Source organism: Salvelinus namaycush, chromosome 35, assembly GCF_016432855.1.
Source record: "Salvelinus namaycush isolate Seneca chromosome 35, SaNama_1.0, whole genome shotgun sequence".
In the NCBI taxonomy this organism is placed as follows: Eukaryota; Metazoa; Chordata; class Actinopteri; order Salmoniformes; family Salmonidae; genus Salvelinus; species Salvelinus namaycush.
The window spans coordinates 23487731-23631282 of record NC_052341.1 but is presented as its reverse complement, the minus strand read 5'-3'; the positions used below and the strand labels follow the sequence as shown (position 1 = coordinate 23631282).

The window sequence follows — 143552 nt, the reverse complement described above, 5'->3', positions numbered from 1 at the left end:
CAAATGTGCCTAATTTATTTATTAATATATTTTCATGTTCAAAATTGTGCACTCTCATCAAACAATAGCATGGTATTCTTTCACTGTAATAGCTACTGTAAATTGGACAGTGCAGTTTGATTAACAGTAATTTAAGCTTTCTGACAATATCAGATATGTCTACTGTATGTCCTGGGAAATTTTCTTGTTACTTACAACCTCATACTAATCGCATTAGCCTACATTAGCGTAACCGTCCCGTTGACGGGACACCGATCCCAAGAATGCAATTTTAAGAAAAAAACGAACAAAATAGCACGGTTGGTTAAGAGCCCATAAAACGGCAGCCATCTCCTCCGGCGCCATTACTATCAAGTCCGGGCTCTGGCTGGGCCACTGAAGGAAGTTCATATTGTCCCGAAGTCACTCCTGCGTGACTGTGTACTTAGGGTCATTGTCCTGGTGGAAGGTGAACCTACGCCCCAGTCTGAGGTCTTGAGCGTTCATGAGCAGATTTTCATCAAGGATCTCTCTGTACTTTGCTCTGTTCATCTTTCCCTCGATCCTGACTAGTCTCCCAGTTCCTACCACTGAAAGACGTCCCAACAGCATGATACTACCAACAGTAGGGATTGTGGCAGATTTCCTCCAGATGTGATGCTTGGAATTTAGGCCAAATAGTTCAATCTTGGTTTCATCAGCCATGATAATCTTGTTTATCATGGTCTGAGTCCATTAAGTGCCTTTTGGCAAACTCCAAGCATGGGTGGACCATTTCAGTGTGTCGTTGATGTGTACGCAGAGGAATTTAAAACTTTCCACTTTCTCCACTGCTGTCCCTTTGATGTGGATAGGGGGGTGCTCCCTCTGATGTTTCCTGAAGTCCACAATCATCTCCTTTGTTTTGTTGACGTTGAGTGTGAGGTTATTTTTCTGACACCACACTCCGAGGGCCCTCACCTCCTCCCTGTAGGCCGTCTCGTCGCTGTTGGTAATCAAGCCTACCACTGTAGTGTCGTCCGCAAACTTGATGATTGAGTTGGAGGCGTGCATGGCCACGCAGTCGTGGGTGAACAGGGAGTACAGGAGAGGGCTCAGAACGCACCCTTGTGGGGCCCCAGTGTTGAGGATCAGCGGGGTGGAGATGTTGTTACCTACCCTCACCACCTGGGGACGGCCCGTCAGGAAGTCCAGTACCCAGTTGCACAGACCCTGGGTCGAGACCCAGGGTCTCGAGCTTGATGACGAGTTTGGAGGGTACTATGGTGTGAAATGCTGAGCTGTAGTCGATGAACAGCATTCTCATATAGGTATTCCTCTTGTCCAGATGTTAGGGCAGTGTGCAGTGTGGTTGCGATTGCGTCGTCTGTGGACCTATTGGGGCGGTAAGCAAATTGGAGTGTGTCTAGGGTGTCAGGTAGGGTGGAGGTGATATGGTCCTTGACTAGTCTCTCAAAGCACTTCATGATGACGGAAGTGAGTGCTACGGGGCGGTAGTCGTTTAGCTCAGTTACCTTAGCTTTCTTGGGAACAGGAACAATGGTGGCCCTCTTGAAGCATGTGGGAACAGCAGACAGGGATAAGGATTGATTGAATATGTCCGTAAACACACCAGCCAGCTGGTCTGCGCATGCTCTGAGGACGCGGCTGGGAATCCCGTCTGGGCCTGCAGCCTTGCGAGGGTTAACACGTTTAAATGTTTTACTCACCTCGGCTGCAGTGAAGGAGAGTCCGCAGGTTTTGGTAGCGGGCCGTGTCAGTGGCACTGTATTGTCCTCAAAGCGAGCAAAAAAGTTATTTAGTCTGTCTGGGAGCAAGACATCCTGGTCCGCGACGGGGCTGGTTTTCTTTTTGTAATCCGTGATTGACTGTAGACCCTCCCACATACCTCTTGTGTCTGAGCCGTTGAATTGCGACTCTACTTTGTCTCTATACTGACACTTAGCTTGTTTGATTGCCTTGCGGAGGGAATAGCTACACTGTTTGTATTCGGTCATGTTTCCGGTCACCTTGCCCTGGTTAAAAGCAGTGGTTCGCGCTTTCAGTTTCGCGCGAATGCTGCCATCAATCCACGGTTTCTGGTTTGGGAATGTTTTAATCGTTGCTGTGGGTATAACGTTGCCGATGCACTTTCTAATGAACTCGCTCACCGCTCAATGACTGGAAGTCTATGGTAACTGCTAGCATGCTAGTAGATACCATAGACTTCCAGTCATTGCACTAATGCTAGTTAGCATTGGCTTACTGTCAGGGTTTACCAAAATTGGACCCAGAAGCAGACCAGGACAAGGTGAGTATGAAGATGGTGAGTATTTATTAATAAATGAGAACGTGGAGGTAGATAGTTCCAGATGGTGGAGCGGGCAGCGGAGGTGTGTTGATGGGATTGGATAGGCAGATCCAAGGGATAAACAAAAACTGGCGACGAGCAGACAGGGATGGGATATGGGTTCCGGGTGAATGGCTGTAGACAGAACAAACGGAGGTAAGTTAAAGGCAAGCAAGACGTACAAAACAACAAAACAAAACAAACTCTATCAACTGGAGGCTGGTTCGTGGGCACAACATACTGTTCATGGCTAACGATCCGGCAGGGAATGGATGTCAGGTCCGGGCTTAAGAAGAGGAGAGATGATGATCAGGACCAGGTGTGCAGATAGCTGATGGGATACAGGTGCGGGTAATCAGAACTCTCCCAACTGGCTACATTGCCCGGCAACCAGACAGGGTGCGTTCCAGGACGCCGGAAAAAACACTCCAGGACAGAACACAGGCAAAAAACAGACTCAGGAAACGGGATTCGTGACACTTACTCAAAACTCCCTCTAAATTCTTTCATAATGGATGCAGAGACATAAAATTGGTATTCATGAGTTCAACAGACTCTGGTGAAGTAGATAAATGGCTATCCCTTAATTTCCTTAGTTAGGTGGACACAGCGGAACATGAAGCTCTCGACCCGCTCCACTACAGTCCCATCGATGTGGATGGGGGCATGCTCACCCCTCTGTTTCCTGTAGTCCACAATCAGCTCCTTTGTCTTGCTGTCATGCGCGGCCACACAGTCGTGGGTAAACAGGGAGTACAGGAGGGTACTAAGCACACACCCCTGTGGGGCTCCCATGTTGATGGTCAGCGTTGTGGATGTTTTGTTGCCTACCCTAACCGCCTGGGTGAGGCCCATCTGGATGTCCAGAATCCAGTTGCAGAAGGGGGTGTTCAGTCCCAGGGTCCTGAGCTTGGTGATGAGCTTGGAGGGGACTATAGTGTTGAATGCTGAGCTGTAGTCAATGAACATTTATCCAGGTGGGTGAGGGCAGTGTGGAGTGAAATAAAGATTGCGTCATCTGTGGATCTGCTGGGGCTGTTTGCAAATTGGAGTTGGTCCAGGGTGTCAGGGATGATGGTGTTGATGTGAGCCATGACCAGCCTTTCAAAGCATTTCATGGCTATTGATGTGAGTGCTATGGGGTGATAGTCATTTAGGCAGGTTACCGTGGCGTTCTTGGGCACAGGCACTATGGTGATCTGCTTTAAACAAGTTGCTATTACAGACCGGGTCAGGGATAGGTTGAAAATGTCAGTGAAGACACTTGACAGCTGGTCAGCGCATGCTCTGAGTACACGTCCTGATAATCCGTCTGGCCCTGCAGCCTTGTGAATGTTGACCTGTTTAAAGGTCTTACTCACATCAGCTATGGAGCGTGTGATCACACAGTTGTCTAGAACAGCAGGTGCTCTCATGCATGCTTCAGTGTTGCTTGCTTCGAGGCGAGTATAGAAGTCATTTAGCTCGTCTGAAAGGCTCGTGTCACTTGGCATCTCACGGCTGGGCTTCCCTTTGTAGTCTAATAGTTTGGAATCACATTCGCCGAGTGTCAGAGCCGGTATAGTACGATTCAATCTTAGTCCTATATTGATGCTTTGCCTGTTTGATGGTTCGTCGGAGGTCATAGCGGGATTTCTTATAAGCGTCCGGGTTAGAGTCCTGCTCCTTGAAAGCGGCAGCTCTACCCTTTAGCTCAGTGCGGATGTTTCCTGTAATCCATTGCTTCTGGTTGGGGTACGTTATTGATGCACTTATTGATGAAGCCAGTGACTGATGTGTTGTAATCCTCCATGCCATCGGAAGAATCCCAGAACATATTCCAGTCTGTGCTAGCAAAACAGTCCTGTAACTTAGCATCTGCGTCATCTGACCACATCTTTATTGATTGAGTCACTGGTACTTCCTGCTTTACTTTTTGCTTGGAAGCAGGAATCAGGAGGATAGAGTTATGGTCAGATTTGCCAAATGGAGGGCAAGGAAGAGATTTGTACGCATCTCTGTGTGTGGAGTAAAGGTGGTCTAGAGTTTTTTTTTCCTCTGCTTGCAGAAATTAGGTTTCCCTGCATTAAAGTCCCTGGCCACTAAGAGCGCCGCCTCTGTATATTTTCCACCTCTAAGTATTTTCTTGTTTGCTTATGGCCTTATACAGCTCGTTGAGTGTGGTCTTAGTGCCAGCATCGATTTGTGGTGGTAATTAGACAGCTACAAAAAATATAGATGAAAACTCTCTTGGTAAATAGTATGGTCTAAAGCTTATCATGAGATACTCTACCTCATGCGAGCAAAACCTTGAGACTTCCTTAATTAACATTATATTTAGTGCACCAGCTGTTATTTACAAATAGACACAGACCGCCACCACTTGTCTTACCGGAGGCAGCTATTCTATCTTGCTGATGCAACGAAAACCCAGCCAGCTGTATGTTATCCATGTCATCGACTCATAAGATATTACATTTTTACATAAGATATTACATAAGAAACATAAGATATTACATTTTTTAATGTCCCGTTGGTAGCATAGTTTTGAATGGAGCTCATCCAGTTTATTATCCAATGATTGCACGTTGGCTAATAGGACGGATGTAGAGGCATATTACCCACTCACCGTCGAATCCTTACAAGGCACCCCAACCTACGTCCCCGATATCTCTGTCTCTTCTTCATGCGAATGGCGAGGATTTGGGCCTTGTCCGGTGTCTGAAGTAAATCCTTTGCGTCCGACTTGTTAAAGAAAAAATCTTCATCCAGTAAGAGGTGAGTAATCGTTGTCTTGATATCCAGAAGCTCTTTTCGGTCATAAGAGACGCTGGGAGAAACATTATGTGCAAAATAAGTTACAAATAACGTGAAAAAACAAACAATAGCACAGTTGGTTAGGAGGCCGTAAAACGGCAGCCATCTCCTCCGGCGCCATACTGTTTACTGCCGGCCACGGACAGTGAGATCACACAGTCGTCCGGAACAGCTGGTGCTCTCATGCATGGTTCGAAGCCAGCGTAGAAGGCATTTAGCTCGTCTGCTAGGCTCGTGTCGTTGGTCAAAAAGGGACTTTTTCAAATCCTCAAAAAGAGTCACATGCAGTTAAGACATTTTGATGTCTATATTGTATCAGAAAAAGCAGATTCTGAGGTTTCAAAAACATCTACCGTTGCCAAATATCTCTCAAAATGTAAGAGATTAGCTCTATTTCAATATATCACTTTTTTTTAAATAACCACTGTTCCATGCCCTCCACACATGAGTAGTGCCATAACCAGGATTTGAGTTTTAGTGAGGTCTGGAAGGGGGAGGCTCATTTAATGCAGTTCTTTACAATCAAACAACTTTAAAATGCCATTTGGAGAACAGCAAAAATAAGCAAATATTACCCCGGCCATTATCAATGTAAAAGTCCTGTTCTGCTTGTAATTCCGACATTATTTCATGTCACATTTCAGTTTAGCAAACAATTTAAAAAAGAATCCTTGAGCAGCATACAAACTCTTTATTTGAGTAAGGCAGCTTCAAAATGCAACTGTTTCAGTCTAGCTCAGTGTTTTCTGTGGTGGAGGGGAAGCCAGCAAATGCACAGAGCGTAGGCATTGTTCATCTTCTCTGGTTGAGCCACGATTGGCTCAGGATTCTGTCACTCATGGGGACACTACATAACCGCATAATCTCTGGGAGAGCTAGGCAGTTCAAAGCCCCTTGAGTGCTGCCATAAATTAACAGTAGAAGTGGCCGTCCAATAAGGCTCAAGGTCATTGGCCCAAGATAAAATTACGTTATATCCCCCCTAGCTTTGTCTGGACTGGACATGTCTACATCATATTTCAAAATCTTAGCTAGCAAGGTAGCTAGCAAGAAAGCAGTCATTATCATGAACCACGTGGACAATCTACTGGAAAATCCTTTTCAATCGTTGTCATATGAAGAGAAATTAGAGATAAAATGTCTCGGTGCTCATCGGACATTGGACATAAGCATTACAAAAGTCAGAAATCACAAATTCAACAGTGAGTCGTTGGAAGGACGCAGTGGCTAACTGCGAGCGTCGCAAAGTAATCACTATTTTGCTTCCCCTGCCTGCAATTCGGTAGAGAGGGTGTTTGGTCCAAGTCTGGGTTTAAGGATTTAAAACATCTGTCTGAAAGAGGTCTCAAAACATGTAAACAATGCTGTTAAACTTGGATTACTGGGGAAAGCAAACATTGTGGCTCAGTTAGACATGGCATATAGATGAGCTATGACCTTAAAATCCAACAAATGGAGGAGAATAGGTACGTACCTGCCAGATGTATCACATGTATTAATGGAAATTGTGAGACAGCACTGGAGGGCCATGACGAGTCAACCGACTCCTGCCCAGGCTTTTTACGGTGTATTTTTGAGACCGTGCGTGAAGGAGATTACAAGCTAAGGACTGTCGCGCCACCTTCCTGTTCAAGTGAGCACAAGCACAACGACGACTCTAAAAATATGTCTTGTATGCTGCTGCATAAATTATGTACTGTGCCATGGAGATATGCCTACTGTAGCTAAGAAAGTAACACTGTGTGTATGTTGTGTAGTAAGCTGTTAGTAGAGTATGTATCTCACCCTATAATTTGGTCCTTCTACCCCTTAGAACTTGTTTAACCTACTGTCCTGACTTTGTGGTGCACATGTAGCCTATAGCCTGTTTAAGAGAAATGTCATCAAATATTTTAAGAGCGTTCATTGTCTGCTTATGTGCCCCCGTTATTTATCCTAGTTCTGACTTGGTGTACAGTGAGAATACTGTAAGAACAGCCCATGTTCTGAATTCTATCGCTGTCCATTTCAAAAGTGCTGAACAAATAGGCACATCGACTACGTCTGTCTTAGTTGGCTCATTATTTTCTGCTTATGTGCCCCTGTTATTTAGCCTACTGTTCTGACTTGGTGTACAGCAGGATTCCCAAACTCAGTCATTGGGACCCCAAGGGGTGCACATTTTGGTTTTTGCACTACCACTTCACAGCTGATTCAAATAATCAACTATTCATCAAGCTTTGATCACTTGAATCAGCTGTGCAGTGTTATGGCAAAAACCAAAACATGCACCCCTTGGGGTCCCGAGGACTGAGTTTGGGAAAAGTTGGTGTACAGGGAGAATACTGTAAGAACAGCCCTTGTTCTGAATTACATCGCTGTCAATTTTTGAACAAGGCATATAGGCTGTGTCCGAAATTAAGGCTTGCCTCTTATCCGCTCATCGTTCCCTTAAACCATAGTTAATTTGTACATCCACATTGTTATATTGCTTATATGCCTATCTCATTCGTATCTTATTCATAATTTTAGACAATGTTAGAATAATGCATTTAATTGTTTTGCTTACTTTGTATATTATAAATAACTAAATGTAAATGTACTTTTCTCCACGAGGAGGGGATACTACAGTATATAATGTTGTTGGGTCTGTAACCATGTTTGCCAGTGACAGTCTCTTCCCATTCAAATATTTCTGTTCAACAAAAAGTTCAGCAATAGACCCATGTAATTCGAGTCATATTGCGAGCGTTGTTTTATTTGCGCAAAGAGCTGTCTGAGCATCAGTATATTGTGTATAAAAGTGGATCCTCATGATTGTATTGTCCTTCCACTGTAACACTCGTCTAATGCCTCCTCCTCGGACGAGGAGGAGGAGTAAGGGTCGGACCAAAATGCAGCGTAGGTTGAATCCATAATGATTTATTATAACAAGACGAAACACGATGAACACTTGAATAAACTCAAAACAACAAAACGACGTAGACAGACCTGAACATGTGAACTTACATAAACACGAAGAACGCACAAACAGGAACAGACTACATACACGAACGAAAACGAAAAAGTCCCGTGTGGTGCGACATACACAAACACGGAAGACAATCACCCACAAACAAACAGTGTGAACAGCCTACCTTTATATGGTTCTCAATCAGAGGAAACGTCAAACACCTGTCCCTGATTGAGAACCATATAAGGCTAATTACCAATGAACCTAAACATAGAAACACATAACATAGAATGCCCACCCCAACTCACGCCCTGACCAACTAAACACATACAAAAACAACAGAAAACAGGTCAGGAACGCGACATCCACATAATAAAATAATAAAATACTTCTATTGGTAGGCTAACTGCTGAGTCTGCATCTCTCTATCTTTCTCTCTCTGTGGTGACTTAAATTTATCTGAATTTATCTGAACTAACTAACTATCTGAATTTCTGTCGCTGTCCATTTAGTAAGCGCTGAACCAATAGGCCTACCTCGTCGCTGTAACGCTCGTTGTGGGTGGAAGAAGAGGAGGACCAATGCGCAGCGTGGTAAGTGTCCATATTGTTTTAATAAGAATACTGAACACTGAACAAAAACAATAAAACGACAAACGAACAGTCCTGTACGGTGAAGCAAAACACAGAACAGAAAATAATAACCCACAACACACAATGAAAAACAGGCTACCTAAATATGGCTCCCAATCAGAGACAACGACTGACACCTGCCTCTGATTGAGAACCATACTAGGCCCAACACATAGAAATCTACCAACAGAACAAAACATAGAAAAACAACATAGAATGCCCACCCCAACTCACGCCCTGACGAAACTAAAATAAAGACATAAAAAAGGAACTAAGGTCAGAACGTGACAGTCGCAGCTCGTTTACTTGCACTTGCTTATACTCAGAGCTAAGTGTTAATGATATAAAATTAAACATTATTCATTTACTGAACATAAGTGTAATAATGTTTGTGTATGGTTCAAAAGTCAAAACTCATGTCGGCATTCGTTATTATTGAAGGAGAATGCGGTTCTTATCGAGTTACACAAATCCACAAGGAGTCCGTAGAAGCCACATTTATTTAAGCAAGTCATCCATATCAGCTATGGTTTTTAAAAAGGCAGTAAATGTAACGTATACACTGGGAGTCGGAAAGCAAGTGCTGGTGGTGAGTTTAACAATAAATGGAACATCGAACAATATAACAAACACGAGTAGCATTTGACATGAAACACATCAACAATACTGACTGGGAAAAGAACCTAAGGGAGTGCCAGATATAGGGGAAGTAATAAGTGAGGTAATGGAGTCCAGTCTGATGATGACGTGCAGGTGCGCGTAATGATGGATCTCAGGACCGGTGGTTAGTATAGCGGCAACGTTGAACGCCGGAGGGGAGGAGCGGGAGTAGACGTGACAGTAAATGAGGCTGCATGAACTGTTTCGCTGCCAGACGAGGCTAATATCCAGATATAGCGGTGGTAAGGATTCACTCCATGGTGCTGAAGGAAAGCTTGGTCAAGTTTGGTTGAGTTTGCCCCACCAAGATTTCCATGCTAAACTCACCACTGGAAATGATTCACACTGACACGTAGCATCAGCGACTGTTCAGCCAGTTTGAATTTGCATAAAATCATCAACTCTTTACGTAGATATTTATTTTTTCAAATGACATAGCATCAACATTTGGATTTGTAGGAATTACTAATCAAGCTCCGAACAAACAGACATCAATGGAGCAAACAGATGATCGTATTATAGCATTCACATTAGCACGTCTTGGATATGATATTTGTGTCTGTTTGTTGACAAAAACAACAAATAATCCGTCACTGTCCCAATACTTTTATAGCTTTTTAAAAATTTCCTAGCTAGTTTGATAAGATTAGTACAGATTTTCTCAGGGGACCCCACATTGGCCCCGACCTCAAGTTGGGAACCACAGTACTAACCTCTCTTTCTCTCTGCTTGCTTCCTCTCTGTGTCCCCTCTGCTTCCTCCTGCATGCATTGCAGCCTACCTCAGCCTCACCACTGAGCGCCATATAACTGTCTGTCTCAGTAGTGTGTACTGCTCTGTAAAGCAAAGGTAGTATGAGAACTTCGTAGCCTATTTTTTGCACCAGCTGAGTTAGGCTCCGTTTAAGGTTAGCTTCTTACTTCGTCCTTCTAGCTGGCTAATTAATACTATCCAGAGCCTTTCATCGTTACTGCCATAGAAGTCTCTGACGGCAGCTAGCCCCTGACTGACTGCATCTATAAGCGACTATTTACCAGTTGTACAATCATTCTCAGAGAGTAAGTTTTGTTTGTTCGGGGGATGTGTATAGACATGGTATGAGTAGAGGGACGGTTTAAAAATTGCCTTTTGTTTGGCATTTCGCTCACATACTGTCAGCAGCATCTATAGCTGGCTACTTGAGCTGACTACAAGCTGGGGTAATTTGTTTCATGTCTCAGGTCCTCAGCCTGTGTCCTCGGCCTGACTTGCCTAGTTAAATAAAGGTTAAATAAAAATAAATGATGCTGCAACCACCATGTTTGAAAATATGAAGAATGTTACTCAATTATGTGTTGTGTTGGATTTGCCCCCAACATAACGCTTTGTATTCAGGACATGAAGTTCATTTCTTTGCCACAATTTTTGCAGTTTTACTTTAGTGCCTTATTGCAAAAAGGATGCATGTTTTGGAATATTTTATTCTATACAGGCTTCCTTCTTTTAACTCTGTCATTTAGGTTAGTATTGTGGAGTAACTACAATGTTATTAATCCATCCTTGGGTTTCTCCTATCACAGACTCTTAAGGATACGGCCCTTATTTCAATTTTTGCCTAAAATGACATACCCAAATCTAACTGCCTGTATCTCAAGACCTGAAGCAAGGATATGCATATTCTTGATATAATTTTAAAGGAAACACTTTGAAGTTTGTGGAAATGTGAAAGAAATGTAGGAGAATATAGCACATTAGATCTGGCAAAAAGATAATACAAAGAAAAAAACATGCATTTTTTTGTATTTTTGTGTACCATCATCTTTGAAATGCAAGAGAAAGGCCATAATGTGTAATGCCAGCCCACGTGCAATTTAGATTTTGGCCACTAGATGGCAGCAGTGTATGTGCAACGTTTTAGACTGATCCAATGAACCATTGCACGTCTATTCAAAATGTTCTATCAAGACTGCCCAAATGTGCCTAATTAGTTTATTAATACATTTTCAAGTTCATAACTGTGCACTCTCCTCAAACAATAGCATGGTATTATTTCACTGTAATAGCTACTGTAAATTGGACAGTGCCGTTAGATTAACAAGAATTTAAGCTTTCTGCCAATATCAGATATGTCTATGTCCTGGGAAATGTTAGCTCCTGTAGAGGTTTTAAACTCTGTGACTGTTTTAAAGTCACCATTGTCCTCATGTGAAATCCCTGAGCGGTTTCCTTCCTCTTTGGCAACTGAGTTAGGAAGGTTGCCTGTATCTTTGTAGTGAATGGGTGTATTGATGCACCATCCAAAGTGTAATTAATAATGTCACCATACTCAAAGAGAAATTCAATGTCTACTTTTACATTTTTACCCATCTACCAATAGGTGCCCTTCCTTGCGAGGCATTGAAAAACCTTTCTGATCTTTGTGGTTGAATCTATGTTTGCAATTCACTGCTTGAATGATGGACCTTACAGATAATTGTATGTGTGGGCTACAGAGATGAGGTAGCCATTCAAACATCATGTTAAACACTATTATTACACACAGTGTCCATGCATTTTTACTCCTGAACTTATTTAGGCTTGCAATAACAAAGGGGTTGAATACTTATTAACTCAAAACATTCAAGCTTTTCATTTGTAATTAATTTGTAAAGAATTTGAAAACATAATTCCACTTTGACATTATGGGGTATTGTGTGTAGTGACACAAAATCTCAATTTAATCCACTTTCAATTCAGGCTGTAACAAAACAAAATGTGGAAAAAGTCAAGGGCTGTGAATACTTTCTGAAGACACTGTCGTTGCTGCCCGGCAACATGAACACTAGTAGCGTAAAGTAATGAAAATGCTATGGTGTTATTTGAAATAATACATTTTTGGGATTCTAATTATACCCTATGTAACGGAGAAGAGGAGGAGTAGTGATTCGACCAAAGTGCAGCGGGGTGTGAATTCATAATGATTTATTAAAGCAAACGACGAAACACGAAAACAAACACTTGGAAGGATTACAAAATAACAAAAACGAATGTAGACTGACCTAAACCATGAGAACTTACATATAACACGAAGCACGTAGGAACAGGTACAGACTATAACAAACGAACGAACAAACGCTACAGTCCCGTGTGGTGCGCAGACACAGACACGGACGACAATCACCCACAAACAAACAGTGAGAACAACCTACCTTAATATGACTCTCAATCAGAGGAAACGTCAAACACCTGCCTCTAATTGAGAGCCATACCAGGCAACCCAAAACCAACATAGAAACAGAAAACATAGACTGCCCACCCAAAACTCACGCCCTGACCAATAAACACATACCAAACAACAGAAAACAGGTCAGGAACGTGACACCCTAGACCTTCATAAACATAAAGGATACTTTTTTTAATAGCTTAACTTCTACTTCATCACAATCCCGGATCCGGGAGCACCCCCATCAGTAAAAAAGCTGACTAGCATAGCCTAGCATAGCGTCACAAGTAAATACTAGCATCTAAATATCATTAAATCACAAGTCCAAGACACCAGATGAAAGATACACATCTTGTGAATCCAGCCATCATTTCTGATTTTTAAAATGTTTTACAGGGAAGACACAATATGTATTTCTATTAGCTAACCACGATAGCAAAAGACACAACTTTTTTTTCCCACCATTTTTTTCCTGCATAGGTAGCTATCACAATTTCGACCAAATAAAGATATAAATAGTCACTAACCAAGAAACAACTTCATCAGATGACAGTCTGATAGCATATGTTTTGTTCGAAAAATTTGCATATTTCAGGTATAAATCATAGTTTTACATTGCAGCCACCATCACAACTCTCACCAAAGCAACTAGAATAACTACAGAGACCAACGTGAATTACCTAAATACTCATCATAAAACATTTATGAAAAATACACAGCGTACAGCAAATGAAAGACAAAGATCTTGTGAATCCAGCCAATATTTCAGATTTTTTAAGTGTTTTACAGCGAAAACACAATATAGCATTATATTAGCTTACTACAATAGCCAACCACACAACAGCATTGATTCAAGCCAACAATAGCGATAACGAATAAACCAGCAAAAGATATTAATTTTTTCACTAACCTTCTCAAACTTCTTCAGATGACAGTCCTATAACATCATATTACACAATACATATAGAGTTTGTTCGAAAATGTGCATATTTAGCGGCACAAATCGTGGTTATACAATGAGAATAGTAGCCAAGCTGCCAACAAAATGTCGGGAGAAATCTTGGGAGAGGCACCTAATCTAATCAGTAACTAATCATAAACTTGACTAAAAAATACAGGTTGGACAGCAAATGAAAGATACATTAGTTCTTAATGCAACCGCTGTGTTAGATTTTTAAAATTAACGTTACTACGACATACAGCGTGCGTTAAAGCGAGACCGCACCGAAATTAATGGCGGAATAGTAGTTTGACATTTTTCAACAGAACAACGAATTAACATCATAAATACTTCTTACTTTTTGATGAGCTCCCATCAGAATCTTGGGCAAGTTGTCCTTTGTCCAGAGGAATCGTTGCTCGGTTGTAGATTGTCTCCTTCAACTTTGGAATTAGCAGTAAACATTAGCCATGTGGCGAAGACGTGCCCAACTCACTATAACGCAGCACAAAGAAATATCCGAAAATCGCAATATACTGATATAAACTGATATAACTCGGTTTAAAATAACAACATTATGATGTCTTTAACACCTATATCGAATAAAATCAGAGCCGGATATATCTAAGACCTATAACGTGAGCTTTCCAGAACGCCATCCTGAGGTCTGTCTTGCGTCATGGCGAATGTTGAAAAGACTGCACCCCACGTTCCAAGACCCTTTATATGGCCTCAGATCTGCCTATTAACTCCATTCCAATTCTCACTATTTGCTGACATCTAGGGGAAGGCGTATGCAGTGCATCTCGACCAATAGAAGACATGCAAATTAATAAACTGACCCTAGAACAGCCTGCCTTATTTCAGATTTCTCACTTCCTCACAGGAAGTTTGCTCCAACTTGAGTTCTGTTTTACTCACAGATATAATTCAAACGGTTTTAGAAACTAGAGAGTGTTTTCTATCCAATAGTAATAATAATATGCATATTGTACGAGCAAGAATTGAGTACGAGGCAGTTTAATTTGGGAACGAAATTTTTACAAAGTGAAAACAGCACCCCCTATTGAGAAAAGGATATATTATATATTATATATTTTTTAGACTGTTAAAATGTTGGAGTCAAATGTTTGGGTCCAACGAGGCTAGGCCATCCTAGTGTTAAGGGGGTAAATGCAAAACTAACCTTAGATCAGTCCATAGGGGCAGCTCCAGCCTAAAGTATGATGCAAATAGCTGTGCAAACTGCCTCCGGCCTCCCTGTGAGGGGAATGGAATTAGTAGTGGTGTTAACGTGATTGATGTATCCCTGCGAACAGACTGTTCCCCCGGTGGACTGTTAAAGTGATTACCTAATACACCTGCTGACCAGGAAGAACATCACCAAGGAGACAGGATCCCGCATGACTCGAGATATAGGGATGGAGAGAGGGAGGGAGGGCTGAGAAGAGAGAGGAGAGAGAGTTGACAAGGAGGAATATGAAGTAGATGGTAAGAGAAAGAAAAGTAAAGTAGATGATGAAGAGGAGGAAGTGATAGTGGAAATCAGAATGACAAGATGAATAAACAGATTAAGAAAGAGGAACACATTATTTGTATGATGAACTTCACAAAGTACCGAAGGAACATTTCCAACCCACTGCAGAGCAAATTCATACACACACAGTACAGTAGAGAAGGATGAAGGCATTTAAACCAATAGCTCACCCACTGTTCAGCAACCACCGCTTGCCGCTTTTAAAAGCAATCGCCTTCATTCCATCTCCAATGGCCTTCATTCCATCTCCACATGTAAGCATATGAAAAATATAAAATATACATGCTGTACTTGTACTGCTTCACAATGTGGAGCACTTTGAAGCCTGACCTTGTTTCATCTCGGGTTTAACAAGAGTATTACTCAGTCCTTATCCTCCTCTCCTCCTTCCCAAGCTAAAAGTTCACTCATTAAATGTTAGTTCGTTATTTCAACGCACGGTAGAAACTACTCATTACCCATTGAGACAAGTCTCATGTGGAGTGATTATGCAAAATAATCTCACAACTTCAGTTTGTAGAGCTCCCATTATAGGCCCCGACTTGTTTCCGGACTCACAATAGTTTTGTAGTGTTTAAAGCCAGCAGCAGCAAATAATAGATACTGAGTTTCTAAAAAAAGAGGCAAAAAAGTCACTATCTCCCATTGATTTGCTGCCCGAAGCAATGTGTTCACACGATGTGAGAGGTTGAGTCTGAACACATTGAAGAACTTGTTCAGAAATCCATAGTCTAATCGTCCACTGGAAAGAGATGAATGGTCACCTTAATCCTCCAGGCGAATATAACACTTTATGTGACAGTGATAGTGCCATTGAAAGTTGACAGACATAATGATTAGATCTAGTCAATTTCACATTAGTTCCACATACTGTGCATCAAGGCTCAGACCAACAGACTCCTAAACAGCTTCTATCCGCTGGCCATACGACTGTTAAATGGCGAACAACTACAGCTCTCCCTCTCCCACAGGCTATTCACACTGACATACCCATCCACAGGTCTCTACCCACTCTGACACACACACACACACACAAACCTTCCCTGTCACTCTTACTCACACACACACACACATACTTACATACACACTCATTACTGATGCCACACACTTACACCCTCAAACACACACCCTAATGATTATTGATTAGATCTATTACTACCATTATGCTGCTGTTCACTGACTATTGATTGCCATCACCATTAATGTCTATTTATCCTGCTACTGGTCACCATTACTTCTGTTTGTAACGGTCGTCATAGTCGTTCTCCTCCTCAGACGAGGAGGAGCATGGATCGGACCAACACGCAGAGTAGGTAGTGCTCATGATCATTTATTAAAACGAAACTGAACACTAACATGAAACAAAATAACAAAAATGAGTACAACCGACAACAGTCCCGTGTGGCACGAATACAAACACGGAAACAAACACCCACAAAACACACGTGAAACCCCGGCTGCCTTAGTATGATTCTCAATCAGGGACAACGATTGACAGCTGCCTCTGATTGAGAATCATACCAGGCCGAACACAAAATCCCAACATAGAAAATCACACATAGACAAACCCACCCAACTCACGCCCTGACCAACTAAATAAATACAAGACAAAAGAAAACAGGTCAGGAACGTGACACTGTTTACATGTATTACATTAGTATATTACCATAAGTATTTATATATTCCTGCTACCAGTCATTTTCAGCCCTGTTTACATGTATATCCTACTACCTGCACATTGAATAAGGTAATGGCACTGACCTGTATTGTAGCGTATACGCTTGGAGTCAGAAAGCAGGTGCAGAAGATACGTTTAATGACAAGAAAAGGCAGATAAACAAAACAGGAGAAGCGTACTGAACGTGAACAAAATGAATAGAGCGAAAATGTAAATATATAGCTGATTGATGTCCAATTTCAAATAATCTGCTCCTTTCCCAACTTGGCTCGGAAAAATTGACCATAGCAAATCAATACACTCAATATCGGATTGGAGAGAAACCCATTTCTTTGAGATATACTGTATGGAATATTAATGAAACATGCATAACCTTCACAATCCAGTATGCTGTGCTATTTTCCTGGTTGGATAAGAGGTCTCCCAAGGCTGGGTTCCCAGTGTAGCTGTTCTCCATGGTATAAGAACGGAGAAGGAAACCCAGAAATAAATATTAGTGGAGGAATGAGAAAGAGGAGGATGGAGAAAGAAAGAGTAATGGAGGGGGGTGTTAATGAAGAAATGGCTGAAAGAAGGTAGAGAGCATGGCCTAATACTTAATAAACACACCTCTCATAGGACAGGCCTCACAAAGACTATCCTTCTTTCTTTTTTTAACTCTTTCACTCCTCTCTCAATTCAATTCAAGGGGCTTTATTGGCATGGGAAACATATGTTAACATTGCCAAAGCAAGTGAAGTACATAATATACAAAAGTGAAATAAACAATAAAAATCAACAGTAAACATTACACTCACAGAAGTTCCAAAATAATAAAGACATTACAAATGTCGTATTATGTGTATATACAGTGTTGTAATGATGTGCAAATGGTTCAAGTACAAAAGAGAAAATAAATAAACATAAATATGGATTGTATTTAGAATGGTGTTTGTTCTTCACTGGTTGCCCTTTTCTTGTGGCAACAGGTCACAATTCTTGCTGCTGTGATGGCACACAGCGGTATCTCTCTCTTTCTCTCTCTCTCTCTCTCTCTCTCTCTCTCTCTCTCTCTCTCTCTCTCTCTCTCTCTCTCACTCTCACTCTCACTCTCACTCTCTAAAACCAAAATGTAATTCCTTCATGCGGACAGGATAGAAGAGAGAAGGTCTTCAGGTCCTCTTTAGCTAAGCCCACTGGGCAGATCTTTCAGATGTCCACACAAGAAAAGGAAGTCGTGATGGTTTTCAGGAACATACAGTATATTGTATGAATCAGAAGGGAGAAGAACGCATTTCCTGCACTTGCATTTTTTTTATTAGGGTGACATACCCACACCGGATTTCGAAATGTCGCCTTGAAGAATAATGAAATAAATCTATAAACTGTCAGGAACAGGAGATCTTGCATATGTATGTGTGTACAAAAACAGTGTGTGAGAAAACTATGTTGTGTATGATTAAACGTACAGCAAGCACTTTTACTCTCCTCCTTAATTTCCTTCTCGCCTGAATTCCCAAAACAGAGCCATAAGCTGTCATTGTACTGTACTTACATCACCCCTACTAAGAGCCCTACATGTATATCAGGGCCACTCAATTGCAGTACTGCGGTTGTCAGTCTCTGGGTTTGTACAACTCCGATGTTTCTACACCCCTGAGCAGTGGTTCCCAAACTTTTTATAGTCCCGTACCACTTCAAACATTCAACCTCCAGCTGCGTACCCCCTCTAGCACCAGGGTCAGTGCACTCTCAAATGTTGTTTTTTGCCATTGTAAGCCTGCCGCACGCACACACACTAAACAATACATTTATTAAACATAAGAATGTGTGTGAGTTTTTGTTTGCAACCCAGCTTGTGGGAAGTGACAAAGAGCTCTTATAGGACCAGGGCACAAATAATAATATAATAATAATCAATAATTTTGCTCTTTATTTAACCATCTTACATATAAAACCTTATTTGTTCATCGAAAATTGTGAATAACTCACCATAGTTTAATGAGAAGGGTGTGCTTGAAAGGATGCACATAACTCTGCAATGTTGGGTTGTATTGGAGAGAGTCTCAGTCTTAAATCATTTTCCACACACAGTCTGTGCCTGTATTAAGTTTTCATGCTAGTGAGGGCGGAGAATCCACTCTCACATAGCTACGTGGTTGCAAAGAGCATCAGTGTCTTAACTGCCCATATCATTGCATAACGCAGAAAATACTCGAGAGTTCAGAGGCCTTGCTTTAACAAAGTTGACCATTTTCACTGTGGTGTCCAAAACGTCTTTCAAGCTGTCAGGCATTCCCTTGGCAGCAAGAGCCTCTCGGTGGATGCTGCGGTGTACCCAAGTGGCGTCGGGAGCAACTGCTTGCACGCGCGTTACCACTCCACTATGTCTCCCTGTCATGGCTTTTGCGCCATCAGTACAGATACCAACACATCTTGACCACCAAAGACCATTTAATGTCACAAAGCTGTCCAGCACTTTAAAAATATCCTCTCCTGTTGTCCTGGTTTCCAGTGGTTTGCAGAAGAGGATGTCTTCCTTAATTGACCCCTATAAACTTAACGGACATATACCAGGAGCTGTGCCAGGCCCTCCACCTCTGTTGACTCATCCAGCAGTAATGCATAGAATTCACTGGCTTGTAGGCGAAGCAGTAATTGTTTCAAAACATTTCCTGCCATGTCACTGATGTGTCGTGAAACAGTGTTGTTGATGAAGGAATTGTCTGTATAGTTTTTTGGCCTTTTCCCCCAGCATTGTCCCAGCCATATCCACGGCAGCAGGAAGAATGAAGTCCTCCACAATAGTATGGGGCTTGCCTGTCTTAGCCACTCGGTAGCTCACCATATAAGACGCTTCTAGCCCCTTCTTATTAATGGTCTCTGTTGCTTTTATACATGTCTTACTACTCGAAAGTCGTCTGAATTCTCGCTCAAAAAACTACCGTGGCTTATGTTTCAACTTGGCATGTTTTGTTTCTAAATGTCTGAGCAAGGTTTCATTGAGTTATGAGACAGTACTTTTGCACATATAACACACTGTGGCTGAGGAAAGGCACTATTCCCAATATACAGTGGGGAGAACAAGTATTTGATACACTGCCGATTTTGCAGGTTTTCCTACTTACAAAGCATGTAGAGGTCTGTAATTTTTATCATAGGTACACTTCAACTGTGAGAGACGGAATCTAAAACCAAAATCCATAAAATCACATTGTATGATTTTTAAGTAATTAATTGGCATTTTATTGCATGACATAAGTATTTGATCACCTACCAACCAGTAAGAATTCCGATTCATGATGGTCAATCACCCTCGGTCTGGGGCTCCATGCAAGATCTCACCTCGTGGGGCATCAATGATCATGAGGAAGGTGAGGGATCAGCCCAGAACTACACGGCAGGACCTGGTCAATGACCTGAAGAGAGCTGGGACCACAGTCTCAAAGAAAACCATTAGTAACACACTACGCCGTCATGGATTAAAATCCTGCAGCACACGCAAGGTCCCCCTGCTCAAGCCAGCGCATGTCCAGGCCCGTCTGAAGTTTGCCAATGACCATCTGGATGATCCAGAGGAGGAATGGGAGAAGGTCATGTGGTCTGATGAGACAAAAATAGAGCTTTTTGGTCTAAACTCCACTCGCCGTGTTTGGAGGAAGAAGAAGGATGAGTACAACCCCAAGAACACCATCCCAACCGTGAAGCATGGAGGTGGAAACATCATTCTTTGGGGATGCTTTTCTGCAAAGGGGACAGGACGACTGCACTGTATTGAGGGGAGGATGGATGGGGCCATGTATCGCAAGATCTTGGCCAACAACCTCCTTCCCTCAGTAAGAGCATTGAAGATGGGTCGTGGCTGGGTCTTCCAGCATGACAACGACCCGAAACACACAGCCAGGGCAACTAAGGAGTGGCTCCGTAAGAAGCATCTCAAGGTCCTGCAGTGGCCTAGCCAGTCTCCAGACCTGAACCCAATAGAAAATCTTTGGAGGGAGCTGAAAGTCCCTATTGCCCAGCGACAGCCCCGAAACCTGAAGGATCTGGAGAAGGTCTGTATGGAGGAGTGGGCCAAAATCACTGCTGCAGTGTGTGCAAACCTGGTCAAGAACTACAGGAAACGTATGATCTCTGTAATTGCAAACAAAGGTTTCTGTACCAAATATTACGTTCTGCTTTTCTGATGTATCAAATACTTATGTCATGCAATAAAATGCAAATTAATTACTTAAAAATCATACAATGTGATTTTCTGGATTTTTAGATTCCGTCTCTCACAGTTGAAGTGTACCTATGATAAAAATTACAGACCTCTACATGCTTTGTAAGTAGGAAAACCTGCAAAATCGGCAGTGTATCAAATACTTGTTCTCCCCACTGTAGGTGAACCCCAAATCAATGTAGTTCTCATCATATTGGCGCCTCTTCGATGGTCCAACGTCCCTGTATGTTGTTCGGTGCTTTCCCAGGTAAGGGGGCAGTAGCTCTTCGGCTGCATCAGATTCACAACTGTCAGTGTCCATGCTAGCTGGGCTAACAACAAATGTAGAATTACTGATGCTAGCATTGGATGTGATCGTGGAAGCAGAACAACTTGTGTCATCGACAGGTGCAGGTGTAGTACTGCTGGTAGTAGGTGTACTACCAGTAGAGCTGGTATGTGTCTCTATGGACGCGGGCCTTACTTTTTTTTGACCATTTATCAATTTTCGAGCAAATGGAATGAGCAGCAGCTACGTTTGGCTACATACGGACCGTTAGTGGAATTCCCGCGAGAGAGTAACGGTTAATATGATTGGATGTTAATTATTTGACTAGGCTACCTGTATTTGACTTGTGTTGTTATTTCGCTGAACCCAAATGTATAGCCCCATTGGAAAATATAAATGGACTGTTTGAAAATGTGACAAATGTTTTATTATTTTTAAAAATGAATCCAATTTTTGTTTGGCGTACCCCCGACGGCTTATGTGTACCCCAGTTTGGGAATACCTGCTGTAGAATAAAAACATTCTGACTGTTCTTTTCCATCTCTGCAAAAAGCTCCCTAGGTTGAAGAGCTGTTATTTCAAAGGTCATGATTTTCAAAAAGAAGTTTAGCTTTTAAAAGGCAAGTGAGAAACTTCCTGGAAAGCCTCAGGTGAGAGAACATTACATGTCCTCCAGCACAGTACAACTGTAACGGAGTTAAGAATGTACCATAAGCTCACTCCACCACTGGTTTGAAATATCGCAGATGGAGCTTTCCAATTGGTACCTTTTGTATAGCTCAATCGGTTTGCAAGTTGTCAAATAGGGCGGTCCCGTGTGTTGTGAAGCAGAGGATCACTGGTTTGAGCCAGGTATGGGGACAGGGACAGTGGAGGAAGCTAAACTGTTAGCAGTACACTAACATCAGTTGTACAAGCACTTGACATTCAGATTGTAAAAGGCAGGAAGGCAGCCATGCCAGGCCTCTGCCTGTCTGCATGTTGTGTTCCTGAAACTGGCTAAGCCTGCCTGCTCTCTGGTTACTGCTAATGATCTACACAAGGGGTTTCCAACAGGTCGATCGAGATGCTCTCAGCCCACCTAAGAGTAGCTTGCCAAACAATCCTGAAAGTGCATGTATTTTTCACGTGTTCCACCACAAACTGACATAAACCAATCTCGCAAGTATCAGACAACTCAAGCTCCCGTCTACTATCCATTCAAATCCACATTGACATTATGCCACCACTAGTTGGGCACAATTGGCTTCAAACACCAAACGTACCACAATATCTGCCATTTAATTTCCAGCAAAATTGGCACTGTATCACTGTGTGGTACCTGCGTTGGTCTATCATTCACTTTGTGTAGCCAGTTAGCTACACACATTATTATTTACATTTCTAAATGTTAACTTCAAAGTAGGCTTTGCTGGCAGAATTATATCATGATTATTTATCAATTAAGGTAGGCTTTGTTTAGCAAACTCTATCATGACAGCAGCAAAAACATTGCTAGACCAGCACAAAAGAGATAATACACAGAAAAATATAAATGTTCTAGTTTTTTTTCTTCTAGCCCTCAAAAATAGTCTTCTGATGTAATTTAAGCATTGACACGGATTCAGAACATCCAAATTCATTGTCTCTCTATGAATAATTGTAATTTAGTAAACACATTTAATTAATAAATCTGGAAAAATAAAACTGAGAAAACAGAATTCGGGAAAATACAAAGAGTGCCTATTTGAAAGGTAGGGGGAAAAAGTATGAGAATTTAAAAGTAGCTCTCATGCTAGAAAAAGTTGGAGACCTCTGAGCTACACCATGGCTACCTGGTGATTCTGAAAAGGCATTTGCACTTAATAAAAGCTAGAAGGTTAGACCTTCTTAAAACTCATGCACAGGTACACGTTCGCACATGCACACGCACACACTCACACATTCTAGGGCTCCCGAGTGGCGCAGCGGTCTAAGGCACTGCATCTCAGTGCTAGAGGCATCCCTACTACTACCCTCGTTTGATCCTGGGCTGTATCACAACCGGCCGTGATTGGGAGTCACATAGGGCGGCGCACAATTGGCCCAGCGTTGTCCGGGCTGGGGTTTGGTCGGGGTATGCCGTCATGGTAAATAAGAATTTGTTCTTAACTGACTTGCCTAGTTAAATAAAGGTAAAATAAAAAACACAGAACATTTATTCTGAGACTGTTATCATTAAGCTGATTTCATCTTCATCTCTTCTCCCCTCTCTCCCTCCCTGTCCTTTTTTCTTACCACTTTAGTAGCGAGAAACCGTGAGGACGGTGCAAATTTACATGTAATTATCTCTATTATGAAGATCAGTAAGGTCGCTTAGTCATTTTCCATATTGCATATTAATGGAGGCAGATGTAACAGTGCATTTTGGAAAAAATGGCATACAACCATAGGAAAAGCAGAGCGTGAAAATGTCAAAACAAATCAATTAGGTAAATGTTAATTCCAGTCTGACCGCTGCATGTGGTTGATATCAGATCTCCATAACATCCACATTCACAGTCTTCATATACTGTAGCTATCACGCACCTGATATACTAAAGTATGTGGACACCCCTTCAAATTAGTGGATTTGGCTTTTTCAGCCACACCCGTTGCTCACAGGTGTATAAAATCGAGCACAGTAGAATGGCCCCTACTGAAGAGCTCAGTGACTTCCAACGAGTCAGTTTGTCACATTTCTGCCCTGCTAGAGCTGCCCCGGTCAACTGTAAGTGCTGAAGTGGAAAAATCTAGGAGCAACAACGGCTCAGCCACGAAGTGGTAGGCCACACAAGCTCACAGACAGGACCACCAAGGGCTGAAGCGCGTAGAGAGTAAAAATCGTCTGTCCTCAGTTGCAAAACTCACTAACGAGTTCCAAACTGCCTCTGGAAGCAACGGCAGCTGCACACATGCCTAAGATCACCAAGCGCAATGCCAAGCGTCATCTGGAGTGGTGTAAAGCTCCCCTCTATTGGACTCTGGAGCAGTGGAAATGCGTTTTTCTGGAGTGATGAATCGCGCTTCACTATCTGGCAGTCCGACTGACGAATCTGGATTTGGCAGATGCCAGGAGAACACTAACTGCTCGAATGCATAGTACCAACTGTAACAGTTTTTGGAGGAGGAATAATGGTCTGGGGCTGTTTTCATGGTTCGGGCTAGGCCCCTTAGTTCAAGTGAAGGGAAATATTAACACTACAGCATACAATGACATTCTATACGATTCTGTGCTTCCAACTTTGTGGCAACAGTTTGGGGAAGGCCCTTTCCTGTTTCAGCATGAGTGCCCCTGTGCACAAAGCGAGGTCCATACAGAAATGGTTTGTCGAGATCAGTGTGGAAGAACTTAATTGGCCTGCACAGAGCCCTGACCTCAACCCCATCGAACACCTTGGGATGAATTGGAACGTTGAGTGCAAGCCAGGCCTACTCGCCCAACATCAGTGCCCGACCTCACTAATTCTCTTGTGGCTGAATGGAAGCAAGTGCCCACAGCAATGTTCCAACATCTAGTGGAAAGCCTTCCCAGAACAGTGGAGGCTGTTATAGCAGCAAAGGGAGACCAACTCCATAATAATGCCCATCATTTTGGAATGAGATGTTTGATGAGCAGGTATTCACGTCATATAGTAAGCCTTTTAGCTACGTCAACAACTTCAAAGAACACAACAACAAAAAACACTCAGGTAACCTTGACTCTCTGTCTGACTCATCTCATTTCAACATCTAGATGAATAAATACAAAACAATGCCCACAAAACATGCGTAAGAGAAATACATCTGACAACTCTAGGGGCACAGGAAGATGAAAAGAAAATGCTTGATATGCACCAATAACAACACGTGCGGACACGTGAGTAACCTAGATGTGAACACAGTGCAAAGCATGCTCTGCCACAGAACAGTGTACAAGTGCTCCTCAATATTCCTGAACAGCCAGTTACATGCAGAACTGATAGAGAATCAGAAAATGACAGATCATATACAGTGAGTGTAAAAAACATTAGGGGCACCTTCCTAATATTGAGTTGTGCCCCCTTTTGCCCTCAGTACCGCCTCAATTCGTCGGGGCACGGGAAACTGTTGAGCGTGAAAAACCCAGCAACGTTGGAGTTCTTGACACACTCAAACCTACTACCTTACCCAGTTGAAAGGCACTAAAATATTTTGTCTTGCCCATTCACCCTCTGAAAGGCACACATACACAATCCATGTCTCTCTCAGTTGTCTCAAGGCTTACACATTGTTCTTTAACTGGTCTCTTCCCCTTCATCTACACTGATTGAAGTGGATTTAACAAGTGACATCAAGAAAGGATCATAGCTTTCACCTGGTCAGTCTATGTCATGGAAAGTTTTGTACACTCAGTGTATAATAGGTATATCACGACTGAGGATATGACCCAGTCAGACACAGGAGGTGGATAGTATGATTCTCATAATATGTATTATAACAAAGGGGCAGGCAAAGGGCAGGTCAAGGGCAGGCAGAGGTTCGTAATCCAAGGGAGAGTCAATCAGGGACAGAACGGCAGGCGAGATCAGGGTGAGGACAGGCAGAAAGAGCAAAACCGGGAAGACTAGAAAATAAAACTTGAGAACAGGGAAACACACTGGTAAGACCTGACATAAGTAGACGAACTGGCAACAGACAAACAGAAAACACAGGTATAAATACACAGGGGATAATGTGGAAAAATAGGAGACAAGCACAAGACAGGTGAAACAGATCATGGTGTGACATGTCACTTCCTTTAATGTTATTTAACTGTTTTACAGAACATTTCATTTATTTTTGCTTTTAACATGATGTGTTAGTATTATGTTCTGTTTCTATTCATTTAAACTCAAGAATTGATCTTGGGGTGATTTGTTTTCATGAATATGGTTTTCATATTTTCACGGCAAACTTCCTCCCAGAGGGGAGAGGCTTTTTTTAACATTCTGTCTTTCTCAAAGAAAAGTACAATTTAACACTTATGATAGTGTAACTTTAATTATGCATTTCATGGCCTGTTATTCTAATTTATATCCATCTGATTCATACTTGGTAAACGTTGAGGATACCATTGATCAGACCAGCCAATCTGACTAACATACAAAGTCAAACAGTGACTAGTAACTCTTGACTATAATAATGTTTCATCAAGTGTTGAGAACTGATCTTCCTGCCGTTTATCAAATAATGTTTTGTTGAGTTTGGTTGAAGGAATGTGTACCTAGCGACATTTGCATGTCAAAAGCACATTGTCAAAGCTCCCCGGAAGACACTCCTGATGTCATGGGACCAAAAACTAGAAGTTGGGTTCCATTAGTTGGACTGAAGACTCAAGGAACTCTCTTATGGTACGGGCTGTTTCTTCCTATATTGGACACAGGTTGTCCATGTACAGCAGGGGTGTCAAACTCATTCCACGGAGGGCCTAGTGTCTGCAGGTTTTTGGTTTTTCCTTTCAATAAAGCCCTAGACAACCAGGTGTGGGGAGTTCCTAACTAATTAGTGATGTTAATTCATCAATCAAGTACAAGGGAGGAGCGAAAACCCGCAGACACTCGGCCCCCCGTGGAATGAGTTTGACACCTGTGATGTACAGCTTCTGTCCAGGGGGGATTTGTAGGCTCAGCCCTAATGTATGTGCTCTCTGACACCTGGAGCTGCATGGCAAATGGTCCAGGAACAAAGGACAATGCCCATGGACTAGTCAGCCCTTCCTCCTCTGAGGGGCCAAAATGTATCTCTGTTCCAGTATGCAGAGGACTGACTATTGTGGAATAATGCCTTGTGAACTGGCATTGTGGTGTCATGACAACAATCGCTCCCTCAACGTCAGCAAAAGAAAGGGGTTGATTGTTGACTTCAGGAGTCCACATCAACGGGACTGCAGTAGAGAATGTCACGATTTTTAAGTACCTCAGAGTCCACATCCCTGAGGACCTGTCATGGACCAACAACACCGCCACTCTTGTCAAGAGGGCGCAACAGTGTCTCTACTTCCGAAGGCGGCTGATGAAATGTGTCATGCCGCCCTGAGTCCTCTCCAAATACTACCGCTGCATCATCAAGAACATCCTGACCGTTTGATTCACAGCCTGGTACGGGAATTGCTCCGTAAACAAACGCAAGACCCTCCAGCGGGTGGTGAAAATGTACTGGGACCGTGCACCCACCCATCTGGGACATCTACTCAAAACGGTGCCTGAGGAAGGCACACAGCATCATCAAGAACATCGCACACCCCAGCCTCTAGCTGTTCTCTCCCTTGCCGTCGGGCAGACGGTATCGGAGCATGAGATCTGATACCAACAGGCTCAGAGACCGTCTCTATCTACAAGCCATCAGACTGCTGAACACCTGAACTGGACTGATTACCTGCTCTGATTCTCAGCACACATGCACTAACTCATGCACACACCCACAGAGACACACACACATACATATACACTCATGTTACACGCACATCACTGCTGCTACCAAACTCTTATTATACTGCTCAGTTTATACACTGCCCCCCCCCCCCCTTCCCCAATACATGTGTAAATATTGGACTACAAATTGTGCGTTCCTGTATTATACTTACAGTGCATTCGGAAAGTATTCAGACACCTTGGCTTTTTCCACATTTTGTTACGTTACAGCCTTATTCTAAAATGGATTGAATAGTTTTTTTTCCCTCATCAATCTACACACAATACCCCATAATGACAAAGCAAAAACAGGTTTTTAGTCATTTTTGCAAATGTATCAAAAAAATACAGAAATATTATTGTCACGACTTTCTAAAGTAGAACCCAGAAGCAGACCAGGACAAGGAGAGTAGGACGAAGGTGAGTATTTATTTACAAGTTTAACCGTAAAGGTAGAAAGATCCAGGTGGTGGAGCGGGCAGCGGAGGTAAGTTGATGGGAGTGAATAGGCAGATCCAAGGGAGTAACAGAAGCCACCGACGACCAGGCAGGGATGGGATGAGTGATCCGGGTGAATGACTGTAGACAGAACAAACAGAGGTAAGTTCAAGGCAAGCAAGACGTACAAAACAACAAAACAAACTCTATCAAACTGGAGGCTGATACGCTGGCATAACATACTGTTCATGGTTAACGATCCGGCAGGGAATGGATGTCAGGTCAGAGCTTATGAAGTGGAGGGGTGATGATCAGGACCAGGTGTGCAGATAGCTGATGGGATACAGGTGCGGGTAATCAGAGATCTCCCAACTAGCTACGTCGCCCGGCAACCAGACAGGGTGTGTTCCAGGACACCGGAAAAACACTCCAGGACAGAACACAGGCAAAAACAGACTCAGGAAGCGGGATTCGTGACAATTATATTTACAAATGTATTCAGGCCCTTTACTCAGTACTTTGTTGAAGCACCTTTGGCAGCGATTACAGCCTTGAGTCTTCTTGGGTATGACGCTACAAGCTTGGCACACCTGTATTTGGGGAGTTTCTCCCATTCTTCTCTGCAGATCCTCTCAAGCTCTGTCAGGTTGGATGAGGAGCGTTGCAGCACAGCTATTTTCAGGTCCTCTTCAGAGATGTTAGATCGAGTTCAAGTCCAGGCTCTGGCTGGGCCACTCAAGGACATTCAGAGACATTCAGAGACTTCCGAAGTCACTCCTGCGTTGTCTTGTCTGTGTGCTTAGGGTCGTTGTCCTGTTGGAAGGTGAACCTTCGCCCCAGTCTGAGGTCCTAAGCACTCTGGAGCAGGTTTTCATCAAGGATCTCTCTGTACTTTGCTTCATTCATCTTTGCCTTGATCCTGACTAGTCTCCCAGTCCCTGCCACTGAAAAACATCCCCACAGCATGATGCTGCCCCCTCCATGCTTCACCGTAAGGATGGTGCCAGGTTTCCTCCAGACATGACGCTTGACATTCAGGCCAAAGAGTTCAAACTTGGTTTCATCAGACCACAGAATCCTGTTTCTCATGGTCTGAGAGTCCTTTAGGTTTCTTTTGGCAAACTCCAAGAGGGCTGTCACCTGCCTTTTACTGAAAAGTGGCTTCCGTCTGGCCACTACCATAAAGGCTTGATTAGTGGAGTGCATCAGAGATGTTTGTCCTTCTGGAAGGTTCTCCAATCTCCACAGAGGAACTCTAGAGCTCTGTCAGAGTGGCCATCAGGTTCTTGGTCACCTCCCTGACCAAGGCCCTAATCCCTCAATTGTTCAATGTGGCCTGGCGGCCAGCTCTAGGAAGAGTCTTGGTGGTTCCAAACTTCTTCCATTTAAGAATGATGGAGGCCACTGTGTTCTTGGGGACCTCCAGTGCTGCTGAATTATTTTGGTATCCTTTCCCAGATCTGTGCCTCGACACAGCTCTACAGACAATTCCTATGAACTCATGGCTTGGTATTTGCTCTGACATGCAATGTCATGTCAGAGAATTGGATGTGGAACTGGAGACAAGTTGGAGTGGAGTTGCTTGGCGGGGGATAAATGACGGTCAAAGATAAAAGTAAAAAATAAATTCAAAATAAACACAAAAGAAGTTAGTTTGAATGACACTGTTGTTACAGCTAAAGCCTGCTTGCCTGAGGCTGATGCCACGCAGGTGTTTGTGCCCGTGTACACATGCATATACACACACTCTCATTCAAATGCAGACACGTGCTCATACACACACACACACATACACACATGTAAATAGTGCCATACTGTACATGCACTCAAACATATTCAGTTGGCCTTGCTGTTGTGATTTTTGTTGTCCTTGATGTCTTTTGTTTTTTGCTTTGTTGTTTTCTGTTTTCCTTCGTCTTTTTTCTCTTTTGTTCATTTTGTTGGTGCATTAGGGGATTGGTGCTTGGGGGGGGGGGGGTCTTGGGGGTTGGTAATGGAATTATTTAATTTTATTATGATTTGTTATAGCAAGCCTAAATAAGTTCAGGAGTAAAAATGTGCTAAACAAGTCACATAATAAATTGCATGGACTCAATATTTGTGCAAAAATAGTGTTTAGCATGATTGTTGAATGACTCTCTGTATCCTATACATACAATTATCTGTAAGGTCCCTCAGTTGAGCAGTGAATTTTAAACACAGATTCAACCACAAAGACCACAGGGGATTTCCAATGCCTCGCAAACAAGGGCACCTACTGGTAGATGGCTAAAAATGATATACAGTAGACAGGTGTGTGCCTTTCCAAATCATATCCAATCGATTGAATTTACCACAGGTGGACTCCAACCAAGTTGTAGAAACATCTCAAGGATGATCAATGGAAACAGGATGCACCTGAACTCAATTTCGAGTCTCATAGCAAAGGGTCTGAATACTTATGTAAATAAGCTATTTCTGTTTCTATAAAAAACTGTTTTTGCTTTGTCATTATGGGGTATTGTGTGTAGATTAATGAGAAATGTTTTTATTTAATACATTTTAGAATAGGGCTGTAACGTAAAAAAATGTGGAAAATGTTAAGGGGTCTGAATATTTTCCGAATGCACTGTATACTGTATTCTAGTCATGGCTCATCCTATATAACTACTGCTGTACACAACTTTCCTATTCATATACTGTCCCTACTGTCTATACACACCATTATATATACGTGTGTATATACAGTACCAGTCAAAAGTTTGGACACACCTACTCATTCAAGGGTTTCTCTTTATTTTTACTATTTTCTACATTGTAGAATAATAGTGAAGACATCAAAACTATGAAATAACACATATGGAATCATGTAGTAACCAAAAAAAAGTGTTCAACAAATCCAAACATATTTTACATTTGAAATTCTTCAAAGTAGACACCTTTTGCCTTGCACACTCTTGGCATTCTCTCAACCAGCTTCATTAGGTAGTCACCTGGACTTGAAACTAAACAGTTTAAACCGAATGACCATGCTTTACGAGAGAGAGAGAGAGAGAGAGAGAGAGAGAGAGAGAGTTCTCCAGTCCCTGCCTTGAAGTAAGTTCCTCTCACAGGGCGATGTCCTCCTCACGGTCTCTCTACTCTGTGAGACTGGGACAGACCTCATGACACATTAACAGTGACACAGTAACTTCTGTGTTTAATGATACAGTGGCTTATGAAAGTATTCACCCCCTTGGCATTTTTCCTATTTTGTTTCCTTACAACCTGAATTAAAATAGATTTTGAGGTGGTTTGTATCATTTGATTTACACAACATGCCTGCCACTTTGAAGATGCAAAATAGTTTTTATTGTGAAACAAACAAGAAATAACACAAAAAAACGGAAAACTTGAGTGTGCATAACTATTCCCCCCCAAAGTCAATACTTTGTAGAGCCACCTTTTGTAGCAATTACAGTTGCAAGTCTCTTGGGGTATGTCTCTATAAGCTTGGCACATCTAGCCACTGGGATTTTTGCCCATTCTTCAAGGCAAAACTGCTCCAGCTCCTTCAAGTTGGATGGGTTCTGCTGGTGCACAGCAATCTTTAAGTCATACCACAGATTCTCAATTGAACTGAGGTCTGGGCTTTCACTAGGCCATTCCAAGACATTTAAATTTTTCCCCTTAAACCACTTGAGTGTTGCTTTAGCAGTATGCTTAGGGTCATTGTCCTGCTGAAAGGTGAACCTCCGTCAAAGTCTCAAATCTCTGGAAGACTGAAACAGGTTTCCCTCAAGAATTTCCCTATATTTAGCGCCATCCATCATTCCTTCAATTCTGACCAGTTTCCCAGTCCCTGCCGATGAAAACATCCCCACAGCATGATGCTGCCACCACCATGTTTCACTGTGGGGATGGTGTTCTCAGGGTGATGAGAGGTGTTGGGTTTGTGCCAGACATAGCGTTTTCCTTGATGGCCAAAATGCTACATTTTAGTCTCATCTGACCAGAGTACCTTCTTCCAAATGTTTGGGGAGTCTCCCACATGCCTTTTGGTGAATGTAACAGTTTAACTTTACATCCGTTACACCCACGAAGTATCGTTACCCATCGCTCCACAAAAGCCGCGGCCCTTGCAGAGCAAGTGGAACTACTACTTCAAGGTCTCAGAGCAAGTGACGTCACCGATTGAAAGGCCATTAGCGCGCACCACCGCTAACTAGCTAGCCATTTCACATCCGTTACACTCACCTCCCTTTCGACCTCCTCCTTTTTCCGCAGCAACCAGTGATCCGGGTCAACAGCATCAATGTAACAGTATAACTTTACGTCCGTCCCCTCGCCCATACCCGGGCACGAACCAGGGACCCTCTGCACACATCAACAACAGTCACCCACGAAGCATCGTTACCCATCGCTCCACAAAAGCCGCGGTCCTTGCAGAGCAAGGGGAACCACTACTTCAAGGTCTCAGAGCAAGTGACGTCACCAATTGAAAGGCCATTAGCGCGCACCACCGCTAACTAGCTAGCCATTTCACATCCGTAACACGAACACCAAACGTGTTTGCTTATTTTTTTCTTTAAGAAATGTATTTTTTCTGGTCACTCTTCCGTAAAGTCCAGCTCTGTGGAGTGTGCGGCATAAAGTGGTCCTATGGACAGATACTCCAATCTCCGCTATGGAGCTTTGCAGCTCTTTCAGGGTTATCTTTGGTCTCTTTGCTGCCTCTCTGGTTAAGGCCCTCTCTTGCAGGTTTGTTGTGGTGCCATATTCTTTCCATTTTTTAATAATGGATTTAATGGTGCTCCGTGGGATGTTCAAAGTTTCTGATATTTTTTGTTAACCCAACCCTGATCTGTAATTCTCCACAACTTTGTCCCTGACCTGTTTGGAGAGCTCCTTGGTCTTCATGGTGCCGCTTGCTTGGTGGTGCCCCTTGCTTAGTGGTGTTGCAGACTCTGGGGCCTTTCAGAACAGGTGTATATATACTGAGATCATGTGACAGATCATGTCACTTAGATTGCACACAGCTGGACTTTATTTAACGAATGATGTGACTTCTGAAGGTAATTGGTTGCACCAGATCATATTTAGGGGCTTCGTAGAAAAGGGGGTGAATACATATGCACGCACTACTTTTAAAAATGTCAGTAATTTTTTTCATTTCACTTCACCAATTTGGACTATTTTGTGTATGTCCATTACATGAAATCCAATTAAAAATCAATTTAAATTACAAGTTGTACAAAATAGGAAAAACGCCAAGGGGGATGAATACTTTTGCAAGGCACTGTATGCTTCCTCTGTCCTGTTCCCCTCCCATCTCACATAACCCACTCTCTTGTGTGCTTTCTCTTAACACACACATACATACACACACACCTCCTGTAAACTTGTTATTGCACTCTCTATCCGGGAAACAGCATGGCCCCCTCTCATCAGAAGAATTACCCATACAGACATCTGGCCTGTCTGCCCATTCCTGAAGGAGCTTTTAAAAGAGGGCACTACTTGGAAATGTAATAATAACCATTTATCAAATCTATACTTTGTGACTGGAATAAAGAAGTTACACCTGTGCTTCTCCAATGGGGCTGTATCTGCACACACTTTCTCCGGAAATTGCTCACAAACTATTTCTCAAACGTCAACAACTTCTTTATGCACAAAATCGAGTTAGTGGTATATTATTATATGGCCTGTGTAGCGTCATTAGTCTAAACGTTTTTGACGAAATGGAAAATATATGTTCACCTCTTAGATTATACAAGGGCATTAAATCGAACGTTTTTTTTGTGCCAGAAGCAGGAACGTTTGATTTTTCCTAATACCTATGCGTGTGTAGGTCCAGGTGAGAAAGAAGAATATCACTATACCCTTTTTATGAGATTCTGTTACTAAGTTTGCCAGCCTGATCTTCAGTAAAGGGACACCCTGGATATCAAATGAACGATAGAGACAAGTCACTGTTAATAATTACCCCGAATGTACGTGCGTAAAAGTGTCCCGCTCTCTTTCCTTGAAATAACGGGAATTCTACCATTTTCAAATTAACATATTAATCTGTAGGAAATCCATACTCAATCTTCGATAAACAATTTACTTTGCCTGCAAAAAAATATATGTAAGAAACGCACCTTCTTATTTCTCTCAGTCCCTCTTGTTTGGTATGTGAGTTATTTTGTCACAGCTCAAAATGAAATAGTTCATGAGTAAATTCAGAATTAATTAAATATAGTGTACTGTTTATAGTGTTATGTTTGTATATGTTATGCAAGATCCATGAGAGTGTGACTGCGGAAGAGTTCAGTGACTGACGTCAGGAGAAGCGGAGAGGAGCAGCGGCAGCGCGCGCAGACAGATATCGCTAAAGTCGACACACAACCTGCACTGGTGCGCTTCACTGACCAGTGACCAACTAAACCTCGCTGCATCTTTCAGAACTTCTTCACCATAAACAATACATCGGAACAAAAACGGAACGATACCAGAGAGGCTCCACACAGACAGTGCGATGAACCACAACAAGACTGTTAACCATAATGTCAGTCCGCCAGCTCCAAACAGCGGCTCTGGGAGCAGCGTGGACGAGCTGGTTATCACCTCCACTTTCGGGACCTTGTTGTCGGTCGTCTACATAGTCGGCGTGTCGGGGAATGTGTACACTCTAGTAGTGATGTGTCATTCTATCCGCTTCGCCACCTCCATGTACATCTCCATTATTAACCTAGCGCTAGCGGACCTCTTGTACCTCTCCACAATCCCGTTCGTGGTGTGCACCTACTTCCTCAAGGACTGGTACTTCGGAGATGTGGGCTGCCGCATCCTCCTCAGCCTGGACCTGCTCACCATGCACGCCAGCATATTTACCCTCACTGTGATGTGCACGGAGCGCTACCTGGCCGTCACCAAGCCCCTTGACACGGTACGGCGCTCCAAGAGCTACCGCAAAGCCCTGGCCTGGGGGGTATGGCTGCTCTCCCTGGTCCTCACCTTACCCATGATGGTCATGGTCACAGAGACCACCAAGAGCGCGCCCAACGGGGGGGTGAAGAGGATGTGCGCGCCCACCTGGGCGCCCCGGGCGTATAAGATCTACCTGACCGTTTTGTTTGGCACGAGCATCATGGCACCTGGGTTGATTATCGGCTATTTGTATACGAAGTTAGCCCGGACTTATTTAGAGTCCCAGAAGAACTCGGTCATCAACAAAAGGAACAAGCGCTCCCCGAAGCAGAAAGTCTTGGTAATGATTTTCACTATAGTTCTGGTGTTCTGGGCGTGTTTCCTGCCGTTCTGGATATGGCAACTGTTCCCGTTGTACCAGCACAAACCGTTAGGCCTGGCATCTCACACACACACCTGTATTAACTACCTGGTGGCCTGTCTCACATACAGCAACAGCTGCATTAACCCCTTCCTATACACCCTCCTCACCAAGAACTACAGAGAGTACCTGAAGAACAGACACAAGAGCTTCTACCGCTACACCTCGTCTTTTAAGCAGCGCACTCCCAGCTTGTATTCCTGCGGGAAGTCGGCATCCTCCTCGAATCAGTTTGAGTTTAACTCGGAGACGCTGGGGATGGGGACTCTGCAGGGACAGTGAGCCCGTGCAAAGAGAGAGTGATTTTGGAACTGCAACAGGTAACAGGTAATCATTATCCCTTTTACGCATCTGTCAAATGCACAAAAGTAGTTTGCTAAGATATACATTGTCATATGGCTTGGTATATTATTATTGTATTATCCTTCCTTCCTTCTTCCTATCCCTCAAGTTAGGTATGACTTAACAGTGGACAGGTCAATCAGGTCTAGTTTCAATTCATTGCAGAGCGATGAAGTGTGTGGAGGAGAAACTGGTTTTACTTCTGTTTGACTCTGAGTCTCCTGTGCTATATTCTACTACACTTGTATAATCTACCTGACTCCCACCTGCTGTCTTTCAGTGTTTAGCATCCGTGGCTACAGTGAATGACAGGTAGACTCTAATAACTACTTTCACTGAATACCACAGCAGGCGGGAGGAAGATACACCATGGAGGTGGAAAATATAGCAGACAGATGTGAAGGTTACACAGTAAAAGCATCTCTTCCCTCTGCCCTGGTTTGTCACCGTCTGGCTGAGAAGAATGGGTTATCTCAATAGTCAAAAATATACTTTCCTCTCCTTCATTTGCACTGAGGTGAGGAAACTGTGTAGGCCTTCCTGTCTTTCTCCTCCGAGTGCAGAGTTTCTTCAGTACAAGTACCTGAGTGATGGTTGCTATCTACTGTCATGTGGTGCTGACGGTCAGAACTTTGGAACACCAGTATGACCGCTGGCCATGGTGCTGAAATCTCTGCTATTAGCTTGGTTTGTTTACATCGGGCCTTCTACAAGTGACAAAGTCACCACAATTCTCATTAATCCTGATCATATATCAGTGTTTCATTGATCATCAATGGCACCCTATCAGTGTGTGATCCAGAATTGATCAGACTGGATCAATATCATAGTTTGATACAGATAAAATTATATATTTGTTATTTTGGACAGGAATGTCTGTTCCTGTTGTGCTGTCCTCTTGGTGGCTAATGCTAAATCAGCCCTCATGTTTTATGTAGAGTCTATAACGATGATTAAGATGGCCTCCTGTGCTGGGCAGAAGCTTGTTTAGTCTAATCTGCTCCAACGGGAACCGTATCAGTGTCACGTCAGACCACCATCTGCCTTCACATCTCCACCTCCTCAAACTCACCTCTCACCCACGCAGATAAAACACAGCCAAATGGCAGGAAATTGGTTTTCTACACTTCCTTTCACACACACGCACCCGGGCACACACCAAGTCCCAGGTGGCCTGCACATATCCGTAACATTGACATTTGCCAGTGAAAAAGCTTAGACGGTGTACCTCTCGCTCTCTCTCTCTCTCCTAATTAGTCCCAGATAATAATAAATTACTCCAGCAGATAACACCGGAGCCTTGTTGAAAATTTCTCTCTGATGTTCATCATACTCTCAGATTGCATTCTGGGTCTAAAATGGCACACTTTTCCCGATATAGTGCACTACTTTTGACCAGGGCCTATAGGATGCCATTTGGAATGCACAGCATGTGTGGAGCTGAGCAGAGCCGAGCGGATTCCTATCCCCATCTGTTTTTTCCAAGGCGGAGGAGGGTAAATAGGCAGTTTAAGGAAATTATAACGCAACCGCTTCAAGTGTAAACACCGGGCTGCGTTTTATCAGCCAATGAAGGCTTGTATTACTCAGAGCGCTCCAACAGGCACTGGGCTATGCCCGTTACGTACGTGGAGCAGGAATGAGAGACAATTGGAGGTTTTACAGTTTGAAGTTTGTTTTAACAAGGGAGGACATGTTAGGAAAATTAAGTAAATGGCACTGGACCTTCACTTTCCATTTGCATCAAGTAACCGCAATAAAGTCTTCATGGGCCATTTTTAACTACGGAACTTCTTTAATAGTGAGGAAGCAGAAGACAGTGTTCAGCTAAATCTACCAATTCATTTTATATTTTACAATGAAAAAATGATATGATCAGAAGAGATCAGCAATGTGGACAACTGATACAGAAGGGTGATCGTGTGTGCGTAGGCTAGTAGGCTGTGTCGCTTTGGAGTTGAGACTAGGTCCTACAAGGTCCTCTTTGAATAGTCAGAACTTGTTCAAGGCACTCTTATCTAAAGGAGGTGAAAAAAAGTTTGAGTTTATAAAGCCTGTATTTTCTTGGTATTGATCGGAGTGCCTGTGGGGGGGACCCATTGAACTATTTCTGAAGAAATCCCAAATGATTTTCAATACCCACAAACAAGAGTGCCTTGAATCCCACAGGTTTCCTGTGTTTCAACGTGGTAGCCGTTTTTCTCTCTATGGTCTCCTAAACTGTTTTTGTTACCCAAAAGATCGGTCCAACAGCTTTGAATGAAACACATCACCCAGTGTGAACCAGAATTCTTATGCACAGCACTTCACCAAAACGTGTAACTCCAGACTTTCCACTGTTTCTTGCACAGTTTATTTTACATGTGTGCTCCATCGTGTGTGTTCCATTCTGCTGTTTCTACCTCCCGTCTCTCCTAATTTCACATCCTTCCATCCTCCCTCCCACTCCTCCTCATCCCTTTCTTCTCCTCCTCCTCATCCTTCTCTCCTCAAAGATGAAAGCTGTCTAACAGGCCCCATATGAAGTGCCTGAGGAGGAGATCTAGCTAACACACTTCTACTCACATGCACTTCTGAAAAGTTCATTTCTATCCTCACTAAAGATAAGCTATTGGGCTCACTCACAACTAATATTCGCCCTACAGACAGAACTGTCAGGAGGGATTTAGTTCTGTGTGTAGCAGATACGGAAGCTAAAACAAATTAACAGAACATACACAGACCCGAACTAGACTTGTCATGCATTACAATAGCTCAAGGCATGCTGTTCTTTTCAATCATCACTTTATTGATGTTTTCAACATGGCTTCCTGACAACAGACTCAATTATTAATATGCATCTGATGTCCAAAAAGACTGATTTGATTGAGGATGAAATAAACTGACCGACATGGAGTTGACTGAGGCTTTAAAGATCAGGTAAAGACATAATAGGATTTAAACTCTGCCAACTCACTGGCACGGATTACAAGGCATACTGGTCCTGTGTGCCGGCCTTCTGATACCCAACAGATAACAGTCCCTAGGGCTACATCTTTCATACATCTTTCCTTCGCCAACACTGGAAAAAAAACAGCACAGGTGAAAGCAATATGGCGATGCCTTATTGTGAATTAGTGTGTACAAAGGAGAAGAGACGAGGAGAAGAAGCCACTTGTGACTATTGTGATGCAATCCCTGCTCCGATATGTAATGTGGTTCCCTCCCACAACCACAGAATCGAACCAACTCAATTGTCATTCTGTGACAAAAGTCAGTTGATAATCAATGCATTGGCAATTGAAATATACACTGAGTGTACAAAACATTATGAACACCTCTTTCCATGACAGACTGACCAGGTGAATCCAGGTGAAAGCTATGATCCCTTATTGATTTCACCTGTTAAATCCACCATCAATGTAGATGAAGGGAAGGAGACAGGTTAAAGAAGGATTCTAAAGCCTTGAGACAATTGAGACATTGATTGTGTATGTGTGACATTCAGAGGGTGAATGGGCAAGCCAAAATATTGCAGTGCCTTTGAACAGGATGTGGTAGTAGGTGACAGGTGCATCGGTTTGTGTCAAGATCTGCAACGCTGCTGGGTTTTCCACGCTCAACAGTTTCCTGTGTGTCAAGTTGGCTGGATGTCCTTTGGGTGGTGGACCATTCTTGATACACATGGGAAACTTTTGAACGTGAAAAACCCAGCAGCGCTACAGTTCTTTACACACTCAAACCGGTGAGCCTGGCTCATACTACCATACCCCATTCAAAGGCACTTACTGTAAATATGTTGTCTTGCCCCTTCACCCTCTAAATGGCACACATACACGTCTCAATTGTCTTGAGGTTTAAAAATCCTTCTTTAACCCATCTCCTCCCCTTCATCTACACTTTTGTCTTGCCCATTCACCCTTTAAATGTGGGAAGCATTGGAGTCAACATGGGCCAGCATCCCTGTGAAACGCTTTCAACACCTTGTAGAGTCCATGCCCCGACAAATTGAGGCTGCTCTGAGGGCAAGAGAATGCAACTCAATATTAGGAAGGTGTTCTTAATGTTTTGTACAAAATAAACACTATACATGCTACATGGGGGAACACGCTCATTCATTTTCTACCAATAATATTTTATTTCTAATTGTTTGGGAGTAAGTGGATAGAGAGGTTAAGAATAAAAATGCATTTGTCATGGTATGGATGCCATGAGCATCCTCCCGGTTCATTTAGGGAAGCAGGCTTCATAAGCGGATGCATGGACCATGTCCTTAGCTAGAAATTGGAAACACCGTGCCTTATCCTGAGTATCAGGGCGTAAAATGGCTAAAGGCTCGTACAATGACTTCCTAACGGGCTTAGTGTGTTTCAGACAGCCAGGGGTGGTGAGGTGATGCCACGACTTTCTAAGTCATACTGTCACGTTCTGACCTTAGTTCCTTTTTTATGTCTTTATTTTAGTTTGGTCAGGGCGTGAGTTGGGGTGGGCATTCTATGTTGTGTTCTGTATTTATATTTATATGCGTTTGGCCTAGTATGGTTCTCAATCAGAGGCAGGTGTCAGTCGTTGTCTCTGATTGGGAGCCATATTTAGGTAGCCTGTTTTCTATTGTGTTTTGTGGGTGATTGTTTCCTGTTTAGTGTTTGCACCATACGGGACTGTTTCGGTTTTCATTTATTCTCTTGTTCTTTTGTATTTATTCTCGATTAAATGATATTATGGATATGTACCACGCTGCATTTTGGTCCTCCTCTCCTTCCACCAACGAAAGCCGTTACACATAAGCCCAATTCTGCACTCGTTCACTCCCCTTCAATGATTTTGTTGTCCAAAACTAGGTTACTTCGGGTTCTTTTATTTCTTCCAAATCCCACAGACAATCTTCAAATAATATCCCATTTGATCAAATGATAAAGCTTGACACATAAAAATACGAATTACTTTTCAACTGTGGGGTTTCTTCTCAGAAGAAAACACATTGTCACATTCCCTATGTAAGTGAGAGTGAATGGCATGGAAGTGCCCTTTGGTGCTTCAACAGGTTGATACTTTCACATGAGGGAATAGGAAAGTTGTCAAGAGGTGTACAAATACCACCACTCCACCTCTTCAAAACCAATTTCTCTGAGACCTGTTTGTGCTTTGAGCCATTCAGTTTCTAGTGGAGCAGAAACCATTGGTGCACAAATATTGAAAGAGAAACAAAGAGAGGAATAAACAAGGCAAAGTTGAAATTAGATAGAAATAGAGGGCACAGGCATTTGACCTAGCCTAAGTACCGGTCTCTTTAGCTAACATTCCACACCTTGACACTCTTTGTCATTGCCAAGGAGGAGTGGAATGGTAGCTGAAGAGACTGGTACCCGGACTACATTTGACCCATTCTGCAACACAATCAGTATAGAGATAACCATGGAATGGAAATGTGACAAAGAAAAGAAAAAAGGCAAAACATTGTATCAAAACAATTTACTTTTAAATCACTTAATTTAGATTGTGAAGAACATACTGTGTAGTAAGTGGAATCTTATTGTCAGAAAGCAGTACACCCTGTTTACTTTGGCACTGATAAAACTGATCTTAGACCAGTGTGTATTATCCTTTGTCCTTCTCCTTGCCTCTACCATCAGTGATGTGATCAGCACCACATAGAAAAGTAAAAAGCATTCATTTCTGTTTAAGTATAAGATGCTGATATAGAAAATATTATTTCAGGTGTTGCTGAATTATCAGGGAAAATCACATATCTGCCCCCTCTTTTCTCTCCTCACCACGCCTTTTCTCTCCTTCCCTTTCCTCTCCCGTCTCTGTGTTGCAGGAGTCCTCCAGGCAACACTGTCACACAGAGGTAATGGGCATGGCGGGGTCTGAAATGGCGTGGGCGGGGTCACAGGTGAAGGAGACTGTGATGGCGTAGCGCGTTCCCCACGAGACCTGCTCTACGCGGTGAAGGTTTTCCGACCCTGAGGAAAAGAACGATACTCGCCCTGGAAGAGAAGAGAAAGAGGGGTCAGAAGAGAGATGGGTTGACGTCTCTCTGACCCTGGAGAGGAAGAGAGGAAGGGAGGTTAGGAATGAGGGATAAGAGGGGATCGATATGGGGTGGTGATCATCACACCTTGGAGGGAGATAAGAGAAGATTGGGGGTTAAACAGAGGGAGAGCACAGAGAATGTACAAGTGTTCAAATATCGGTGTTGAGGTAAAAAGTGTTGAGTGTTATATCTGAGTGTTGATTCTAGTGGGGTTAACACCAGTGGGATTGAAACTGACGCTATCTGCAGTGTTATTTGAATCACAGTGGAATCAACACTGTTGTTGTTACTCAACTGTGTGGAGTTAGTTTCCGTTAACTCTGAGTGCTTTGTTTGTTGCTGGTGGATTTTCAGAATAGATTGTTTTAACATCTATGTTTCTGCATGAACATTGATTGATTAATTGATCTTATGCTATACAAAGATAAATAACTGAAATTGTTCTAAACTTATCCAATGTGTAAGTGGTTGGACTTATTGCACCTATTACTGAGATGGTTGTTCCAGTTTACATGGTTTAGGTAGTCTTATTTATCAAGTTCTTTACCATAGCAGTTTTGAATGCAGGTTGTAGGTGATAAAATTGTTGAATATCCTCCCTTTGGCTGGATTCCAATAGGAATTACACATCACTTTGGGGCGGCAGGTAGCCTAGTGGTTGGCGCGTTGGGCCAGTAACTGAAAGGTTGCTAGATCGAATCCCCGAGCCGACAAGGTTAAAAATCGGTCGTTCTGCCCCTGAACAAGGCAGTTGAAACTTTGAAAGCCAGCATATTGTGACTTGCAGGTCTGATGTGGCCCATGAGCCTGGACTTTAAGACCATATTGTTAAGGAAAACTAGGCCATAACTATTCATTCAAACACATTCACTTAGGCAGTCACTTGGTGAAGGTGTCAGCACTGGAAGTTAATTAACCATGTCTCTGTCACTACAGCAACAACCATGTCTCTGTCACTAACAAACATAGTCATGGGTGGATAACTAACATCCAGTCAAAAGGCACTCTGGGAAATATGCTAATATGGCTTTACACCCTATAGTGTTAAAAACACCCAAACAAATTACTGTGACACTACATGGTTATTCACTGAGAAAGTGTAACAGCATCAAGTCTAATAAAGTGTTACTTTAAGTCAGAATTTGAAACAACCACGGTTTTAGGGACCCAACACTCTGGGGGTGTTAGTTTAACACTTTTTTTCAGTGGGTCACATATACACACTAAGAAAGTGTTACATTTAACACTGTGGTTGTTAAAAATCTGATTTCAAAATTGCTGTGAGGAAAGAGGGATGGAAGAAATAGTGAGTTATAAGGGAAGGGAGAGAAATCGCTGATACGGGTTGAGAGGACAAGGAGACATGGGCTAGGTAAAAGATGGTATAGGAAAAGAGTTGGAGAAAGACACAGCGGAGCCAGATATATACAAAAGAACCGACAAGGTGAGAGCAAGTACACAAACCCTGGATTTCTGATGCTACGCATTGGCCAATAAGAGACTTTGAAGCCACCGGTCAGCCATTTTGGCACTCCCTAGAAGGAGCAGTCCTCCATAGGAATGAATGGAGTGCAGTGGGGACAGTAACAATATAACTTTACATTATACTTAAAGGAAAATCTTTGTGTGTTTATATATATATATAATGTTGACAGTAATAAATGCATTTCTATAGCTACCAAAATATTTCTTACAACAGTGGGGGTGCCAATATGGAGGTGCGGTGGCTTCAAAGCACCGCCAGCTGTCAGACATATAGTGTATATATGAATCATTGGTTGTATCCCCAAGTTCTTTGCCTGACGACTCACCCTGAAATAAATTCCGTTGCTGCTATCGATTGCTACATCCATTCGGTCTGAAACTCGTTTGTGTGACTTCAAAATGAGGGGCGTTGTACAAAACAAACTCATCAGCGATTTGATCGATAAGGATGGGTAGCCAGGCAACCAAGTTCTAGCGTCTAAGGCCAACTTTTTTTACTAGACATGACTGTTGAGATTGGCTAGGTCAGCTAATAAAAAGTAGCTGCAGGACAAAGTAAAAGGATTCAAAAGCTCCTTAAAAAGTATATCCACTTCTACACCATTTTTGCTACACACTGCTGTTCCAATAAGCCTTCAGTATTACGCTCAACTGCAATAGCAAGGTGTCTTTCTAGGGCAGATCCTTATGATTGTTTTTTTATTGTGTGAGTGTTTTTGTCATTACCATTTAAATATAAAGCTGGAATTGTTGTCTGTTTTTTTATAGAGCATTATCTGGGAGGAAAGTTGTGTCTGATTTATATAAGTCCCCCTAGCTGTCTGATAGCAGAGGATGGCAGGGGAAATCGGCGGGAGGCGTTAATAGAATTTACACTTTGAAAAACTAGACAAAGGGAAAAAGGAGAGAAACGGTAAGGTGACAGCTAAACAAAAGACAGAGAGAGCGCTAGCGGAAATGACAAGAGCTATAATAGACATATAATGTTGCTTTTCCCTTCACTGAAAAGGAGGGTATTTCAGGTATTAATAAATGAATGGTATTAGTCATAGATAATGGTAAAGAACACTTCATTTGGGAATAATCCTTCTCAAGCCTGGGAAATGTAAAATATTTGAAACATTTATTATGAAAAGGCACTATTGTTGATAATGTGAATGTCAGCTACTACAGTCAAGTTCAAAATGATTGACACCCTTGATAAAGATGAGCAAAAAAGACACACAAAAAAAATAATACAAATACTGAGCTATATTGTATGCAACAAAAAAAAGGAAATTATATTATTTTATACTAATACAATTGCCCAGAGAAAGAGATTTCATATTTTCTACTCAAAAAGATAGGGGTCAAAATTATTGCCCGTGTTTTCAATACCTCACCTTGCAAGTATAAAGACACAGCCTTTTTCTAAAATGTTTTATGAGACTGAAGAACACTTTGGGAGGGATCTTAGACCATTCCTCCAAAAATAATATTTCCAGATTCTTGGTTTCCTTTGTCTGAGCTTAAGGACTTCCCTCTTCAATTTAAACCACGTATTCAATGGGGTTCAAGTTCAGAGACAGATGGCCATTGCAAAATAATGATTTTGTGTTTAACTAACCATTTTTTTGTGGATTTTGGGCCTCAGGACCAGCGTGAGCAAAATAACCACATAACATCAAAGATCTACCCCCATATTTTACAGTAGATATGGGGTTCTTTTCCACCATCTTTCTTTCGACACCAACCCCACCACTGGTGTGCATGGCCAAAGAGCTCTATTTTCATATCATCTGACCATTGGTTCAAATCCAAGCACTGGTTTGAATCCAAGTGCCGGTTTAAATCCAAGTGCCAATTAGGGCTGTTATGGTGACCGTATTACTGCCACACCGATGGTCACGAGTCATGACCGCATTCAAATTCTCCGTGACCGTTCAGTCACGGTAACTAGGCTTCTCCAAGCTCTGATGCTGCTGATGGTAATTAGTAGCGTACCAAACTTGCTAACGGCCTGGTACTCCGCTCTCTATTGTCCCTCTAATCACTCAGACATTAATGCAAATATAATCGAAAATCAAATCAAACACTTCATGAGTGCCCATGAGCTCATGTTGCGCAACATTTCAATAGGCTATGCAATTGCGTGAGAAAGTTGAGATTGCCTGTATTAAAAAGAGGATCCCATCCACTTTCTATAGGCTAGGCCTACTATATTTATTTCTCACCTTTCCTAATAGACTATTCCTTCGCTTCACACATTGCTTCGCTTTACAACAGGAGTATAGCCTACCTGGCTAGAATGAAAATGAAAACCTTGGCAAAAGCATCCTCCATTCGCTATTTAACGTGAACTCACCCCATTCCGTACAAAATGTGCGCAACCGCGACATTCAAAAAAGGCTACAAAGAAAACTAATGGAACTGTAGCGACTGTGTTGACTTCAAAATCTGGGGTGTGAACTACGTTTCTATTCAAGCGTTGATCGACATGGTAATGGCTCTATTGTATTGGAGAAAAGTTGAAAAAACTGACCCTCCGTTACATCGTGACGTGTCATGCCGTAACGTACAGCAAGCATAAAGCAACTATTTCTGTCTTACAATCTCTCTCCACCAGGTGTAGCACTTCTCTCATCGTTTATAAACAAGAAATGGACAGTGACTGGGGTAAGGGGGGGATACCTAGTCATTTTTTGCGTCATCACTGTAAGCGATCGTCACTCTCAAAGCCGCTGTTTACTTCTGAAGATCACTTTAGCACCGCCCTAAAAACCCAATTCAAATTCGACACAAACCTTCAAATAGGTATGTAATGACACATTATATAAACTCTTTATAGTGTTTTATTTACATTTTAGAGGCGATAAGGTGATAAGTTGGACAGATCGAGTGAAAAAAAGCAGTTTTACCACACGACATCTGTCCTCCTCACTACCACGCATTAGTTTCACTTCCCCACCCGCCATTTTTAAAAAGACCCGACGGAGGTCATTGCCTTCTTGAATCATGCAGAAACGGGCAGCGTGGAGGTCTCGGCATGGATTTAGGTGGAAAGTGGAGGTAGTGTGCTTTACAATGGTATTGACATTACAGTTGATCTGGAGGAATTACGTTTTTTGGGCACTAAAATAAGGTCAATTGTACGGACCAAGGCGATGTACAAAAGGGAGTGAGTTTACGTTAAGTGCATAGATGACATGTATTTTTTTCCCTGCCCCTGTTCTGAGACAGATGCATGATAATGGTCCATTCTAAATCAAAACTAATTTCACACATATAATATTTAGTATATGTAAAGACAACAATAAATTAAGAATAGTCTGATGGGTGGCAATATGATGATGCCCAATGTGTGCAGTAAGGCAAGAAACAGCAAAAAAAAAAGCGCCTTTTTTTAATCATAGTCGCACACCTCACGTAGCCTAGCCCAATAGGCCTATATATTTGATAAACTTGTATCACAACTAAATTGGCCAAATCTACTCCTGTTGACCAAAAGGTGGGTTTGAGGAGGCCCAAGCGAGCAGGGGGCAAGTCCACCATTTTTGAGCACAGTTGCTCCGGCCCGCCATCTCTGACATTCCATGCAGATGTATTGGTGCTTGCAAAGGACTCGTTGTCCTCCAAGTATCCGATGCTACGAAATCTCTCCCTGACCAAACAACAGCTCTCCCTGACCCAGCACAATCCCAAACACTGCAGGATCTGATAACCGCCACCAACCAGACCTCAGATGGGGTGGCTTCCATACCCACCTCCCTCACTGCAGAGACACTCCTCCGGCAGCATGCCCAAGCAGTCAGCTTCCCTGAGGAGCTAAAACCTCTGAAAGCCGGTAAGGAAGTGGCTAAGGACAGCCGTCTTCTCTCACTTGCCCCAGAGTACGACCAAATACTCGGAATGATCAGAGTTGGAGGGAGGCTGCGCCAAGCATATGTCTTGGATCCTGATGCTATCCATCCAATTATCTGAGACTCCAGACACCCTCTCACCAGCCTCCACATAAAGAGTTATGAGAAGCTTCTCCACTGGGTCAGAGAGAGTATATGGGGAGATGAGGTGGAAGTACTAGATACTTGGAGGATGAGGAGCCCTCGCAAGCACCAATACGCCTGCATGGAATGTCAGAAATGGCGGCCGGAGCAACTGTGCCCAAAATTGGGAATTTGCCCGGTGCTCGCTTGGCCTCTTAGCTGACCATTTCTGGGCCCAATACATTTGGGATTACTTACCAATCCTAGAGCACAGAGGGAAATGGGAGGAGGGAAATGGCCAGCCTGGACACTGGCCAAGTAGTAATGATAATGGACCCTCTACTCCCTTGAGCCTCCTGGGTGGTGGGCCATATCACCAAGACCATGCCTGAGACTGATGGTCGTGTTAGATCAAGGGAGATCCAGGTAAAGAACCTGACGTATATCTGGCCATTTGCCCAGATAATTCCTCTCCCTGAGATGACAGAGGACGTGGAGGGATGAGCTTTATGAGGAGTGTGGAATTCAACAAAATCCCAAGGTGGCTGTGGAAAAGGCCAATGGAGTTGGTGGAATCGACCCTTTAATTCATGGCCGCTTGCGCAGCTGGGCAAGAGTTCTTTAATTAGGTCGGGTGGAAATGTCAGACAGATCTCAACTCATTAAAAAGGAGGAAACGGCCACCGCCCCGACCTCGCTGCTTTCTCTCCCCCAACGCCTTCTAATCCAGACATTGTGTGTGTCGACAAATCAACATAACAGATTTGGTGGATTTATCTTTCATCTGAACTATCTGTTGCGCTCGGGAGAGCGGGCCATCAGTTATAGTTTATAGTTATTATCGCGGAGCGCAGATTGCCGCGCACGCTTCAAACCTATTGTGTTAAATCAATGGACAATGATCACGGCCCTACGGATCATCACGGCCCTACGGATCATCACGGCCCTACGGATCATCACGCCCCTACGGATCATCACGGCCCTACGGATCATCACGGCCCTACGGATCATCACGCCCCTACGGATCATCACGGCCCTACGGATCATCACGGCCCTACGGATCATCACGGCCCTACGGATCATCACGGCCCTACGGATCATCACGGGACAATTAAACCATTGATATATGGTCAAATGTAACGAAGTGATATGTACATAAGACAAATCTGGGAGTATGAAATATGAAATGTAATTTTTATTTGCAAAATTGATCACCCTGTGATCAAACCGATTGGGATTATAGATTGAGTAATTGATCGATTTATTTGCATTATGATTATGATGAACGGTTACGATCCTAATTGACTCAATCATGCTTCATATTGAACTGAATTGCTGAACTAATTCATTATGTTAATAATGAGAATGATTGTTATTATGATTTGACTTTGGGATTATGAATTTGATTTGATACATGTTGTTCTGTTTCCTTTGTTATGCAGCAAACAAAAAACTAACCATTAAATATACCACTTTGTGGTTAAAGTAATTCCTGCTTCAGTCTCCTCAATTCCTCTCAGTCATCTGACCCGTAACCACCTGTTCACCTTCACTATTGTCAGCCATCCTACCTGTCGGCTACACATACAGATTCCAATAATCTTTCAAACTTCTTAAATTGAAACACATTAAACCGCTTTACAACCGGTGTAGAGCCTAACTGGCATACATACAGTGCTGTGAAAAAGTATTTGCCCCCTTCCTGATTTCTTTGCACATGTCACACTTAAATGTTTCAGATCAAACAAATTGAAATATTACACAAAAATAACCAAAGTAAACACAAAATGCAGTTAAGTGATGATTGTATTTATTAAGGGAAAAAGCTATCCAAACCTTCATGGCCCTATGTGAAAAAGTAATTGCCCCCTAAACCTAGTAACTGGTTGTGCCACCCTCAGCAGCAACAACTGCAATCAAGCGTTTGTGATAACTGGCAATTAGTCTTCCACATCGCTGTGGAGGAATTTTGGCCCACTCTGCAGAATTGCTTTAATTCAGCCTCATTGGAGGGTTTTCGAGCATGAACCGCCTTTTTAAGGTCACGCCACAGCATCTCAATTGGATTCAAGTCCGGACTTTGACTAAGCCACTCCAAAAAAAAAAAAAACCCACGTGGGATTCAGCTTGAGGTCACGAACTGATGGCCGGACATTCTCCTTCAGGGTTTTTTGGTAGAGAGCAGAATTCATGGTTCAATCAATCACAGCAAGTCGTCCAGGTCCTGAAGCAGCAAAGTAGCCCCAGACCATCACACTACCACCACTACCGCCACCATCACCACCATCACTACCATCACTACCACCACCATATTTGACTGTTGGTATGATGTTCTTTTTCTGAAATGCTGTGTTACTTTTACGCCAGATGTAACGGGACGCACACCTTCCAAAAAGTTCTACTTTTGTCTCGTCAGTTCACAGAACATTTTCCCGAAAGTCTTGAGGATCATCCAGATGTTTTTTGCCAAAAGTGAGACGAGCATTTATGCTATTTTTGGTCAGCAGTGGTTTTCGCCTTGAAACTCTGCCATGGATGCCATTTTTGCGCAGTCTCAATCTTATGGTTGAGTCATGAACACTGACCTTAACTGAGGCAAGAGAGGCCTGCAGTTCTTTAGATGTTGTTGTGGGTTCTTTTGTGACCTCTTGGATGAGTCGTCTGTCACACCCTGGCCTTAGTTATCTTTGTTTTCATTATTATTTTAGTTAGGTCAGGGTGTGACATGGGGAAGTATGTGTTTTGGTTTGTCTAGGGGTTTGTAGGTTTAATGGGGAAATGTCTTGTCTAGGTGTTTGTATGTCGATGGCTGCCTAGATTGGTTCTCAATTAGAGACAGCTGTGGTTTATTGTCTCTAGTTGGGAGCCATATTTAAGGCAGCCATGGGCCTCATGTGTTTGTGGGTAATTGTCTATGTTGAACGTTTGTGGCTTGTCAGTGCACTTACGTTATTTAGCTTCACGGTCGTTTGTTGTTTTGTTAGTTTGTGTATAGTGTTCGTTTTCGTGTTTTTTTCTCTCTTCCACAATAAAGAGATGTATTTTGCACACGCTGCGCCTTGGTCCAATCTCTCTCAAGAAGACGATCGTGACAGAATTATCCACCAATCTAGGACCAAGCGGCGTGTCAAGCGGCAACAGGACCCACCTACACAGGATTCATGGACATGGGAGGAGATATTGGATGGAAAGGGACCTTGGGCACAACCAGGAGAATATCGCCTCCCTCGTGAAGAGCTGGAGGCAGCTAAAGCCGAGAGGAGGCGATATGAGGAGGCAGCACGGAAGCAAGGCTGGAAGCCCGTGAGTACAACCCAAAAATTTCTTGGGGGGGGCCTTAAAGGGAGTGTGGCGAAGTCAGGTAGGAGACCTGCGCCTACTCCCTGTACTTACCGTGGAGAGCGAGAGTACGGGCAGACACCGTGTTACGCAGTAGAGCGCATGGTGTCTCCTGTACGCGTGCATAGCCCGGTTCGGTACATTCCAGCTCCACGTATCGGCCGGGCTAGATTGAGCGTTGAGCCGGATGTCATGAAGCCGGCCCAACGCATCTGGTCACCAGTGCGTCTCCTCGGGCCGGCTTACATGGCACCAGCCTTACGCATGGTGTCCCCGGTTCGCCTAAATAGCCCGGTGCGGGTTATTCCACCTCCCCGCACTGGTCGGGCGACGGGGAGCATACAACCAGGTAAGGTTGGGCAGGCTCAGTGCTCAAGGGAGCCAGTACGCCTGCACGGTCCGGTATTTCCGGCGCCACCTCCCCGCCCCAACCCAGTACCACCTGTGCCTCCTCCACGCACTAGCCCTATGGTGCGTGTCTCCAGCCCTTTACCACCAGTGCCTACACCACGCACCAAGCCTCCTGTGTGTCCCCAGAGTCCTGTGCGTCCTGTTGCTGCTCCCCGCACTAGCCCTGAGATGCGTGTCCCCAGTCCGGTACCACCAGTTCCGGCACCATGCACTAGGCCTAATGTGCGCTCCCAGGGTCCAGCATGCCCTGTTCCTTCTCCCCGCACTAGCCTGAAGGTGCGTGTCCTTAGCCCGGTACCTCCAGTTCCGGCACCACGCACCAGGCCTACAGTGCGTATCAGCCGGCCAGAGTCTGCCGTCTGCCCAACGGCGCCTGAACTGCCCGTCTGCCCAACGGCGCCTGAACTGCCCGTCTGCCCAACGCCGTCTGAACTGTCCGTCTGCCATGAGTCTTCAAAGCCGCCCGTCTGTACTGAGCCTGCAAAGCCGCCCGTCTGCCATGAGCCTTCAGAGCCGTCTGCCAGACAGGAGCCGCCAGAGCCTACCGCCAGACAGGAGCCGCCAGAGCCTTCCGCCAGACAGGAGCCGCCAGAGCCTTCCGCCAGACAGGATCAGCCAGAGCCGTCCGCCAGCCAGGATCAGCCAGAGCCGTCCGCCAGCCATGAGCAGCCAGATCCGTCAGCCAGCCATGAGCAGCCAGATCCGTCAGCCAGCCATGAGCAGCCAGATCCGTCAGCCAGCCATGAGCAGCCAGATCCGTCAGCCAGCCATGAGCAGCCAGATCCGTCAGCCAGCCATGAGCAGCCAGATCCGTCAGCCAGCCATGAGCAGCCAGATCCGTCAGCCAGCCATGAGCAGCCAGATCCGTCAGCCAGCCATGAGCAGCCAGATCCGTCAGCCAGCCATGAGCAGCCCAGCCAGGATCCGCCAGAGCCGTCCAGCCAGGATCCGCCAGAGCCATCCAGGCAGGATCCGCCAGCCAATCCGGTGCTGTCCCTCAGTCAGGAGCTGCCGTCCCTCAGTCCGGAGCTGCCCCTTATCCTGGTGCTGCCCCTTATCCTGGTGCTGCCCCTTATCCTGGTGCTGCCCCTTATCCTGGTGCTGCCCCTTATCCTGGTGCTGCCCCTTATCCTGGTGCTGCCCCTTATCCTGGTGCTGCCCCTTAGTCCGGTGCTGCCCCTTAATCCAGTGGGGTTAAGTTGGAGGGTGGTCATTTGGAGGAGGCTACGAAAGCGGGTAGTGACTATGGTGGGGTGGGGACCACGACCAGTACCAGAGCCGCCACCGTGGACAGACGCCCACCCAGACCCTCCCCTAGACTTTATGCTGGTGCGCCCGGAGTTCGCACCTTAAGGGGGGGGTTATGTCACACCCTGGCCTTAGTTATCTTTGTTTTCATTATTATTTTAGTTAGGTCAGGGTGTGACATGGGGAAGTATGTGTTTTGGTTTGTCTAGGGGTTTGTAGGTTTAATGGGGAAATGTCTTGTCTAGGTGTTTGTATGTCGATGGCTGCCTAGATTGGTTCTCAATTAGAGACAGCTGTGGTTTATTGTCTCTAGTTGGGAGCCATATTTAAGGCAGCCATGGGCATCATGTGTTTGTGGGTAATTGTCTATGTTGAACGTTTGTTGCTTGTCAGTGCACTTACGTTATTTAGCTTCACGGTCGTTTGTTGTTTTGTTAGTTTGTGTATAGTGTTCGTTTTCGTGTTTTTTTCTCTCTTCCACAATAAAGAGATGTATTTTGCACACGCTGCGCCTTGGTCCAATCTCTCTCAAGAAGACGATCGTGACATCGTCGCTGCGCTCTTGGGGTAATTTTGGTAGGCCGGCCACTCCTGGGAAGGTTCAACACTGTTCCAAATTGTCTCCATTTGTGGATAATGGCTCTCACCGTGGTTCGCTTGAGTCCCAAAGCTTTAGAAATGGCTTTGTAACCCTTTCCAGACTGATAGATGTTAATTACTTTGTTTCTCATCTGTTCCTGAATTTCTTTGGATCGCGGCATGATGTCTTGCTTTTTGAGATCTTTTGGCCTACTTCACTTTGTCAGACAGGTTCTATTTAAGTGATTTCTTGATTCAACAGGTCTGGCAGTAATCAGGCCTGGGTATGGCTAGTGAAATTGAACTCAGCTTTCCATAAATTGTGATTAACCACAGTAAATTCATGATTTAAAAAGGGGGGCAATTACTTTGTCATGAAGGTTTGAATAGCTTTTTTCCCTTCATAAATCAAATTATCACTTAAAAACCGCATTTTGTTTTTACTTGGGTTATCTTTGTGTAATATTGTTTGATGATCTGACACATTTAAGTGTGACAAATGTGCAAAAAAATAAGAAATCAGGAAGGGGACAAATACTTTTTCACAGCACTGTAGGTGGCGCGTGAGCTTCAAGTTTGGGAGAGATCATTTGCACCATAAAAAAAGCACCTTTATAATAAAAACATTATATGCATAATCACGTGGTAACTTTTGAGAACAGTGTTTTCCCGCTAATTGATTACATTTTGGAACATTCGCGTGAAGAAATATCCTAATAGTTGATCAACATCTTAAGATAAACATTCTGATCGGTTGCATCAGCCTAATTGCTTTTAAATGTTGTGTTTATACGAGTGGCTGTATTAATTTGGGATCTATCGATTCCCACAACTGTCCCAGAGTATGTTTGGAATATTTATTTATTGCACAATAGGACATGTTGACCAATAAAATGTATACTTTTGTACTATGGGGGATAGTAGATTGACAGAGGCTAGTGCTTTTGCCGTTCGTTAGTCCTATTCATCTTGTTGGCTGACAAAAAGTAGGATAAATGTGGAGAGTTCTTCTAACAGCTTCAATATGAAACTCGGAATTCGATGAGGGACGCACGCAGTTGCGTCCCGGATGCATTTGTCTTCACTTGTAGCCTACTTCGGAACTGAGATGCCTGTGAGAAGGACCAGATCACCTGACAGGCATTTGCTAATAACAATTGAGATATCTGAGAGAGCCATGTGAGCGATAGGCGCTTCGGAACACAGCAGCCGGGAAAAGGGAATTCTAATTATTATATTCAGCCCAAGGGCCCAGCGGCCACTTTGGTCGCAAAAGGCTCCGAATTCTAAGCAAATCTTGTCTGCTAAATTAACTAGTGTAGCCCACAGCCGTATGGCATAGCCATATCAGGGCCTAACATAAGAGTATGCTATTCTGTTCTTCCGAAAAAGACTACATTTTCTTCATATCATGTTTATTTAGACTGGTCTTAAATAAATAATGGGTTTATTGTGATAGTGAAGGCTATATTAAATGGATTTATTAGACTTTTGAAATTGAATTTCCAAAGGTCTGCATCAATGGCTTGTAGGCTGTGCGTGGAAGCCAGGAGATGCAAAAAGTTGTCTATTAAATAGCAGTTATTTGCTTAACAATCACTGGCTGACAAAAAAAAGAAAAATAGTTATTTTCCCACGCACACCAGTGGTGGGTTTGGCTTAGAAATCAAGGATCTGAAAATATTCTGTATGAAGGAATGGTCAAAGATCCTTCCCAATGTGTTCTCCAATCTCCTAAAATATTTTTGAAAAAGGCTCAGTGGTATTGAAAACAAGGGAGTCAATAATTTTGTCCCCCACCTTTTTGAGAGAAAATAATTTTCTAAGTACACATATTTATTAAAATCTTACTCTGAGCAATTGTATTAGTATAAAATACACTTTGCAAAAAATTATGTCAAATACTATATAGCTCAGTATTTGTATTATTGGTTTTATAGTTTTCTTTGCTCATCTTTATCAACCGTGCCAATCATTTTGGACCTGACTATATATCAAGCCAATGGATTAGTGATACAATAAGAGACGGTAGAAAAATGATCTAATCTGAGAAAGCTTCAATCAAATCAATTATAATATGGATAGTTCCAGTCTTACCTCACAATTGGTCAATGAGTATTCCAACCATTCATGTTCTTCATGACACAGTCACAGTTGAATGAATAGAATTCACATGCCTCTGCTCCTCCTCTAGCTTAGCAGCTTACAGATTTATGGAGCAGTGCCAATATTCAGGAGGATATACAGTAAATTATCTTTGCATGCATAATCACGTCAGTGAAGCTCAAGCGTGGCCGTGCACATTTCTCCATGAGACCAGATACAAAGCTAAGAGGCTGCTAGTGAGCAAATCAAATCAGACTCCTATCAGCCAGACTCCAAACCAACCCACTGATATTGCTGTGCCCATGGCCCCACAGGCTATTGTATTTTATGAGGCTATTTAAACCTCGGCTGAGTTTCAGTGAGTAGAGGGGAAGGGAGGGAGAGAGTTAGGGTTAGTAGCTTTTGCTAGTCTGCCCTGGCTACAAAGGCAGGCCAATTGTGATCTTTTGCCAAATTATTAGCAAAGATCTGATCTGATTTGTCAAAAGACCAATAACTGGGCAAAATATCAGAATTGGGCTGCCTGTGAAAATGCAGCTATTGAACATGAAGGAGATAAGTGTTCTCTGTCTCCAAGTTAAAGTACATGGTTGCAGCTCAACAGTGGCTGTAGTGGCATCCACTCCTTAGTTTCCTCTCCTTTAACTACACTCATATGAAGAAACAGGATAGAAGGAAGCAGTGTGGCAGAAAAATAATGGACGAAGCTTAATCAATTCTTTGAAACAGATGTGCAGGGCTAGAACAAAAGCCTGCACACACAGTAGCTCTCCAGGATGTGAGTTGGAGACCATTGATGTAGAAAGAGACAAGGCAAGAAGGGAAGGAGGAAAGGAAGCTACCTCAGACTATTAATAGATGCAGGTGTATGACTCATCCAACCCTGTAGACAGTAGAAGCTGCTTAGCCTACAAACTTTACACCACCCACGCTCTCATCAGCAGAAAAGCATCCCTATCCTCCAGACAATTAATCTATTCCTCCCACACCACCATAATTAATGATCTGCACTGTCACTTTCTTTCTCCCCAAACTGCCAGGTGTGTTATGCATGAATTAGTTATCTGATTTTAAACTGTATATCTCGGAGTCTCATAAATATATTAAAGTGCCTGGGTTGACTTATGTGCAAACCCCTAATGTTAAAGTAACGAACTCCTGCGTTGTGGATGTAAAGAACCCTTTGTGTCTGTAAATATTCCGTTTGTACATATTGATATATCCTTGTATGATCTGCTAATAGGAGTACAAGGGGGATCGTCTACAGCAGGGGTAGGCTGAATCACATCCGATAGTGCGGCGCATAATTGGCCCAGCATCGTCCGTGTTTGGCCGCCATTGTAAATAAGAATTTGTTTTTAACTGTCCTTAAAAAAAATGTTAAGATATTCACCTGGGGGTCCGCAGCCCGCTAGGGGTACTGCAGGAGGTACAAAAATACTTAACACAAAATTATTTAAAAGAAAAATAGTTTTATGTTTTTAGGAATATCGCTAGAAACAACATAAAATATGTTTTAATTACATAAACTACCTACTGTAGAAAATATGATAATATCTTGCAGCAAGTGCTGCTGGTAACCTTTCTTGACTTTGACCTTTGTTAAACCAGCTTAACGAAAATGTGTTTGGAGTTACCTTCTAGCTAACAGGCTGTTAAATTACACTTCCTCTTCCCATTATTATGTAGGGAGGTCAAAATAATGAAAAACTATCTACCAAATCTATTAATTAAAAAAAGTACAAAAAAAGATAACTTCTCCTTGCCATTATCATTCACCCGAGGTTGGCTAATATATGATGGGGGTCCCTGGGTCGCGGTTTGCCTGGGAGGGGGTCCCTGGGCAAGAAACGGTTGAAGACCCCCAGACAAGCAGCCACAGAGGGACGACTGGGATTCGTGGTCTTAAAAGCACCAATCAGACAAGCCACCTGTATAGATTCCCTCTGATCCTACAGGATAACACCCATTAACTCCTGTGACTTGACAGACATGCCCTTTTCGCCACTTCCTTCGATCCCTGGATCTGCATCTCTCCTCCTCTGCCTCAATCTCTCCATCTCACAGCTTAATCTCTCCTTTCCTTCCTGATCTGTTTCTCCCCTTTCAATCTCTCTCTCCCGCATTCCTTCTCCCTACAAAATATGTCTCCCTCCCTCTCCCCACTGCTATCTCAAACAGCCCTAATTATCTCAGTGTGGGGTTCACTGCATCATTAGACCACAGAAGTGGGGTGATCTTCATTCAATACAATGATACAGTGAACACGTCTCCCACTTGGCTCCAACCTGGAAATAACTACTCCTGAATAACATCATGAATTATGCCGGAGTTTCTTTCGCTCAATCTTCATAAGCAACGGCACACTGACACTCCAAACCCCACTGGATCAGTTTTAAGCTCTGCTCCGTCTTCTCTCTCATATAATAATGTAATGTGGCTCAGCGGAGGACTCCGAGGGCTCTGAAAATGGACATATGGTAGTCCCAGTTTTAAACCATTCAGGCTCACCCTCTCCTTCATTCTTTTTTCATCCCCTGCCTCCCTGTCATACATGTCATATATACAGTACCAGGCAAATGTTAGGACACACCTACTCATTCAAGGGTCATTCTTTATTTTTACTATTTTCTACATAGAAGAATAACAGTGAAGACATTAAAACTATGAAATAACACATATGGAATCATGTAGTAACCAAAAAAAAGTGTTAAACAAATCAAAATATATTTTATATTTCAAATTCTTCAAAGTAGCCACCCTTCGCCTTGATGACAGCTTTGCACACTCTTGGCATTCTCTCAACCAGCTTCATGAGGTAGTCACCTGGAATGCATTTCAATTAACAGGTGTGCCTTGTTAATTTGTGGAATTTCTTTCCTCCTCCCAGCTGCCCACTGCACTGAGGCTAGAAAACACTGTCACCACCGATAAATCTACAATTATCGAGAATTTAAATAAGCATTTTTATACGGCTGGCCTTGCTCTGCACCCCCCACAGCAGCTTGCCCAAGCCTCCCCCATTTCTCCTTCACCCAAATCCAGATAGCTGATGTTCTGAAAGAACTGCAAAATCTGGACCCCTAAAAAAAAAAATCAGCTAGGCTAAACAATCTGGACCCTCTCTTTCGAAAATTATCTGCCAAAATTGTTGCAAACCCTATTACTAGCCTGTTCAACCTCTCTTTTGTATCGTCTGAGATTCCCATAGATTGGAAAGCTGCCGCGGTCATCCCCCTCTTCAAAGGGGGAGACACTCTAGACCCAAACTGTTATAGAACTATATACATCTTACCCTGCCTTTCTAAGGTCTTCGAAAGCCAAGTTAACAAACAGATCACCGACCATTTCGAATCCCACCGTACCTTCTCCGCTATGCAATCTGGTTTCCAAGCTGGTCACGAATGCACCTTAGCCACGCTCAAGGTCCTAAGTGATATCATAACCGCCATCGATAAAAGACAGCATTGTGCAGCAGTCTTCATCGCCTGGTTCACCAACTACTTCTCAGATAGAGTTCAGTGTGTCCAATCGAAGGGCCTGTTGTCCGGACCTCTGGCAGTCTCTATGGGGGTGCCACAGGGTTCAATTCTCGGGCCGACTCTTTTCTCTGTATACATCAATGATGTCGCTCTTGCGGCTGGTGATTCTCTGATCCACCTCTACGCAGACGACACCATTCTGTATACTTCTGGCCCTTCTTTGGACACTGTGTTAACTAACCTCCAGATGAGCTTCAATGCCATACAACCCTTCCGTGGCCTCCAATTGCTCTTAAATGCAAGTAAAACTAAATGCATGCTCTTCAACCGACAGCTGCCCGCCCGCCTAGCATCACTACTCTGGACGGTTCTGACTTAGAATATGTGGACAACTACCTAGGTGTCTGGTTAGACTGTAGACTTCCAGACTCACATTAAACATCTCCAATCCAACATTTTAATCTAGAATCGGCTTCCTATTTCACAACAAAGCATCCTTCACTTATGCTGCCAAACATACCCTCGTAAAACTGACTATCCTACCGATCCTTGACTTCGGCGATGTCATCTACAAAATAGCCTCCAACACTCTACTCAGCAAATTGGATGCAGTCCATCACAGTGCCATCCATTTCGTCACCAAAGCCCCATATACTACCCACCACTGTGACCTGTATTCTCTCGTTGGCTGGCCCTCGCTTCATATTCGTTGCCAAACCCACTGACTCCAGGTCATCTATAAGTCCTTGCTAGGTAACGCCCTGCCTTATCTCAGCTCACTGGTCACCATAGCAGCACCCACCCATAGCACGCGCTCCAGCATGTATATTTCACTGGTCACCCCGAAAGCCAATCTCACCTTTGGCCGCCTTTCCTTCCAGTTCTCTGCTGCCAATGACTGGAATGAATTGCAAAAATCACTGAAGCTGGAGACTCATATCTCCCTCACAAACATTAAGCATCAGCTATCAGAGCAGCTTACAGATCATTGCACCTGTACATAGCCCATCTGTAAATAGCCCATCCAACTACCGCATCCCCATATTTTTATTTATTTACACACATACATATATAAATAATATATTTACACACATATACACATCTTTTTTTTTTTTTTTTTTTTAATTGCTCCTTTGCACCCCAGTCTCTCTACTTGCACATCATCTTCTGCACATCTTTCACTCCAGTGTTTATTTGCGAAATTGTAATTATTGCCACTACGGCCTATTTATTGCCTTACTTCCCTAATCTTACTTCATTTACACACACTGTATATAGTCTTTTCTATTGTGTTATTGACTGTACGTTTGTTTATTTCTTGTTTGTTTATTCCATGTGTAACTGTGTTGTTGTTTGTGTCACACTGCTTTGCTTTATCTTGGCCAGGTCACAGTTGTACATGAGAACTTGTTCTCAACTGGCCTATCTGGTTAAATAAAGGTGAAATAAAATAAAAATTAATTAATGTGTTTGAGACAATCAGTTGTGTGACAAGGTAGGGGTGGTATACAGAAGATGGTCTTTTACCAAATAGGGCTATGTCCATATTATGGCAAGAACAGCTCAAATAAGCAAAGAGAAATGACGGTCCATCATTACCTTGAGACATGAAGGTCAGTCAATCCGGAACATTTCAAGAACTTTGAAAGTTTCAAGTGCAGTCGCAAAAACCATCAAGCGCTATGATGAAACTGGCTCTCATGAGGACCGCCACAGGAAAGGAAGACCCAGACTTACCTCTGCTGCAGAGGATGAGTTCATTAGAGTTACAGGCCTCAGAAATTGCAGCCCAAATAAAAGTAACATACACATCTCAACATCAACTGTTCAGAGGAGTGTGTGAAATCAGACCTTCATGGTTGAATTGCTTCCAAGGAACCACTACTAAAGGACACCAATAATAAGAGACTTGCTTGGGTCAAGACACACGAGCAATGGACATTAGACCGGTGGAAATCTGTCCTTTGGTCTGATAAGTACATGTCTTAGTGAGACGCAGAGTAGGTGAACGGATGATCTACGCATGTGTGGTTCCCACCGTGAAGCATGGAGGAGGTGGTGAGATGGTGTGGGGGTGCTTTGCTGGTGACACCGTCAGTGATTTATTTAGAATTCAAGGTACACTTAACCAGCATGGCTACCACAGCATTCTGCAACGATACGCCATCCCATCTGGTTTGCACTTAGTGGGACTATCATTTTTCAACAGGACAATGACCCAACACACCTCCAGGCTGTGTAAGGGCTATTTGACCAAGAAGGAGACTGATGGAGTGCTACATCAGATGACCTGGCCTCCAAAATCACCCGACATCAACTCAATTGAGATGGTTTGGGAAGAGTTGGACTGCAGAGTGAAGGAAAAGCAGCCAACAAGTGCTCAGCATATGTGGGAACTCCTTCAAGACTGTTGGAAAAACATTCCAGGAGAAGCTGGTTGAGAGAATGCCAAGTGTGTGCAAAACTGTCATCAAGGCTACTTTGAAGAATCTAAAATATATTTAAGATTTGTTTAACACTTTTTTGGTTACTACATGATTCTCCCATACGTGTTATTTCATAGTTTTTATGTCTTCACTATTATTCTACAATGTAGAAATTGTAAAAATAAAGAAAAACCCTTGAATGAGTAGGCATGTCCAAACATTTGACAGGTACTGTATATTCTCTATTTTAAAAATAAAGGGCTTCGGTCGTGTGCCGAGAAGATTCACAGCAGTCCCTCTTCAAAAGCCTTCACAGTCTTTCCTTCTTTTTTTCTTCCCCATTCTTTCTCTCAGCAGTCACATACATGTCATTTGCATGTTCTCTCTTTAATAATAAAGGACTTCGGTCATGTGTATTCTGAAGGTCTGTCAGATGAGACCACAGAACTCAATTCCATGAGACGAGAAAGAAAATAAAAATACATAGTAGAGGAAAGAGAGAAGACGGCAAAATAGATTGTTTCAGAAACTACAAGAGGCGGATAAATCCATAGCCAGAACAGAGAAAAAGTGAGAAAGGGTGAGAGAACGCAAGCCCAGAGTCTCATGTGGAGAGGACTGAATATGGACATCACACACTTCCACTCAACCAGCGGTGTCAAACACAAGACACAGAGAGATAATATCTAATCCCATCAGTTTCTTTTGACACTAAACAGTTTACACATAACCACCATACTTTACAATCATCTATAAATAAATGCAGACTATTAATTACCAGGAGGATAAGAGTGAGAGTTAACATGATCAACAGTGTTACCTAATACAGCGACTGACAACAGCATTAGCCGAGGCCCCCCAAGGACAATCACGGCTAATCCTGCAGCATTTACGGCCTTACTTCCACACAGCCACCCATTTACAGGGGATTAGGGCTCATTTAGACTACACAAACACTACTTTAACCATAGAGAGAGTGGACACTTACGAAGCACTGCTAACACTGTTAAACGCTGATTACAATGTACAGCCAAAAGCGATAGTAATAATGTCATAATAATAATGAGAATAATAATAAAGGGATAGTAAAAATGAATAGCACTTACAAAGAGTTTTCCACTAGATTTTGAACTGTTTTACATTGTATGGAGATTTACCTGCTCGCGGTTCCACAGTGCGGTTGCCATTGGAGTCCATGAAGATGAACCTGCCTCCGGTGAAGTCTGTTCCGTAGTCAGACAGGTAGAGCAGAGAGGTGTAGTCAAAGGATCCGTAGGTTACCTGTTATGTTGGTAAACACACAACAGGTTTTTAAATCTCTGCAGACAAACAATACACTCACTTGTTGGCAGTAATACAGAGTGGGATTCTTTTTTTGTTCATACCTATATGCCTTAAATTTTCCCAGCACCAGACGTCAATTTGGGAAGTTTTGCCTTATTCAAGTATTTTCATCAAACAACATGTACCGAAAAGGAATAAATGCCAGCAAGGGAGATTTAAGGAGCTTCTAAAAATCGATACATCTAATTGGACTGATGTTTGATTAGGCTATATGAAAGATTAACTGTTGCAAACAACTGTTGTCATGTCTACAATAGTGATTGTTTAGCCAGGGGGTTTGATGAATAAAAAAAATCATAAATAATAAATATATATATCTTTATTTAACTAGGTAAGTCAGTTAAGAACTTATTCTCATTTACAATGACGGCCTACCAGGGAACAGTGGGTTAACTGCCTTGTTCAGGGGCAGAATGACTGATTTTTACCTTGTCAGCTCGGGGATTCGATCCAGCAACATTTAGGTTACTGTCCCAACGCTCTAACCACTAGGCTACCTGCAAGCCCGGAAACACAAATAAAACATCTAAAAACCATCTAATCAAACCAAATTACACCAGGGACATAACTAAAATGTTCTTCTTCAATTTGGGAACATAGTCCCATAATAGTGTTTCAGTCCTCACTGGATGAGCATGGCAAGGTTATGTTGCACTGTTTTACATAGCACTTTTCCCCTTATATGCATTTAACAGTGGCACACTAGCGCTGCAAAACAATATATAACAAATATTAAAAACTTTATTTGGATACAGCAGTATGATTGATGGAGTGGAAACCAGCCCCAAAGACACTTAAAACCATTTACATTTAAATGAGGGCCTGGTTGGGCCAATTAAACCTGGTGGAGGGGGAAGGGGCAGGGTGGAGAGGACAGATGGGGGAGAGAGCTGGTGCTTTTGGATTACATTTTCCCAGCTGTCGAGGAGCCGAGAGAGAGAGGATAAGGTGACATTAATTTATATTGCGGAAGACTCAGAGGAGATATGATGAGAAGTTTTTGGGGCACAGTAAAATGAATAATGATCAGAGATACCCAGAATATCTAATATGCGCACGGACACAGGCAGAAGGCGAACACACACACACACGATGGAGCATCAGCAAATGAAGAATGCTCAAAGATACGAGAACACACACCTTAGCGAACAGATAAGATAAACATTCCGACATATCCTTTGGGACCTTTATCTGTAGTGTGCAATGTGTACAAACAGCTCTTACAGTCCTATCAATTGAATAACCCAATGAATTTCAAAAAGTTTGCTTTGCCGAGGTCCACAGTCGAGACATCACAGGAAGATGGAATGGGAGGAATCACAGTCTGGTATGAAATAATCACTTCATTCTATTGCCCTGCTGGCTAAACAATAATGAGATATATTCATGTGCGATCAAAGCTGCATTCAATCTCGCAGAAAATACGCAACTTTCAATTAACCATGAACTTACCCTCAAGGCTATATTTCAAATCACTTTTCGGAGAGAAAAATTAAATAATACATTTTACTCGCCCCAAAACACATTCAATAGGTTTTCCTGTTCCATAATGTACTTTTTATGAAGTCATTGATATAGAACTACTGTACAAAAATTTCATCCTTGAATATGAAATCTGTTTCATAAATATTAAAAGGGGATATTTAAACACAGATGAGAGGAAGTGTATGCTTTACACGGGTCTGACTACAGTCAGCGGGTCTGCTGTACTGTGAAACAGGAGAAGGGGACATTCATTGCATTTTGGTAAGCTAGGAGGCTTCAACACTTCTTGACTACACAACTAAAGTGATGTGAGAAAGACCTTTAAAAACAGGTCAACATTCACAAGGCCGAAGGGCCAGACGGATTACCAGGACGTGTACTCCGAGCAGGCGCTGACCAACTGGCAAGTGTCTTCACTGACATTTTCAACCTCTCCCTGTCTGAGTCTAATACCAACATGTTTCATGCAGACCACCATAGTCCCTGTGCCCAAGAACACTAAGGTAACCTGTCTAAATGACTACCAACCCGTAGCCATGAAATGCTTTGAAAGGATGGTCATGGCTCACATAACACCATTATCCCAGAAACCCTAGACCCACTCCAATTTGCATACTGCCCTAACAGATCCACAAATGATGCACTCTATTGCACTCCACACTGCCCTTTCCCACTACAGCTCAGCATTAAACACCATAGTGCCCTCAAAGCTCATCACTAAGCAAAGGACCCTGGGACTAAACACTTCCCTCTTCAACTGGATCCTAGACTTCCTGACGGGCCACCCCCAGGTGGAAAGGGTAGGTAACACATCCGCCACGCTGATCCTCAACACAGGGGCCCCTCAGGGGTGCGTGCTCAGCCCCCTCCTGTACTCCCTGTTCACTCATGACTGCACAGCCAGGCACGACACCATCATTAAGTTTGCCGATGACACAACAGTGGTAGGCCTGATGATCGACAACGACGAGACAGCCTATAGGGAGGTCAGAAACCTGGCCGTGTGGTTTTAATTGCATTGTTGGTTAGGGCTTGTAAGTAAGCAATTCACTGTAAGGTCTACACCTGTTGTATTCGGCACATGTGACATAACATTTGATTTGATTTAAAGGTAATCTAGGTGCCCCTGTAAAATGTATCACACAGGATAATGCAGAAAGAGGCAAAGTTTAAACGTTTGTGTTTGCTTGTGTGTGTGTGTATATGTAAGGGATAATCAACGAGAGGCTATGCGTTCTATAGAAAAAAGTTAACGAGGTGGAAGGTATGTTCCACGACGCGCTAGTGCAGTGGAACTGACCTTCAACCTAGTTGCATTATTTTCCAGAGAACGAATAGAGCCGCGAGTTGATTATCCCTTTTATGCTATGGCTATAATTTAACAGATTTGCCACTAGAAATGTGTTCATTTGCTGGTAGAAATGTGTTCAACATCCACTGAAGTAGCTAGGAAGTTTACTAGATAGATACAGTATTTGCCGTGGTAACCAAACAAACAGACCGGCTAGTTTAGCTAACCAAACCATCAGTCCTAGCTTGCTATTATGAAAATCGAATTCAACAATACAAATACTGTTTTCAATTTGACTGTTGCTTTCAAAAGCAGCTGAAAACACAACATGTAAAAATGAACTAAAGCCATTAAATTCTACCGTGCAAATATACCATGCGTTATAGGGAAAAAATGCACGCTCGAGAATGCCCTTCAAGCCAATCAGAAAGCAGTATTCAACAACACCATGGTATAAAACATATTACACCTTTCTTTATGTAATATTAGAAACTAGGTGGTTCGAGCCCTAAATGCTGATTGGCCGAAAGCCGTGGTATATCTGACCGTACACCACGGACATGACAAAACATGTAGTTTTATTTTTACTGCTCTAATTATCTTGGTAACCAGTTTATAATACCAATAAGGCAGCTTGGGGGGGGGGGGTTGTGGTATATTGCCAATATACCACGGGTAAGGGCTGTATCCAGGCACTCCGCGTTGTGTCGTGCGTAAAGGCAGGCACTCCACGTTGTACCACACCCCCAGGGGCCTTATTGCTTAATTATATTATGGCACCTTCTCTTATATAAAATAATCTTACCTTGTCTATGTGAGGGTGCCAGTACTCATCATGCTGTGTCTTGGCCAGTGTGCTGTTGATGCGTGAGAAGAAGGTGGGCTTGGTGAGGTACAGAAGAGACGGGTCCAGGTCAAATGTCTCCGCTATCACTGCCTGAATACGACCACGCACCTCCCTGTAGGGTGGAAGTAATCAATAAACCAATAAAACAATGAATCAATCAGTCCATTATTAATGAATGAAAATGGATTCATACAGTGCATCTTACAATGGTGCTTAACAGTAACTTGGGCCTGTAAATATAATTCACACAGAGACACACACACACACACACAATTAATACAAAAGATCAAATAGCAATCTTTTGGGCCCAGATATTGCAATTGCGATTATGAATTGCGATTTTCAAACACTTGGGTGAAAACTTGGTAATTCCATCAGACATGGTGAAAACATCTGTCAGGGTAGAGTACATCACTTCTAAAATGAGATTGTATGAATTAATACATACTGTGCTAACTGAATACAAAACCAAATGAAAATCTTTTTCAACATTGTTATATGATAATTGATAGGATTATTACACCTACATATTAACAAACATTCATTTTTAACAAGATCTTCAAAATATGGTGTGCTATAAACGCAACACTAATTAATTAATTAACAGCATTATTAGATCCTATTTCCTATGTTATCATTATGAGTTAATTATGTATTCAGGCAGCCATGGACTGCAAATGGAATAGGAAGCTTATGATTGTGCAATTATGTATAGGTAGGTTCAACCCTTATTATAATTGAAATTAAAGTCAAAGTGCCTTAAAAACATGACATCTAGCCTACCGATTGCAAGGTGCAGACTGTTTCCAAAACATTGGAGTCAATCAACGCGATGGCCTTTACCACGTTTGCACCGTTATCGTTATGCACACTTGCTGCTCCTCATTCAGAGTTTGCACTAGTTACCACAGTCACAATTGGCTATATCGTAAAAATTCATGAAAACAAACATTTGCTTTTTGGTCGTCATTTAAAAACTCAGGGTTAGGCATAAAGTAAGGAGTTAAGCTTAGGATTAAGTTTAAAAATCACATTTTAAAGAAGATAAATTGTAAATATGTGGGGTTTATGACTTTGTGTCTGTGGTAACTAGTGACGACCCAAGTTTCATCAGACCAGAGAATCCGGTGGCGCCGTTATGATGGTTATGTGCATAATGGTAGTACCGGCGTCTCCTTATAACAGAGGCAGGCTCAGGCTGTGGCCTTGTACGTGGGCCAAAGCTCATCCCTGCTGCCTGCTCCAAAGGGGGCTGGTAGTGGGTCGGAGCCTTTTTTGTCACACACGCCATCTTCTCTGATGAGCACTGGACACGTGAGCCAGGGATATGCGAGTCTGACATTACGCGCCTGACAGGGCCGATACACCTCTGGACAGAGAGCAACCTGAGAGATCATATGTTAGTCATGGAAAAAGGGTCTCCTTTGTGGAATAGGGTCTCCAACAGGAGCGTGGGGAATGGAGGTAAAACTGGTCAGAGTCTGTTCCCCCATCTGCTCCCCCGCGTTGTGTCAAAACGCGGTGTCGCATCTGGGTCAGCTGGCGGCGCAGGGGTAGCTGGGAAAGCAGAAGTGTGGGTTGGAGCTGCCGCCTGGCGCCGGGCTCGGTATCGGACTGTAGACCCTGGTCTCTGAGATGAGGAGGATGACAAGATGGCCGTCGACGCTGTAAGGCTGACGTCGCCAAGGGCAGATGTTTGGCCAGCTGCTTCCTCCCCTCCACCGATTTCCCAAAGCGCTCCATCACCTCCACCACAGCAGCTCCGAAAAGAGCCTTATTTGGAGATAGGTGCATTGAGCAACTCGTTCCGCTCTAGCTCCTTCCTGGCAGTGAGAGAGAGCCACAGGTGCCGGTGAGCCACAGCTGCCGCCCAGCACATATTGCGGAGACCTGAGTCAAATGAAGGATAGCGCCAGAAATCCAAGCCACTTTATCCACCTTCCCCGTGAGAGCATCCTTCCCCGTCAATAACTTGGACAGCAACACTGCAAGGAGTGCCACATTGCTGGCAGCAGCTGCTGCCTGAGTGTTGAGAGTGAAACACATTTCAGCTTGCTGTGCAGTGAATCGGTCCTTTGGACTCGGTAGTGTGTTTTTTTTATTATAGGGTCAGGAGCCCGGAACAAGATGAACATGGTGTCATTGAGCTTAGGAATCTCCATTTAGAGTGTCTCCATCGCCTCCACCACAGCAGCTCCGAAAAGAGCCTTATTTGGAGATAGGTGCACTCTTCTGAATGGCAGGAACAATTACACTGGCGCCATCAGCGGGCTTTCCCAGGCGCCCTCCATGTACTTGAGAGCTGGCATGGATGGAGCCATTGGTTCATCTGCCTTCTTCAGACACTTGTAGGGTCATCCTACCCACTCAGCTGCTTCCGTCACAGGAGGAAGAGGGGGAGGGGACTCCCGAGTTGGATTGCAGGCTCCTCAAAGAGTCCAAAAACAACCGGCTCTTACATGCTGACCACACTGCCTGTTTTGCTTGCGTGAGCATTGCAAAAATAAAAATGTTATTCAATCCAAACTGCTCGCAAGCGTAGCCAAGCGCTAAAATAGTAATTACATTTTAGACACTTGACGCTCTGCAGGTCCCGCCTCTCCCATCGCATTGTTTTCATGACCATATGCGCACGTGGGTGATTGAAAGATGAACGGGGGCCACACTCCAGCCCATTTGGAGGTGGTAATGCACCTTAAAGTTTGTTGCCAACTACCATATAACATCCACAGAAGAAGAAGAATGAACAAAGAGAAAAACAAACTAGGTTTCCCTTTTTATCCATGGATTAATTGCCGGAGTAGAGAACATAGCATTTTGTATGACTCCACATGGGTAAAAATTCTACAAATATCCACACAAAAAAAAGGACCATATGCATTTCAGGTAAAACAACAAACCAATGTTAATTTTCCAGAACAAATTAGATAGCAACAACAAGCTAGCTAAATGTCCATGGATGTTTCATATGTGTTTCGACCAGTCTCTAAAATAATATAGTTGGTTCACAGTTGGTTTTGGTATTTTAACATTCATGTCATGAATGCGTCTGGTGGGGATAGACAAAATCCACATGAACATGACGGTGCACGCACGGACCCGGTTTGGTCAACATGTTAGAGAGGGAGAGACAGTGGCCTCCTCCAAGTAGTCGTCATCGCAAGGACCATACAAATAAAATATTGATCCGAGCGAGAGAAACAGTGCCGCTGTGTCTCAGTATGTGTAGACCAGGCCTCTGATCCTGTCTGGACCAAAAGAGTATGACATGTCATACTATTTCTGGCCAGACCTCATCAGATACATGGGTTATATATAGTAAGACAGAGGGGCGAAGTTTCACTCGCTCGGATGCTCTGTCCTGTGAGAGAGTTTCTCCGAAGCAAGTGGGCTCACTCTCGCCAAAATCTGTCCAGAATAAGCCCAATGCGTATCTATGGGCATAATATGCAGACCTAAGCTTGTCATCTGCCTTCCCACCTTGGTCACAACGACTCCCATTGTTAGGGCAGAGACATGAGCGTCTCGTCATTATATACAGCTCTCTGGTTTCAGCCTCTTGCGAATTGAAAAGGAAAGTTTGCGGCTGCCCAGTGCACTGTTAGGATGCAAGCTTCCCTTGAAGTAAGTTGATATTTTGCCAAAAATTGTATAAATGACTCCTGTGTAAATAAAATACTTCACCAGAAAGCATGACTTAGCCAGAGAGGATCATTAGCTTATTTCATTTTTTGATTCTGTAGATTGTTTCAAATCACAAGTGTGTAGGCCTATGCCTATTAGGGAATCCAGCAATTTGGGCAGCCTGCGTGGCAATATGTTGAGCTGATTGAGTTGCGCCTGTCAGACAAAAGCATCTAAAATAAGCGTGAAGATAATGTGTCTCGGGTTGAATTTAAACTGTTGTAACAAAACAAAGGGCGTGTGGCGAAGATATGACGTGTCCCTCGCCATAAAACACATACCTCGGCTCTTCAGAATGCGCTCAGCCGTCTCCCGCCAATTCTTGCCCATTCATTTTTACATTGTGTGAATTGTTTGCCCTTTGATGGTTTATTTTTTTCTAACTTCCACATTACATAGATCACCAGTAGGCCTGGTAAATGTACCGTTAATCCCTCGTCATTTGGTTACATAGCTTTCTGTTAATACATGTATTCATTTCAGTCATTTACCATTCTCGGAGTGGGAAAGTTGTTTGCGGAGTTCACAACCTGCTAAAATTGTGAGAAACAAGTTTTGGTTTATTTCATAACCATTACGAGTTGTCAATCTTTTCATTGTCTTTTCTTTGGAGCGCTCCGTGAGCAATGAGCATGTGTCTGGTTTCTCGGTCTTGAAAACGTTGAGGGAGCGCGTAGGCCTGAGCATGCATGGAAGTAGGTCTACCTGGTCAGCTGCATGCCAATGTAGGAGAAGGCCCATTTGGCAATATCTGATTTCTGATTGCCTTAACTCACCAAGTCCACAACTAATAAGCTGAGCTTCTCAGTCATTATTTCTTCCACTCACACATTGTAAACGAAGTCTGTTTTTTTAACATCCATTGCAAATGATAGTTCCTCAGTATTTGAAAAATCTTTCCAAAACTCCCGGCCTCAATAATCACCAAGCCTGTGTGAAATAACAAAATATCATGATCTGATGATACCATATATCCGGTGGAAAGGTCATAAAAAAAAAACAGCTGTCTGTCCCGAGCTCACTGACACGGAACACTGAGGGGCCAAACTCCCATCGTACTCATGACGACGTAGGGTGACTTGATATCCTACGACGGTTTCATCAACTTCTTTTCTTCTATGGCTCTACAGCTTCAAGTCGCGCTGAAAATAGCTGGGAGGCTGATTGAAGGGAAGTAGCTTCAATATACACAGAGTATATAAAACATTAAGAACACCTGCTCTTTCATGACAGACTGACCAGGTGAATCCAGCGGGAAGCTATGATCCCTTATTGATGTCACTTGTTAAATTCACTTCAAATCAGTGTAGATGAATGAGAGGAGACAGGTTAAAGAAGGATTTTTAAGCCTCGAGACAATTGAGGCATGGATTGTGTACATGTGCCATTCAGAGGGTGAATGGGCAAGACAAAATATTTAAGTGCCTTTGAATGGGGTATGGTAGTAGGTGCCAGGCTCACTGGTTTGTGTCAAGAACTGCAACGCTGCTGGGCTGTTCACACTCAACAATTTCCTGTGTGTATCAAGAATGGTTCGCCATCCAAAGGACATTTAACCAGCTTGACAACTGTGGGAAGAATTGGAGTCAACATGGGCCAGCATCCCTGTGGAACGCTTTCGACACCTTTCAGAATCCATTGGGAATGCAACTCAATATTAGGAAGGTGTTCCTAATGTTTGCTATACTCAGTGTATAGGGTACATGTACTCTCATAGTCTGAAGGTGCGTGCATAATTACATTTTCTCAGGCGATGCTGCCTTGGCAGCACGGTAAACCAATAGGGGCGGAGCTCTACAATATATAACTGCGCACTCTAAGCAGGGATGGTTGTGATTGGCCAGTATGTGCATGCCACGCAGAGTGTGATTGGTCAGCTTCCTCTGTGCATGTAGAGAATGATTGAACGGAGTCTAGCGCATCTCATTGGAAGAGGTACCGTAGTGTAGTTTTTGTTGTATTTAATGGAGTGTTAATGAAAGGAGAATATGGATATTGCACATGTCAATATCTCAATTTCGATCTGAAATTGATGAATCATGCAGCCCAAAAAACACGCACACAAGCACACACCTACCTGTAGAGTCGGAAGTCCTCTTCAGAGAATACATCTGTTATCTGCTCCCCAAAGTACCTGTCATCAGCCACGCAGGCATAGAGAGCAGAACAGAACCGGGCCATTAGCATACATTACCATCCAGCAACACAGACAGCACAGTGCACTGCACAATTACCCAAGAGGCCATGACAGAGCCGCTTTCCAAAGAGGGCAGGATAAAGAAGCAGACGGATTGCAGGAGATGCCACAGTTTCGGAAGACTGATGGAGCGAGTGAGTGAGATGAATGGTTCAGTTAGTAGTGTAGCCATAGAAATCTAATCTAGATTCTATTTCGATGAGTGTAGCAGCCAGCTGCACCAAGGTTTTATAGCTGGGGAGGGCAAATGAGATAGGGTTTTAGAGTCAGAGTAGGGCTGGGCGATAAGGCCAAAATATCACATTTTTGAGGGTATGGGGGTATTTGACTGTATTTTAAGTTTCAGAATATTCAAAAGGTCTTCATATGTTTTATGAGTAGTGAATGGGCTTTCTCTGTTCTGATGGTTTTACACTCAACCTAACTAGGACAAAACTGACAGTGAAGTAATGAAATTTGTAGAACTTCACATTTATTTAGCATTGTATCAAAATACCTTTATAGACGGTACATAGATCTGGTAAAGAGCTCAATGGAACTCGACCCAAAAATGTAAATGCCATGGAAACACGTGGGAGAAATACGCAGTGGGGGAATGATACCGAATCTCCTCATTGCCCCCCAGCAAAACTGTGCCTATACATTTGGGCTACTGTTTATGTGTATTTCACACTATGTTGAGGTAAAACAAGGTATAAGGCTTGAATGGATGTCAATCCCAACACATATTCATGTCATCGTCACCAATCAGCTGCATTGCAGTTAAAAAACGACTTTGACGACCTCCACAGATTTCTGTACTCTAGCTATGCTACCAGCTTATACGAAACGGGAGTTAGCATTTATCAGTCACTTCTTCTAAACCTGAAAAGTAACCACTTCTAAATGTTATGGAGCGAAAACAGCCAAATACTGTATATCCAAATCAGACTTTAATGACCACATTGTGGGCCTGTTATAATACATCAATCACTAATATCCACTTTGTTCAATTAGATGTGTTGAATGTACGCCAATCCGGCGTCCTTCTTCTATTCCATTGACCTCTTTACCGCATATTTACCAGTATGTGGATCCATACTGGTATACCCAGGAGTTCTGTGGTTGCCATGGCGCCATGAGGTCGCCTAGGCAGAGAGCTCTGTAAATATTTCTGGAAAGATATGGACTGCGGATTGAAGGAATGGCAGAGGCTCGCCTCATCCGGGACTGTTCCAGACTACTGTCGAGGTGTGGTGGTCTTTTCTGGCACTTTTACAGCCGCCAAAGTATCAGCCAGGTGGGTGCTGCACTTTGATAGTGGATAATCTAGCGTGCCTACGGAGGAGGAGACGGCATGCCTGATGAAGAGCGCTGGGCTTGTCTACTATCTGACTGACATTTCTCCCTGCCTGTCTGTATCATCGATACTCCCTCCGCTCAAGCTGCTGACTGCCTTTCCGAACTGCCTCAAGACATCTGAAGCTGTGGAAGACAACCAACCATGAACTGCCAGATCTATACATTTGTTTTTGTTTTCAAAGTGACTTTGAAATTCTTGTTTGTAATGAAAAGTGCTATTTAATTAGGATCATTATTTTGAATTTAAAAGGGAAAAAGACACTGGATCAGAGAGAGAGCGAGATAGGCGAGAGGAGAGAGAGAACTGTTCACTCCTCCTCACCTGTAGATGTTGACAAACTGCTTCCCCATCGACAGAGCCCCAGAGTGCAGGTCCAGGATGGAAGCCTGGAGGCCAAAAAAATGAGAATAAGCAAATTATTAGAACTTATTTCAGTCTACTTCTCTGCCCTTTATTTGTTATTGTTGTTTATTTGTTTATTCGGATCCCCATTAGCTTTTGCCGAATCAGCAGCTATTCTTCCTGAGGACCCCAACCAGCCAGCGCACTTCCCCCAGTTCTCTTACTCCGCCAGCATTCGAGAGTGACAGTCTCTACCATACACACACTGAAGAGACACATACCGCATCAGCTCACACACACTCGCGTCCACACTTTTAAAAAAACACAGAACATGACAAGTAACAATACACTGATAGACAAGGACAGTCAGACAAGTACAGTCAGACAAGGACAGTCAGACAAGGACAGTCAGACAAGGACAGTCAGACAAGGACAGTGACACTAAATTAAAATAGAATGATATATATATATATAGGCATGGGTCTGTGTTTCTCCCCTCACAGTTCCTGCCAAGTCCATTAAATTTTGTTTGATATAATTTTTTTTAAAGTAATTTGGAGATTTGCTTCCATGGGATCATGCCTCTGTATAATATTGTGCGTTGCAGTAAATTCGTTTTGGACTTGGGGAGTGTGAAGAGACCCCTGGTGGCATGTCATGAGGGGTATGTCTGGGTGTCTGAGCTGAATGTTATTTGATTATGCACACAATCTGGAATTTTCATTACAGTAATATTCATCATAAAAACTAGAAGAGAAGCAGTTAATTTCTCATCAACCCTCAACCAGGAAACACTGGCATGCATGTTGTTGATGTTAGGTCTGTATGTGCAGTTAAAGGCAAGGTGTGCTGCTCTGTTTTGAGACAGCTGCAGCTTTGCTAGGTCTTTCTTTGCTGCACTTGACCATGTTACTGGATAGTAATAAAGATGGGACAAGACCAGACAACTCTGAACAACTAGTACAGTAGATGTGTCAAAAAAGCAGAACACATTTTTATAATATACATACCCCTCCCCATCCTCACAACAACTTTGTCAATATGACTTGCCCATGATAATTGACCATCCATTGTTATACCTAGGAGTTCAGCTTCCTCAACTTGCTCAATGTTCACACCCTTTATACACAACTCCAGTTGAGGTTTAGGTCTTTAGAGAATGTTTTGAACCAAATACAATGCTTTTAGTTGTAGATGTGTTTAAGACCAGTTTATTATTCATCACCCATTCTGATTGAACTGTAACTCCCTATTTAGAATTTCAGTGAGCTCACTGACTTTGGGTGCTGACATGTAGTGTGGAATTATCTGCATACGTAGTCGTTCTAATCTTGTGTAAGACCAGTGGCAAAGCATTTGTAAAAATAGAGAAGAGTAAAGGCCCAAGGCAACTGCCCTGAGGGACACCGCACTGTACATATCGGATGTTAAAGAAGCTTCCACTGAATAACACTCTCTGAGTTCTATTGGATAAATAACTCTCCAACCATGTGATGGAAGATGATGTAAAGCCATAGCAAGTGAGTTTCTTCAATAACAATTTATGATTAATAACATCAAAGGCTGTACTGAAATCTAACAATACAACTCCAACTATCATCTTACTATCCATTTATTTTAACCAATCATTGGTCTTCGGAATCAGTGCAGTACAAGTTGAGTGCCCTTCACTATATGCATGCTGAAAGTCAGTAGTTAACTTGTTCTCTAGAAAATATCATTGTATTTGGTCAAACACAATTCTCTACCCCCAGCAAACTGATTGGGTGGCTGTTAGAGACAGCAAATGGTGCTTTACTATTTTTAGGCAGTGGAATTACCTTAGCTTCCTTCCACGCCTGTGGACACACACATTCCTTTAGGCTTTGGTTAAAGATTTAGCAAATAGGGGTGGCAATAGTCTGCTACCATTCTCAATACTTTCCCATCAAGGCTGTCTATACCTGCTGGCCTATCATTATTGATGGATAACAATAGTTTTTCCACCTCTCCCACACAAACTTGACCAAATTGAAAACAGCAATCCTTTTCTTTGATATTAGATCTTACATACAAAAATATGATGTTTCACTGTTGTCATTTCACTTCTGAGTTTCCACTTTACTAGTGAAAGTTATTGAAATGCTTGGCAATATCGAAAGGTTTTGTTAGCCTCGACTTTTAGGGTATGGCAGTATCCCAGGACAGATAGTAGCGGTCCCAGCAACCGAGGCAAACCATGTCGCGGGATACAAATTAAACAGTTGTGTCAGCTACCCAGGGATACTCTGCTCTCTCTAAGCCAGTAAATAAATCATGTTCATTTTTTCAGATGTCCCCTGTTTCTTCCACTACAGTATCTTAACAGGCCATAAACAATCATTTATTATGGCTGTGGACCAGATCTACAGGAGTTGGAGGGAAGACAGGACGGTGAGGGCTCAACCAAACAGCCATGTACAATAGCATTACACACTAATAACTGTATCAGCCTGTCTGAACTTAACTTTGGATGTTGTACCAATAGAATTAGGAATTAGAATTTAATAAGATCTCTATGGTTGTACTACCCTGACCTCTAGTGGAGACAGAGGGAAGCTACAACTGAAATCTGAGCAACAGTCTTCATCCTAGCTTTAGGTCCTGTTTAAGTTCAAATATGCATTACTAAAAGTAGATACTCACCCCTCCATCTGAACCAGCTAGGGCCAGACCCCTCTCTGCCAACCTGCAGGAGTAGAGAAATAAGTTATAGAGAAAAGAAAAGAGAGGGGTGCTAGGAGCTAGAGACAGAGAAGAAAGATAGTATAGAATCCCTCACCGCCTGAGGGCCATGGCCTCCTCCCTGGTCACCGAGTTGTCTGTGACGGCTCGGCCACATGTTTGGGGAGTGCATCCTGGGAAAAAGAGTATCTCACATCATCTGCAACATCACAGTACAAAATTCAGCCTGCCTGCTCAACTTTGTCCAAATCACCACTGGAGCGCAGCCAATGCACATGAGTGACAGAGCAGTTAGGTTTAGGACAGTGGACACCAGGGGTGTGTTCAGTTTGATTGAACGTTTGCTATGTCGCAGAGCGGTTTGTACTGAACAACACATTCGTTCAGTACAGCATTGTTTCCGTTCAATTGAACGTTCCAGAGCATAAAAACGTACTGAATGCAGTCCCGCACTATACCAATGATGTTTTACTCATCTATCTGTGCCTATACACAATGAAAGTCCTGCCTACTTCCTGGATCATGTCCTATACTGTTTTTAATGGGATTACAGATTATAATTTACTTCTACCCAATGCCTTTTATAAAGGTTTCCAATTACAAAAAAGCAATCTAAAACATTCATGAAAGGAATCAGGTAAAAGTAAACTAACCCATGAATACAAATATAATATTAAAATGACCATGTTTTCATGAATTTGATCATATAATCTTAAAAACTCATTCAAAGACAGTATGGGACATGATCCAGGAAGTAGGCAGGAGTTTCATAGCGTATTCCACAACTAGGGAAAGGAAGTGTGCAGGCTTTTATTCTAACCGTGCACTAACGCATCTAATTCAACTAAACTCTTCATATGGCATGCATCATTTTTAGATTGTGGCTTTAATACAAATCTGTGTTGTTTTAAACCCACCTGGGTAGCGTTTGTAGTTCTCATAGTCCTCAGAACAATCCACAGTGTAGACCCTGGTCTGCGCAACCACCTCAGCCTGTCTGACCAGGGTCTCTGTGGTGTAAGGGTCCCCTGAGGCCAGGTAGAGCCAGGTGAGGGTTCCCACCACAGCCAGGGCCACCACCACTACGAGCAGAGAGCCACGGGACACCCGCCATGCAGACGCCTGCCTCAGAGCATTACCCCTGGGAGAGGACAGGAGAGAGGAAGTTTGTTTTGATTGTCCTGCACTGAAAGGAGAACAGAAAAAAAAGACTTCCCTCTTCCACCCATCTTATTATGACACACACACACAATAGTTCTGCCGACCGAATAGACAATAAAACGAATTTTACCTCGGTGCCGAACGGAACCAAAACCTACTGGCTCTCTAGGAGGTTGGGTAAACAATATAGTACTTTCCTGGAGATATTTTGTCTCAAATTTAGAACAAACCGCAAAGACAACCGGTAGAGTAAGTTCAAATGTAATTTTATTCAATATTCTGGTGTGTAAGGAACATTTACACGATTTTGCACTCCAATGTTTCAGGATGTGTATATATACCAATGAATTGTGTATTACACAGCCTGTTTAATCAGACTAGCACTGGCCATGCATGTCGTTGACGTTACCTTTTGATCTTTTTCTCAATCCCGTTGGCGTCTGGGACTTTTGGATTTCCTCGCCGTTGTATCGTCATTGTATAATGCAAAGCCTTTTTCAGTGGACAATCATAAAGATATATAGCTAGCTACTTCCTTTCATGCAGAAATAGTAGAGGATTTCAGATTACCACTACTCGGCATTGCTTCCTGGTCAATGCGTAACAGTCCATCTGGTTGGCTCCTGAAGAATGAAACCTGCGTTTTAATTGGACCACATCACAAAAGTCTATTGCTCTGCAGGCCAAGTCAAAGTCAATCAACTGACTATCAGCACCTCAATCTGTTTACATTGATGAGTGTGTAGTCGCTCGTGCGATGTAGCCTGGGTGCGTTCATCATTTGCTATGTTGCGAGGCGGTTTGTACTGAACAACACGTTTCCCCAAAACGGTGCACACTCTTCAACAACTTTTGAGGTACGTTTGCTCCCGTTTCGTGGGTGTGGCCAAATACGATCTATTATATTGACAAGATAGTCGAGTGACCACTCTAACAATGCAAATATATGTCCTCAAAGATGGAAGGCAGGCGGGAAGAAAAAAGATCAGGTGGGACCATTCTAGCCAATGAGAGGGCAGATACCACGGAAGCAAGCCTGCCCTCTCGCATTCAGGATTTTAATTTGATGTCAGACCAAGGTACTGTAAGCATTGTTTCAAGGACACGATCCCCCATTATAGAAAATCGAACACAGTCATTGTACCAGTAGTTGCATATTTTTCACCAGATGTATATAATTGAACTGATTACTTTAAAATAACACACAGACGAAGTTAAAAGCATAATTAAGTTGCTAATGGAAGCCTGCAGTACCTCGGTCGGCCTTCAATTTGAGATACTCAATGAGAGGGAGCAGCACGATGGCCACGGTTTGGCACCGCTATGTTCTGACTGGGTCAGAGATGGAAGGTATAAGGGATTTGCGTCAATTCAAATCTTGTATCAGGACAAAATGTGATTCAGAGTCACCGAATATACTTCAAGTATTTTTATTAAACTCAAGCGATAAATGGTAAATGCAATTTTCGTATATACAGGTTCTCTGTATCACCTCGCAGGGCAGAACAGAGAACTGGCAGGATGTAAGTAAACAGCTGTTCTTATACGGTGATAGACGTAGTTCCAACCCATCTGTTGGCCTATCACAGTAGAGGCTGAGCGTGGTTTAAACTTTTCCCAGCCTCTTGGCGCTCCTTGGTGTACGGCGCTGTTGCTGTGTAGATTACGCTCCCACACCCCAGAGACTGAGGTCAGATAGCTCCGTAACATTGTTTGAGCCACTTGCACCTGCATAGAAATCACACTGTTCTCGCTCAAGGCTAACTACAGCTTCCCAGCACACTTATCTGGGGCTAACTGTTACTTCCAGCACACACACACAGACAACCAGGCGCCCAGGCCAACAGTTGCTAATATTCAATCACGTGATGTAGTATTGGGTTATAGTGCAATAAACATAAATCCTAACAAATGAGATGGTGATGGAGAGAAATTGAAGGAAGTATGGAGCAAAGCGGTAAAAAATTAAGTGGGGAGTAGGAAAGGGAGTAGGGGTTGGAAGGGGAGAGAGAAGCCTATGGAGGCAGAGATTAAGAAAAAAGGAAGTTTGAGTAGAGCAATATAGTTGAGGTAGAGAGTGCCAAAGAAGGAAAAGATAAATCGCGAGAGGAGCATGGGGTGAGGAAGATCATAAAGTGATTCTGAAGTTTAGGGAGAAGGGGAGAGTTGGGGTGATGAGGCTGATAAGGTTAACGGCTGTGATAAAATAGTTGGATTGGGGGAGTTGTCAATGCTAAAGTGTTAAGAGATGGGAGCTTGCTGGTGTTCTGTAAGCAGGGTTGGGTAGGTTACTTTCTAAATGTTATTTACCTGTCAAATTGTAATCAGTAATGTAACTTTAACCCAAATGCAGTAATATAATCTGATTACATTCAGTTACTTTTAGATGACTTTCCCCTTAAGATGCATTAGAAGAAGACACAAATGTATGTTCCCAATTGAATGACATCTATTGCAGGATAAATCAATGTTAAAGTTTACATAGCTGGCCATTTATGGATGTTTGCGCTTAGTGGGACTATCATTTGTTTTTCAACATGACAATGTCCCAACACAACTCCAGGCTATGTACGGGCTATTTTAACAAGAAGGAGAGTGATGGAGTGCTGCATCAGATGACCTGGCCTCCACAATCACCCGACCTCAACCCAATTGAGATGGTTTAGGAGTAGTTGGACCGCAGAGTGAAGGAAAGCAGCCCACAAGTGCTCAGCATATGTTGGAACTCCTTCAAGACTGTTGGATAAGCATTCCAGGTGAAGCTGGTTGAGAGAATGCTAAGAGTGTGCAAAGCTGTCAAGGCAAAGGGTGGCTACTTTGAAGAATCTAAAATCTATTATGATTCTTTTAACAATTTTTTTGGTGACTACATGATTCTATGTGTTATTTCATAGTTTTGATGTCTTCACTATTATTATACAATGTAAAAATAAAAACTAGCAAAAGTTTGACTGGTACTGTATATATATATATATATATATATAATTTATAAGTCCAAAAATGGATGTAGCAACTAGGGATTGCCCCTTTTTAAGTCTATCAAAAGTGTGTGAGTTTGAGCATGTGTCCATTAGGCCTATGGCTTTTTTTTATCAGCATGAATTAGATTGAGCAATAAAGGGCCCACTTTTATTCCATAGGCTATCCACTGGTTTCAAAAACAAAGATTGGTTGCCGACAGCAGTCGCACCATTGGAAGACATAGCTTGGTCTGTAGCCTACGAAACCTATTCCTGCTCTTTTCCAGCGATCGAGCAAACACATTTGGTGTGTCATCATAGTGATCTCTGACTTGTGGTCAGACTCACTCAGGTGGAACAAACTTAAACTTGTGCCTTTTTTTCAATGCTGATTTGAATGTCATTGAGAAAAGAGTGTAAAATATTTTTTTGCTCACTAAAAAGTAATTTACAATTTAATGTTATCCTCAAAGTAATCCAGTTTTTCAAAAGTATCTGTAAACTGATTACAATATTTTTGCTGGTAACGTAACAGATTACATGTAATCCGTTACTCTCCAAATGCTGATTTGAATGTCATTGAGAAAAGAGTGTAAAATATTTTTTTGCTCACTAAAAAGTAATTTACAATTTAATGTAATCCTCAAAGTAATCCAGTTTTTCAAAAGTATCTGTAAACTGATTACAATATTTTTGCTGGTAACGTAACAGATTACATGTAATCCGTTACTCTCCAAACGTGTCTGTAAGGACATGCCGCAGAGGAAAAAAGCTCTCCAGGTTGAAGCAAATAGGGAAGTGTAAGGTGGTGTTGAGCAGCTGGACTGATCAAGCAGGGAAGACGTGGATTAAAGGGATGATAACAGGAGTGCCTTTGAGTGTTAGCATTAAAGAGGTAAGCGACATCTTGAGAGGAGGCGTTCTAGTGAATGTTCAAAGGTAGCAAGCAACAAGGGGTGGAGTTTGGGTAGATAGCCCATCGATTCTGTTACATTTCAAGGACAGGGTACTGCCAAATAAAGTAGCCATAGGATATATAAGTTATTATGTGAGGGTTTACGTACCAAAGCCTTTAAGATGATATAACTGCCATATGTTAGGGCATGTTGTAACAGCTTGTAAAGAGAAAAAAGTGTGGAGGGGAGCATGAGAATGGGCAGTGTGGTGTACAACCAACGTGCTACAGCTGTGGGGGTGCTCATAATGTGGCATATGGTGGGTGTGAGGCGATGAAGCAGGCAGTGGAGGTGCAACAAGTGAGAGTGGAGAGAAGAGTGTCATGCTGAGGCAGTGAGGGTGGTCCAGGGAGGTACAGGTTCAAGGGAGAGTTGGGTAGGAGGGTCTAGACTGAGGATTACGGGGCAGGTGAGCAGCAATATGGTATATATAGATAAGAGAAAGCTGGTAACGTTCATAGCGGGTGCTATCAATAGCACTGCTAAAGTAGAGTCCAAAACAGAGAGGAATCAGTTAATAGTGAAAGCGGCTGGGAGACATCTGAGTATGACAGGGTTGACATGGGAAGAGGTTTGAGATGACCCCAATCAGCCAAGGCTGGAGTCATGTATTACAGGATCTTAGTTATGGTGTTAGTACTACAATTGAATGCTCCAAGCCTGTTGGATAATGGGCAGGAGTTCAAGCAGATCATCCAAGCCTGATGTGATTTGTGTGTAGGAAACATGGCTCAAACTGACTTTGGAGTTTATCATACAGGAATATTTAGTGGTTTGTAGGGACATATATGGAGGGGGGGCACCTCAAAGCAAGGACTTCCTTACAGGATGCTAGGCAAAAACGTCATCTTATGGGGTGACGTCATCGTTCATATTTTCTACAGTCTATGGCAAATAAGCTTGTGAACAGGTGCCTGGTTTGTACTTGCAAAACAGGTCTACTAGTAAATAAAAATGTACAGGCAACCGACAAAAATGTAGAAAGTCTGGAAAGAATCTGTATTATTTTTTACCAAGTCCACCTCTTCGGCACCTCCATCAATAAAATCAGTCGTTACTGCCGCGCACAGAGTACACAGAGTAGTTTACAGAGTTTCCTTTTTTACCCCGGTAGAGTTGGTGGCGGTAATGCACGATAAATATTGGATGCCAACCGCCGTGAAACTTAATCGAAGAAGAAAACTTACATACGGTGGATTTGGCGCATGAGCACTTGGTCAAAAACAATAACGATTCTTTCCTGACAAGGCATATTTTCGGTTTCTTGTAAATTTGTATTTAGATACAGGGCGGAACTGCAGTAAATGAAGAAAGTTGCTCAGCGAAACGCCATATTTGGTGAGTAACAAACGTATTTTGACATTCTAATGCTTTCAGAGCTGTCTAATGGAAACAAACATGGTAGCTTTCTGGGCTAGAAAGGGGACTCGTCATATTCATCGTCTTCTCTGACCAGATAGATACTGGTTCAGCCTGAATGTAAAGGCAACGTTTGTATAGTAGGCTACTACTTTCATTATCAAAAGTCGAGCATTGTATTGTAATTTATGCATGATCATTGTACACATAGTAATTTACTTGTTGCTCTCCAGATTTCAGCTACAATGGATGCTTTACCAGCATGGCCCAAGGGGAAGAAGCTGGTTCACCTGGATCTGAAAGGAGCACCGCCTAGAATTGATTACCTGCACAAGGTAATATCACTGCTCACCTATCTCTTCCTTATTTGTGTGTTGAATGCAAGAAGTCTGTCTGACATGACCATTCCCTCTCTCCAGCTGATTGGTCTTTTTTCTGGTCTGGGTGCTGACGGTCTATTGGTGGAGTATGAAGACATGTTCCCCTATGAAGGCGAGCTGAAGGTGCTGCAATCCACTCAGCATTCACCATACAGGTTGGGCTATACACATCCACCATACAGGTTGGCCTAAAGCCAATCACTGATGTCAACTCTTATCCTCGAACATCACTATCTTGGCCTCGCTAGAAAGTGGGAGGAAAAAAATGGTTCTTCCTGACAGGTAATGATTCTCCTCTTCTCTGCTGCAGTCGTGAGGAGGTCCTGTCCATTCAGGAAGTGGCCAAGTCCCAAGGGTTAGAGGTCATTCCTCTGGTGCAGACGTTTGGACACATGGAGGTGAGAGGGAGGGAACACATATCTGCCTCCCACCTGTTCATATCATACCCCACTTAATAATCGGAGAGATTGAGGCCAATTTATATTGTTGCATGTGGTTGTATTGTCTTGGTATCTTTGATATTCTTTTCTTTCTTTGCCTCCTTTCTCACTCACTCTCTCACAGAACTTCTCACCCCCCCTCTCTCTCTCAGTTTGTGTTGAAGCACAAGTCGTTGTGGGGGCTGAGGGAGGTGGGCCACTGCCTGGGCACTCTGAACCCCCACAGAGAGGAGGGTGTGAGGCTGGTAAAGGAGATGCTTCGCCAGGTGGTGGAGCTCCACCCAGGCAGCACCAGCCTGCACATTGGAGCTGACGAGGTGAGGCCTGGTATTTTGATCCTTTTGGAATTCAAAAAAAGTGCAGACGAAGGGAAGGAGATGAGGAAAGGAAGCCATATTGAGATGCATACAAGATTGAAATAGCTTTCTAATGATGAACAATGCATGACACCACTTTAATTGAAAGCCCCCCCCCCCCACCATATCTGTCATGTGTCCTCAGGTGTACCTGCTAGGTGAGGGAGAGGAGTCTAGACGCTGGCTGAGCACACCTGGCCGTACAGTACAGCAGCTGTTCCTCAGTCATGTGACCAGGGTAGCAAAGGGCGTCAGGGAGGCGTGGCCAAACCTCAACATGATCATGTGGGACGACATGTTGAGAGGGATGGACCACGACACACTGAAAGGTCAGGGTACAGGCTCTTAAAGTGATAGTTCTGCAAAGTTACACAATGATTTCAATGTTTTAGCCTGAAAGTAGTCTATGGGCCAGAAAAGTTTGCAATCCACCCCTAACATTTGCTTTTTTGACCTATTTGCCAGGCAGCGGTTTGGTAGGATTGGTCCAGTTGATGCTGTGGGACTACAACCCCACCCTAGATGTGAAAAACACTGGTAAGAACCAGTGGTTTTACTAGAACAGTATCACTATGCACATAGACAAACACTATTTGTGCTTAATGTCAATGTTTCCCATCTCCTTTCCCCTCTCCAGTATCTCTATTGGAGAGGTACAGTGGTGCAGGGCTGTCAGAACTGTGGGCAGCCAGTGCCTTCAAAGGCTCTACTAATGTCCACACCTGTGTGACCAGCACACAGAGACATGTGGACAACCATCTACAGTGGCTACAGGTGGCAGCAGCCCTGCCTGAAGGCATACACATGCTGGGCATCGCCCTCACTGGCTGGCAGAGGTGAGATGGAGAGAATTCACTTGTTTTCATCTAAATTATAGTGTCATAGGGCAAAATCAGACTTGTCTAAATCATACAATGCATCAGACTTTTGCGTAAATCATGGGACATTTGTGCCAAAATGTATGATGTTATGATTTAGCCATAATCTATTTAATAATCTTATTTCAACAATAGGTATGACCACCTGTCTGTGCTGTGTGAGTTGCTGCCCCTAGCTTTGCCCTCCCTGGCCTCCAGTCTACAGACACTCACACATGGTCAATACTTTTCTCCATATACACTTTGATGTGATCCTTGAGGTATTGTAATGGCACCTGACCCGTGTTGATGGTGGTTCTGTGTGTGCTACAGGCCAGTTCAGCCCGGAGGCTCAGAGCAGGGTGACAAAGACTTTGGGCATCTCTTCTGTAGATGTAGAAACCATGGAAAGGTGAGAGACCCTTCATAACAGAAAATGCTCCTCTGTTATAAGTGGATTGTGTTTTTAATCCTAAAAGTGTGTGTCTCTCTGTGCCCTGCCCTAGCTCCACTACAGGTGACTCTGTGCTGTTTCCAGGGAGGAGGTTGGCAGAGCTGGTTGTGGAACTAACAGCAATACTGCAGTCAGAAGAACTCCGCCATTTTGAAGACAACATGTGAGTGAAGCCAGCAGCCACATGGGCTGGAACTAAAAACTGCACACCCTGTAGCACTCTAGGAAGAGGGTTGGTGACCACTGCAATAAAGGCACACTTAATGATTTCTTGATTACTCCTATAAAATCCTTGAATTAAAGAGCTCTCTAACCTTGATACATATCGCTCTGTGGTTCTCAGGTTTGTGAGAGGCTGGTTCACTCCTTACCACAGACAGAGAAAGACAGTCAGCCCTCTTATTGCTCAGCAGTTACAGAGTCAAGCCATGACGTAAGCATCTGAATGTTTGTATTCCACCACCGTTTATATGCTAAGATAGGTTTTTCACTCCCTCATATAGTTAAAACAAATGAACCCTAAGCACCCTCCCCCTAAACAAAACAAAATGTGCTAACCTGTGTTTCTTTCAACCACCCTCCTTTCCCAGATTGTTAGCTCTTGTGGAGCAGAGAGTGGTGATGGTGAAAAAGGAGATGGTGCGTCTGTACCCAGCCTCCACAGCTCAGGAGTGGGTAGAGCAGCATGTCAGCCCTGTGGTGGCTCCCATCCAGAGGGTCCTGGAGGACACCAAAGCCAGCCTACTAGAGATGGTACCCCAGAACGTCTCAGCTTCTATGGTTGGGCAGTAAGGTTTAACCTGGGTCCCTTTGTTTTTTTTTGACAGAGAAAGAGATCTATCCGTGCAGACTTCATACAGTGAGGTCCAAGAGGTAGTGAGAAAAGGATTCCATGATTATCAAAAAGCAACTTTTATTTAATTCCCTTTTTTAACAAAAAAAGCAAAAATAAAAGTAATACAAAACATTTTTTAAAGACAAGGCAAACCAGTACCTGCAGTCATCCAGCAGCACACACTAACTGGACACAAAATATCTCATGCATTCTTTCTTTCAAGCAACAGAAGGCATCTATACTCACCTTCCTCTTGCCAATAGATGCAGTAACTTAGTTAATACAGTTCAGATACAATGTAATACAGTTTACTTGTCAAACATAAATGTGTTAATAACAGTATGTGTCTACGGACAGGAATGTTACCTGAGACTGGTCTTTCATTTTGTGTGTATAAGGCCAGATGGAATATGTAGTTTACTCTATGAATAATAAATCAAATCAAATGTATTTATTACACCCTTTTTTACATCAGCAGATGTCACAAAGTGCTATACAGAAACCCAGCCTAAAACCCCAAACAGCAAGCAATGCAGATGTCGAAGCTGTTAGATTAAGTTCATTCTAGAGGTTTTGCCTCCCCAGATTCTGTCTGACCCTGGTCATAGGACCCATCAATGCTGAAAGACATGCAAGTATTTACTTTAACATAAAAACAGGCAAACATTCTTAACTGATCCCTGGAAATCCATGCTTGATTATAGTTTACAGTCACATGCATTTAGATGGATAGATGGTTGCAGTGAGGAGAGACAATCCTACTAGACCAAGATTATCACTTGGGAGGTCTCAAACACACTGTGTTCCCTAAACTGTGGGACTGTTTTGAATGAGTATTTCACACATACTGATTACATTTGAATAGAAAGGCACTGTAATTATAGGGTTGAGTCTAATACAGTAATGATTGTTTTTGAAGAACAGGCAACACAACAAACTATGATTTTGTTTAAATATTCTGTGGAAAACTCTACCATTGGAGTGTATTTAAGAGAATTTATAGTATCAGGGATACTACGAAATGCTGTAAAATATATTTGGGTGCATTTCAAGTCTGCTGTGGCTTCTCTTCATCTCTTCTCCTTCTACTGCACTGAGTCCCCCTCTTCTTCGGAGTCAGTGCTGGGGTTCAGTTCATCTTCCTCCCTGACTGCCTCTTCCTCCTGCTCCCAGCGACACTGGAGCTCCTCCAGACCCAGGAAACGCTTGAGCAACGAAGCCACTGCCTCCACATCACTGACGGAGAGGGGGAAACAACAGGATCAAACAACTGGTTGTGATCAAAAATAGACAGCAGGAATATTTTGACAATCAAAACACTAAATACATTTGTCTGATTTTACTTCTGTTCCATGCCATTCTTGAACTGTTATACTAAATATTCTACAATGTTTTCAGATCCTGGGAAACCTGTGTTCTGATCCTTTAACACACATCTTCCATGTTAGGGTCTTATAATAGACCCATCTCACCTGCGTCCCCCCATGGTGGCGCTCTGTGTGAGGGGGTAGGAGAAACCTGTGGCCAGTCGCAGCACCAGCAGGTAGCCCTTCCCTAGGTAGCGCACCTTCTCCTCCTGAACACACACGTCACGCAGGTGCCTCATGTCCATCACCACTGAAAGACCGAGACCGGAGGAGAGGAAGGGTATGGGGCAGGTGATGGAAGGGAGACAACAGGAGAGGGAGGGTATGTGAGGGAGATGGAGGGTATGTGAGGGAGATGGAAGGAGACAGGGAGAGACCCCGTTGGAAGACCCCTGCGCTAACTGGATTCCAATTGTAAAACTCATCCCATCTGATCTACCCTTATTGGTAAAGGAGGTTCAATGTGAAAGTACTGTACAGGACACATTAGGTGATGTTCCTCACCTTTCTCCTGGCCTCTCCTACACATGGTGAGAATCAGGGCATACAGACTGAAGGTCTTCAGCTCTATCACTTTCTTGGTTTTATCAAACACTGCCTCCTCCCACTCCTCCATGTTCTGCATGGCCACGAACAGACAGCCCGTCACGTAGAAAAGCTTCCACAGGATACTGTCTGGAAAGACCAGAAAATAGGGATGAGAGACAGGCAGACATTTTTTTACCCATTCTGTCTTAATGATGTAATTCATGACGGATTCAAGACGGGACAGGCTGGCACTGGTGATGCCTGTAAATCAGGTTGTACCTGAGCTGTAGTATGCAGCAGCCAGGCCAATGGACGCAATACCTGAAATCAGAAAAAGGACCAAATGCTGGGTCAATTTATTTTCTGACATTGCATTCAAAGAAATAAACTCAGTAAATACACACACACACACATCATGATCCTACCTATGAGCAGCGACCAGGAGCGGATGCCAGGCGACCTCTTCAGGTGTAACATGTTGGTGGTGTGCTCCTCTACCTGCATATACCCCATCTTACAGACCGACAGGCAGACATGAAAAAATGGTATACAATATGGATAGGCAAAACCTATATAATATAAAGAACCATTGCTTACTCTTGTAATTCTGTGCTTGCTTCAAGGAAAGAGGGAGGATGTATGTCAGAAGTAGAACATGGCCATGTTGGTTCAATATTGAGGTTATGAATAATGATCACAGATTAATGGAAACCAGGATGTTTAAACAGGGAAATTGTCAGTGTTGAGGAAATGGGGAAGCAGATCTGAAATACAAAATGCTATGTTTCACTTCTGACAGATATCCCCCTTCTCTCTAAGAGCAGGGTTGCCAGGTCAAGATACATTTTCCAGACCAATGACAACTCAAAGTGCCCAAAAGGCCTGAAAACAAGCAATTTTTTTTAACAGCAAGAGGAGTTGCCATTTATATAATAAACCCCTTTTCCATAATGTTACCGAGACAATTAAGGATTATCGTTGTAACGACGTTGGAAGCAAAATTCAGTTTTCCTCAAAATAATAATTATTGCAAGCTGTGCCTTAGACCGCTGCGCCACTCGGGAGGCCAACAATTCATCTAATCCAGCAGCTCTCCAGACAACGTCAACATTAGAGGAAAACTGTAACATTGAAGGGAATGGAATAGGTTATTCTGCAATGTCACGACGTGCGCGCATGCTGCTCAGCCAATAGCTGTAGTGCTCTCTCAACTCACACACACCCCTCCGGTCCCCCCAACCACTCACTCACAGTAACAACCTGCCTCACAGTCTGCAGCAGGTCACTGTGAAATATATATTTTAAGATATATTTGTAATTCTATTCGTTATGAAGTTATTCAATTACAAAAAAGAAAACACTGAAAACGTTCATGAAAGGCATCAGATAGAAGTAAATTATTCCACGAATATAATTTTACATCTTCAATGACCGCGTTTTCATGAATTTGATTATATAATTTTGAATTCCATTCAAAAACTGGGCATGATCCAGGAAGTAGGCGGGACATTCATAGTGTTGCCGATCACTCATTCATCATCTCGCCTATAAATGAAATAATTTATCCCCATGTGCCTATTAATTTATCTCTTACCTTACACTTTTCAACTGGAATCCTAAAATGATACACGCTGGATAATGTGTCAAATCGGCTTGGTGATAGTGACAGTTACATGTATAAAGTTTTAGAGAAGTCCCAATTCATTTCATTTTACAGTAACAACGCACAGTGGGAATGTGTTGATTTCTTCCGGGTTACGTCTATGCTGATTAGATGATGACATGAGCTCCAGTTTATCCCCCCCATGATAAAAAATGTAGAGGAAACAATATTTCTAACAAATTGTCTCTGATATTTTAATAACACAAACCCATAGAAGAAGAAAAAACGCATCTCAATCATATTTGATTTTAAGTATCTTACAGTACTAGAATATAGTCATTGATTTACACCAAAAGTGAAAAAAACGTTTTCACATGGCGAGTGACGCACCCAAAGGGAACCGGGTTTTACGCATGCGCCCTTGATTGACCGGGGCTCAATGGAGTCACTCAGGTTCTTTTATAGTTCAATGGTCACGAATTCTGATGTCAAGCCGTCTGGAAAACCGGTCTGGAACCCCCGACTAATTTCTACATCAGACGGTCTTGTGACAGAAACCGTCGCATATTGTCCATTATAGCCTTTCAGTGGTATCGTAATCGCTTCAGATATTGTTGAGTAAACATTGCCACATATTACCCTGGCTCAAACTCCCCCTTTCTCCTTTACGAAACAGCTTGAAAGGTGTCTGAAGTCATTTGTATAAAGGCAGACTAGTAGAAAACGTCCAACGGGTGAGTGAGTGAGTGAGTGCGTGCGTGCAGTGATGTAATAAATACGGAAAAATCGGATGTCATTGAGTTCAAGAATGGCCAAGAACATGAAAGACACAAAACATGACAAGATAATTCGTTATAATAATGGACTTTAGATAAGCTTTTCTTGTTATTTAGTATTTTAAGAGACTCAATTAAAACAAATTATATCAAAAACACTTTAAAGCAGGGGGTTGATTTTTTTTTTTTTTTTAGATATGGTTTTGTGGATATAACGTTGACCAAAATCATGACATTCTACATTTCAAAGAGTTCAGAGTATCAATAAACTGACCAGTTTTACTCCTCCATATCTCTCAAATCTAATAGTGTGCGAACATCTGTAAAACAAATGTGTCCGTGTTTCAGGTTCATCATTGGAGAATGTTTCATCAATTTCTGTTAACATTGACACCATGTGTTTTGGAGGGGTACATATTGTGTAAAAAATATTTAGGTGCACCTCTCTTATCTTATTAGAAATACCACATTTGAAGGGACAAAGCCAAGACTTTTGACATTGAGTGTTTGTTTTTCCACACAGTTGGTAAATTAAATGTTCATCTCCTTACATGTGGATTCGTGTACAAGAAGAGAGAGAGCTGGATAAACAAACCGAGATACACCCTCAGCCTTTGTTAATAGAACCATTCTTAACTAATACATTTAATGGCTGATGACCCTGGTATAGGCATCGTAGGTTATCTGAGACATGCCAGACATTGCACATTTGTTGCCAAGCAAGGAATGTTTTTCTCCCTCCAATTACTGTTTAGAGATTTAAAACTAACAGAAAGCATAATCATAGTTAATTAACCCTTACCAGGATATAAATAGCTAAATAAATTGCTGTTTATATTGGGTCCTGGTAATAGGCCTATATGTTCTAACAGAGGCTTCAGCCTTTATTTAGCATTTATTATATCAATTATGATGATGAATGATGTATAATAATAATCTATGATTATTTTTGTCTTTATTTACTGTATACTATGTAACCCTATTTTGAATACAGAGGACACACACAGATGATTTGGGGTTTGGGTCCATTCTTTGGATCTCCGTCAACATAGTAGTTAACATGTCATAGCCTATACAAATAAAGCTTCATTGCCTGACTATTGACACATTTGGTGCAATTATGTATACTTTGTTGTGATATGGAAGCTGTTTCGTCGGCAGTTTACCATCTTTATTATATGCTGCTGTTGAGATAAGAAGAATGATCCTGATTGGTTAGGACAGGGTTAATGATGTAGAAGTTGGGTGGAGTTGAGTCACACACCCACACACAAATACTAGCATTTTAGTTTGGATCGTAGAGTAGTTGGCACGACAGTTGTCCAAGGAAAATGTGTAGAAGTGTTGTGAAGATTCCAGGTCTATTCCAGAGTTGGATGGCTTACTGATCCTGTGTTTGTGTGAAATCCAACCCACAGCCATTTCACAGAAAAAATGTCAGAAGAGAACATTGGAAGACGCAAGGAGAAGTGTGAGAATTGCACTAAACAGGTAAGCCCATGGAATGTTTGTGGTTTCACTGTGCAGTGTGCAAGTGTCTCTCTGCAACTGAAATTGCCCATCCAGTCGTTTCTGACCTAGTTGTTTGAGGTCATTACTTTTTGCATGTTATAGTCAAACATCATATTTTGTGTCCAATTCTAACATTGATTAATTTATTGATTTGTTGGTTGATTGGTAATTTCCAGTGCAACAAGAAGCAGAGGGATGAAGACATTAGCTCCCTTCCGGAGGAAGATGTAGCCAACGGAGAGGTCCCTGCCTCCTCCCATCTCCTCAAGCAGCAGGTGTTGCTGAGTGCCTGTCTGTCCTGTGAGGGCTGTGTGTCCGAGGAGGAGAGCCTAAAGATCTCCCAACAGAACCTGGAGGAGGTGGCCCGCGTCCTGGGCCTCAACAAGGTACTACTGGACCACTGACCAGGCTACCTGGGTCATATCCAATAGGCACCAAATGGAAGAAAATTGACTGAAACAGGGAGGGACTATTTGAACTTATCTAATAACAACTGATGTTTTCCCTTTTTCGTTTCAAAAGGTTTTGCTGAGGTGGTCACTAATGAATACAAACCTGGACACCTCACATGATTAGCCTCCCTGAGCACTTGTGGAGATCTGAGAGGCTTTATGATGTCTGTGCTTCAATAGTAGCTAAAGAGACAAGGGTATATACTGTCTGAGAGGAAAGAGGAACAATTGTGTTATCTTTGCTGTACTTAGTTTCCAGATGACCTCATGCCAGATTTGTTTTAATGTGTGTTGTTATTGCTGGTCTCTTTGCCTGGCATGCAGACTGATTGTTTGATTTCACTGAAATGTATGGGGCATTCAGTGTTGATGCCAGGTAAATGGTCTCTCTCTTCTCGGCCGACGTTTGACATGTCCCTCTCCCACTTTTTGTCATTGCAGAAGTGTGATGTGTCCAAACACCAGGTCCTAGTGGTGTCAGTGTGTCCCCAGTCTCTGCCTTTCTTCGCTGTCAAGTACGGTCTGGACATTCCTGAGGCCACACGCAAGCTCTGTGGCTTCCTCAAGAGCCTGGGTAAGTGAGCGTGTACAGTATCTATGTCTCTGTGCTGACTGGGGATTCCAGACAAGCCCTGTAGTTTCCTCAAAGATCTTTGTGTGGGTGTGTGCGTATGGTGATATACAGTGGGGCAAAAAAGTATTTAGTCAGCCACCAATTGTGCAAGTTCTCCCACTTAAAAAGATGAGAGGCCTGTAATTTTCATCATAGGTACACTTCAACTATGACAGACAAAATGAGAAAAAAAATCCAGAAAATCACATTGTAGGATTTTTAATGAATTTATTTGCAAATTATGGTGGAAAATAAGTATTTGTTCAATAACAAAAGTTTATCTCAATACTTTGTTATATACCCTTTGTTGGCAATGACAGAGGTCAAACGTTTTCTGTAAGTCTTCACAAGGTTTTCACACACTGTTGCTGGTATTTTGGCCCATTCCTCCATGCAGATCTCCTCTAGAGCAGTGATGTTTTGGGGCTGTTGCTGGGCAACACGGACTTTCAACTCCCTCCAAAGATTGTCTATGGGGTTGAGATCTGGAGACTGGCTAGGCCACTCCAGGACCTTGAAATGCTTCTTACGAAGCCACTCCTTCGTTGCCCGGGCGGTGTGTTTGGGATCATTGTCATGCTGAAAGACCCAGCCACGTTTCATCTTCAATGCCCTTGCTGATGGTAGGCTTTGTTACTTTGGTCCCAGCTCTCTGCAGGTCATTCACTAGGTCTCCCCGTGTGGTTCTGGGATTTTTGCTCACCGTTCTTGTGATCATTTTGACCCCACGGGGTGAGATCTTGCGTGGAGCCCCAGATCGAGGGAGATTATCAGCGGTCTTGTATGTCTTCCATTTCCTAATAATTGCTCCCACAGTTGATTTCTTCAAACCAAGCTGCTTACCTATTGCAGATTCAGTCTTCCCAGCCTGGTGCAGGTCTACAATTTTGTTTCTGGTGTCCTTTGACAGCTCTTTGGTCTTGGCCATAGTGGAGTTTGGAGTGTGACTGTTTGAGGTTGTGGACAGGTGTCTTTTATACTGATAACAAGTTCAAACAGGTGCCATTAATACAGGTAACGAGTGGAGGACAGAGGAGCCTCTTAAAGAAGAAGTTACAGGTCTGTGAGAGCCAGAAATCTTGCTTGTTTGCAGGTGACCAAATACTTATTTTCCACCATAATTTGCAAGTAAATTCATAAAAAATCCTACAATGTGATTTTCTGGATTTTTTTTCCTCATTTTGTCTGTCATAGTTGAAGTGTACCTATGATGAAAATTACAGGCCTCTCATCTTTTTAAGTGGGAGAACTTGCACAATTGGTGGCTGACTAAATACTTTTTTGCCCCACTGTATATATATAGAGAGAGAGAGTGTGTGTGTGTGTGATTAGTAGAGCACAGCGTGTGTATGTGAAATAAAAGTGCGGTACATTCATTGGCATCTACCGTAACAGATGAATCATTCTCTTCCCTTCTCTCTCACCCTCCCTTTCTGTCTGTAGGAGTGCAGTATGTGTTTGATACTACTCTAGCAGCAGGCTTCAGTATTCTGGAGAGCCAGAGAGACTTTGTCCAGAGGTACAGCAGGAGGCACCATGATAGCCAGGCCCTACCCATGTTCACCTCCTCCTGTCCAGGTAATATTTACACAATCTCCTTGTTCCTCCCCCTCTTTCCCTCTGCACACACACACACACACACACACACACACACACACACACACACACACACACCACAACCTGAGTATAAAATATTAAGCAGCTTTGTTGTGTTTCAGTTGAACAGTTTTGTGTGCTGTTTGAGGGATGTGTGGCATTATTAAGGTAAGGGTATTAAGGGTTGGACCTAGCTCCCATTTGAAAGTAGAGATAGCAGAGCCGGGCTGGGAGGGAGAGATACAGACACAGCCTCACACCACTCCCTTCCCTGGAGATAGGCCTTTGAGGAGGGGAGTTGCCCTCCCTCTTCTGCTCTCTCATTCAAATCAAATTGTATTTGTCACATGCACCGAATACAACGGGTGTAAGCCTTACCGTGAAATGCTTACTTACGCTCTCTCATGTACTCGTTCTCCTCATGTTCTCTTTTTTTTCTGTTTGTCTTGCTCGCTCTACATCTTTCTCTGACCTCATCCCTTTAGATAATAAAACCATAAGCTTAGGACTCATGTCAATTTCATTATTCCACTTCTGTTCAGGGTGGATCCGGTACGCTGAGCGTGTTCTGGGCAGTCTGGTCATTCCTCACATCTGTACGGCCAGGTCTCCTCAACAGATCATGGGCTGTCTGGTCAAAGACTATTTCGCCAAACAACAGGTCAGCGCTATTTGTGTGTTGTAACAACCCACCCCGTACAATTAAATGAAATTCATGAGAACATGTGAATATTGATTGATGCCACACTATTCATGTGTTTTAACCATGTTACTCATCTCACACAGCAGGTGAATAGTGGTGTCTGCTTTGTGTTTGTAGAAGCTGAGCCCAGACAAGCTTTACCATATTATGGTGGCTCCATGCTTTGATAAGAAACTGGAGGCAGTGCGAGAGGAGTTCTACAACAGTCTCCTGGAGAGCAGAGATGTGGACTGTGTCCTCACATCAGGTACTATGCTCTCATTACCTCTACCTCTACACCCCTTGACTTTTTCCACATTTTCTGGGATTAAAATGGATTTGTCATTTTTTTTGTCAGTCTACACAAAATACTCTGTCAAAGTGGAAGAAAAATTCAAACTCTTTGTAAAAAAATTATGACAAATAAAACACTAATGTGCATTCGGAAAGTATTCAGACCCCTTGACTTTTTCCACATTTTATTACGTTACAGCCTTATTCTAAAATTGATTAAATAACACACAATACCCCATAATGACAATGCGAAAACAGGTTTTTAAAAATGTTTGCAAATGTAGCAAATACTAAAAACATAAATACCTTATTTACATAAGTATTCAGACCCTTAGCTCATTTTCGAGTCTCATAGCAAAGGTACATCCTCTTTCCATTTATCACCCTTGATTTGTTTTGAAAACTTGATTGTAGTCCACCTGTGATGAATTCAATTGATGGACATGATTTGGAAAGGCACACACCTGTCTAATAAGGTCCCACAGTTGACAGTGCTGCAAGCCATGAGGTCGAAGGAATTGTCCGTAGAGCTCCGAGACAGGATTGTGTCGAGGCGCATATCTGGGGAGGGGTACCAAAACATTTCTGCAGCATTCCACCAATTAGGCCTTTATGGTAGAGTGGCCAGAAGCCACTTCTCAGTAAAAGGCACATGACAGCTCGCTTGGAGTTTGCCAAAAGGCACCTTAAGACTCTCAGACCATGAGAAACGAGATTCTCTGGTCTGATGAAACCAAGATTGAACTCTTTGTCTTGAATGCCAAGCAGAAACCTGGAGGAAACCTGGCACCATCCCTATGGTGAAGCATGGTGGTGGCAGCATCATGTTGTGGGGATGTTTTTCAGCGACAGGGACTGGGAGACTAGTCCGGATCGAGGGAAAGATGAACGGAGCAAAGTACAGAGAGATCCTTGATGAAAACCTGCTGCAGTGTGCTCAGGACCTCAGACTGGGGCGAAGATTCAGCTTCCAACAGGACAACGAAGGAGTGGCTTCGGGACAAGTCTCTGAATGTCTTTGAGTGGCCCAGCCAGAGCCTGGACTTGAACCCGATCGAACATCTCTGGAGAGACCTGAAAATAGATGTGCAGGGACGCTCCCTATCCAACCCGACAGAGCTTGAGAGGATCTGTAGAGAAGAATGGGAGAAACTCCCCAAATACAGATGTGCCAAGCTTGTAGCGTCATACTCAAGAAGACTCGAGGCTGTAATCGTTGCCAAAGGTGCTTCAACAAAGTACTGCGTAAAGGGTCTAAATCATATTTTTGTTTTTGCTTTGTCATTATGGGGTATTGTGTGTAGATTGAGGGAATAAAAACCCAATTTAATCCATTTTAGAATAAGGCTGTAATGTAAAAGAAAAAGTGGAATAATTCAAAGGGACTGAAATCTTTTTGAAATCCCTGTACCTTGATTACATAAGTATTCAACCCCCTGACTCAATACATGTTAGTCACCTTTGGCAGTGATTACAGCTGTAAGTCTTTCTGGGTAAGTCTCTAAGAGCTTTGCACACCTGGATTGTACAATATTGGCGCATTGTTCTTTTAAAAATTCTTCAAGCTCTGTCAAATTGGTTGTTCATCATTCCTATAAAGCCATGTTCATGTCTTGCCATAGATTTTCAAGCCAATTTAAGTCATAACTGTGAACATTTCCAGTCTATATATGGCATTGTGTTTTGGTTATTGTAAAGGAAAATGCTCGCTATCCTCAAACTCCCTGTCATAAAACAACCAAGGCGCAGCGTGCATGTCGTTCCACATCTTTTAATAGGAGTGAAGAACTTAACCAACAAAACAAACAGGTAAACCGCAAAGAACGTGACGCAACCGAGGTGCACACAAACACACGCAAAATAATAATTACCCACACATTAGGTGGGAAAAAAGGCTGCCTAAGTATGATTCTCAATCAGAGACAACGATAGACAGCTGTCCCTGATTTGAGAACCATACCCGGCCAAAACATAGAAATACTGAAACCTAGAATGCCCACCCCACATCACACCCTGACCTAACCAAATAGAGAAATAAAACGGCTCTCTAAGGTCAGGGCGTGACACAGGACATAAAGTTAAATTCTTTGCCACATTTTTTGAAGTTTTACTTTCGTGCCTTATTGCAAACAGGATACATGTTTTGGAATATATTTTATTCTGGACAGGCTTTCTTCTTTTCATCCTCGTTTTTTTCCCATCACAGCCATTAAACTGGCCTCATGGCCTCTTTGGCCTCATGGTGAAGTCCCTGAGCGGTTTCCTTGCTCTCCAGCAACCGAGTTAGGAAGTACACAGTCACTACAATGTATCTTTGTAGTGACTGTTTATTAATACACCATCCAAAGTGTAATTAATAACTTCACCATGCTGAAAGCGATATTCAATGTCTGCTTTTTTGTATTTTTACCCATCTACCAATAGGTGCTTTTCTTTGCGACCCATTGGAAAACCTCCCTGTTCTTTGTGGTTGAATGTTTCGAATTCAATGCTCGACTGAGTCACCTTACAAATAATGCGGGGTACAGAGATGAGGTAGTCATTCATCAATGATGTTCAACACTATTATTGCACACGGAGTTCATGCAACTTATTATGTGACTTTTTAAGTACGTTTTTACTCCTGAACTTATTTAGGCTTGCCATAACAAAGGGCTTACTCATTGACTCAAGACATTTCAGCTTTTCATGTGTAATTAATCCCCCCCCCCCCCCCCCCAAAAAAACTTTCATTCCACTTTGACATTATGAGGTTTGTGTGTCGATCAGTGATGCAACATTCAGGCTGTAATACAACAAAATGTAGAATAAGTCAAATGTTTTGAATACTTTCTGAAGGCACTGCATAAATAAAATGTTATTTGTCACATGTGCCGAATACAACAGGTATTACCTTACCGTGAAATGCTTACTTACAAGCCCTTAACCAACAATGCAGTTTTAAGAAAATACCCCCAAAAAAGTAAGAAATAAGAATAACAAATTATTAAAGAGCAGCAGTAAATAACAATAGCGGGGCTATATACAGGGGGTGCCGGTACAGAGTCAATGTGCGGGGGCACCGGTGTCGAGGTTATTGAGGTAATATGTACATGTAGGTAGAGTTATTAAAGTGACTATGCATAGATAATAACAGAGAGTAGCAGCAGTGTAGAAGAGGGTGTGGGGGTGGGGGCAATGCAAATAGTCTGGGTTGCCATTTGATGTTCAGGAGTCGTTTGGCTTGGGGGTAGAAGCTGTTTAGAAGCCTCTTGGACCTAGACTTGGCACTCCGGTACCTCTTGCTGTGCGGTAGCAGAGAGAACCGTCTATGACTAGGGTGGCTGGAGACTTTGACAATTTTTAGGGCCTTCCTCTGACACTTCCTGGTATAGAGGTCCTGGATGGCAGGAAGTTTGGCCCCGGTGATGTACTGGGCCGTACACGCCCTGCGGTCAGAGGCCGAGCAATTGCCATACCAGGCAGTGATGCAACCCATCCAGATGCTCTCAATGGTGCAGCTGTAAAATCTTTTGAGGATCTGAGGACCCATGCCAAATCTTTTCAGTCTTCTAAGGGGATATAGGTTTTGTCATACCCTCTTCACAAGTGTCTTGGTGTGCTTGGACCATGTTAGTTTGTTGGTGATGTGGACGCCAAGGAACTTGAAGCTCTCAACCTGCTCCACTACAGCCCCGTCGATGAGAATGGGGGCGTGCTCGGTCCTCCTTTTCCTGTAGTCCACAATCATCTCCTTTGTCTTGATCACGTTGAGGGAGAGGTTGTTGTCCTGGCACCATACAGTCAGGTCTCTGACCTCCTCCCTATAGGCTCTCTCATCGTTGTCGGTGATCAGGCCTACCACTGTTGTCATCAGCAAACTTAATGGTGGTGTTTGAGTTGTGCCTGGCCGTGCAGTCATGAGTGAACAGGGAGTACAGGAGGGGGCTGAGAACGCACCCCTGAGGGGCCCCTGTGTTGAGGATCAGAGTGGTGGATGTGTTGTTACCTACCCTTACCACCTGGGGGGCGACCCGTCAGGAAGTCCAGGATCCAGTTACAGAGGGAGGTGTTTAGTCCCAGGGTCCTTAGCTTAGTGATGAGCTTTGAGGGCACTATGTTGTTGCGAACGCTGAGCTGTAGTCAATGAATAGCATTTTCACGTAGGTGTTCCTTTTGTCCAGGTGGGAAAGGGCAGTGTGGAGTACAATAGAGATTGTGCCATCTGTGGATCTGTTGGTGCGGTATGGAAATTGGAGTGGGTATAGGGTTTCTGGGATAATGGTGTTGATGTGAGCCATGACCAGCCTTTCAATGCATTTCATGGCTACAGTGGTGAGTGCTACGGTTCGGTAGTCATTTAGGCAGGTGATCTTAGTCCCTGTGCCCAAGAACACTATGGTGGTCTGCTTGAAACATGTTGGTATTACAGACTAAGACAGGGAGAGGTATATCTATCTGCTTTACCTCTTTCTTTCTCTCTCTCTTTTCATCAACTATTTTCTTCCTTTCATCATTTCCAGCCTCCTCCTCTCACAAGATGCCTCGATGCCAGCTATTCTTTCAATTCCCTGTCTCCAATACCTAGACCCACTTCATTACCCCCTCTCTATCCCCAGAAATTGAGAAACATCAGACAGTGAGGGAGGTCATTCGTGTTTATACTGTAAACCTGTAGGTTTTATAATTTGTCCATTGTTTAATGTAAGACTGTAAATCCGTGTGTGTGTGTTCCAGGGGAGGTGTTCCACATGATGGAGCAGATGAAGGTGTCATTAGCAGACCTAGACTCCGTCCCTCTAGACCACGTGTGAGTGTTTCACTTTTCACTGGCCTCTTATCAGGAAGTTTGTGTCCGTGCTCAATGTGGGGCTCATTGCTCAGTGAAGCGGTGATGTGTGTGTGTGTCCTTCCTCCTAATCAATTAAATCAAATCAAGCTTTATTTATACAGCACATTTCAGACATGGAATGCAACGCAATGTGCTTTAAAAGAATCAACAAATAAATTAATGAAAGCTGAAATGTTTTACTACACAACAAACATAAAACAAAAGAAAGACACAAACTGAACTAAAAAGCACCCTAAGGAAAAGCAAAGGTAAAAAGATGTGATTTAAGAAGTCTTTTAAATATGTCCACAGCTTCAGCCCCCCTCAGGCTATTCCAGAGGCTGGGGACATAATAACTAAAGGCTGCCTCTCCATGCCTCTTTGTCCTAGGCTTTGTGATAGTTCATCTGGCACTGGCCTTTTAACTGAGGAACCTACTGGGTACATAACTTAAAAGCATGTCTGACATGTATTGGGGTGCACAATCGTGGATTGATTTATAAACCAATAGAAGAATCTTAAAATGAATTCTAAAACTCACAGGCAGCCAGTGCAGAGACCTTAAAACCGGTGTAATGTTTGCTCTCTGTCTGGTCTTGGTCAGTACCCGTGCTGCAGAATTATGTATGTTTTCAGAGGACCAATGGCTTTCTTGGGTAGACCAGGCAGGAGAGCATTACAGTAGTCAAACCTGCTTGTAATAAAAGCATTGATGAGTCTCTCTGTATCAGCCTGAGAGAGAAATGGCTGTACCATGGCACTGTGGTAAAAGCTCTTGTGGTCACATTCCTAATGTGGGATTCAAAATTGAGTTCAGAATATAAAATAACACTTAGGTTTTTTACCTGGTGTTTTATCTTTATTGCCCATTAATTAAACTATGCGTTTAGAGCGCGGGCTCCCGAGTGACGCAGAGGTCTAAGGCACGGCATCTCGGTGCAAGAGGCGTCACTACAGTCCCTGATTCGATTCCAGGCTGTATTACGTCCGGCCGTGATTGGGAGTCCCATGGGCCTGCGCACAATTGGCCCAGCGTCATCTGGGTTTGGCCGGGATAGGTCGTCATTGTAAATAAGAATTTGTTTCTTAACTGACTTGCTTAGTGAATAAAAAAAATATTATCTCTCTGTGCTTTGGCTCCAACAATAATTACCTCGGTCTTGATTTAGCTGGAGGAAGTATTTAAATCACTAATACAGTCTAATCGTTTATCCACGGAGCTAAAATCCTCTGGGGACACAGAAATGTAAAGCTGTGTATTGTGTGCGTAGCAGTGAAAATCAATGCTGTGCTTTCTGATAATGCTGCCAAGGGGTAACATATATAAACTGAACAGTACGGGACTCAAAATCTAACCTTGGAACGCCACATGTGATATGTATTCTCTCTGAGTTATGTTCACCAAGGGTGACAAACTCTCAACCGGTTAAATAGTTCCAAACCAATTTAGAACTGGACTGGAGAGGCCAACCCACCTCTCCAGTCTGTCCAGAAGGACATCTCATGGTCAACAGTGTCTAATGCAGTACTTAAATCTAAGAGTACAAGGACAGAGAGAAAAATACTGTTGGCACTTAACTCTTTTAGCTGTTTGAAAACCAATTTCTCCAGGTTGGAGATTGGCTGAAAATTGCTAACAACTGAATAATCTATATTTTGTTTCTTTGTTAGCACTTCTGTTTAGTTATTTTATGATATGAAGTACGTTTTTACTTGTATTGAAAGCGCTAAACAAATAGTTTATTATTATTATGCGTGTGTCTGTGAGTGTATTTCTGTGTGTTAGGTTCAGTGACTCAGAGTGTGTCACGTTCTTCTTCGTCTCCATGTTAGCCTGAGTGGTGTGGGGGATCCAGCCTTGGTGAGACACCAGGGCAGAGGATCGGAGGGCTTCCTGGAACACATCTTCAAATATGCTGCTTCTGAACTGTTTAGTCTGGATGTAGAGGAGATCACATACAAGACTCTCAGGTAAGTTCGGAGGAGGGGAGAGAGGGATGACTGGGACAGAGAGAGAAATTGAAGACCTTGAACTGAGAAAGATGGAGAGGGAAGGATGAGAGCAGAGAGGGGTAGGAAAGGGGGTAGAGGAAGCAGGCTGTAAAAGAGGACGTGAGTTTAAATATCCCTCTCATTCTGTCTCCCCTCCCTTCCTCCCTCTAGGAACCGTGACTTTCAGGAGGTGTGTCTGGAGCGGGATGGGGAGGTGCTGCTGCAGTTTGCATCCGTCTACGGCTTCAGGAACATCCAGACCCTGGTCCACCGCATGAGGAAAGGACACGTCCCCTACCAATTGGTAGAAGTGCTATCCTGCCCCGGAGGTAACCCATTGGCCCAGCCACCTGTCAGTCACATCTACTTCCTAGTTCTGGTTTGGTTTTGGGTTAATGTGACGAGGCAATTGTGAAAACCTGTGTTAGAAATTCTTTCACAAATCGTTTTTTACAATTGAGTAACCCCAGACTAGGCTGCCATTGAACTTAAATCCACCGGTGCAAGTGTAAAAAATGTAACTGAGGAAGCTGAATTCATGTAGAAACTACACTAGTAATTTAGTGTGATCTTTATTGTCCCAATGAATGTTGACCCTTCATTCTCCCATCTTCTCTCTCTCTCTCCTCTCTACCTCCCCCTCTTCTATTCTCTCCCCCATCTCCCCTCTCTCTCCCCAGGTTGTGTGAGTGGTCGTGGGCAGGCGCAGGGAGAGACAGGAGGTCGGGTGGACAAAGCCTTGGTTCAGCAGATGGAGGAGGCCTACAGCAGTCTACCAGTCAGGCTGCCTGACACCAACCCTGGGCTACACATTCTCTACCAAGACTGGCTGGAGGGACAGGACTCAACGCACGCCAACACACTCCTACACACACAGTACCAGCAGAGCCCCAGCCAGACACGGACACACACAAAGCCCCCGCACATACAGTGGTGAGACACACACACAGAAAACTCCAACACACCTCAACATCCAAAAGCCCAATATGAGTGGTATCAGGACACTGACCCTTTCTCTTCTAAGGACCATTACAATGCTTCCCATAGGTACCATTGTATAGGCGGGGAGGGCCAGAGGACCTGGATGTTGCTTTTGTGGTCCTTTGCACCCTGCCTAAAGAATAATCTATGGAAAGGACTGGACCAGTATATCCCAGAAAGACTTGATTCTGGACTTACTTCAATACACCACAAGGTGGTGCTGTTGTTCCATCTGTTTCACTGCTCTAGACTGCTGTGGAGGCTGGTCCACTGTGCTCTCACACCATGGAGGGGGAAACGAAGATATGGGAAAAGGACGCTAGTGCCAAATATGTGGGCTAGATTCCAGAGAGAATCAATTATGTGACGGAGCACAACATTTAATCCAGAGGGACACATTTGCAGGATGGACAACATTTCATCTGCCAGCCAAAGGAGCAGTAACCCTGGGAGGAATAATATTCGATCCAAGGGGATGAAGCTGGAAAACTATCACACAAATGTGTCCTGTTAACGTACTGAATGTTAAGCCTGTAAGAAGATCGAGATGCCTTAGTAGTATTGCATTTCAGAGGGGTAAAAATATCCCAAATCTTCAACATAAAACCAGGTGTACTTGTTTCAACTGTGAAATGTACATGTTGTTTTGTCTCCTGTGATTCCAAAATGATCAATCAATCAATTGATTGAAAATGATAGATCTTCTCACTAATAATGCTGATAGTGCTGTTGTGACTGCCATTTGCATTGCGTGTGTTCATCCATGTAATAATCACTGCAATCAATTTGGTAAACAGCTGTGGGATAGGGATGGAGAAATATAACCACTCTCAAATTAATAGACAAAGCTTTTGATACTTTTTCATTTATTTGTATTTTTTTTAACCTTTTTATACCGGTTTTTTTCTCATTGAGATAACATCTCTTTTTCAAGAGAGACCTGAAGAGAGACTTACCATTTATGATTTAAAAATTATAGTTTTAACCATAACAAATCAAATGTTATTTGCCAAATGTTTTGTAAACAACAGGTGTAGACAAACAGTGAAATGCTTTCTTACGTGTCCTTTTCCAACAATACAGAGTTAAAGATATAAAACATAGAATTAGTGACCCGAGGAATGAATACACAGTAAATAACAATGAATGTTTTGTTGATATTTACATTGTTTGCAAACAAATGAATAAAACAAGCTCATATTTAGGGTTCTGATGGGGTACGACAGTTGATATAAGCATGAGGCATTTATAAGTTATATTTTTCAATAGTTATTGGGTATACATCAATCATTTACAAGTCCAAAAATGAATGTACCAATCGCAGATTGGCCCTTTTAAGGTTATTGTTTTATTTGACCATATAGTGTCAGTGTCATACTGATGAACGTTAAAACAATTCCAACCTGGAAATCAGTCTGATTTGAATTCATTCTGAAATGGGACTGAGAATATATCCCTTAACCCCTCGCTCTCTCTCTTTCTCTCTAGAATGCTATAGACTCTAGATCCTAGAATTTTGAAAATGTGTGGAAAACACATCAAATCATCCACCTCTGTTCTGACAAAAAATAAAGTGATGCAAAGGTTGCATTTTAGTACTGCAGGCTAGGGCTCTTTCACCTCTGTAAACTATAGTTGCAAGTTTTAGTGTCACAAGTACAGTTTAATGCCTTTCTTGCAAACTCATAACCCAACAATGCAATAATTAATAACAATGTATTACTAGAAGAAAAACACGAGAAATAAGAATAGGAAATATGAAAAAAGAAAATATGGAAATATGAAACACACAAAGTAAGTAATTAAGCATTCTATATACAGGAAATATTTATAAATCAGATCCAATACCATATTTGCATGTGCAGGGATACTGGAGTGATGGAGGTAGATATGTATAGGGGTAAGGTGACAGGGATACTGGAGTGATGGAGGTAGATATGTATAGGGGTAAGGGGACAGGGATACTGGAGTGATGGAGGTAGATATGTATAGGGGTAAGGGGACAGGGATACTGGAGTGATGGAAGTAGATATGTATAGGGGTAAGGGGACAGGGATACTGGAGTGATGGAGGTAGATATGTATAGGGGTAAGGGGACAGGGATACTGGAGTGATGGAGGTAGATATGTATAGGGGTAAGGGGACAGGGATACTGGAGTGATGGAGGTATATATGTATAGTGGTAAGGGGACTAGGCTGCAGGATATAAGATTAACATAGTAGCATTGCATGTGAGTGGGGTGTAGACCAGTATAAAATGTATGTGCATATTATATGTGAGTGAGCAAATGATGGAGTGAGTGTTTGTGTTGGAGTGACGATGTCTGTGAGTGTGTATATATTGAAATAAAAATGCAACCAGAGGATGGCAGTAAACCTCTAAATAGTATGCTGCTGTGGCTGGATATTAGAGCAGGGCCCAGATCTTCCCTCTTTCTTGTACAGTGTGTATTCTATCTTGGGAATCAGGAAAGTCTGGTTTAGTTTATTTTCCATTCAAACTGTAAACAGATTTGACCATATATAAGTCAATGTTTGCTTTGCCTGTTTGTTGCTTTGTCTCAGCAGTGCATAATACATATTGTTTCAGATGAGTTTGTCATGAGCTTTTGTTTTCATTGACTACACTAAAGCTTGTTGTGTTTTCTTTTTTATTGATGCAGTAGTAGTTAAGATGGGGAGAAGTCTGTCTATAATAAAGCGATGCTCTGCCTTCTCAACAACACTATCAACAGGACAGGTCCTACAGGCCCTAGTTTTGTCGCACCTTGACTACTGTTCAGTCGAGTGGTCAGATGGCACAAAAAAGGACTTGCAATTGGCTCAGAACAGGGCAGCTTGGATGTACACAGAGAGCTAATATTAATAATATGCATGTCAATCTCTCCTGGCTGAAAGTGGAGGAGAGATTGACTTCGTCACTACTTTTATTTATGAGAGGTATTGACATGTTGAATGCACCGTGCTGTCTGTCTAAACTACTGGCACACAGCCCGGACACCCATGCATACCCCACAAGACATGCCACAATAGGTATCTTCACAGTCCCCAAGTCCAGAACAGATTATTGGAGGCACACGGTTCTACATAGAGCCACGAATACGTGGAACTCTATTCCACATCAAGTAACTGACACAAGCAGTAAAATTTGATTTAAAAAAACAGATTTAAAAAAAAAAACTTTATGGAACAGCGGGGACTGTGATGCAACACAGACATTGGCACAGACGCAGGCACACACACTCACACAAACACAATAACATACGCACTATACATACACATGGATTTAGTACTGTAGATATGTGGTAGTGGTGGAGTAGGGGCCTGAAGGCACACCGTGTGTTGTGAAATCTGTGAGTATTGTAATGTTTATAAAATTGTATAAACTGCCTTAATTTTGCTGGACCCCAGGCAGAGTAGCTGCTGCTTTGGCAGGAACTGATGGGGATCCATAATAAATACCAATACAAATACAGCCCCTACAAACATGTAATTGGGAATGTTGATTGACGGCAACAAAAAGTCTAGTGCAAACAGGAAAAAACTATTCAGGCTCAGTGCCCATGTTAAAACCTGTCGGATCAGAGAGAGACATCGTGACAGTGTAATCGTGACAGTCCGATACCTCCTCCAATGAGATCCATACATTTGCAGATTGCCTCAGTAAAGAGTAAGGGAAAGTTAAAAGGGGAATATCCACTCTCTCCACCCACTCACTTTTCCCACAGTTATAACCTGGGACACTGCATTATATGGATTTATTGGACAGAAGAACCTCCAGAGGCTGTGAGCTTGTAAGTGCATTATACCTACTATTTAGATCATTGTGTGATCGTGTGAGTGTGTGTGTGTGTCAGGATTTATTAGTCACCTGACCTCGAGGTGACATCTCATGGTTACGCTCAGGGTCTCTTTCTCAGAATGACCTTTAGAGTCTGTGTTTGATGGTGAATTCAGCTGAACTGTGGGTGTTTCTTTGGCACTGAGGCTGAGAAGAGAGGAAACTGCATAAACTTGAAAATATTTTGGTGTACTCTGGGACTAGGGCTGACACAATTAGAAATCCCTGATCACGCTTGTAGGCGATGTCATGGCAATGTTGGCTAGCTAAGCTCATGCGCAGAAACACATCATCGGGTCTAACGTTGTCACCCGCCGAACTGCGGGACACATGAAAATGTGTCAGTTTGTCACTTTCATGACCTGGCCTCCACAATCACCCGGCCTCAACTCAATTGAGATGGTTTGGGATGAGTTGGACCGTAGAGTGAAGTAAAAGCAGCCAACAAGTGCTCAACATATGTGGGAACTCCTTCAAAACTTTTGGAAAAGCATTCCATGTGAAGCTGGTTGAGAGAATGCCCATTGTGCAAAGCTGTCATCAAGGCAAAGGGTGGCTACTTTGACGAATCTAAAATCTATAATATATTTTGATTTGTTTAACACTTTTTTGGTTACTACATGATTCCATGTGTTATTTCATAGTTTTGATGTCTTCAGTATTATTCTACAATGTAGAAGATAGTACAAATAAATAAAACCCTTGAATGAGTAGGTATGTCCTAACTTTTGACTGGTACTGTATATATATTCCACTTTGACATGACAGAGCATTTAGTTTTACAATTAAATCAATTTTACTCCCACTTTGTAACACAATAAAATGTGAAGAAATCCAAGGGGTATGAATACTTTTGCAAGGCACTGTACATATACTCTTTAAGTTATTCATGTGTTGTGGTCTTTTTTTCTCTGTGCTTTAAGACAGATACACTCACTGGCAAAATGCTTCTGTTGTTTCTGTGTCTGGTTTTGGGAACTTCACAAGGACAAGGTAAATTTCAAACTGCAAACTTAGGTGAAATGATGTTTGTTTTGGTACAATACAATATAATACAGCATTGTTATATATGATAATGAACATGTGAATGTCCACTTTTATCATTGTATATATATGAGCATATGTATCATACTGATATCATCCATTGATATCCTTTTTGTTTTCCAGGGGTTAATGTAACGTGTGACAATGCATCGCTTTCAAAAGACCAGCAATTGACACTGTGCTGTACACTGGATTACACTGCCATACAAACTCTCAACCATGGGACAAATGACACAACATGTGTTACTGAGTGGTATGTATGGAAGTGTTCAGATATTGTAAAACTGAATTGTACTGAAGACTGTCACATGGAAGAAACGGAAGCACCGTCACGAAAATGCTATTATACGAAAGGAATTGTTACAAAAGCTGATGAGGGTAAATACACTTTTTCCATTGGCACAAACTGTGGGACTGGTTCAGGGACAACAAGCTTTTTCAATGTTCCAGTTACTGGTGAGTACAATGCTAAAGTACAAAGCACTACATCAACTACTCCTGTGTCAATTCACTGTCCGGTAGGATATGCTATGCTTTACCGGACAGTGACCAGTCTATATTGACTAGGGTTAAATGGGCCCTGAGTTTTTCCCGATCATATGATATGACCAGGAAAAGCTTTAGTAATTATTAAATGTGATAATACAATATTCCTATATAAATTCAATATACGGCTTTGTACTGTGACGTTTGTGAGTATTCAGTGTGTTCACAGCAAACTTATCTTCATTTTCTCAGTGAAAAGTGTTGACAACGGGAGAGACCAACAAGATGGGAGAGACCAACAAGCTCCTGTATGGTTAGCCCTGGTTGTTATCATCAGCGTCATCGCTGTTCTGGGCGTTCTATTGTTTCTCAAAACTTCCCGTTCTGGCAGAGGATTGATGGAACGACTCAAGAGTTCTATGACCCAGAGCAACAACAACCCTGAAGTTTCAAGAGAGGCACTTAACATGGTGTCTGCATAACATTCAGCGTGAGCCAGTTGGCTTGTTGGTTCTTTCGAAATGAACTCAACGTTGACCTCTGCTATGTTGCTGTATGTCAGACGCATTCTATACCAATAAGACACTACTCACTTTTGCACCTAAATTAGTTTTGCACCAACATTTGTGGAATCAGTTAGTGAAATCACTAATAATCGTCTTTCACAGAAAAAAAGGGTGCTATCTAGAACCTAACAGAGTTCCCTCATCATCCCCATAGGAGAACCCTTTGAATAAATCTGGTTCCAGGTAGAACCCTTTTCATAACATATGTTTGTTAGTAAATGGAGTTGGTTTTGGTCTCTATATACTGTACATTGATGTGTTGTAATATTCTGTAATATTCTGCTCAATTCACAAGCATTGTTTTCATAACTACTAAGCTAAGCTTGTTTTTAGTTTTAGCCCTAACTCTGACATAATATTCTGGGATTCATGTTTTTATTTATGAATATAAAATGTTATTGATTTGTGTACAAATAAACTTTTGGAAATAACCAGTCTTCATAATGTTATTTCTCTCATATAGAGCTTGTTGTCTTGTACCGAATTATTATCACCAACAATAATGTACATTTCAGTTATCAAAGCACATACAGAGTACCTGTCAGCAGAAAATAACCACAACACTTCCTGTGAACAAGTCAACAGAGGAAACTCTTCTCTATCCATTTATTCAGTTGTTCTTCATTTTACCCTGCCAAAAGACAGTTCACCAGTCAGTTGTGAGTGTTTTGCATGTGTGGAAGAGTGTGTGGAGTTCTCTGATAAATGCAGCTGGTACCTAGGTGGCAGGATGGATGTTCTGTTGTGGAGATGTGTGCTGGGACTCCTCTGCACACCTGCAGTGCTCACCTGGACAGGTAAGTGAGTTTTTAGTTGACCTTAAATGGACAATAAACCTTCAGACAAAAAACAAGGAGGACCAAGGTGGCATTCTTGTCTTCATAATAACAATATGTCTAAAACCTGGGCCCCTGTCTATCTATCTCTCTCCCTGCAAGTTTCCCAGAGCCCCAGTGCCGTATCTCTGATGAAGGTCAACTCCTCGGCCGAGATCCTCTGCTCCACATCACTACCCGACCCCACAGGCCTCTACCTCATGGGTCGATTCCACGACAACAGAGATGTGCTGTACTTGTCGATAGCTGACAGAGCAGTCGGTAAGATCACAATCCACAATGGGTTCAGAGGTCGGGTCACAGTACAGCCAGACCAGGACCAGGAGGTCAAGCGGTGCTGTGAGTTCACACTGAGGCTGTCCCAGCTTGGGGTGGAGGACACAGACAGTTACTACTGCAGCTGGAGGTACTACGATACCAAAAGGAAAGTGCTGGTACAGCGGCACAGTAATGGCACCATCATCATTGTCAGAGGTACAAATATTTTTTTTTTTATTAAAGAAGAAGAAATGTTATTCATCAGGGTTAGAGTGAATTCCATTTTTCATTCAGATTGTCTTCCTCTTCCTGGATTAACAAAGAATTGGTATCCAATCATTATTCTAGAACTGTCTGTTACACACTTTTTTATGATGCGGTGTGAAAATATCGATCTCTGCAATTTCAACGACATACCACAACTGATGTAAGTGGTTTTAATGTGGCTAGTACTAGCTATGATCATGATTAGTGCACAAGATGTTAGGTATTGTGTTCCAATATGTGCAATACGGACTCACCATATTCCTTTGAATTTCTTTTGAATGAGTTTTCCCTGAGCAGTTGACCAGCCCAGGAAAAACTCTGGGTCAGAGTCAAAGGGCAATAAGGCCCAGAGTTTTTCAAGAAGACATGAAGCTGAACCACTTCTTCTAATTCCCTCTCCCCTCCATACAGAGAGAGATCCAGAGAAGGGCTGTGGCGGCGGTCAGACCATCATGGAACTCATCTTGATTGTGCTGAGTTGGACGGCCTTCATCGTCATCTTCTTCCTCTTCATTGGAGCTCTGATGTGGCGATGCACACGGGTAAGCCAATGTTTCTCTTATATTTGCCACTGCAAAAACATTCAAATAGTAATTATAATCATTTTCGGAATGGTAAAACGTTTTCAGTGTAACATTAAACATATTGGAGCAATATATATTTTTTATAAGATTATCTTTGAGAACTAACAATCACCATTCTCAGGGAGAATCTGAAATTCCAAAAATGTCATGGGCTGGGTTCAGAAAGCATAAGAACAAGCCATAGGCCAAGGCTAAATGTGTATAATTGTAGGAAATTATCTTTAAAACTGAAAATTCTCAGTCCCATGACAAAATGTGTAGAATTGCAGGAAATTAGCTTTAAAACAGCAACATTTTGTCTCTGTGGCCAAGAGGAGGGCCTATAAAACTGTGCCTTTGGCCATGCCCACTAACCCCCCCCCCATTCTGGATGAAGTCTAAGATGAGTGTGAATATGAATTTGTGAATATGAATCTACTGGCAAATCCTTCTCAATCCTTGTCATATGAAGATAAATTAATGATAAAACGTATCGGTGCTCATCGGCCATAAACATTACACATCAAGTTGGAAATCGCAAAAGCCATAGGCCAAGGCTAAATGTGTAGAATTGCAGGAAATTAGCTTTAAAACAGCAACATTTTGTCTCTGTGGCCAAGAGGAGGGCCTATAAAACTGTGCCTTTTGTCCATGCCCATGCCCACTAACCCCCCCCCCCCCCCCCCCTTCTGGATCTAAGGTGAGTGTGAATATGAATTTAAACATCTCTATGTTTTCCTACAGACCAAAAAGCATTACACACCAGCCAGGGACAATAGAAGACACCACCATCACCACCACCAGCATGTGTGTCCACAGCACAGGCCTACTGCTGACCCACAGTTCATCCACCCCAGCAGCTCTCCGGGCCATGTCGACTTTAAAGGGATACTGTAACATTGAAGGGAATGGAAGAAGTTATTCTGCAATTGCGGTAATAATTTACCTTTAGAGTGTCTACGTAGTTAGGTCTACTGTCTGTTCTCACAAATGGAATGTTCTTGAAATACTATTTTTGGCTAGATTTCAGATATATTTTCAGACGTCTGTCTGAGCAATCCATTATTTGCGTTTATTTGCCAAGTTGGTAGTTGTGCATTTCTGTTCATTGCATCTTACAGAAACATCAGTGCAATTAAATAGTGTGCAATTCTGTGCATTTGTAGGCTACTGTTCTCATGAGCTCTTTCTCACAAAATGTCTGTTTTTCTCTTCTTTTGTGTCTCCACTTCCGATTGTTATGGGAATTGTCTATGTTAACAGAAAGACTCTTTCTATGTGACTCAGTGATACTAACAGCGACGTACCATACCACATCCTGCAGTTTGATGTCTGACAAGCTTTCAGATCATATATCGGCTGCCTAATGTGTGAACAGGTCAATTGTTTTGTTTTTTGCACATCCAGCAGATTTAAAAGTGTTTTCGACAATGTTGCGCTAATCTGTTTGATTATCCTGCTCTTCATCTGACATGTCCTAATGTTACCAAGCTGAATATAAATTCCACGCAAGTCAAAGATATAAAATAGGCATGTGTCAGTCAATTCAACACATGCCCATTTAAAGAGATATTGCTGCATGACTTTGTATTTATGGATTCCCTGGTCTCCCTGACAGACAGCGGCGAGCCCCAGCTGTTTAGTTGATTTATATATATATATTTTGGGGGGGGTTGCGTGTTATTTTGGCATAATACGGGTCACAAATCAGTTTGCAAACAATGTAAAAAAAAATAAAGCTGCATACAGACATGGTCTCTTTTTGCTTTCTTGAGTAAGGCAGCTTCAAAATGCAGGTGTTTCAGCCTAGCTCAGTGCTTTCTGTGGTGGTGGAGCAGCCAACGGAAAATATGGAGCGTAGAGGTTGGTAATGTTCTTTAGTTGCACCGTGATTGGCTCAGTGTTCTGTCACTCATGGGGACACTACATCACTGCAAAATCTACAGGGAGAGCTCAAAAATTCAAGCCCCTTGGGTGCTGCCATAGATTTACATTAGAAGTGCCCAACCAAGCAGGCTCAAGGTCATTGGCACAGATAGAATGATGTCAAATCACATTATATCTACCATAGCTTTGATTGTCGTCAATCTACTGGCAAATCCTTCTCAATCCTTGTCATATGAAGATAAATTAATGATAAAACGTATCGGTGCTCATCGGCCATAAACATTACACAACAAGTTGGAAATCGCAAATTCAACAATGAGTGGTTTGAAAAGAATCAGTGGCTAACTGGAAGCTTCGCGAAGCAATCACCAGTCTGCTATTTAGTGGAGAGGGTGTGTGGTCCAGGTCCAGGTTTAAGGGTCTCTTTTCCAAGCTTAAAAGGATAAACATTCACTCGTAACACACCATGGGCCAGGAAAGGTTGAATACATTGACCATGCTGTCAATCCAGCATGACTTCTGACGCGTTCAAAACAACTGGGAACTCTGAAAAAAAATCTCAGACTGGGAAAATACTTTTTGAACGGTCATCCAACTCAGAATTCCAAGTCGGAAACTCGGGCCTCTTTCTAGACCTCCGACCTGAAGATCACTAACGTCATGAATGAACATTGTTTTTTTTGGAGTTCCCAGTTGTCTTGAAAGCACCATAAATCCTGAGAATGCCAGACTTTGATGACAAAATTTTCCCACAAGAAGGACCACCGTGCCACCTTCCTGTTCAAATGAGCACAGCACAACAAGGTGAGTCCAAAAGGGTATTGTATGCTGCTGCATAAATGATGTAATATGTCAGGGACATATGTATACTGTAGCTAAGAAAGTAATACTAAGTGTATGTTGGTAGTAAGCTCTTAGTAGCCCATGTGCGTCACCCTAATAATCTGGTCCCTTTCCCCCTCATAACTTAGCCTACTTTTCTGACTTGGTGGTGCACATGTAGCCTATAGCCTGTTTTAGAGAAATGTCATCATTGAATATTGTAAGAGCTTTCCTTGTCTGCTTATATGCCCCCTTATTTATCCTACGGTTCTGACTTGGTGTACAGGGACAATACTGTAAGAATGGACCATGTTCTGAATTCTGTTGCTGTACATTTGAAAAATGCTGAACAAATTCATATTGACTTTGTCCATTTTAGCTCGCTCATTAATATCTTAATCGGAATTACGGATTGCCTTTTATCTGCACATCGTTCCCTTATGCCATAGTTTGTACATTTCAATTGTCAGTAGAAACCACATTTGTTTAAACAAGTCAGCCATATTTACATTTACATTTAAGTCATTTAGCAGACGCTCTTATCCAGAGCGACTTACAAGTTGGTGCATTCACCTTATGATATCCAGTGGAACAACCACTTTACAATAGTGCATCTAACTCTTTTAAGGGGGGGGGGGGTTAGAAGGATTACTTTATCCTATCCTAGGTATTCCTTAAAGAGGTGGTGTTTCAGGTGTTTCCGGAAGGTGGTGATTGACTCCGCTGACCTGGCGTCGTGGGGGAGTTTGTTCCACCATTGGGGTGCCAGAGCAGCGAACAGTTTTGACTGGGCTGAGCGGGAGCTGTACTTCCTCAGAGGTAGGGAGGCGAGCAGGCCAGAGGTGGATGAACGCAGTGCCCTTGTTTTGGTGTAGGGCCTGATCAGAGCCTGAAGGTACGGAGGTGCCGTTCCCCTCACAGCTCCGTAGGCAAGCACCATGGTCTTGTAGCGGATGCGAGCTTCAACTGGAAGCCAGTGGAGAGAGCGGAGGAGCGGGGTGACGTGAGAGAACTTGGGAAGGTTGAACACCAGACGGGCTGCGGCGTTCTGGATGAGTTGTAGGGGTTTAATGGCACAGGCAGGGAGCCCAGCCAACAGCGAGTGGCAGTAGTCCAGACGGGAGATGACAAGTGCCTGGATTAGGACCTGCGCCGCTTCCTGTGTGAGGCAGGGTCGTACTCTGCGAATGTTGTAGAGCATGAACCTACAGGAACGGGTCACCGCCTTGATGTTAGTTGAGAACGACAGCGTGTTGTCCAGGATCACGCCAAGGTTCTTAGCACTCTGGGAGGAGGACACAATGGAGTTGTCAACCGTGATGGCGAGATCATGGAACGGGCAGTCCTTCCCCGGGAGGAAGAGCAGCTCCGTCTTGCCGAGGTTCAGCTTGAGGTGGTGATCCGTCATCCACACTGATATGTCTGCCAGACATGCAGAGATGCGATTCGCCACCTGGTTATCAGAAGGGGGAAAGGAGAAGATTAATTGTGTGTCGTCTGCATAGCAATGATAGGAGAGACCATGTGAGGATATGACAGAGCCAAGTGACTTGGTGTATAGCGAGAATAGGAGAGGGCCTAGAACAGAGCCCTGGGGGACACCAGTGGTGAGAGCACGTGGTGCGGAGACAGATTCTCGCCACGCCACCTGGTAGGAGCGACCTGTCAGGTAGGACGCAATCCAAGCGTGGGCCGCGCCGGAGATGCCCAACTCGGAGAGGGTGGAGAGGAGGATCTGATGGTTCACTGTATCAAAGGCAGCCGATAGGTCTAGAAGGATGAGAGCAGAGGAGAGAGAGTTAGCTTTAGCAGTGCGGAGCGCCTCCGTGACACAGAGAAGAGCAGTCTCAGTTGAATGACTAGTCTTGAAACCTGACTGATTTGGATCAAGAAGGTCATTCTGAGAGAGATAGCAGGAGAGCTGGCCAAGGACGGCACGTTCAAGAGTTTTGGAGAGAAAAGAAAGAAGGGATACTGGTATGTAGTTGTTGACATCGGAGGGATCGAGTGTAGGTTTTTTCAGCAGGGGTGCAACTCTCGCTCTCTTGAAGGCGGAAGGGACGTAGCCAGCGGTCAAGGATGAGTTGATGAGCGAGGTGAGGTAAGGGAGAAGGTCTCCGGAAATGGCCTGGAGAAGAGAGGAGGGGATAGGGTCAAGCGGGCAGGTTGTTGGGCGGCCGGCCGTCACAAGACGCGAGATTTCATCTGGAGAGAGAGGGGAGAAAGAGGTCAAAGCACAGGGTAGGGCAGTGTGAGCAGAACCAGCGGTGTCGTTTGACTTAGCAAACGAGGATCGGATGTCGTCGACCTTCTTTTCAAAATGGTTGACGAAGTCATCCGCAGAGAGGGAGGAGGAGGGGGGAGGGGGATTCAGGAGGGAGGAGAAGGTGGCAAAGAGCTTCCTAGGGTTAGAGGCAGATGCTTGGAATTTAGAGTGGTAGAAAGTGGCTTTAGCAGCAGAGACAGAAGAGGAGAATGTAGAGAGGAGGGAGTGAAAGGATGCCAGGTCCGCAGGGAGGCGAGTTTTCCTCCATTTCCGCTCGGCTGCCCGGAGCCCTGTTCTGTGAGCTCGCAATGAGTCGTCGAGCCACGGAGCAGGAGGGGAGGACCGAGCCGGCCTGGAGGATAGGGGACATAGAGAGTTAAAGGATGCAGAAAGGGAGGAGAGGAGGGTTGAGGAGGCAGAATCAGGAGATAGGTTGGAGAAGGTTTGAGCAGAGGGAAGAGATGATAGGATGGAAGAGGAGAGAGTAGCGGGGGAGAGAGAGCGAAGGTTGGGACGGCGCGATACCATCCGAGTAGGGGCAGTGTGGGAAGTGTTGGATGAGAGCGAGAGGGAAAAGGATACAAGGTAGTGGTCGGAGACTTGGAGGGGAGTTGCAATGAGATTAGTGGAAGAACAGCATCTAGTAAAGATGAGGTCAAGCGTATTGCCTGCCTTGTGAGTAGGGGGGGAAGGTGAGAGGGTGAGGTCAAAAGAGGAGAGGAGTGGAAAGAAGGAGGCAGAGAGGAATGAGTCAAAGGTAGACGTGGGGAGGTTAAAGTCACCCAGTACTGTGAGAGGTGAGCCATCCTCAGGAAAGGAACTTATCAAGGCGTCAAGCTCATTGATGAACTCTCCAAGGGAACCTGGGGGGCGATAAATGATAAGGATGTTAAGCTTGAAAGGGCTGGTAACTGTGACAGCATGGAATTCAAAGGAGGCGATAGACAGATGGGTCAGGGGAGAAAGAGAGAATGTCCACTTGGGAGAGATGAGGATCCCAGTGCCACCACCCCGCTGACCAGAAGCTCTCGGGGTGTGCGAGAACACGTGGGCAGACGAGGAGAGAGCAGTAGGAGTAGCAGTGTTATCTGTGGTAATCCATGTTTCCGTCAGTGCCAAGAAGTCGATGGACTGGAGGGAAGCATAGGCTGAGATGAACTCTGCCTTGTTGGCCGCAGATCGGCAGTTCCAGAGGCTGCCGGAGACCTGGAACTCCACGTGGGTCGTGCGCGCTGGGACCACCAGGTTAGAGTGGCGGCGGCCACGCGGTGTGAAGCGTTTGTATGGTCTGTGCAGAGAGGAGAGAAGAGGGATAGACAGACACATAGTTGACAGGCTACAGAAGAGGCTACGCTAATGCAAAGGAGATTGGAATGACAAGTGGACTACACGTCTCGAATGTTCAGAAAGTTAAGCTACGTTGCAAAAAATCTTATCGACTAAAATGATAGTGCTGCTGGCTGGTGGAGTAGGCTAGCTAGCAGTGGCTGCGTTGTTGACTTAGTTTGAAAGTGTAGCTGGCTAGGTAGCCTCGGTAACTGGCTAGGTAACCTTGACAATTACTCTAAACTACACAATTATCTTGGATACAAAGACAGCAAAGACAACTATGTAGCTAGCTAACACTACACTAATCAAGTCGTTCCGTTGTAATGTAATAGTTTCTACAGTGCTGCAATTCGGTAGACGGTAGACGTTGGCTAGCTGCTGGCTTGCTAGCAGTGTTGCCTACGTTAGGACGAAAATAGCTGGCTAGCTAACCTCGGTAATTACGATAATTACTCTAAACTACACAATTACCTTGGATACAAAGACAGCAACGACAACTATGTAGCTAGCTAACACTACACTAATCAAGTCGTTCCGTTGTAATGTAGAAACTAATGTAATAGTTTCTACAGTGCTGCTATTCGGTAGACGGTAGACGTTGGCTAGCTGCTAGCTGCTGGCTAGCTAGCAGTGTTGACTAGGACGAAAATAGCTGACTAGCTAACCTCGGTAATTACGATAATTACTCTAAACTACACAATTATCTTTGATACAAAGACGGCTATGTAGCTAGCTAAGATCAGACAAGTCAAACCGTTGTACTGTAATGAAATGTAATACTACCTGCGGAGCGAAATGCGACCACTCGCTCCACCAGTGCTGCTATTCGGTAGACGGTAGACGTTGGCTAGCTGCTGGCTAGCTAGCAGTGTTGACTAGGACGAAAATAGCTGACTAGCTAACCTCGGTAATTACGATAATACTCTAAACTACACAATTATCTTTGATACCAAGACGGCTATGTAGCTAGCTAAGATCAGACAAGTCAAACCGTTGTACTGTAATGAAATGTAATACTACCTGCGGAGCGAAATGCGAAATGCGACCACTCGCTCCAACCCATATCAGCTATGTTTTTTTTTAGAAAGGCAGTAAATTATGCTGAATGAACTGTTTCGCTGCCAGACAAGGCTCCGCTGATAGCCAGGTGTAACGGTGGTAAGGATTCACTCCATGGTGCTGAAAAGAAACCTCTGATATTGGGACATCTTTATGTAGGCCCTAACAGTTTGTGGGCACCGTTTGTCACCCTTATAGTGCAGTTGATGTATTGTTTAGTGTTGGGTTGTGTAGTGGCTTTGCTGACATGAATCTAAAAAATATATGTGTTGTTTGCCCCACCAAGATTTACATGCTAACATTTCCACTGCTAACAGATATTGTAGAGTTTATGAGAATTTGGCACTCTACGGGGGAATTTCATGAGGCAATATCTAGGGCTCGTCAATGTCTAATCTTAGAATACATCATGGTGTCTGAAAGAGAGGACATAGTAATTCATTTAAACTGTGTTTTACACAGAGTCTTCAAAATAAAACATGGTGCAGAAGCTATTGAATTTATTTGATGTAGAAACCCAACAGAAAACACAGTGACGTTCATTCAAGGGCACCAGAAATTCAAAATCAAGGTCTTGTTATGCAACTGTGTGTGTGTGTGTACCCTGGGGAGACAAATCCTGATAAATCCAAGACATTGACCCACTATTACCTTGGGTTTAGAGATTATTATCTCTATAATGCCATCTGTCAAGGTGCAGTTAGTTTTTACCCGGAACTATGTATGCAGCTGTATTTTCAGGACGAGACACTTTGGACGGAACACATGATAAACGGTTAGTTTTTGACATATGATTTACATTTGTTTCAAGTCTTCCACTATTGTTTTAATTGTGTAATCTGCCTTCATGCATGGCAAGTGCCACATTTTTCAGAATAGCTAGCTAACTTAGTTTGTCTAATAATTAACTCTAAAGCTTATAAACCTAACCAGTTGAGCGAGGTAGCTAGCTAATCCTGTTGAATTAATTTGTCAACAAACGCACCCACGGTCATCTGCAGCACTGTGGCTAGCACACTCACGTAGCTACTACACTGTGGATGGTTAACTATCTAGTAGGGGAACAATTGTACTTTTAATGAATGACTGTGCGTTTATTTAGTTACTAACGCTAGCTAGCTACCTATTTGCAATGTACCAGCTAGCTGATTAATTGTGTTTTCATTATTGTGTGACAACTGGAGAGCACACACCGCCGGAAGAGATGAAGTGAATGATAATCCCGCCCGTAATCCATTCCTGTCCTAGTGCCTTGTCTCGTCTGCATTTCACGTTATGACCAAAACTCAGTCTGGACCAAACTACAAGCTAGTCTCGCTAGCCGCCTACCAAAGAGACATTTCCCGGACGATTGATGATTTGTGAAGATGAGCACTCATAAAGCTGCGTTGTGCAAGGTCCAGATTTTAAAGTTATTTCTGACTTCGGCAAGGTGCGTGAGGATCACACGATTCTATGGTAAGAAGGGGGGCACACAATGGACATTGCTCTCCAAGTGCATGCAGTAATTCACCCTGCCTAGAGTAAAACGACACGTCTACAGGTCTGGACAGATTAGTGATTTAGTAACAGTTATTTATATGTCTGACACTAGCCTATTTACCAATTACCATTACCAATTACCATGTAGTGACATAGAATGAGTTAGCTACATACATGGGTTGTCATTGCTCATTCTGGCATGTGTCTATACAGGTGTGTGTGGACTTTCCACCTCCACACCTGCCTCCAGCCCCAAGGTGTGCATAGTTGGAGGTGGCCCAGCTGGCTTCTACACTGCACAACACCTAGTCAAGGTGAGTGATGTCTCAGTGCTACTGTCCCCAAGATTTGAACCATCGGGTAGATGCTTCCCTTAGCCACAAATCTTTGATCAGAGCTTTCTATCCCAAAATCCTGTTCCAATTTATTGCCCTTCTCCCCGAAGTGTAAACTAGGGAGTCCATTCCATGAGGGGAAGTTAACAAGTGCAGACTTCAGGAAGGATAGAGATTAGATAAAAGGGACAGCAGCCAATGTGTACTTTACACCCAGAGTTTACCTAAGCCCACCTACAGTAATCCACCAGACCCAGGTCTTAGTTGTGCTACAGCTCTGTATTGTTTACATAGCTGAGAATTAGATCCTTTGGCATATAAACACATTTATAGTCCCTTGTTGCTGGTCGTCACTAGTTACCACAGCCACAAAGTCAAAATGATGGCTAAACCGTCATTTCTACAATGTATCTTCTTAAAATCAGATTTTAAACCTAACACTTACCTTAACCATAGCCCAAGATGTACTCTTAAAGTTCAGACACACTGGTAAGATTGTCACATTTTTGCCTGCCGACAGTACTTAGCACCTCTGAACAGGGTGTCAGCAGTCAATCTCTTTTGTGTTCACACAGCAAAGACCTTGGATGTCGTCAGTCGCTCAGCCTTGTTAAAATACTCCAAACCAGAAGGTGGTGGTAGCGTTGTTTGGCAATGCATATCCGTGTGTGTTGCTTATGGTCTAGATTCCAAGCTATCTGTTCTAATGTTGCTATTTTGTGGAAAGCCCTTGATGAAACTAGCCAGATTGCCACAGCTAGATGACCACCTAGGAAGATGGCGAAGAAACAATTTAAATCACTCTCCATAATCCCTTACTGCCAGTGCCAACCCATAGGGGGTTTCTGGTTGGCTCAAAGTCAAGTTGTTGGCCACCAACGAGCATTGCATTAGACAAGTAGATTCGGTAGGTTCGTCGCTACTGGGTAAGAGAAGGAACGGCCTCCCACTGTAATAAGTACCTATCGGTAGTGAGATTCCCGGTGTGCTTCATTCTTTTAAGGAGCCTACTGTTACTCCTTAAGGTCTAAGGACCTTATGTTATTTTCAGAGGTAGACTGGCTCTGGCAGCCAAATACTCATCTAAACGTGAATTGATTCTCAATTGTGATATGGTTCTAGAAACATACTTTCATACTTTCATTTAAAAAAAAAAGATCACCTTTATTTAACCAGGTAGGCCAGTTGAGAACAAGTTCTCACTTACAACTGCGACCTGGCCAAGATAAAGCAAAGCAGTGCGACATAAAACACAGAGTTACATGTGGGATAAACAAAATTACAGTCAATAACACAATAGAAAAATCTATATACAGTGTGTGCAAATGGCGTAAGGAGGTAAGGCAATAAATAGGCCATAGTAGCGAAGTAATTACAATTTAGCAAATTAACACTGGAGAGATAGATGTGCAGATGATGATGTGCAAGTAGGAATACTGGTGTGCAAAAAAAGTAAATTAAAACAATATGGGGATGAGGTAGGTAGTTGGATGGGCTATTTACAGATGGGCTGTGTACAGCTGCAGCGATCAGGAAGCTGCTCAGATAGCTGATGCTTAAATTAGTGAGGGAGATATGAGTCTCCAACTTCAGCGATTTTTGCAATTCGTTCCAGTCATTGGCAGCAAAGAACTGGAAGGAAAGGCGGCCAAAGTAGGTGTTGGCTTTGAGGATGACCAGTGAGATATACCTGCTGGAGCGCATGCTACGGGTGGGTGTTGTTATGGTGACCAGTGAGCTGAGATAAGGCGGAGCTTTACCTAGCAAAGTCTTATAGATGACCTGGAGCCAGTGGGTCTGGCGACGAATATGCAGCGAGGGCCAGCCGACGAGAGCATACAGGTCGCAGTGGTGGGTGGTATATGGGGCTTTGGTGACAAAACGGATGGCACTGTGATAGACTGCATCCAGTTTGCTGAGTAGAGTGTTGGAGGCTATTTTGTAGATGACATCGTCGAGGATCGGTAGGATAGTCAGTTTTACGAGGGTATGTTTGGCAGCATGAGTGAAGGATGCTTTGTTGCGAAATAGGAAGCTGATTCTAGATTTATTTTTGGATAGGAGATGCTTAATGAGTTTGGAAGGAGAGTTTACAGTCTAACCAGACACCTAGGTAGGTGTCCACATATTCTAAGTCAGAACCGTCCAGAGTAGTGATGCTAGTCGTGCGGGCAGTGATCGGTTGAAAAGCATGCATTTAGTTTTACTAGTGTTTAAGAGCAGTTGGAGGCCACGGAAGGAGTGTTGTATGGCGTTGAAGCTCGTTTGGAGGTTTGTAACACAGTGTCCAAAGAAGGGCCAGATGTATACAGAATGGTGTCGTCTGCGTAGAGGTGGATCAAAGAATCACCCGCAGGAAGAGCGACATCGTTGATATATACAGAGAAAAGAGTCGGCCCGAGAATTGAGCCCTGTGGTACCCCCATAGAGACTGCCAGAGGTCCGGACAACAGGCCCTCCGATTTGACACACTGAACTCTATCTGAGAAGTAGTTGGTGAACCAGGCGAGGCAGTCATTTGAGAAACCAAGGCTGTTGAGTCTGCCGATAAGAATACGGTGATTGACAGAGTCGAAAGTCTTGGCCATGTCGATAAAGACGGCTGCACAGTACTGTCTTTTATCGATGGCGGTTATGAGATGGATTAGTACCTTGAGTGTGGCTGATTTCACGCTTCAAGATGGCTTCGATCACATGGACTGGGATATGTTCCGGATAGCATCGAACAACAACATTGATGTATACGCTGATTCGGTGAGCGAGTTTATTAGCAAGTGCATCGGTGATGTTGTACCCACGGCGACTATTAAAACCTTCCCCAACCAGAAACCGTGGATTGATGGCAGCATTCGCGCAAAACTGAAAGCGCGAACCACCGCTTTTAATCAGGGTTTAGCTATTCCCTCCGCATGGCAATCTAACAAGCTAAGCGTCAGTATAGAGACAAAGTAGAGTCGCAATTCAACGGCTCAGACACGAGAGGTATGTGGCAGGGTCTACAGTCAATCACTGTGGGCTAACCTTAACCACACTGCTAACCTTATGCCTAACTTTAAATTAAGATCAAAAAGCAAATTTTTATGTTATGATATTGCCCATTTTGACTTTGTGGCTGTGATAACTAGTGGCAACTCTTTAGTAGAGTAGTTTCACTGTCGGTTTCAGATAATGGTTTGCACTTCTCAGAAGACCCCTGAACTGTAAAATACGGGTAAATCCATTTGAATTCATTCACTTATTTTTTTTGTCAACTTTTAAAAAACCTTTTTAACATCAATTATCTAAAAAAGCATCAACTAAAAAAGATTGCATACGTTGTAACTTAGAACCTACTTTACATCGTTTTAGGTTTTTGTGTTGTGCCCACCATCAGTTGAGACACAACATGCTCTTGAATACCGGGTGGGTGTCATTTCAATCATAGAAATAGAATGTACCTATCCCTTCAGACCACTGCAATTTACCTGGTAAATAAACATTTAATTGAAATGTTAAGTTCTAATTACTACCACAAAGATGGCTGCCGGTCCACCTATCGTCGAATGTCAACTTAAATGGTCATGTCTATTCTATTATCCATATTCCTATGATTTCATTAGGTTTGCTATAGAGGATTGACAATATAATTTAGCATCGACGATATTTAGCATCACAATGCAGTGATTTACCATTTTCTTTTCAGGACAACCAGGGCTACAAGTAGAACACAAACCAATTTGACATAAACAGTTGCATTCATGAGTTTTTATGGCAAATATCAATAATAAAAAAAAGCCAAAGCAAAAACCTGATTTAAAATGTAATTTATGAATGCTGTAAGTACAGAAAACTACAGAAACGGTTTGCTCACTGGGAAATTAATATCCAACTAGTCAGTGACAACTGTGTAGAGTTTGTGACAGCAGCTTTGAGCTTATTACAGTATTCTAGACACTGTCCTGAGATTGTCTATCTTACCTTTCAATAACTTTTGTGTAGCTTGTGAGCACCGCTCTAGTTCAGCCCCCATTAATCACACAGTTGGTATCTACGGCTGAAGAAGAAATAGACATATCCAATGGTATAATGCAGAAGTCTGTAGCTTAGACACACAATGTGTTTTAAGAGGTTAGTCCAAAGTCCAAAACGTGCTTGCGTTACGGTGGGACTCATTGGGTTAAAACAACAGATATTCCCATTGAAGTCAACATTCTCTGATACAGTATGTGGACCTCCAACCATCTTTGTGGTACCATTAGAAAGTTGAAATTTCTATTTTATTCCCATTTTAATGCAAAAACAGATGACGTAAAATAGGGTCTACATCTGCGAGTATGAAAACAATCTTGAGTCGAGGCGTTTTTAGATAATTGACGTTTAAAGGTAAAAAAAATAAAAATACAATTTGACTAAATGTTTTTTTCACGAAAGTATACAATAGTTTGACAGCCCTGTTTGTAAGCTTTTAAATGATAGCAATCTCAACTGTTTATCTTTTCCAGTGATGAAGACATGAATGTCTCATGGTATGGTAGGGTAAGCAAAATAAGTCAACTTTGAGCACCTTTTATCTCTTGAATGTTCTAGCATTCAGGTTTTAAAAGTAGCTTTCTGAGCACTTCTACAATGGGCATATATATATATATATATATATATGGAAGGTTTCGTTCATATCAAAGTGATGCTGTCAAAAAGTGATTGAATTCAAATGGATTTACCCATACTTGGTGATATTAAGAGATCATCTGAGAAATTGTATGTGCACAATTGCCTAATTTGCCTGGGACATATTTTTACAGGCAGCTACCGAGCCTGCTTGTAAACCAGGAAATTACGTCATCAATTGCTGATTACTCTATCAATAGCTCTCATTTGTATTGTGGTGCATACAGTATATAGCGAATGGCTGCTACTTGTATATTTCCCATGTGTAAAGATAGCATTATGTGTGGTCCACGGTTGTTAAAGGGCATGAATACATTTCCTGCACTTGCACACAAAGCCCTTATTTTAAAATAAAAGCCTACCAAGTCTGACTACCCGACAGTGTTGCTCTAGCAATACTGCCGGGTCAAATATAGCCCTGCATACGTCAATAGAGTCAAACTAAATTAGTACGCAGGCCTGGGCAACGCCAATCCTCAGGGGCCTGATTGGTGTCACACTTTTGCCCCAGCCAACACATCTGACTCCAATAATCAACTAGTCATGATCTTCAGTTAAAAACGCAATTAGTTTGAATCAGGTGTGTTTGCTAGGGATGGGGGAAAAGTGTGACACCAATCAGGCCCCCGAGGACTAGAGTTGCCCAGGCCTGAGTCAGTGTCAACATATGTTTGGTTCATACTGGCATGTTTTTAAATGTAAGCAAGACTGTATTGTGTGTCTGTAAAAGACTCGGACAGATGTTCAGGTGGACATCTACGAGCGTCTACCCGTCCCCTTCGGCCTGGTCAGATTTGGGGTGGCCCCCGACCATCCAGAGGTCAAGGTCAGTATTGATTGATTAAATGATAGCCAGACAGAAGCAGACATAATTATATAATTTATTGAATCATGGCATCTCTCTTTCTCTCTCCTCCCTCTTCTCCTCTCTCTCTCTCTTTTTATCTTGTTGTCTCGTCAGAACGTCATCAACACCTTCACCCAAACGGCCCAGCATGCCAGGTGTAGTTTCCATGGCAATGTGAGAGTGGGGAAGGACGTCACTGTGGAGGAGCTTCAAGAAGCCTACCACGCTGTGGTTCTGGTGAGACTACACCCCAAAGAGATCTACACCCCTAAATCACTGTGTGTGTGTGTGTTGGTTTTGTGTCTTTAAGTGTGAGTATTTATGTGTGTGTGTTTATCTGTAGAGCTATGGAGCGGAGGGGAACAGGACTATGGGTGTACCGGGGGAAGACTTGGCTGGGGTGTACTCTGCCAAAGACTTTGTCGGCTGGTACAATGGGCTGCCTAGAAACAGAGAGGTATGTTGTCCTAACTATTTACAAATGTGTTAGGAGAAAGTACTGAGCTTTTAAATCACAGGCTTCGACACACATTTCAGTGATATACAGTGCCTTCGGAAAGTATTTAGACCCCTTGACTTTTTCCAAATTATTCCACATCCTTATTCTAAAATGTAATAAATATTTTATTCCCCATGTCAATCTACACACAACAACCCATAATGACAAAGCAAAAACAGGTTTAGACATTTTTGCTAATTTATAAAAAAACGTAAATATCACATTTACGTAAGTATTCAGACACTTTACTCAGTAACTTGTTGAAGCACCTTTGGCAGTGATCACAGCATCGAGTCTTCTTGGGTAGAAGCTACAATCTTGGCCACCTGTATTTGTGGAGTTTCTCCCATTCTTCTCTGCAGATCCTCTCAAGCTTTGTCAGGTTGTATGGGGAGCTCTGCTGCACAGCTATTTTCAGGTCTCTCCAGAGATGTTAGATCGGCTTCAAGTCCGGGCTCTGGCTGGGCCACTCAAGGACATTCAGAGACTTGTCCCGAAGCCATTCCTGCGTTGTCTTGGCTGTGTGCTTAGGGTCGTTGTCCTGTTGGAATGTGAATTTTCCCCCCAGTCTGAGGTCCTGAGTGCTGTGGAGCAGGTTTTCATCAAGTAGCCCTCTGTACTTTGCTCTGTTCATCTTTCCCTCGATCCTGACTAGTCTCCCAGTCCCTGCAGCTGAAAAATATCCCCACAGCATGATGCTGCCACCACCATGCTTCACCGTAGGGATGGTACCAGGTTTCCTCCAGACGTGACGCTTGGCATTCAGGCCAAAGAGTTCAATCTTGGTTTCATCAGACCAGAAAATCTTGTTTCTCATGGTCTTAGGTGCCTTTTGGCAAACTCCAAGTGGGCTGTCATGTGCCTTTTACTGACAGGTGTGTGCCTTTCCAAACCATGTCCAATCAATTGAATTTACCACAGGTGTACTCCAATCAAGTTGTAGAAACATCTCAAGGATGATCAATGGAAACAGAATGCACCTGAGCTCAATTTCGAGTCTCATGGCAAAGGGTTTGAATAATTATGTAAATAAGGTATTTCTGTTTCTAAAAACCAGTTTTTGCTTTGTCATTATGGGGTATTGTGTGTGGATTGCTGAGGAAAAAGTTTTATTTAATACATTTTAGAATACGGCTGTAGCGTAACAAAATGTGGGAAAAGTCGAGGGGTCTGAATACTTTCCGAATGCACTGTACATAAATCTGTCTATCTCGGTCCCTCTCCATCTCTCTTTATCCATCCTAACTAGCTTAGGCCGGATCTGAGCTGTGAGACGGCTGTAATTCTGGGGCAGGGTAACGTGGCACTGGATGTTGCAAGGATGCTGCTATCTCCTATAGATATTCTGAAGGTAAGATATGCTTGCCTGACGACTCATCCTGAATTTAAGTCCGCTGCTCTATTGCTCCATACTTTGTCTGAAACTGCCATCCTAGAAGTTGTTTGTGTTGACCTCAAAATGAGGGCCGTTGTACAAAACTAATTAAACGGCAAATGGGTCATCTCTAACAAATCTAACCAATCACAATATCAAAGTTGATAACATCATCATGTAGGCCAGCTCTGGGCCAACCCATTCGTTTCTGGGACCAATCGGAATGCTCAGAATGTGTTTGCATGCTAGAGATCGTAATGGAGGAAAGCAAATCCGGACTCATTGTGGAGAAGACACGCTAGTTTGGCCAGAGCGATGTGGATGGGTAGTCAGGCTAGAGATATGCTGCCATGCATCTGCCCAAATACATTCTATATCTGATCTCTCTCTGTCAAAGCCTGAATCCTACCATTGTGTATAAAATGTTAAAGCACACAGAAAGAAAACAATCCATATCTGCATATCTCTGGATTAGAGGTCGACCGATTACGATTTTTCAACGCCGATACCGATTTTTGGAGGGCCAAAAAAAGCCGATACCGATTAATCGGTCGATTATTTATATATATATATATATATATATATATATATATATATATATATATATATATATATAAAAAAAAAACTCCATTATTATATATATATATATATATATATATATATATATATGTGTGTGTATATATTTGTAATAATGACAATTACAATAATACTGAATGAACACTTATTTTAACTTAATATAATACATCAATAAAATCAATTTAGTCTCAAATAAATAAGGAAACATGTTCAATTTGGTTTAAATAATGAAAAAACAAAGTGTTGGAGAAGAAAGTAAAAGTGCAATATTATGTGCCATGTAAAAAAGCTAACGTTTCAGTTCCTTGCTCAGAACATGAGAACATACGAAAGCTGGTTCCTTTTAACATGAGTCTTCAATATTCCCAGGTAAGACGTTTTAGGTTGTAGTTATTATAGGAATTATAGGACTATTTCTCTCTATGCCATTTGTATTTCATATACCTTTTGACAATTGGATGTTCTTATAGGCACTATAGTATTGCCAGCCTAATCTCGGGAGTTGATAGGCTTGAAGTCATAAACAGCGCTGTGCTTCAAGTATTGCGAAGAGCTGCTGGCAAACGCAGGAAAGTGCTGTTTGAATGAATGCTTACGAGCCTGCTGCTGCCTACCACCGCTCAGACTGCTCTATCAAATATCAAATCATAGACTTAATTATAATATAATAACACACAGAAATACGAGCTTTAGGTCATTAATATGGTCAAATCCGGAAACTATCATTTCGAAAACAAAATGTTTATTCTGTCGGTGAAATACGGAATCGTTACGTATTTTATCTAACGGGTGGCATCCCTAAGTCTAAATATTGCTGTTACATTGCACAACCTTCAATGTTATGTCATAATTATGTAAAATTCTGGCAGATTAATTATGGTCTTTGTTAGGAAGAAATGGTCTTCACACAGTTCACGAGCCAGGCGGCCCAAACTGCTGCATATACCCTGACTCAGCTTGCACAGAACGCAAGGGAAGTGACACAATTTCCCTAGTTAAAAGAGATTCATGTTAGCAGGCAATATTAACTAAATATGCAGGTTTAAAAATATATACTTGTGTATTGATTTTAAAGAAAGGCATCGATGTTTATGGTTAGTTACACAATGGTGCAACGACACTGCTTTTTTTGCGCTTGTTAAATCATCACCCGTTTGGCGAAGTAGGCTGTGATTCAATGATAAATTAACAGGCATCGCATTGATTATATGCAACGCAGGACAAGCTAGATAAACTAGTAATATCATCAACCATGTGTAGTTAACTAGTGATTATGTTAAGATTGATTGTTTTTATAAGATAAGTTTAATGCTAGCTAGCACCTTACCTTGGCTCCTTGCTGCACTCGCTTAACAGGTAGTCAGCCTGCCACGCAGTCTCCTCATGGAGTGCAATGTAATCGGCCATAATCGGTGTCCAAAAATGCAGATACCGATTGTTATGAAAACTTGAAATCGGCCCTAATTAATTGGCCATTCCGATTAATCGGTCAACCTCTACTCTGGATATATAATTATTGCTAAGTGTCAGGTGTCTCCATGTAACCCCTTCTCTGTCTCATTCCTGTGTAGAAGACTGATATCACCCAGCATGCACTAGATGCCCTGGCAGAGAGCAGTGTCCGCAGGGTGCTCATTGTGGGGCGCAGGGGACCCCTACAGGTGGCCTGCACTATTAAGGTGAGGCTCTGACCCCTAACACTTAACCCCTGACCACTACGGGTGGGCTGCAGAACACAGGGAGCACACGGGTTGATGCAAGTTCATATCTCACATTTGATGATTCACATTTGATGTGAAATATGAGGGCAATATTTGTATTTCCGAACATTTTGATGATGGACAAAAACATATCTTATACTTTGAGGTAAATAGCTTTGGATCCTCATATCAAAATGTTCTGAAATACAAATATTGCCCTCATATTTCTGAAGGACTGTAAGTTCAGAAAGCACACAGCTCATCACATTATACATTGTATGTATTTTTATTGTCCAAACATTAAATTATGAAGTCATATTTATGAGGGTTTAAAAGTTCCAAGTGCAATTGTTTTGTTCTGTAAATCAGGGAGTATGTATTACTTCATAGTACTTGTGTTGGTTTTGCATAGTGTGATTTCTAGATTGTGGGACAGTTTCCATTCACAACATACATGTGACGGTTTGCCATGTGAGTATACGTGCCAAAGGTTGAGCCTTTTATCTGCCTAAACATGCCCACATCTTTATAAATGAACTTTCCCTCAGATCAGGGGTAATGATTTATATATACACTAGGTGACTGATGGGGGGGGGGGGGGGGCGTTGTGTTGGAACCACCGTGCCTCCAACTTGGCAATACCCTATCGTTCTAACATAAAATGCATTTATTAATGTCTACATTTAGTTTTTTCCCCACATTTATTCGATTAAAGAAACATTTATGCATACTGTTAAAATGATATGGGAGCAAAACATTTAAGAACATGAAACATTACTCCTGTCTAACTTTTTCTACTTATAATTTGTTCTACTTCTTTGACAAACACTTAAGACAACTAAGTTACAAAGAGTTAAGAGTTGCGTTCATAACCATCACCTGTGCTTGTATGTAGTTAAATCAATTATTGTTTTTGCAAACACTCGTGGGTATTTCTTTTTTGTTGTGTCTAGGAGCTGAGAGAGATGGTGAACCTGCCTGGCACCAGACCAGAGATGGAGGCGTCTGAGTTTGAGGGCATAGCAGAAACTCTTAAATGTGAGACACGGCTGTTTAGTTCCTCTTAAGGTTTCTCTCATTAAAATCTTCTGCTATTGACTTTTATCCTTGTCCTTAGTAATGTGATGTCACACACTGCCCTTCACAGGCCTCAACAGCATCTGTATACCCTTCCCCCTCCCTAAGGCCTCCATTGCTACCATCTATCTATCTATCTGACAAGGAACATGCTCCAAACTCCCCCCTCTCAATCATGTCTGAACTCTGCAGACTAGCAGCAGTATATGTCTGCTCTACCATAACCCAGATTGTCAGTGGTTACAGAATCAGATTAACATCATTTGTAATTTCCCCCTTGTCTTCAAACCAGTATCTCTCTCTCTCTCTGCCTTCCCATCAACCTGTTCCCCATGATAAACTGTCTCTTATCTAGACTGTCCGCTCTGCTATCACAGTCTTGTGAGGGCGTTTCAGAAGTTATTATTTACTCTTGTCAGTCACATATTCACAGTATTGTCTTAACCATATTGAGTATAGGACTATGGATTTTCATCTTACATTTACATTTTGAGTCATTTAGCAGACACTCTTATCCAGAGCAACTTACAAGAGCAATTAGGGTTAAGTGCCTTGCACATTGCAGATTTTTCACCGACCCAGCAACCTTTCAGTTACTCGCCCAACGCTCTTAACCATGCACTTTTAAGTGGATGACATAATGGAAACATCTATTGGAATGGTGCTTTTCCAGACAGCCTGAGGGATTATTTTTTACACGTAAGCAGGATGGAGTAAAGAAATTGAAACAAGTTTGTGAAGTGCAGGAGCTAGTTTGGCAACATATGGTGTCTCGGAAAAGTACCTGAAAGTGTCAACCAAGGGTTAGTGTAGATTCCTGTGTGTGTGGGCTGTCTTATTTGTGTGTATACCTGAACTGTAGGTACAGTGGGGCAAAAAAGTATTTAGTCAGCCACCAATTGTGCAAGTTCTCCCACTTAAAAAGATGAGAGAGGCCTGTAATTTTCATCATAGGTACACTTGACAGACAAAACTAGGAAAAAAATCCAGAAAATCACATTGTAGGATTTTTAATGAATTTATTTGCAAATTATGGTGGAAAATAAGTATTTGGTCACCTACAAACAAGCAAGATTTCTGGCTCTCACAGACCTGTAACTTCTTCTTTAAGAGGCTCCTCTGTCCTCCACTCGTTACCTGTATTAATGGCACCTGTTTGAACTTGTTATCAGTATAAAAGACACCTGTCCACAACCTCAAACAGTCACACTCCAAACTCCACTATGGCCAAGACCAAAGAGCTGTCAAAGGACACCAGAAACAAAATTGTAGACCTGCACCAGGCTGGGAAGACTGAATCTGCAATAGGTAAGCAGCTTGGTTTGAAGAAATCAACTGTGGGAGCAATTATTAGGAAATGGAAGACAATCTCCCTCGATGATAATCTCCCTCGATCTGGGGCTCCACGCAAGATCTCACCCCGTGGGGTCAAAATGATCACAAGAACGGTGAGCAAAAATCCCGGAACCACACGGGGGGACCTAGTGAATGACCTGCAGAGAGCTGGGACCAAAGTAACAAAGCCTACCATCAGTAACACACTACGCCGCCAGGGACTCAAATCCTGCAGTGCCAGACGTGTCCCCCTGCTTAAGCCAGTACATGTCCAGGCCCGTCTGAAGTTTGCTAGAGAGCATTTGGATGATCCAGAAGAAGATTGGGAGAATGTCATATGGTCAGATGAAACCAAAATATAACTTTTTGGTAAAAACTCAACTCGTCGTGTTTGGAGGACAAAGAATGCTGAGTTGCATCCAAAGAACACCATACCTACTGTGAAGCATGGGGGTGGAAACATCATGCTTTGGGGCTGTTTTTCTGCAAAGGGACCAGAACGACTGATCCGTGTAAAGGAAAAAATGAATGGGGCTATGTATCGTGAGATTTTGAGTGAAACCTCCTTCCATCAGCAAGGGCATTGAAAATGAAACGTGGCTCGGTCTTTCAGCATGACAATGATCCCAAACACACCGCCCGGGCAACGAAGGAGTGGCTTCGTAAGAAGCATTTCAAGGTCCTGGAGTGGCCTAGCCAGTCTCCAGATCTCAACCCCATAGAAAATTTTTGGAGGGAGTTGAAAGTCCGTGTTGCCCAGCAACAGCCCCAAAACATCACTGCTCTAGAGGAGATCTGCATGGAGGAATGGGCCAAAATACCAGCAACAGTGTTTGAAAACCTTGTGAAGACTTACAGAAAACGTTTGACCTCTGTCATTGCCAACAAAGGGTATATAACAAAGTATTGAGATAAACTTTTGTTATTGACCAAATACTTATTTTCCACCATAATTTGCAAATAAATTCATTAAAAATCCTACAATGTTATTTTCTGGATTTTTTCTCCTCATTTTGTCTGTCATAGTTGAAGTGTACCTATGATGAAAATTACAGGCCTCTCATCTTTTTAAGTGGGAGAACTTGCACAATTGGTGGCTGACTAAATACTTTTTTGCCCCACTGTATGTGTTGATACTTGCCCCCTAGTTTTTGTTCAACTTGTTTATTTTTGTCAGTATAATTCTCATCTGTGCTGGAGTTTCTGTTGAACTGAATACTTGTTTGTTTGTGTGTGTGTGTGTGTCCTCTCAGCGCTGGCCAGGCCCAGGAAGCGTCTGACCGAGCTGCTGCTGAAGGCTGCAATAGAGACTCCAGGGGAGGAGGAGTTAGAGAAACGGAACAGGGCAGAGCGGGCCTGGGGATTCCGCTTCCTCCGGAGGCCCCTGGAGGTCCTCCCCTCCACTGACCTCATCAGGGCCGCAGGGATACGATTGGCTGTCAACCGGCTGGAGGTGAGCCGGGTGCTTTAGGAATAGATATACTGTAGGATCATCTCTTGAGCTTACCCTCTTGCCTCTGTCGTAATTGATTGTCCTTACCTTCCCAGATAAACCCAATAAAACCTTTTTCATTAAACACAAGACAAGGCCATGTTGTCTGAAGCTGGAACAGAGAAGCGCCTAGGTTAAGCTGGCCCCGGCCTCTCTCTGTCTCTCCCCAGGGCGACGGTGAGGGGGTGAGGGCAGTGGCCACCGGTGAGGTGGAAGATGTGGAGTGCGGCCTAGTCATCAGCAGCATCGGCTACAAGAGCCTTCCCATCGACCCCGCCGTCCCCTTCGACGCCCGAAAAGCCATCATCCCCAACACTATGGGCCGCGTGCAGCAGACTGCAGGTGTGTATGGGTGTGTTCGTCTGATTACCTTAAACACAAGCGATTTGGAAAGATGGGCCCAATTTCCCCCCAAAAGGTGTATTTGTAAGTATTTTCATTTGTTTTTAATTCCGATAGGGCTGACATGAAATGAGAGTGGTGTCCCAGAGAGAGAGGGAGATACAGAATAGCAGTGGGGTCGGGATTCTTACCCACGCTAGGGTGGTGGATATATGTCGCAGGCGGTGGGGTTTCGATGATCGAATGAGAAGAACGTCTATCCCTTTTGGATTGAACTGTCCCCTTTAACGTGTGTGTGTGTGTGTGTGTGTCGGCAGGTCTGTACTGCAGTGGCTGGGTGAAGAGGGGTCCCACGGGGGTGATAGCCACCACCATGAATGACAGCTTTGACACAGCCAGGACTCTGCTACAGGACATTGGCAAAGGAACACTGGATGTATCCACCGTCAAGCCTGGCTCACAGGGGGTCTCCGCCCTCCTGGAGAAAAGAGGTACTGCAACTCTTTAGCGCTGTGTTGATTATTGAAATGATTCAATTCACTTCACAATTCACAATTCACCTGTGAGGAAACGTCTTATGTGCAATAGTACGTACAGTAAATGCAATACAGCAGTGTACCATTGTTACGCCTGCAGTGCTATATTTGTGTTTTAACTTCTTGCATGTACTATTTACATCAGGGATAGGCAACTTTGATGGGAGTGGGGGCCACAAAAAATCTGAATTCATCATGAGGGGCCACCGATCCTCTCGGGTCGGCGTACCCACATGTGCATTTTTGTTTTACAGCTAATTACCTGCAATTATACACGTAGATGATGTGAGCAAGACCTCTAAACAGGTCAACGTTCACAAGGCCGACGGATTACCAAGATGTGTACTCCAAGCATACGCGGACCAACTGGCAAGTGTCTTCACTGACATGTTCAATCTCTCCCTACCTACATGTTTCAAGCAGACCACCATAGTCCCTGTGCCCAAGAAAGCGAAGGTAACCTGCCTAAATGACTACCGTTGGTAGCCATGAAGTGCTTTGAAAGGCTGGTCATGGCTCACATCAACAACATCATCCCGGATACCCTAGACCCACTCCAATTCACATACGGCCCCAACAGATCCACAGATGAAGCAATCTCAATCACACGCCACTCTGCCCTTTCCCACCTGGACAAAAGGAACACCTATGTGAGGATGCTGTTCATTAACTCTACCTCAGCGTTCAGCACAATAGTGCCCACAAAGCTAAGGACCCACAAAACTAAGGACCCTGGGACTAAACACCTCCCTATGCAACTGGATCCTAAACTTCCTGACGGGTTGTCCCCAGGTGGTAAGGGTAGGCAACCACACATCTGCCACTGTGATCCTCAACACTGGGGCCCCTCAGGGGTGCGTGCTCAGTCCCCTTTTGTACTCCCTGTTCACCCACAACTGCGTGTCCAAGCACGACTCCAACACCATCATTAAGTTTGCTGACAACACAACGGTGGTAGGCCTGATCAGCGACAATGATGAGACCGCCTATACGGAGGTGGTCAGAGACCTGGCAGTTTGGTGCCAGGAAAACACCCTCTCCCTCAACGTGAGTAAGACAAAGGAGATGATCATGGACTACAGGAAAAGGAGGACCGAACACGCCCCCATTCACATCGACGGAGGTGTAGTGGAGCGGGTCGAGAGTTTCAAGTTCCTTGGTGTCCACATCACCAACGAACTATCATGGTCCATACACGTCATGAACAAGGCACGACAATGCCTTTTCCCCCTCAGGAGACTGAAAAGCTTTGGCATGGGTCCCCAGATCCTCAAAGTTCTACAGCTGCACCATCGAGAGCATCCTGACCGGTTGCATCACCACCTGGTATGGCAACTGCTCTGCATCCGACCATAAAGTGCTACAGAGGGTAGTGCGTACGGCCCAGTACATCACTGGGGCCAAGCTTCCTGTCATCCAGGACCTAAAGTTGAAGAAGGAAGTTTACATACCCCTTAGCCAAATACATTTAAACTCAGTTTTTCACAATTCCTGACATTTAATCCTAGTAAAAATGCCCTGTCTTAGGTCAGTTAGGATCACCACTTTATTTTAAGAATGTGAAATGTCAGAATAATAGTAGAGAATGATTTCTTTCAGCTTTTATTTCTTTCATCACATTCCCAGTGGGTCAAAAGTTTACATACACTCAATTAGTATTTGGTAGCATTGCCTTTAAATTGTTTAACTTGGGTCAAACGTTTCGGGTAGCCTTCCACAAGCTTCCAACAATAAGTTGGGTGAATTTTGGCCCATTCCTCCTGACAGAGCTGGTGTAACTGAATCAGGTTTGTAGGCCTCCTTGCTCAAACACGCTTTTTCAGTTCTGCCCTCAAATTTTCTATAGGATTGAGGTCAGGGCTTTGTGATGGCCACTCCAATACCTTGACTTTGTTGTCCTTAAGCCATCTTGCCACAACTTTGCAAGTATGCTTGGGGTCATTGTCCATTTGGAAGACCCATTTGCGACCAAGCTTTAACTTCCTGACTGATGTCTTGAGATGTTGCTTCAATATATCCACATAATTTTCCTCCCTCTAGATGTAATCTATTTTGTGAAGTGCACCAGTCCCTCCTGCAGCAAAGCACAACATGATGCTGCCACCCCCGTGCTTCACGGTTGGGATGGTGTTCTTCGGCTTGCAAGCATCCCCCTTTTTCCTTCAAATATAACGATGGTCATTATGGCCAAACAGTTCTATTTTTGTTTCATCAGAGCAGAGGACATTTCTCCAGTACACTTTTTGTCCGCATGTGCAGTTGCAAACTGTAATCTGGCTTTTTTATGGCGGTTTTGGAGCAGTGGCTTCTTCCTTGCCTGAGCGGCCTTTCAGGTTATGTCGATTATAGGACTTGTTTTACTGTGGATATAGATACTTTTGTACCTGTTTCCTTCAGCATCTTCACAAGGTCCTTTGCTGCTGTTCTGGGATTGATTTGCACTTTTCGCACCAAAGTACGTTCATCTCTAGACAGAACGCGTCTCCTTCCTGAGCGGTATGACGGCTGCGTGGTCCCATGGTGTTATACTTGCGTACTATTGTTTGTACAGATGAACGTGTTACCTTCAGGCGTTTGGAAATTGCTCCCAGCGATGAACCAGACTTGTGGAGGTCTACAATTTTTTTTCTGAGGTCTTGGCTGATTTCTTTTGATTTTCCCATGATGTCAAGCAAAGAGGCGCTAAGTTTGAAGGTAGGCCTTGAAATACATCCACAGGTACACCTCCAATTAACTCAAATTTACATTTACATTTTAGTCATTTAGCAGACGCTCTTATCCAGAGCGACTTACAGTAGAGTGCATACATTTTTTACATTTTTTTATTACATTTCCCTAACCCGGACGACGCTATGCCAATTGTGCGTCGCCCCACGGACCTCCCGGTTGCGGCCGGCTGCGACAGAGCCTGGGCGCGAACCCAGAGACTCTGGTGGCGCAGCTAGCACTGCGATGCAGTGCCCTAGACCACTGCGCCACCCGGGAGACCTCAAATGATGTCAACTAGCCTATCAGAAGCTTCTAAAGGCATGACATCATTTTCTGGAATTTTCCAAGCTGTTAAAAGGCACAGTCAACTTAGTGCATGTTAACTTCTGAGCCACTGGAATTGTGATACAGTGAATTATAAGTCAAATAATCTGTCTGCAAACAATTGTTGGAAAAATTACTTATGTCATGCACAAAGTAGATGTCCTAACCGACTTACCAAAACTATAGTTTGTTTACAAGAAATTTGTGGAGTGGTTGAAAAACAAGTTTTAATGACTCCACCCTAAGTGTATGTAAACTTCTGACTTCAACTGTATATATTAGGCAGTGTCAGAGGAAGGCCCCAAAAAATTGTCAAAGACTCCAGTCAGCCAAGTCATAGACTGTTCTCTCTGCTACCGTACGGCAAGCGGTACCGGAGCGCCAAGTCCAGGTCCAAAATGCTTCTTAACAGCTTCTACCCCCAAGCCATAGGACTCCTGAATAATTAATCAAATGGTCACTCAGACTATTTGCATTGTCCCCCGCCACAACACACACAGTCACTTTAGCCCTACCTACATGTACAAATTACCTTGACTAACCTGTACCCCCACACATTTACTCGATACCGGTACCCCCTGTATATAGCCTTATTTTATTGTGTTAATTATTATGATTTTTTTTAACAACTTTTTTATTTAGTTAATAGTTTCTTAACTCTATTTTCTTAACTGCATTGTTGGTTAAGGGCTTGTAAGTAAGCATTTCACTGTAAGGTCTACCTACACCTGTTGTATTTGGCGTATGTGACAAATACAATTTGATTTGATTTTGCCATAGGGTGGAGAGAAATATTTGCGGTTTTTAATGATATCTGGGTGAGACTGAATAACAAAATCAATGGCGCCCCCCCAGACAATAATTCGACTATGATAGCAAGTTTAAATAGCTGGCCGCTAAACTAAGCAATCTAAAAATCTTAGCTGACATTGGTTAATTGAATGACTATCAAATCAAATTGTATTAGTCACATGCGTTGAATACAACACCTTACAGTGAAATGCTTACTTACGAGCCCCTAACCGACAGTGCAGTTTAAAAAAAAAAGAGAGATAAAAGTAACAAGTAATTAAAGACTGACAAAAGAGAAACTGCTGGCGCACAGCCAAATTTCGAAATTGCAACTATTCTATCTTTCAATAATATATTTGTATTTATTTTGTATGTAAAAAAATATATATAAAAAATTGTTTGATCCGAGGGCTTTCAAAAGGGCCCGTGGGCCGCCAGTTGCCCATCCCTGATTTACATGATAACAAATCATGACGGCTGGAAATCCCCTAAGGCCAATAGTAATCTTGCTGACTCCATACAGACCTTTCTCTGTCACGAAGATGCCATAAACGGAGCCTGACTAAAGATAAAGGGATAATAACAATGTATCTCCACTGTAATGTAAACTCAGCAACAAAAAAAAGAAACGTCCCTTTTTCAGGACCCTGTCTTTCAAAGATCATTTGTAAAAATTTAAATAACTTCACAGATCTTCATTGTAAAGGGTTTAAACACGGTTTCCCATGCTTGTTCAATGAACCATAAACAATTAATGAACATGTACCTGTGAAACAACACCTGCACAGGATCGGTACATCCGAACATCACACCTGCGGGACAGGTGCAGGATGGCAACAACTGCCCGAGTTACACCAGGAACACACAATCCCTCCATCAGCGCTCAGACTTTCCGCAATAGGCTGAGAGAGGCTGGACTGAGGGCTTGTGGAGGGATTGTGCGTTCCTGGTGTAACTCGGGTAGTTGTTGTTGCCATCCTGTACCTGTCCCGCAGGTGTGATGTTCGGATGTACCGATCCTGTGCAGGTGTTGTTACACGTGGTCTGCCACTGCGAGGACGATCAGCTGTCCGTCCTGTCTCCCTGTAGCGCTGTCTTAGGTGTCTCACAGTACGGACATTGCAATTTATTGCCCTGGCTGGCCACATCTGCATTCCTCATGCCTCCTTGCAGCATGCCTAGGGCACGTTCACGCAGATGAGCAGGGACCCTGGGCATCTTTCTTTTGGTGTTTTTCAGAGTCCGTAGAAAGGCCTCTTTAGTGTCCTAAGTTTTCATAACTGTGACCTTAGTTGCCTACCCTCTGTAAGCTGTTAGTGTCTTAACGACTGTTCCACAGGTTCATGTTCATGAATTGTTTATGGTTCATTGAACAAGCATGGGAAACCGTGTTTAAACCCTTTACAATGAAGATCTGTGAAGTTATTTAAATTTTTACAAATGATCTTTGAAAGACAGGGTCCTGAAAAAGGGACGTTTCTTTTTTTGCTGAGTTTAGGTATGTTGAGGAATAAGTATCAGCTTCCACAAGTGTTAGCGTCCACCTTGATATTTTACAAAAATGACATACCTCCCTGTGATGACTGTAGGTGTGAAGCCAGTTTCGTTCTCTGACTGGGAGAAGATCGACAGTGAGGAGACGAGGAGGGGAGAGACCAGGGGAAAGCCCAGGGAAAAGATGCTGGACGTGGGAGAGATGCTGCAGGTAGCCCGGGCATAGGGACAAGGGACCACACACACAGGTCATAGGGACCAGAGGACTCGACAACCAAGAAGTGAATAAGAACCACTGACCACACACACAACTCTGGTCCAACCCCGCTTTTTATGCCAGCTACAGGCCACGAACTTGTCTGTCTATGGTACACGCACATGATCAATTTAGTCCCTGACCATCATCCAATGCCAGTCATACAATACCCAAGTTCCAAGTTGACGTGCCATATGTAATAAATACACTTTACATAGCCAGAGCTCTCATTGAAACAATGGTGGTGTTTCACTGCAGTACTAGTGATTTTAATGGTTGTGGCTTGGCGCTAATCAAAACAGTCAGGGCCTGGTTTCCCGATAGCGGTGGAATTTAGGCATACAAGTGTTTTAATGATGCATCCATATTTGTGAAGATGTAGTATGTGTTTCTCAATACACCACAGAGAGAACGTTCGCTAAGTGCGTTGTTGAGGCATGTGTCGATACTGATAGGATCGAGACAAAAAAAAGGCAGTGCTGCTCTTGGATCAGCGTTCTCCATTCAAATAACACCTTAACATTAGAATTATTCCACAATACTGCCGACGGATCAGCTCAAAGAGAGATTATCGCCTATGGCTGCAAATCTTAAAACACTGGATTTGGCACGTCATTGTGCACATTAGGCTACACATCATGAAATATATTGAGTAAAAAAAATAGACAGTAGCCTAATAGCAAACTAGAACTAAATTGAATGAACATTGTAGTTCAGTATGTAGGCCTATGTAGCTGTAGGTCGACTATTTATCTTTTAATGCACTCGTCTGGGTTTTCATTTGAAGCATATTTTTATCCTTTGCTTATTTGTAAGAATTTTAAAGACATTGGCAACTTCATTTGTAGTCAACTTCGTTGTGAAGTTATCGACAGTCACAGAGAGACAAATATCTTGATTCTATGTTTAGCGGTGATCTTCTGTGTATAAAGTGACGCGGTAGGGAAAAACACATCTAATTACGCACTTAGCTGTTCGACGAGAGTGGAGTGGTCTACGCACTTAGCTGTCTAACAAGCGTTTTCAAGTGCAACTTTAGTAACGATGGATTTGGGAAACAGCTCGGAGATTTAACGATGCCCCATGAAGGTTCTAACAATGAATTTAGCTTTAAGATGCCTTATGAAAACTGGGATCTAGTCTCTGTTGCATTTCCATGAAGACTTACCCCCCCACACCAGTGTGTCACTAGTGTTTTATGTTAATGTAACTGTAGTGTAATTGTGTTTTCATTAAAAGTGTGACACTAAAACTTGGGTAGACCTGAATCAACAACCTCTGCATCATCAAAGACAGTTGCTTTGTGAGACGGTGTTAAAGTTCAGTTGGCCATATACACTGAGTGTACAAAACATTAGGAACACTTTCCTAATATTGAGTTGCACCCCCTTTTTGCCCTTGGATCAGCCTCAAGTCGTCGGGGCATGGACTACAAGGGGGATGCTGGCCCATGTTGACTCCAATGCTTCCCACAGTTGTCAAGTTGGCTGGATGTCCTTTGGGTGGTGGACCATTCTTGATACACACGGGAAACTATTGAGTGAAAAACCCAGAAGTGTTGCAGTCACCTTGTATTTGAGGGTGTTTTTATACATATCTGTTTTACCGTTTTGAAATGAATGCACTTTATGTACAGTGCCTAAAGAAAGTATTTAAACCCCTTGACTTTTTCCACATTTTGTTGTATTACAAGGTGGGATTAAAATCTTTTTGTCAAAGATCTACACAAAATGCTTGAATGTCAAAGTGGAAGAAAAAAATTTACATTTGTAAAAATACAGTACCAGTCAAGTTTGGACACACCTACTTTTCTTTATTTGTACTATTTTCTACATTGTAGAATAATAGTGGAGACATCCAAACTATGAAATAACACATATGGAATCATGTAGTAACCAGAAGTGTTATTTTGATTTGTTTATTTTATATTTGAGATTCTTCAAAGTAGCTACCCTTTGCCTTGATGACAGCTTTGCACACTCTTGGCATTCTCTCAACCAGCTTCACCTGGAAGGCTTTTCCAACACTCTTGAAGGAGTTCCCACATATACTGAGCACTTGTTGGCTGCTTTTCCTTCACTCTGCGGTCCAACTCATCCCAAACCATCTCAGTTGGGTTGAGGTCGGGTGATTGTGGATGTTCAAATCAAGGCCGGTCTGGACTGCTAGTCCAGACAGGACCAAAAAAAGACGTTGGCGTCATTCCGTGCATACTAGGGTGTTACAATTCAATTTTATGAATGCCCATCCATGTGTTAGGCCCACATTTGTTAAACAGACTGTTGCATTGGCTTTATTAGTCCTGATTCCTGTGACTAATCTATTTGGCTCTGAATATCAGCTACCCAGATCCTATTTGGAATGTGTTTTCACAGCGGGAAATGCATTAGTATATATTTTTTGTTCGCTATGATTAACTCTGTTTTGGATGTGTTCAGAACAAGGTTAAGGGCAGAGAAAGCTTGTTGGACACTAAAAAAGCTTTGTTGTAGAGCGTTTAACACAAAATCCGGGGAGTGGCCAGCTGAGTACAAGTCTCATCTTCACATAAATGGATGAGGGAGTGTCCTACTGCCTGACCTATGTTGATGTAAATTTAGAAGAGTGTGGGGCCTAGGATCGAGCCTTGGGGTACCCCCTTGGTGACAGACAGTGGCTGAGACAGCAGATGTTCTGACTTTATACACTGCACTCTTGGGGTGGCAGGTAGCCTAGTGGTTAGAGCATTGGACTAGTAACCAAAAGGTTGCTGGATCGAATCCCTCTGAGCTGAAAAGGTAAAAATCTGTCGTTCTGCCCCTGAACAAGGCAATTAACCCCGGTAGGCCGTCATGTTCTTAACTGACTTGCCTGGTTAAATAAAGGTTTAAAAAAGCCAGTCAGTTGACAAGTTTTTCCAACACTTTTGATAAACAGAGCAAGATATATATTCAAATCAATGTATTAGTCACATGTGCCGAATACACAAATGCTTAGTCATGAGCCCCTAACCAACAATGCAGTTTATTAATTTTATTTTAAAATGTATAGAAATAAAAGTAACAAGTAATGAAAGAGCAGCAGTAAAATAACAATAGCGAGACTATATACAGGGGGATACTGGTACAGAGTCAATATGCAGGGGCACCAGTTAGTCAAGGTAATATGTACATGAAGGTAGTTATTAAAGTGACTAAGCATAGATAGAGTAGCAGCGGTGTATATTGGCCTATAACGGTTAGGATCAGTTTGATCTCCCCCTTTAAATAAAGGACACACCGTGGCTGCCATCTAAGCAATGGGAACCTTCCCAGAGAGGAGAGATGGGCTCGGCGATAGGAGCTGCAATCTTAAAGGATCGAAACAATTTGACCCAGATGGTTTTTTGGGGTCAAGTTTAAGGAGCACCTAAGACTCCCTGCAGGGAGAAACTTTATAGCGGGGCAGGGGGAAAAGAGGGAGGAGTATCGGGGCTAGACGCATTAGAAGGGCTGGGAGAACTGCTCCTTAAAATAACTAACTTTAGCCTTCTGGATAACCGAGTGCACTTATTTCTCAATTGCCTGAATGACAGTCAAGCCGAGTATGCATGTGCTGAGCCTTCTTGAGGTGTCGAACCAGGGGCTGAACCTGTTTTTAATTCTTATTTTCTTTATGGGGGTGT

The 143552-nt window shown here is 43.0% G+C and overlaps 7 protein-coding genes and 2 long non-coding RNA genes across 18 annotated transcripts; 6 read left to right on the top strand and 3 right to left on the bottom strand.

The window, feature by feature from the left end:
• The first annotated feature begins 34462 nt into the window (after window positions 1–34462).
• Window positions 34463–35557, top strand: LOC120029649 (urotensin-2 receptor). The gene has a single exon (XM_038974933.1). It carries the CDS (start codon window positions 34463–34465, stop codon window positions 35555–35557), a length of 1095 nt encoding a protein of 364 aa, XP_038830861.1.
• A 4877-nt stretch (window positions 35558–40434) lies between these two features.
• Window positions 40435–77884, bottom strand: uts2r2 (urotensin-2 receptor 2). Its single transcript, XM_038975340.1, has 9 exons — window positions 77477–77884; window positions 76824–77047; window positions 76004–76079; window positions 75868–75910; window positions 73183–73247; window positions 71400–71456; window positions 65597–65750; window positions 61829–61952; window positions 40435–41586 (listed from the first exon to the last, which is right to left on the bottom strand). Exons 1-9 carry the CDS (start codon window positions 77542–77544, stop codon window positions 41438–41440), a joined length of 960 nt encoding a protein of 319 aa, XP_038831268.1. The 5' UTR covers window positions 77545–77884; the 3' UTR covers window positions 40435–41437.
• Window positions 77812–86114, top strand: hexdc (hexosaminidase (glycosyl hydrolase family 20, catalytic domain) containing). Of its 2 annotated transcripts, XM_038975339.1 has the most exons (14): window positions 77812–77924; window positions 82266–82321; window positions 82576–82677; window positions 82762–82877; window positions 83033–83120; window positions 83315–83479; window positions 83664–83847; window positions 83984–84055; window positions 84156–84354; window positions 84532–84614; window positions 84709–84787; window positions 84882–84992; window positions 85173–85262; window positions 85420–86114. In XM_038975339.1, the coding sequence occupies exons 3-14, from the start codon at window positions 82588–82590 to the stop codon at window positions 85619–85621; spliced, it is 1479 nt and encodes a 492-aa protein (XP_038831267.1). In that variant the 5' UTR covers window positions 77812–77924; window positions 82266–82321; window positions 82576–82587; the 3' UTR covers window positions 85622–86114. The 2 variants fall into 2 exon arrangements, with proteins under 2 accessions (XP_038831267.1, XP_038831266.1); XM_038975338.1 differs by lacking the exon at window positions 77812–77924 and having other exon boundaries at window positions 81367–82321.
• On the bottom strand, window positions 85733–88718 carry LOC120030023 (cytochrome b-245 chaperone 1 homolog). The gene is made up of 6 exons (XM_038975341.1): window positions 88517–88718; window positions 87985–88072; window positions 87839–87880; window positions 87536–87706; window positions 87137–87281; window positions 85733–86900 (listed from the first exon to the last, which is right to left on the bottom strand). Exons 2-6 carry the CDS (start codon window positions 88070–88072, stop codon window positions 86750–86752), a joined length of 597 nt encoding a protein of 198 aa, XP_038831269.1. The 5' UTR covers window positions 88517–88718; the 3' UTR covers window positions 85733–86749.
• An 895-nt stretch (window positions 88719–89613) lies between these two features.
• On the top strand, window positions 89614–104785 carry LOC120029992 (nuclear prelamin A recognition factor-like). 2 transcript variants are annotated; one of them, XM_038975309.1, is made up of 11 exons: window positions 89614–89896; window positions 91357–91429; window positions 91627–91836; window positions 92344–92476; window positions 93959–94093; window positions 94654–94772; window positions 94932–95061; window positions 99804–99876; window positions 101731–101868; window positions 102061–102218; window positions 102570–104785. In XM_038975309.1, the coding sequence occupies exons 2-11, from the start codon at window positions 91373–91375 to the stop codon at window positions 102824–102826; spliced, it is 1410 nt and encodes a 469-aa protein (XP_038831237.1). In that variant the 5' UTR covers window positions 89614–89896; window positions 91357–91372; the 3' UTR covers window positions 102827–104785. The 2 variants fall into 2 exon arrangements, with proteins under 2 accessions (XP_038831237.1, XP_038831236.1); XM_038975308.1 differs by lacking the exon at window positions 89614–89896 and having other exon boundaries at window positions 91247–91429.
• Window positions 104786–106557: 1772 nt separating this feature from the next.
• On the top strand, window positions 106558–109232 carry LOC120029878. Its single transcript, XR_005473603.1, has 4 exons — window positions 106558–106664; window positions 107635–107704; window positions 107879–108211; window positions 108494–109232. It is a non-coding gene; the product is annotated as an uncharacterized LOC120029878 (long non-coding RNA).
• A 216-nt stretch (window positions 109233–109448) lies between these two features.
• On the top strand, window positions 109449–112479 carry LOC120029916. 2 transcript variants are annotated; one of them, XM_038975226.1, is made up of 4 exons: window positions 109449–109604; window positions 109746–110117; window positions 110580–110710; window positions 111476–112479. In XM_038975226.1, the coding sequence occupies exons 1-4, from the start codon at window positions 109538–109540 to the stop codon at window positions 111626–111628; spliced, it is 723 nt and encodes a 240-aa protein (XP_038831154.1). In that variant the 5' UTR covers window positions 109449–109537; the 3' UTR covers window positions 111629–112479. The 2 variants fall into 2 exon arrangements, with proteins under 2 accessions (XP_038831154.1, XP_038831153.1); XM_038975225.1 differs by having other exon boundaries at window positions 109571–110117.
• LOC120029917 lies at window positions 110112–118103 on the bottom strand. 4 transcript variants are annotated; one of them, XR_005473607.1, is made up of 3 exons: window positions 118056–118103; window positions 111495–111622; window positions 110112–110739 (listed from the first exon to the last, which is right to left on the bottom strand). It is a non-coding gene; the product is annotated as an uncharacterized LOC120029917 (long non-coding RNA). The 4 variants fall into 4 exon arrangements; XR_005473608.1 differs by lacking the exon at window positions 118056–118103 and adding an exon at window positions 117819–117857; XR_005473606.1 differs by lacking the exon at window positions 118056–118103 and adding an exon at window positions 114169–114216.
• A 255-nt stretch (window positions 118104–118358) lies between these two features.
• On the top strand, window positions 118359–141086 carry fdxr (ferredoxin reductase). Of its 4 annotated transcripts, none has more exons than XM_038974877.1 (13): window positions 118359–118869; window positions 119343–119552; window positions 119790–119890; window positions 125286–125381; window positions 125517–125639; window positions 125746–125859; window positions 127151–127252; window positions 129424–129531; window positions 130506–130590; window positions 133218–133417; window positions 133627–133798; window positions 134116–134289; window positions 139749–141086. In XM_038974877.1, the coding sequence occupies exons 2-13, from the start codon at window positions 119462–119464 to the stop codon at window positions 139877–139879; spliced, it is 1497 nt and encodes a 498-aa protein (XP_038830805.1). In that variant the 5' UTR covers window positions 118359–118869; window positions 119343–119461; the 3' UTR covers window positions 139880–141086. The 4 variants fall into 4 exon arrangements, with proteins under 4 accessions (XP_038830805.1, XP_038830804.1, XP_038830803.1 ...); XM_038974876.1 differs by having other exon boundaries at window positions 119279–119552; XM_038974875.1 differs by lacking the exon at window positions 118359–118869 and having other exon boundaries at window positions 118876–119552.
• Window positions 141087–143552: the final 2466 nt, after the last annotated feature.

Excerpts from the sequence above, each read along its gene's own strand:
- LOC120029649 (XM_038974933.1), top strand. The coding sequence starts at position 34,463 with ATGAACCACAACAAGACTGTTAACCATAATGTCAGTCCGCCAGCTCCA.
- uts2r2 (XM_038975340.1), bottom strand. The coding sequence starts at position 77,544 with ATGACGATACAACGGCGAGGAAATCCAAAAGTCCCAGACGCCAACGGG. Across the intron at positions 76,080-76,823 it reads GAACTACAAACGCTACCCAG|GATGCACTCCCCAAACATGT; the intron begins GTGGGTTTAAAA and ends TCTTTTTCCCAG. Across the intron at positions 41,587-61,828 it reads CACTGTGGAACCGCGAGCAG|GGCGAGTATCGTTCTTTTCC; the intron begins GTAAATCTCCAT and ends CTTCTCTTCCAG.
- hexdc (XM_038975339.1), top strand. The coding sequence starts at position 82,588 with ATGGATGCTTTACCAGCATGGCCCAAGGGGAAGAAGCTGGTTCACCTG. Across the intron at positions 83,121-83,314 it reads AGACGTTTGGACACATGGAG|TTTGTGTTGAAGCACAAGTC; the intron begins GTGAGAGGGAGG and ends TCTCTCTCTCAG. Across the intron at positions 85,263-85,419 it reads TTACAGAGTCAAGCCATGAC|ATTGTTAGCTCTTGTGGAGC; the intron begins GTAAGCATCTGA and ends CTCCTTTCCCAG.
- LOC120030023 (XM_038975341.1), bottom strand. The coding sequence starts at position 88,072 with ATGGGGTATATGCAGGTAGAGGAGCACACCACCAACATGTTACACCTG. Across the intron at positions 87,881-87,984 it reads CTCCTGGTCGCTGCTCATAG|GTATTGCGTCCATTGGCCTG; the intron begins GTAGGATCATGA and ends TTCTGATTTCAG. Across the intron at positions 87,282-87,535 it reads TAGGAGAGGCCAGGAGAAAG|TGGTGATGGACATGAGGCAC; the intron begins GTGAGGAACATC and ends TCGGTCTTTCAG.
- LOC120029992 (XM_038975309.1), top strand. The coding sequence starts at position 91,373 with ATGTCAGAAGAGAACATTGGAAGACGCAAGGAGAAGTGTGAGAATTGC. Across the intron at positions 91,430-91,626 it reads GTGAGAATTGCACTAAACAG|TGCAACAAGAAGCAGAGGGA; the intron begins GTAAGCCCATGG and ends GGTAATTTCCAG. Across the intron at positions 102,219-102,569 it reads AGTGCTATCCTGCCCCGGAG|GTTGTGTGAGTGGTCGTGGG; the intron begins GTAACCCATTGG and ends CTCTCTCCCCAG.
- LOC120029916 (XM_038975225.1), top strand. The coding sequence starts at position 109,631 with ATGGACAATAAACCTTCAGACAAAAAACAAGGAGGACCAAGGTGGCAT. Across the intron at positions 110,118-110,579 it reads CACCATCATCATTGTCAGAG|AGAGAGATCCAGAGAAGGGC; the intron begins GTACAAATATTT and ends CCCTCCATACAG. Across the intron at positions 110,711-111,475 it reads TGATGTGGCGATGCACACGG|ACCAAAAAGCATTACACACC; the intron begins GTAAGCCAATGT and ends GTTTTCCTACAG.
- fdxr (XM_038974877.1), top strand. The coding sequence starts at position 119,462 with ATGAGCACTCATAAAGCTGCGTTGTGCAAGGTCCAGATTTTAAAGTTA. Across the intron at positions 125,640-125,745 it reads CCTACCACGCTGTGGTTCTG|AGCTATGGAGCGGAGGGGAA; the intron begins GTGAGACTACAC and ends GTTTATCTGTAG. Across the intron at positions 130,591-133,217 it reads CATAGCAGAAACTCTTAAAT|CGCTGGCCAGGCCCAGGAAG; the intron begins GTGAGACACGGC and ends GTGTCCTCTCAG.